Source organism: Pseudochaenichthys georgianus, chromosome 14 (genome assembly GCF_902827115.2).
Source record: "Pseudochaenichthys georgianus chromosome 14, fPseGeo1.2, whole genome shotgun sequence".
In the NCBI taxonomy this organism is placed as follows: domain Eukaryota; kingdom Metazoa; phylum Chordata; class Actinopteri; order Perciformes; family Channichthyidae; genus Pseudochaenichthys; species Pseudochaenichthys georgianus.
In genome coordinates this window covers 32,877,553-33,006,678 of record NC_047516.1, presented here as the reverse complement: position 1 = coordinate 33,006,678, position 129,126 = coordinate 32,877,553, and the positions used below count along the sequence as shown (strand labels likewise).

The 129,126-nt window shown below is 43.2% G+C and overlaps 3 protein-coding genes and 1 long non-coding RNA gene across 5 annotated transcripts; 2 read left to right on the top strand and 2 right to left on the bottom strand.

Moving 5' to 3' along the window:
• The first annotated feature begins 917 nt into the window (after positions 1–917).
• On the top strand, positions 918–3,041 carry crx (cone-rod homeobox). The gene is made up of 3 exons (XM_034099706.1): positions 918–1,014; positions 2,002–2,153; positions 2,406–3,041. The coding sequence occupies exons 1-3, from the start codon at positions 918–920 to the stop codon at positions 3,039–3,041; spliced, it is 885 nt and encodes a 294-aa protein (XP_033955597.1).
• Positions 3,042–8,946: 5,905 nt separating this feature from the next.
• On the bottom strand, positions 8,947–12,327 carry h3f3c (H3 histone, family 3C). 2 transcript variants are annotated; one of them, XM_034098737.2, is made up of 4 exons: positions 12,219–12,327; positions 11,038–11,181; positions 10,607–10,760; positions 8,947–10,218 (listed from the first exon to the last, which is right to left on the bottom strand). In XM_034098737.2, exons 2-4 carry the CDS (start codon positions 11,163–11,165, stop codon positions 10,090–10,092), a joined length of 411 nt encoding a protein of 136 aa, XP_033954628.1. In that variant the 5' UTR covers positions 11,166–11,181; positions 12,219–12,327; the 3' UTR covers positions 8,947–10,089. The 2 variants fall into 2 exon arrangements, with proteins under 2 accessions (XP_033954628.1, XP_033954629.1); XM_034098738.2 differs by lacking the exon at positions 12,219–12,327 and adding an exon at positions 11,505–11,601.
• Positions 12,328–21,589: 9,262 nt separating this feature from the next.
• arhgap32b (Rho GTPase activating protein 32b) lies at positions 21,590–104,311 on the bottom strand. Its single transcript, XM_071205454.1, has 26 exons — positions 104,292–104,311; positions 100,909–101,029; positions 87,851–87,956; positions 83,411–83,505; positions 82,646–82,730; positions 62,082–62,168; positions 58,177–58,314; positions 56,152–56,244; positions 55,227–55,349; positions 54,687–54,764; positions 52,474–52,555; positions 51,175–51,225; positions 50,288–50,362; positions 37,190–37,339; positions 32,824–32,926; positions 31,516–31,660; positions 30,270–30,352; positions 29,855–29,962; positions 29,072–29,217; positions 28,770–28,971; positions 28,274–28,419; positions 28,087–28,161; positions 27,175–27,981; positions 26,088–26,848; positions 24,490–25,455; positions 21,590–24,225 (listed from the first exon to the last, which is right to left on the bottom strand). The coding sequence occupies exons 2-26, from the start codon at positions 101,001–101,003 to the stop codon at positions 22,999–23,001; spliced, it is 6,027 nt and encodes a 2,008-aa protein (XP_071061555.1). The 5' UTR covers positions 101,004–101,029; positions 104,292–104,311; the 3' UTR covers positions 21,590–22,998.
• A 14,405-nt stretch (positions 104,312–118,716) lies between these two features.
• Positions 118,717–120,466, top strand: LOC139435151 (uncharacterized). The gene is made up of 3 exons (XR_011644413.1): positions 118,717–118,806; positions 119,845–119,993; positions 120,129–120,466. It is a non-coding gene; the product is annotated as an uncharacterized lncRNA (long non-coding RNA).
• The last annotated feature ends 8,660 nt before the right edge of the window (positions 120,467–129,126 follow it).

Sequence of the window (129,126 nt, the reverse complement as noted above, 5' to 3'; positions counted from 1 at the left end):
TGTGTGTGTGTGTGTGTGTGTGTGTGTGTGTGTGTGTGTGTGTGTGTGTGTGTGTGTGTGTGTGTGTGTGTGTGTGTGTGTGTGTGTGTGTGTGTGTGCGTGTGTGTGTGTGGAGCTGTTTTGGAGATAACTGTAATCTCCCAATGATGTGTGAATGTATGAGCAGCAGCAGCAGCAGATATGTTGCTCATCAAGAGGAAATAAACTATTTAAAGGAAGACAAATTAAGAACTCAAGGAAAAAGGCTTTTTAATAAACAAAAACATTTCTGAAAGAAAAATGATGTTTTTGTTGTCTCACATTGTGATATAATAAAAAGTATTTTTTCAAAATCATCCACAACTGATAACCTTTTGGAGTATTTTTCTAAATAATAATAATTAAAAGATTTTCTTTAAACTATTTTATTACTATTTTATAGTTTGTATGTATTCCATATGAGTGGATCGATATACGAATCAATACAAAAGGATGAAAATCCCGTTGTAAGTGGTTTGTCTTATTGTAGCCTGTTGCTTTGGACACTTGAAAGTGTCTGTGGGAGGGATGGGGGGAGGGGGGGGAGGGGTTTGCCGAAGCCACTTGCTCCCTCTAATTAGCAGCGTGTGCCGGTGAAGAACTCAGTTAGAGCGACCTCACCAAGGCGCACAAGCACGCGGGCCACTTCACCTGAGTGATGACCTAACGGAGAGCGCGCAGACCGGAGAGTCAGAGCTGCAGAGAGCCGCTGTGCTCACAACCAGGAGGGACTCAAACTACAGGTAGACAACACACGTGGAGGTTCCTCCGGTGAACTCGGCGCGGGTTGGACTAGGAGCCGCGACCTGTGGCCCCGTGGAGCTCTGAGGGGCCCTCGGTTGTTGTGTTGCGTGTCCGACATACAAGTCCCCGACAGGACTTAAACGCCTGCTGTCAGGATGATGTCCTACATAAAGCAGCCCCATTACACCATGAACGGGTTAAATTTGCCTGGCCAGGGAATGGACGTGCTACACACAACCATCGCTTATCCTTGTAAGTATAAACTTATGTTTTCTTTCATATTTGATTTTAATTGACTGTGAAGTATGTGTTTCCTGCTGTTTTAGTCATTTAAAGCATGTATTCCAGTCGCCATGGTGCGTAAAGGCGCGCGGGCTGTGCGTAACGCGGCGGCGAACACACATAAATGACACTTTGTTTCATAAGAGCCAATACTGACAAAAAGTCATGTCAGAAATAGTTATTGTACGATCAAAGTATCATTACTATATGGATTTTAACCACATAATTATGAGTGTACCCGCGGTTATGAGAGGTCGATGATTGAAATGAATTACTCATTTGTATTACGTTGTCGTGAGTAACATTGATTAACACATACATTTGTTAATTCGCAGATAAACTGAATATTGTTTAAAGCTTTGAAACTCACATAAACTGACAGTGGCTGTCGGGAACCACATAGATCTGAAAGAGATTTGTTTTACTTTATGTTTTTCACTCTTCCTTTCAAAATGTAATGACGTCGGTGACGCTGAGATAAATAGATCGATAGATGATATACAAGAGACAATGAATGTGCTAATTGCTACATTACAATGACTACATCTATTAACTCTTCAGTCATATTTGATTACAATTTAACATCTGGCATATACAGTGTGATTTTAAATATTGAAACTATAGTGAAATACATTAAATACAGCGTAATTTTGGGAAAACTGAAACTCTTGAAAGGACCAGTGTCTGTCAATCTAACACACAAAATCACTTCTGTCCTCATATTGACGACAGAACACAGTCAGGATTATAAAGAATATCATAATGTGCTGTGAAGTTCAAATTGACATGTGTTCTTGTTGTCATCCACACATAGTTGGAAAACATCAAACCACCTAAAGAATGACTTAGATGACATGTCGTGTTGCCTCTAGAATATGAGCCTGAGTGCTGCACATCATTCAGGTCAGCTCTGTGCTGCAGAATAATAATAATCCCCTCCGTCTCCTGGGTTTGCAGCCACTCCCCGGAAGCAGCGCAGAGAGCGCACCACCTTCACCCGCACACAGCTGGACATCCTGGAGGCGCTGTTCTCCAAGACCCGCTACCCCGACATCTTCATGAGGGAGGAGGTGGCCCTCAAGATCAACCTGCCGGAGTCACGTGTGCAGGTAACGGAAGAGAAGGCTACTGCCAAGATGGAGGCCATACAGTTAGGTGTCTGTGGGTTAGCTACTGGTGTACCTAAAGGACACACATGTCCTCTACAGAAGGAGAACAGCAGCACAGTGATGCGTTTACAGTATGACACTTCAGTTACAGAAGTCCTTCAGAAGTCCGTACCCCACATTTGCACCTTCAGGTATCAGCAGGTCTGACGTTCTCTGTACTTACACATGCTATCTTTTCTTCTGCTCCTCCAGGTTTGGTTTAAGAACCGCCGTGCCAAGTGCCGCCAGCAGCTGCAGCAGAGCAGTGGCCAGTCCAAGCCTCGGCCCCCCAAGAAGAAGGCCTCTCCCCTGCAGGAAGTCAACGCCCCTGATCCCGGCCCTAACCCCTCCGGCTCCTACAGCCCCTCCTCGGCCCAGACAGGGCCCAGCCTGATCCCGAGCTCCAGCCATGGAAACACGTCCGTGTCCATCTGGAGCCCGGCCATCTCCCCCCTGCCCGACCCTCTGGCCTCCTCGGCCCCCTGCATGCAGCGGCCCTCCCCCTACCCCATGAGCTACGGCCAGCCGTCGGCCTACTCCCAGGGCTACGCCAGCACCACCTCCTACTTCACCGGCCTGGACTGCAGCGCCTACCTGTCCCCCATGCACTCGCAGCTGTCCGGCACCGTGGGGGCCCTCAGCCCCATCACAGTGCCCTCCATGGGGGGCTCCCTCAGCCAGTCCCCGGCCTCGCTGTCATCACAGGGCTACAGCACGGCCTCCTCCCTGGGCTTCACCTCTGTGGACTGCCTGGACTACAAGGACCAGCAGGCCTGGAAACTGGGCTTCACCACAATGGACTGCCTGGACCACAAGGACCAGAACTCCTGGAAGTTCCAGGTCCTGTAATCTCTCAATGATGCTGCGTGATAAAGGTGGTGTTTATGTGTATCGACGCGCCGTGTGTCACCGTGAGAGATAGTGAGAAGAGCTCTGCCAGAGGACTCGTTCTCTTCGATCTTCAGTTTCCTGTTTGTAACATTCTGTTTTATTTTCTAAAGGTGTCCTCTGTAGAAATGCATTGTGTTTGAATGACTTTGGAGAAGAAGGCCCGGTGTGTGTCATCACGCTGCCTCTCTGCAGATCATGCATGTTCTCTTCTTTATGCTTTGTTAAAGAAGAGAACATGGCGCCTCCAGAGTTCCTCCCGAGACACACAGATGAAGACACATTGAGCCATGTCTTCTGTGCGGTTCATTTTGTTTTAATGTGCACTAGAGTGAAGGGGAGTCATCTCCTCCTTCAGGGTTAATCATTTTAAGATATTTATTATTATTTAATGCTACATTCCAATATGTCATTTGGTTTAGATATTGTTGAGCATGTGTGTTGCGTATTACAGTGTTAGCTTTAGTGTTATCATCCCAACATGTTTGATGGAGAAAATAGAGTTTCTGTTTATTTGTCATTTATTAAAAGGATCTACTTCACACTCTGTGCACCGGCAATCATTGAGATTCTTCCAACTGCGTTATAGTTTGTGTTTGCAGGGTTATTACTCAGTGAGTTACGAGGACCCACGGTGAGAGGTCATCATGGAGACGGGACGTGGATGTTAAGTGGCCATGTTCATGTTGTCCATGCTCCCACTGCTGCATCTTGGTTATTTTAGTTGATCTCATTCGGGGAGTGTTCCAATCCTCTTAGCCTCCCTTCAGCAATGCCCTAAGTGAATTAGTTGGGATTATTACCCTATCACCCTCTGTCTCTCTCTGTCTCACCCATCACACTCACTTGGCCTTCTCTTCCTGTCCTGACCCCTTTCTTTTTGTCCTCCATCTTTTCTTTCTGTATCTACCTTTGCTTCTTCCCTGCAGCATGACTTGACTCTGTCAGGGGGCCGGCCTTTATCAAGCTGACCCCACTCATCCTGTGCGCCACTGAAACATTGACTTTAATTCAATGTATTATGTCAACACATTTCACATAACTGTATCGGTTAGTTGAAAGCAATATTATTAAGTTGAACCTAATATTTCTTATTTAAAAGAAACCATGTTGTGTTCCAAACCAGCCACATCAATGGCAACAGTGCAGTTTATTAAAGCATGTCACTGCAGCTGTATTCATTATTGTTCCCGTTCTGATCTGTCAGTGAGTGGTGCCCCATCCTTTACCTCCTCCTGGACCCCGCCCCCACCCCCACCCAATCTCCCCAACTCCTCTGACTGCATGGTAATCCCTGCATGACCTGATTACTGCCATGTAAACTTAAATGTTTTATAATAATAATATGAATAAATATGTGAACATTTTTCCTTCTCTGTTGAGAAGGAAAAAGAGAAGATTGATTCTCGCTACAAAATGAACCTCCCTCTCATTGAGTTCCAATATGTTGTCATTTATTTATAGTTAAATTAATCACCATAAAATAACCCAAGGTATTATTATTATTATGGCATGGTTGGTTACGATAGAAGATTGTGTGCAAGTTACATGATAATTGTTTGTCAGCTGAATCAAAATAAAAGTTTGGATACATTATTACTCCTGATTTCTCTCGTGTAATTCTGATACAGGCGACAACAAAATAAAATATGTGTTGCTATGTATATCCTATTTTATATCTGCCCTCAACCATGTAAAATGTCACAAGGGTTCCATCATAAATGCAGCTGTAGTGCTCTGAGAGTTGAAAGGGGTAGCGGGACAGATTTAAAAGCATGTCTCTGCACTCCGCTCTGACCTAATCCCACTCTGTGCTGCTGTAATCCCTCTGCCCTCCCTCTCTGCCGTGCGATTGGTTAATCCCTGCGTCCGTGCACCGTGATTGGTTAACCTCTCGGAGGGTGCAGTGCTGTAATCTCCCCCCTCAGCACTGAGAGTTTCAGACAGACATTTGTGCTGTAATCCGGGGAGGAGCAGATGTGATGGGGGAGGGAAGAACCAGGCAGACCTTGAGGAAGGTTAGCTGCAGAAAACAAAAACACGGCACACCATCTGACGAGGAAACACTCGCTGTTGCTGTGTTGTCTTGAATGTATCAAGAAGCTCTCTGATCTGGAACTTCAGTAAAGGGAGAAATACCACAGTGTAGAAATGACATGGACATCTATTCGAGTTCAACAGGTTGCCATAGAAATGTACAATACAGAAGTTAAAAGACATTATGCAGAATAATATATAATATCACTGGATTGATATTAGTGATGCATTTCCGTGTCCCTGATGTTGCAGCTGGTAAAGGTGGAGATCATTAGACCACCTGTTTTCTGATGAAAAGCTTAATCCATGAAAATACATCATCATGTATTAGTTGAAGTAAAACATTGCCTTCCAAAATGTACAATTTAGTAGAAGTATAACATTGCGTAAATTAAAAATACACAAGTAAAGTACAAGAGTAATGCAAAGTGTTTACATGTACTGTTTAAAGAAATAGAAATGTGGTAAAAAGTTTGTCTTTGATCAGATTCACCATGTAAAGCAATATTGGGGAAATCAAGACACTGTTTCTGGACCACATCGTGAGCCTGTGTGATACACTCGTGTTGCCAGATCTGAGTTACTGTGTGGAGATTTGGGAAATACTTACAAAAGCAACCGACAGTACAGCTGCTATGCACATTACACACATGTGCTGCCCGGGCGCTGTGCAGTAGCTGCCCCCTGCTCCTAGGCTGGGGTAAAAGCAGAGACCAAATGGCACTGTGTGTGCTGTGTGCATGAATGTGTGACCAATAAAGAGGGTTCATCCTCTGATTCTAAAAGAAAGCAATACGAATGATCCACAATGTTGGATATCTTGAACACACCAATTCATTATTCTTAAAGTCTGATACACTGAAGGTCACTGATCTGGTTCAATGGAAATCTGCACACATCATGTACAAAGCAAGACTTAATCTACTCCCGGGGACAGAGGGGGAATCATTTGAGAGGAGAACTTCATTTTAAACAACTCATGGTCAGACCAACTCTGAGAAGTATGTGCATAACAATCTGTGGGGGGGGGGGGGGGGGTTGTGGAAGGGTTTGGAGCGGGAGTTAAAGCATGAAAATAAATCACTTTAAAAGGATGTACAAAAACACTTTCTTAGAAAGATGGGAATGACGATCTAAGGGGGGGGGGGGGGGGATCTAAGATGAACAAATAATCATAAACGTATATATACATTTAATTATGAATGTATGTATAAATTGAATATATATATATACACAGTGCATCTGGAAAGTATTCATACCCCTTAACTTTTTTCACATTTTGTTACAGCCTTATTTCAAAATGGATTAAATTATTTATTTGTCTCAACATTCCACACATAACACCCCATAATGACACAGAAAACGTTTTTAAAGAATTTTTCGCAAATGTGTTAAAAATAATCAAATGAAATATCACATGTACATAAGTATTCACACCCTTTGCTATGACACTGAAAATTGAGCTCAGGCGCGTTTCCACTGATCGTCCTTGAGATGTTTCTATACCTTGACTGGAGTCCACCTGTGGTCAATTCAATAGATTGGACATGACTTGGAAAGGAACACACCTGTCTATGTGAGGTCCCACCGCTGACAGTGCATATCAGAGCACACACCAAGTCATGAGGTCCAGGGAATTGTCTGTAGACCTCAGAGACGGGATTGTATCAAGGCACAGATCTGGGGAAGGGTACAGAGACATGTCTGCAGCATTGAAGGTCCCAACGAGCACAGTGGTCTCCATCATTTGCAAATGGAAGATGTTTGAAACCACCAGGGCTCTTCCTCGAGCGGGCCGCCCAAACCAAACTGAGCAATGGGGGAGAAGGGCCTTAGTCAGAGAGGTGACCAAGAACCCGATGGTCAGTCTGACTGAGCTCCAGTGTTCCTCTGTGGAGATGGGAGAACCTTCTAGAAGGACAACCATCTGTGCAGCACTCCACCAATCAGGCCTTATGGTAGAGTGGCCAGAAGGAAGCCACTCCTCAGCAAAAGGCACATGGAAGCCCCCATGGAGCACCGAGAGGACTCTCAGACCATGAGAAACCAAATTGTCTGGCCTGAATGCCAAGCATCATGTCTGGAGGAGCTCAGGCACCGCTCGTCACCTGGCCAACACCACCCCTACAGTGAAGCATGGTGGCTGCAGCTTCATGCTGTGGGATGTTTTTCAGCAGCAGGAACTAGGAGACTAGTCAGGATCAAGGGAAAGATGAATGCAGCAATGTACAAGGAGATCCTTGATGAAAAGCTGCTCTGGACCTCAGACTGGGGCGAAGGTTCACCTTTCAACAGGACAACGACCCTAAGCACACCGCCACGATAACAAAGGAGTGGCTTCGGGACAAGTCTGTGAATGTCCTTAGGCGCATTCACACCGCAGTACTTTTCCCACAAAGGTTCATGAGAACTTAGTTCATGAGAACTCTTTTGTCGCGTTCACACCAAAAAGAGCCGGTACTAAAATTAGTTAGGACTGAGATTTACAACACCCCACAAACACGACACATGGTTCCTATAGTCGGATTTATCCATATCAATCATCTAGGTCAGGGATGGGGAAATGGCGGCCCTCAGATTAATTTATGAACAACGTAATTAATTAAAACAAAAACAAAAACCTGTTTTACCTGTAGTACTGATACCGTCCACTAGACTCCTAGTTACGTGGCGAGCTGCGTACATGATTTCAAATACTGGCGCTGAGGAACAGCAGAGTGCGGGATGACAGGTGTCTGTGTTGACATTCCCCGTATTGTGCGTCAGCAGAGGCTACAAGTGTCTTAGGTTCAAGTTAGACAACTAATGTCTGGGTTAGTGTTCATGACTTCATGTTTATGTCATCTTAATGTTTAATCTCAATGCACACGCATTTTCCATGCTTTCCAATAGTTTAAAAATAGTTTTATTCCACTGTTAAATAACCTGTTCAATACAAATATGCCACTTGTAAAAATTAAATAACATTTCTGTGAACTGATATTTAGTGAGGATGTTCCCTGCAAGATTGTAAAATATCAATGAAGATGTCAGACTCAGGACTTAGTATATTTGTTAATAATTACATACAATACATGGAATTTGTGTGTGTGTGTTCCAAGTGAATCTGCGACCCCCTGGTGGCCAGTACATCAATTATGTGGCCCCCACCACCATCAAAGTTGCCCATCCCTGATCTAGGTACTATTTCAGACTTTACTGCCAAATAGGGAGGTGTGTGGTGCAGTGGATTGTGTGTTGGTGTTTGGATCAGGGGGTCACGGGTTCAAACCCCACTGCAGTCAGCATGTTGTTGTGTCCCTGGGCAAGCAAGACACTTCACCCCAAATTGCTCCTGCAGTGGGGATTGCCCACAGTATTGAGTATGTAAGTCGCTTTGGATAAAAGCATCTAACAAGTAACATGTAATGTAAATAATAATAATTATATCAATTATAATTGAATGGTGTTGAAAAATGTATCATATTGAAAAAAATGTATGACTCAGAAATGAACGTCAGCTTTGTAATGCTGTGGGCTGGCTGTGAACTTTAACTGTTAAATACACTATTGTGTTTTGTTTGTCATTTATATGTTTTTATTTTTTAAATCTTAATCTTCAGAGTGAAACTAACAAAATAAATACTTGCTGATGTAGAAGGACTTTTTATTGCTGACATACAATCTGGTTAAAGTGGATGAGATGCTTCCACTAGAGGGCATACATGTACCCTTCCCTACGCATTGGAGTCCCCTTCAACACATGTCAGTGTACCATCTAATGTTATTAACACAAATCAGTGCCTCAGAGAAACCATGTCGAGCAAACAATCACTCCAACCAGCATTAGTTTGTTTTAACACCTATTTATTACCACCATAATATGAGACATTTGGAAAATACAAAGATCAGCTTATTTATATTTTTGAAAATCTCCAGGAATAAGAAAAATATAAAAGAAAACAAATATGAGGTTATATTGTGTATCACAAATTTTGAGAAAGGGACAGATTATATGTTCAGATCTACAGAGAGACAAAGACCATAACCATGCAGAGTGAAATGTTCACTATAATGTCAATTCATACTGCGAGTGTGAAGCTGCGTGGAGAGAGAGATGGAGAGAATGTGAGACTGATCTACAGAGCCCCCCTGTGGCTGCCATCAGAATCGTTGCATTGGAGAACAGAGGAGCCCTTATTGATATTATTACGCAAATCAGACCAGGGTAAAAAAACAAATGAAAACCGTGTGGAATACATTTGTTTTCCCCCCCCATAATTTGATGATTTTGGAAGTGGTACAAAAAGAGATGCTTATCATGATTTAAATGCGTAAAAAAAATAGACACCATATCATAATAATCGATAATCAATATTCTTAAGCAACCAAAAATATTTTTGTTTGTTGAGCACAAGAGGTTTACAGATCAGAGCTACACATACACACAAACACATGGTGAGGGGGGGGCTAGAAAAGGTACAGCTGCAGAGCGACGGGGGGCTGGGGTGTGGAGGGACGGACTGGGCAGGGGGACAGGTGTTCTGGGGGGCAGGTGGGCCTCAGGGCTAGCTTTAATAGCACCCTGCTGTGGAAGTTGCAGCTCCCCTTAAGCAGACTAGCCCCTCGGCCCCACCCCTCTGCATCAGCTCTGTTTGCCACACTAACCACACCCCCTGGGCCCCACCCTGGAAGAATCCTGTGGACCTGAATGGTGGGCTCCCCAAAGTCAGTGTATGTGTGCACATGTGCGTCTGATCTGACAAACCTTTAACATGCACTAAAAAGGTACCCTGAAAACATTTGGTGAAGACAAAAAAAACCTATCAGAGACCAGACTTCAACACATTTCTATCTGTTCATAATCAGGATTACACCAAAGTCTACTGAGAAGAAGGGAAGGTAGGTAGGGAGGGAGGGGGGGGGGGGGGAATGGGATAAAGGAGTAAGGGTAGGAACAGGTAGAGAAAAACAGAACAGACGAGAGGGGGGTCTAGGCGCGCTCCCCACGGATGCGGCGTGCCAGCTGGATGTCTTTGGGCATGATGGTGACCCTCTTGGCGTGGATGGCGCACAGGTTGGTGTCCTCGAACAGACCCACCAGGTACGCCTCACTGGCCTCCTGCAGGGGGAGGGGTCACACATGTTAGCAAAATAAGTCTGCACTTTTAAAAATAGTATTTCATGCTTATTTTAGCTTTATCAATATATTTTCAATCAATCAATGTTTATTCATATAGCACAATATCACACATTTTACATTTGTCTGAGGGGACTTTACAGTTTGTACAGAATATGAATATGACACCCTTTGTCCAAGACCCTCACATCGGACAAGGAAAAAGTTCAAAAGAAACCTCACAGTTAATGGGAAAAAAATGAAAAAACCTCAGGGAGAGAAACAGAGGAGGGATCGCTCTTCCAGGACGGACAGACGTGCAATAGATGCCGTGTGTAAATTAAAATGAAATATATCACATTTGCAACATAGATTTTGTGCACACACACACCTGCAGGGCTCCGATGGCGGCACTCTGGAAACGCAGGTCAGTCTTGAAGTCCTGAGCGATCTCCCTCACCAGGCGCTGGAAGGGCAGCTTGCGGATCAGCAGCTCAGTGGACTTCTGGTACCTACGAATCTCTCTCAGAGCCACGGTACCGGGCCTGAAACACACAACACAGCTCAGGTTCATTCAACCTCCTACATGCTACATGGGTTCCATCTACTGAAAAAACAATGCCTCTATGTGACACTTAGTTCTGTCACTGGGATCAGTATATTTAACCTGCTGGGGAACAACATGCAACCCAAGAACAGCAGCCAAACTAAAATCTGAATTGAAGATTTTCCAGTTAAAATGTATGTTATAAATTATAATAAACAAACAACCTCAGCATCCATCTTACAAAAATGATATATATTTGGAGGGAAAGGTGTTACCTGTAACGATGGGGCTTCTTGACCCCACCGGTGGAGGGGGCGCTCTTGCGGGCAGCCTTGGTGGCCAGCTGCTTACGAGGAGCCTTTCCTCCAGTGGACTTACGAGCAGTCTGCTTGGTACGAGCCATTTCTTCTGAGTATCACCTGAGCACAATATCAAAAATATAAAGTCATGCCCTGTTACCATAGGGTCTTTATTTTTTCTTCTTCTAAACCAAAAGTCTGAATCATAAAATCTATAACTTAATAATCACAAGCAAAACATTTAGCCTAATTGTGATAGCCCTAAAACAAAAAAAGCAGTAATAGATAAGACAATTCAAAAACATAAATAAATACTGAATAATTCATAATTCTGTGTTAAAAAGTGAGACGTCAGCCACGTTTTAAATGTAGAATTTAAAAAATGGTATTCCCTGTTTATTATTGGCACCGTATTTTTACCCAATTATCTTCATATGTATCACCTTATTTCTTAAGTTTGTTTGTCGTCCAAACTCGAGCCAAACACATGTAATTAACGCCCCCCGAAGCCTGGGAAAACTTTACCCTGGTTTCGGTTTTGTGTTCAGTTTCTCTTCCCACATCCACGGTGTTCAGAGACACACCGAGCCAATCCGGGCCCTGTGGCTCCCCATCGCACCAATCACAGTCATAATTCTGAAATGCACCAACCCGTGTTTTCGGTGTCACATTTCAGCACCAATGGTGTTCCTAATGCAGAGTTTAGGGGCGGGACTTACAGGTTTAGCCCCGCCTCATTCCGCAAGATTATGGCCGCAGACCGAAATTAAACTACCAGTATTCAGGCTATGACTGAGACGTAAACTTTGATATTTTTCCTTAAATGCATACAACATGTAAACAAAAGAATACCAACAAAACGTGGAGAACAAGTGTAGCTATCAAACAAGCGCCAAGGCGTGTGAACCGGTGCTATATATAAAGCGGAACAGCGAGGTAGAAAGGGCACATAATGAAAGTGGAGCAGCTCTCTCGGCAGGGGAAGTACTGAGCCGTGTTTCTCCTGCCTGGACCTCGGGCAGCTGCCTTTTCTTTCCAAAACAGCGTCGAAATAACACGCTATTTCAGAACAAAAACAACTTTATTCTACTCATTTGCTATGTTAAACTATACATAGTATTATATGATTTTTAAAGTATGACCGAAATGTGACTTACCAAGTGTGATTTTAGCGCTTTTTCTTCGCAACGATAGAAGTGAGTTGTGACTGTCTGGCAGATATTTACTATCTCTCACACAATGGAAGCGGAGCAAAATGGCGGCCGTGTCAATCATCTGTCTCCCACAATGCAACTGGCAGCATTTGTAAACACTGGAACTTTAAAGTCCCCACTGAAACTTTAGTTTTAGGTCCGATGACCTTTGTGCTGCAATATCCTAATAATAAAAAAGTTACACATATTATTATGTAACTGACTGAATCATAATCATTTATAGTGGCATACACATCACAGAACTACACAAGAGAAACTAATGATAATGTTTAGAAATCAGGCCAAAGATAAAGATATGCTCTGAAATAATTGTAAAGGTAATAAGGTCGAAATAAGGTCCCATGGACCAGAAGTAGATGGGCGTGACTTCGCCACTCGGCGAAGTCCCTCCCTTTCCGGGGGACCTCCATGGGACCTTATTTTGGAAAAATCGTGTATTGAAGTCAATGGAGGGAGAAAAATTATCTTTTGATCCCGTTTGAATTGTGCAACAAATTACACATATGATGTTTGTCAATTTAAAAGATAATTTTGCAAGTCAAATTTTTTTAAATGTGAAGTAATATTTTTTTGTGTGAACTGCTCAATGAACTACAACTCTGGTCTTGCATATGTCACCAACACCAAGATGGCCGTCACGTTAGCACATTTCACCTCTTTCTTTCAGAATGAAGTGAAAAGTATTAAAAGAGGTGAAAATTGCTGCAAGTCTGGCCATGTTGAGAACTGTATACACAAAAGGGGAGTTAGTCGGTTCCGTAAGAGCCAGCATGCGGGACTGGCTTTACAAGGTTTCGGTGAGTAACACGAGTGTAATGTGTAACGTTAATGTACGTGACTCTGGGATTTGTAGTCTTTCTAGTTGCGTAATTTTCATAGTCTTATATTTCAACAGTTTTAAGACAAACTGGAAAAATGGAAATGATTTTTTAAGATTGACAAACATCATATGTGTAATTCATGGCACAATTCAAACAGGATCGGAAGTTAATCTTTCTCTCTCCATTGACTTCAATACATAATTTTTCAGAAATAAGGTCCCATGGGGCGGAAGTAGATGGGCGTGACTTCGCCACACTATAGAGTGGCGAAGTCCCTCCCCTGGTGGACCTCCTAGCTCCGGCGGGTCCCCTTTTGACATTTGCTCCCGTTTAGCATTATGACCGGCATAGCCATAAACTATAAAAGTCTTACCCAAAGCTGAATCATAAACTAAACTGTATATGTATGTATATATATATATATATATATATATATACACACACACATGTAGGCCTATAAAGGGTTACGTCCTTAGCTGGATAACAAGCTTAGCTAACAAGCACACAAACACCTGCTAACGGGGTTAACATGTATAATATTATCATTTTAGACTTCTTGGAAGTTCTGTTAGTACATTCAACCGCACAGCACACCATTTTAATTGTCTGGTATTTGTAACAACATTCCCTAAAAGGCACAATCACCACAAACACAGCTAAAGGGTCAAGTACAGTAACAACAACAACTAGCTAACGTTGTAGCCTAGCAGAGTGGACAAGTTGCTATTAGCTGACAGTGAGGCACATATCTGTCCATCAAAGTGACCACGCCCTAATTTATGCAAAAACTTTAAGACCTAATATAAATAAAAGGGTCACGTTATAAAACAATTCACTCAACAATTAATAATCATTATGGTGGAATCTAACTATATCCCGAATATTTTTTATTGCATCCAGGGGCAGAAACATGTTTATTTCTGCTGTAAAGTTGGGCATTTTAACACGGGGTCTATGGAAATTCATTCTTTCTGCAGTCATCGCCTATCGGCAAATAGATGAACTGCAGTTTGTGGCACTTCCTTATTGGCCTCCCGGCTCTGCCCCAGAGTTTGCCGCTTGGTCACGACCCTTTTAATCATCACTGTTGCCGGAAATGCATCTGCGGAGGACCCATCAGTGTATCCTTGATTATAGCTCCTCCAGAGAGCCTCCTCGACGCTCGGTCCTCGATGTGCATTTAGAGAAATGAGATGTCCTTCAACATGGCGTGCCGAAAACCATTTCCGGGTCACTACCGGAGGACCAAGGATTCGAGGAGGGGACATTTGTGAAATGAGAAGGCCCCATGTGTTTGCAGGACTCTACTGCACCACTCAACACGTGCATGCATGAGGCAAACTAAACAAACTTAAGACCCAGGCTGAAGTCGAATAGTCCATTTAGCTTAGGAACCTTCCTAACCGAGTGAAATGACCCAGAAGTCCCTCAGTGGCAGCCATGATAAGTGCCGTTCGAATTCTCTAGATGAAAGGAAAGGAGGTTTCAAACTTCCTTTATAACCTCCTTTAGCTTAGGAACCACTGGACCTCCCTAACCGACAGGAGAAGCGAAAATGCTGCCCCACAATGCCTTGCAGCCGCAGCATTTGCTGTCACTCAACAGTCGGCCGTTCACGGAAGCAACCGATTATGACCGAGAAATTATATCATGAAAGTTACGGTGCTTATTAAGCATTTTAAAACGTAGGTGGTAAGTTGCCAAAGTGCTTTGTTTTGAACGTTCATCAGTATTATAATCAAAAAGAGAAATATGAACGTTAGTTTTTACTGAAATGATCAAATAAAGTCAACATTTCACAGTCTTTACTGAGCTGTGTGGGGTTTGTTCAACTTTTAAAAGATGTTTGAATGGTGATGTACACAGTGATAGATGTTAATGACTAACGTTTATAATAAATACATTTGTATTGATTTTAAGATCTTTTCATAGTTCATACAATCTTTGGGATCATTGGTATTAATGTGGACCGGAGGGAGAGGGTGACGAGCATAAGTTTCACTTTCCTTTTTTATTTCAATTCCAACTTTGGTCATGAAGAATATGTTTCTCTGTTGTACACGTTCATAAAGCAAGACAGCAGCATCAGAGCACGGTGCAGAGTCTCTAGATGAGTTTACAGTAGTCCCTCGTTCTTATTGAACATCCATGTTGTAGTCCGCTGTATAGAAAACTGTAGTTTCCATAGTTTCCCCACAGCAGCAGACGCACAAAATGACGTCCGCTGGCGCATCATAAACACGTCGGATAGTGAAAGTGCATTCGGATTCTCTAAAGCACCGCAGTCTCTTCTCCTAAATCCTTTTGAATTCTCCTATCCACTATCCCTTAACCCCGTGACGTTTCACTCAGAGGTCAAGGAATAGACGATAGGGTTAGAACTTAGGAGCTGATTTTTAAACTATCCGACTGCAGCCCCACTCTAGTAGTGGCAAACAACTCTGGGGAACATGACACCTTATATTTTCTAAAAGCAGCATGGCATTACTGGGACTAGTAGGGCTGCACAATATTCTTTTTGTATATCGCCATGGCAATGTTCATCAAGTGATGAACACTTTAAAAAAAGGACTTTGATATTGCACATTGAGATAGAATTATTTGAGTTAGTTGATATGGATTATCAGTGGAAAACTGCACTTTTCTTATTCTATTTACTGTTTGTATTGAATGTTGTGTTCAATTCAACATTCAATATACAAATATTGGAGATCATTTGCTCTAATTTTCTTTTACTCAACAAGCACTTTTTTTTGTGATTTAACAGTATACTGACAGATTGGTTAGAGCTGGTGGCTCATATGCAGTCACCGCTGCCTAGTAAACTGGTTCCAATCCCGAACATTTCAGGCAATGTCCTCCCCTCTGTCTCCCCCTTTCAACTTCGATAACACCAGTAAAGGGCCTCTGGCCCAAAATGACCTACTGTTTAAAAAAACAGTATACTGAAAGCAGCAGAATACTAAAACTGAGTAAACTTTGAATTTAGCTTTTACTTTTCGCAAGTTATAGTGCATATTAGTGCTTATCAAATATTTTCCACCCAATCGTGCAGGTGTATTGATAGTCAGTAATCCTTAAAAATACACTCTAAATGTATTCGACTCAAAAAGAGAAATAAATGACATTAATGCTTTACAGTCAACTGGTCTATAAGGAAAAGAAACTATAGGTTACTTACGTAACCCCAGTTTTAAGAGTAACATGAAGTGAGATGTCTCACTATGGGATGCGCCTCAACGCGTATGCAAACAGAAGCATCAATCTCATTACGCCAATCCTGATTGGCTGGTGATCTTGACGTCTACGCGAGGGAATCCACCCACCCTTTAAGTAACTTGCGCTACGTCGCAGCGTCATTCAAAATAAGCACCTCTTCTCGCTTCGCCTTAGCAAGAAGGGCCGTCTGGTGAGACATCTCACTTCATGTTACTTTGAGTGCTGGGGTTACGTAAGTAACCTATAGTTCTCATTAATAACACTCCGTTCGATGTCTCACTATGGGATATTGAAACTCCCGTATTGCGAGACATGCTTATCTCGAAAATCACCAAAACAACCAGAACTTAACAAGTAGAACCCTCTCTCGACACAGGGCCCAGCACTGCGCGGGCCACACTTGGAGCAGAGACATCTAGCCTGTAAAAGCGGACAAAAGTGAGCGGTGAGGACCAGCTTGCTGCTGCACAAATGTCTTGCATGGAAACACCCTTGAACAAAGCCCAGGATGTAGCCAGTCCACAAGTAGAATGAGCACGCAGGCCCGTTGGTGCCTGCAAACCCTGACTCGTATAAGCCAGAGCAATCGCTTCCACAATCCAGTGGGAGAGCCGTTGCCTGGTAACGGGCTTGCCTTTATGTGGGTTAGCCCAGGATATAAAGAGTTGGTCATTGCATCGAAACTCTTTTGACCCGTCCATATAGGTGCGTAAAGCACGGACTGGCCACGGCAATTCGGCCGCTGTTCCTCAGAGGAACACAGTGGCGGAGGAAATGCCTCAATGTCAATTGGGGTACATGAGCCAACCACCTTAGGTACAAAGGTAGGGTTGGGCAAACTGAGTGCATGAAGGATGTACAGAGAGCGCATGAATGTCACTGACTCGCTTGGCAGATGCCAGAGCCAGTAACAACACTGTCTTCAGTGACAGGTGTTTCATGTCAGCTTCTTCCAGGGGTTCAAATGGAGGTTGAGTGAGTCCATCTAAAACCACTGCCAAGTCCCATAAGGGCACCAGTGACCTGGAAATAGGGAGGAGCCTGCGAGCACCTTTCATAAAACGGCAGACCAAGGGATGTTGGCTAGCCGTCTTTCCAGATCTGCCCCGAGGTTCATCACTCCTGGTACGTGCGTCGCTCTCAGAGAGAGGAGACGTCCGCAGCTCCATAAGATCAGTTTGCGTACCAGGATGTGTAACTGGAGAGAACGCAAACCCCCTTGGCGGTTTATATACGATTTTGTGGTCGTGTTGTCTGTCCTCACGAGGACATGATGTTCTCTGAGAAAAGGCAGAAAGCGTTTCAGGGTGAGGAACACCGCTAAAAGCTCCAGATAATTTATGTGTGCCCGTTGGAGGTCTCTGCTCCAGAGACCCCTCACAAGTCGACCTTCGTATATACCCCCCCAGCCCGTCAGACATGCGTCTGTGGTGACCACATTCCGCGATAGGACAGCACCCATAGGCACGCCCCGTACTAGAAAAGTCGGGTGCAGCCAGTGGCGCAGTGCCATTATGCATTTCATAGTGACCATCACTCTCCGCGCGCCATGACGCACGGGGTCCAGTCTGAGGTTAGCTACCCAGCGCTGAAACTCCCTCATGTGTAAGCGTCCCAGTCGTACCACCAGGAAGGCTGACGCCATGAGCCCCAGTAACCGCAGACATGATCTGAAGAGAACATATTTGCGTGGCTGGAAATGAGCAAGGCAAGCCCTGAAGGCTTTCACTCTCTGCTGACAGGCGGGCTGTAAAGGGCACCTCATTCAGGCGTAGGCCCAGAAAGAGTACAGTCTGGGCTGGGGACAACATGCTCTTTTCTGTGTTTATTACGAAACCCAGGTTGAGCAGGTGTTTTACGAGGACATTCGTCTGCGTAATAGCCTCTTGTTCCAACTGTGCGAGAAGGAGCCAATCGTCCAGATAAGTTGCCAGGCGAATACCCTGTCCCTGTTGTTTTAACGGGGCTATCGCGGCTTCCGTACACCGTACAAACACTCGTGGGCTGAGAGACAGACCGAAGGGAAGTACTCTGTACTCGTAACAGACACCCTGAAAGGCGAACCTCAGATATTTCCTGTGTGGATAATATACTGGGATGTGGAAATACGCGTCTTTCAGGTCGACTGATGTGAACCAATCGTTTTGGCGCACAAGACGCAACAGAGATGTGTGAGTGAGCATTCTGAATTTGTATCTTTTGAGATATTTGTTCAGAGCCCTCAAATCTAGTATAGGCCGAATCCCGTTCCCTCCCCGTTTGGGAACGAGGAAATACTTGGAATAAAAGCCGCTCTGACTCTGTTCAGAGGGTATTATAGATATAGCCTTCTTGTCTAGTAGCGAGAGGATCTCTTGCTCTAGAATATGGGCCGACTCTCCCCGGGCTTGCGAATGCAGAATGCCCGAAAAGTGAGGGGGGGTGACAGCGAATTGGAGTCTGTAACGCCGTGTTAATGTCTTGAAAACCCAAGCAGGATCTGTGAGCATCCTCCACTTTTCGCTTCTCAAAGCGAGTGGAGATGTCACATCTCTGTCGTCTGCCCTCTGTCTTTATTTGTTGCGTTATGGGGTAGGGTTGCCAGAAACTGACCATGATCAAAATCGATTATTCGGCAGCCCTGGCGAATAATAATCGATTATTCGTACAGTGTGTACAGAATATCAGTATGACAATACGACACCCTCTGTCCTTAGACCCTCACATCGTACAAGGAAAAACTTCCGAAGAAAACCCAGTTTAAAGGGAAAAATGGGAGAAACCTCAGGGAGAGCAACAGAGGAGGGATCACTCTCCCAGGACGGACAGACGTGCAATAGATGCCGTGTGTAAATTGAAAAGATAATACATTTGCAACATAGGTAGTCCAAATGTTTGGAAATGGATGTGTGTATAATAGGAAGATGAATCCACGAGGATATCCATCCAGGACCGATGATCCAGGACCACAGCCACGACTCAAGATCCAGCGCTCGCGATCCAGGACCGCAGGATTATCCATGACTCCGGATCCCGGCGTATATAGACACCAAAAAGAAAGACATTTGGGGAAGCTGGGTTAATCGGAACATGAGAGTACACAGGTATAGACAGAGAGAAGGAAGAAGTAAGATGTCCCCCGACAAACTAAGCCTATATCAGCAAAACTAGGGGCTGAATCTAATCAGCCCTTACTATAAGCTTTATCAAAAAGGAAGGTCTTAAGCGCACTCTTAAAAACGGATAGGGTGTCTGCCGCCCGAACACAAACTGGAAGCTGATTCCACAAATGTGGAGCTTGATAAGAAAAGGCTCTGGCTCCCATTGTACTTTTAGAGATTCTAGGAACAACCAACAACCCTGCATTCTTGGAACGCAATGCCCTAGTAGGACAGTAGGGTATAATGAGTTCTATTGACTGCGCTCTTGGCTTTAAGCCTGGAAACGACAGTGGAAAATGATTTATTAAAAGACAATAGTGATGACATGTGTTTGTGTGACTTAAACGAGCAGCGGAAGCTTGCTGTCGTTGATGTTAAGTCCATTTCCCTCATGGCGCGAACTTGAGGATGACGTTTTGACATCACTCGAGGCGGCGGGAAGATGGCGGCATGGTTGCACCCCGGAAACACATGAGCATCGAACACTGGAACGTGTTCTGGAGCTGGAGAACAGGGAACTTCCAGCTCCTTTATCGAGGAGAGGAGGCTGTCAGGCCGCCCTCTTCTTCTTCCTCCTCGCCTAGTGGCTGAAAGTCTGGGCCGGCTGTGCCTGAGCGGCTGCTGCCGGAGACTTTCTTGGCCAGCTCGTCCTCGCCTCGTGTCTTCTTCGAAGCTAGAGCGGAGCCAAATATGCCCTCGGGAACAATAGGCATGTCAAAGACGTCCTCTTTTTCCCGGTCTGGAAGGGTCGTCAGGGTAAGCCACCTGGCTCTCTCCTGTACCACCATAATCCCCAGTGTTTTGCCCGTGGCTTGGATTGCACAGCGCTGCACACGGAGGCAAATGTCCGTGATTGCTGCGATTTCGTCCCACACGGCAGGCTCAGGTTTGATCATCATGTCTTCGCAGAGCTCCGCCTGGTAGGCGGTCAGCAGCGAGGAGACGTTGAGCGCCCTGGCGGACAAAGCTGCGGCTTTATAGGCTCGCTCGGTCATTGCTGACTGGAAGCGGTCTGCCTTTGCCGGTAGCGTGGGGTTCCTGCTCGGTGCCGAAGCCAGCCGCGGTTGGAGGTGGGCTGCGACCAGCGGTTCCATGGGCAGCATGGTCGGCGGAGGCTCTTGATGGTGAAGCGGGCACAATGCCCGCACGAACCGGGGGTATCGATAGCTTCCAGGGCGTGTTCCAGCCCAAGGCAGGACGAGCAGACCTGGTGTGAGTCCGTGCCCGAGATCCTAAACCCGCAGCCGCAGAGCCGAGCCTCCGACTCCTCTGGTGTGAGGGAGAGAAGGGTCCATCCTCGTTTGCCGGGGTGTCGGCGCGGAGGGACAAGCTAGTAACAGGTATGTTCACGAAAAAAAATCCAACCTTATCGTTATTGCGAAAGGAAAAAACGACGGGGTAGATTTTTCTTTAAAAAATATTAACTGGTGTGTTAATATCTTTCTTATCTCCGTCTCCTCTGGTGTGAGGGAGAGAAGAGTCCGTCCCCGCTCGCCGTGGTGTTGGCACAGAGGAATAAACTAGCAACAGGTATGTTACTGTTTGAAGAAAAAAATCAAACCTTACCGTTATTTCGAAAGAAAAAACGGCGGGGCAGATTACAATATTAACTGGTGTGTTAATATTTGTTCAATTCTTCTGCAAAGCAAACAAGTAACCGGCAAGCGCCCGTCGACCGAATGTTAGCTTGGGTTCAGTCTGTGGACCGTTAAGCTAGCCCGGCTACGGATGTGCTCTGAAGCGAGAAGAGGTGTTTGAATGACGCTGCGACGTCGCGCAAGCTACTTAAAGGGTGGGTTGATTCCCTGACGTAGACGTCAAGATCACCAGCCAATCAGGAGTGGCGTAATGAGATTGATGCTTCTGTTTGCATACGCGTTGAGGGCTTGAGGCGCATCCCATAGTGAGACATCGAACGGAGTGTTATGAATGAGAACCCTCATATAAATGAGTTCACACACAGCCATTGTGTTAAATCTGGTTCAATCTATAATTAATGACTTATGTTTTATGCTCTTTTCTCCAAAACGAAATTGTCCAGTTTGTCCTTCAAGTAAATGTCAGACATAGCCAAGCAGAGGTGTATATTAATATCATGGACATATTACAATACATGGATTATAGCTATTCCTGATCAGTTTTATTTATTTCATATCTTACTGTAGATACCTCTAGTTTGAAACAAGAGTGTTTTGTTTCACATTCAAGAACACAGTGCCTTCCTTCAGTTCCCCATCTGGAAAGGGAGAGGCTTTAGATAAGGCAAGAGGAGCAAAACCTGCAAGCGATATAGAAGTCAAACAGTTACAGAGTACAACCTGGATCAGGACAACATATTGTAATCCATAAACGATGGTGCAAAAGGTCACGTAGTACCAGATTCATGTATTAAACATTGATTTCATGAAACCAGAAATAAATGGCCCCAAATATCTACGGGTGCTCCCTCCTACACAAAACAAATGAGCCCATTATGTCCCCGTTCAACCCTGACCTGTCAAAAATTATTAAAGTGATCTTTATCGAGATATCACAATGTTTGTGCATTATGACAATGGTCAAGTGAACACCAAATGGTCTTTGTCACCAAGTGTTCTTTTCCAAACAACTCTGCAGCGACATGTTCTTCACCACATTGTTTTAGAGGACATTGTTTTCAGCTTTATTCAGTTATTCCAGTTAATGAAAGTACTGTGAATGTGATAAAAAAGAAAAATAACCTCACACACATCTAAAAGGGTATAACAGGCATTCTTCCACGTCCCCTCTTTATCCTGTATGGGCAACAACTGCGCCAAGTCGTTTGTTCTTCATCGAATGTGGGACCAAACAAGTACCAAAGTCATTGAAATCTGTTTATAGCAAAGTTACATACAAAATGGCACAGTCACACAGAAAATAAGACATTGATAACCTCTGTATTAACTCAAAGTAACCCCTTGTGGCTCCTTCACATCACATTTTTTAACGTCTGATTCTCCGAGGCAAACAGGGACTCGTTCAATGACTTGTGTGCATGTCAGCAAGGGGGGGATGACCACGGTAACCTACATGCCCCCCCCTGCTGTAACACACAAGGAATGCAGGGGATAGTGAAGTACACAGAATTTAGAGAGAGATAGAGTGCATGCATTTCTGAAATGCATGCCCTTGATCCCCCACTCTGTGCTCATACCCAGCGCCACACCTAAACAAAAAAGTCTCTTTTTTCTAGTTATCCTAATATATATATATATATATTGTGTATATATTTCACATTTTTGTGTTGCTGTTCAAAGTACCTCACATCGTTCATATCATATACATTTATGACCGGCTACTGTCTCAATCAATCACAACAATAGGACCTCTTGTACATTAGCTTCCGGTACATTCCGGACTCTCTTTAAAAAGTCTTACAATTCTTTAAAAATACAGAGGAGCAAAAATATTGGTGATACGACAGGCCGCTGTCCTGCAGAGGCTGCAACCATAGCTCAATAGTCTTTCTTCTACACAGCTAAAGATATGTTTTCTTTAGCTGTGTCCCCCCCCTTAAATGCTTTATTCTGTAAATATCTCTATCTCTTGCCTCTGCAGGGCCAGCTCGGCCTGGATGAAGGCTCCCTGGCCCAGTGCTGTGGAGTATGCTGTGTTGCCGTGGCTCACTGTGAACCCTGGGGTGGGAAAGGAGCCCCCGCGGGTTTGAACCGGGGCCTGAGGCTGAGGTGCCGGGTGGTAATCGTCCAAGTTATCATAGTGGGAGTGCACCGGTTTAGTGCCGTGATTCTGATATGAGTAGTCCCTGTCCAGGTCAGGGTGGCCCTGCTCCCGGACGCTGTGTGACCGCTCCAGGTTGGAGTGGCTGAGTTGTTCCCAGGGGGCCGACGGCTGCTCCTCTGTACCGTGGTAGCTGCTGGATGTCTTCACCTTTCTCTGGTTGTGTTCAGAATCAGGACATTCGTAACGTGGTTGGATGTTCCTCTGGCTTTGATACTCCTGCTGCCGGAGTTTGGGCCTGCCGCTGTCTCCACCTAGCGGCTCGTCTCCGGCCTCGTGCCGGCCGCCTTCCTGAGGGGACAGGCTGTGGCTCAGAGTCGCCGGAAGGGAGTGAGAGGATTGGCATTTCTTGGTACCGCTTTGCTTGGGGAGTCCATCTGACTTCTCTCCCACAGCGCTGCCCTGGAAGTGTTTATCAGTCTCCATGTACATGAGGACTTCCGGGTCAGACGCCAAGTGTCTCGGGAGGTAGCGGCCATCTTTGCTCTCAGCTGCAACCAGCACAGCTTTGCCGGGGTCAGATTTACTGCGCAGGTGCAGCGTTTCATAGCCTGATATATCTGCCGGTGCAAACAAGCCAACATTGTCGTACTGAGAGAGGACGGGGCCTCTGATCTTCTGTCTGGCCCTGCTCTCCCTGCGGATTGAGTGCATGCGGAGCCTCTCTGACTCCTCCGGGTCCCAAGCCAGGTAAGTGGCACCTTCCTTGTTCCCATGACTGGGGGGCATGTCCCTGCTCACAAAGCTGTGCTCCATCCCAGGTGGGAGAACATGGCGAGCGAGGAAGTGGTACCCAGTCGCCTTTCCACCCGGTCGGCCAGCAGCGGCTCCAGGATCTCGGCCCCCATTGGAGGGCAAGTGCTGGACTCTGATGGTGCCGTAAGGATCGATGTCATAGAAAGGCGCCTCCAAAGGGCTTGAACCAGAGTACGGACTGTAGCGGTACTGAACCCGGCCATTCTCAAAGTAAGGCTGCAGCTGGGTTACGTGGTAGTCTGATTGAGAGGAGGACTGCTGGGGGGGCTGTTGCAGGGGCTGCTGATGGGGGGGCTGCTGATGGGGGGGCTGCTGATGGGGAGGCTGCTGATGGGGAGGCTGCTGATGGGGGGGCTGCTGATGGGGAGGCTGCTGATGGGGGGGCTGCTGATGCGGGGGCTGCTGATGGGGGGGCTGCTGATGCGGGGGCTGCTGATGCGGGGGCTGCTGATGGGGGGGCTGCTGATGGGGGGGCTGCTGATGGGGGGGCTGCTGATGGGGGGGCTGCTGATGGGAGGCCTGCTGCGGGGGCTGCTGGTAGGCTTTGCACGGATACATGGGTCGATGGTAGAAGAAAATATCATCATCTGGAGGAACTTCAGTCCTGTGGATAGGCACGGTGCGAATAGTGGAGGGAACGTGGAGGGAGTGCACTCTGCGGATGGTGGGATAGCCTTGGGGTCTGTCGTGGCTGTAACCCTGATGCCCCGGCCCCGGGGACATGTACACACTGCGGGGGTTTCCTCTGGACTTCATGGAGTGGTGGTAGGACCTGGGGCCTAAAGTGCTGTATCTGTTGTCTAGTCGGGCGTTGTAAGGTATCTGAGGCTCCGACTTGGACACGTAGGAGAGGTGCGGGGGGACGCTGTCTGGCCGCATGTGGCGTTGTTTGGACTGTGGGCCCCTGGGAAGAGGCCTCTGGTGGTAGTATGCAGCTGATGTGGGCTCAATTAAGACCGGTTCTCCTTTAGTGTGGTACAGATAGGTCGGCTGATGCGTGGAAGATTTCAGAGGTGAGGGAGGGTGGTGAGGCAGACCTTCTTCCAGATGCCCCGGCACAGGGCCCTCCCCCAGGCAATGGTAGGAGGCTTCACTTTGGCTAAGTGCTGCTGTGGCCAGTTTGCTCTCGATGGTGCGGACTGGAGGGGCCGGAGGTGTGGCTCCGTACACGTCGTTGTACTTGGCAGACTCTGTACGGGGCTGCACTGGCTTTATGGCTTCCCAAGGCTTCTCAAGAGGCTCCACAGAGGTGGGGGCCACTCGTGCGCTGGCCTTCGAGGGGGGGTGTGGTTGGGTTTGGACCTGTGATTGCATGTGTGGCTGTATTGGAAGATGAGGCTGTATCTGAGCTTGGCTCTGCTGCTGAGGTTGTGTTTGATGCGGGGGGATGGAGACAGCCTTCCTCTTAGGCTTTTGAGCTATCGGAGGGGGTTGCTCTGATGGTTTTGAAAGGACTGGGGGTGATGCAGTCTCCTCTGGTTGGACCTAAGACAAAGAACAGAGAAAACAACATTATTACCGATTAAGTTCACAGTTCTGCTCAGTGTCAGCGCAGTTCCAATCCCGGCAGCAGCATGGCATACATTCTAAATGTCTGTTTATTTAGGTGTGTTTCTTATGCTCTTCCTTTTCCTACTGGTGTTGGTGCCTCTCGTTGGCGTATGTTGGCTTTAAAACACACACAACCAGTGAATACCAACACATCTCTGAAGACTACACATGCAGTGTCTTCTACCACCTAGAATGGGCCTACTGTTTTGCCAACTTCACAAGTGCTCTGAAGCAGGTGCCTGACGTTTTTAGGCGACCACAACCAGCTGACTGTGTCAACGGAACTTCCAGGCATTGATTTACAGTTGGTATTAAAAGATTGTCAAATGGACAGCAGGTATTTCCCTAGAGACACATACGATCTACTCTCAACGGATGAGTGGGTGCCCGACACCGTCACTCGAAACGTGTTTCCAGAGGGTAATAATAACCGTGTGACATTTTAGCTGCGGCACAAGGAATACAGTGGATCCATTTGGAGCATGCTTACTGCAGCTCACTATTACAATGCAAGAGCCTTCATGATTTTTAAAGCCTAAGTTACATATAAAAGTGGTGAGACTTACCTTAGGAACAGGATGTGGTAAGACTCCAGTAACTTTGTAGCAGTCACTGGGGGAGGGGGCTGGAGTGGTAGTGGGTGAGTTGCTACGGACAGGGATCTGTATAGGGATCTGTACTGGGATCTGTACTGGGACCTGTACTGGGACCTGCACTGGGACCTGAGCTGTGACCTGTACTGCATTCTGTACTGGGACCTGTGCCGGGACAGGCTGCTGCCTTTCCGGACTTTTCCTGCTTGGAGAAGTGCTGCTGGATGAACTGGGGAGGGGGGCGCACTTGTCTAAAGGAGTGTCCGGCGGCGTTGAGTCTGCTCCAGGCTGTGTTGCAGGTGGAGCTGTAAGGGATTTGGTGCTGTCTGAAGGCTTGGTAGTGATGCTGTCTAACTCTGGAGGCTGCTGTGTGGTTGTAGGACTGGAGGTGGGGGCATACGATGAGGCCGTGGTGACACGGGGGGCAGTTATGTCTAGTGGCAGGGCACTTCCTCTCCCTGCTCCCTCGGAGGACGCAGTCAGGTAACGTGTGACCAGTGAATGCGGCGTGTCCTGGAGGCTAGAGGTGTCCTGTGGCTGCGGGGGGGACACCGGTGTGGAAGGCTCAGAGTGTCGGGACTGAGACTGAATGGAGACCTGCTGGGCAGACTCTGCCAAGGCCAGGGCCAACATGCGGGCAGCGTTTTTAGGAGGGGGAGGAGGGGCAGTAGAGGGAGCTGCAGAGCTGAAGGAACGAGGGGTGAGGTCCTTCGCAGAGTCCTGAGCTACGACTCCTAGCAGGGACACAGAAACAAAAGGGGTCTATAGTTGAAGAACAAACAAGTGAGAAAGCAGCAGGTGAAGGAGAGACATGACAGCAGGCAGGCTGGGTTTAAGGAGCTTCAAGAGGATGGGAAAAGTTAAGCGTGGTGCTTGGGCAACATATGGAAATATTTACTTAAGACCAAATCCATGCAAACCTGGGAGACTAAACCTAGAAGAAAGCAGTCATATCATTAATGGCATGACTTAAAACCTTATTCTTAAATAAGAATCTACATCGTTTAATGGAACAGGTAAGAAAGTACACAAATAGAAAAGGTCATCATGTGCTCTCTACCTTGGTGCTCGTGGCTGCTGGCAGCTGGCGCCCGCGGCAGGCTGTCCTCTCCCCTCAGCTCTCCATTGTCCACACTGTCAAAGGCTTCCAGCTTAGAGTGCAGCTCCTTTTGAAAAGCTTCACTGAGAGACGGCTCTGCTGCCCTCAGCAGGACACTGCCCATCAGGGGAGGAGATTCCTCCGCTGCTGAAGAAGGGGATGAAGGTTGTCCAGCCGTATTCCTGTCAGGCACCTCAGTGGAGAAAAGCTCGTAAGTGGGAAAAGGCGTTAAACTAGTGGTCTTTCCACATTTGATAGGTGACACGACCTGTGTGGGTTTGTCAGTGTAAGAATAGGAAGTGGTCAGTTTGTTGCTTTCCACCTTGTGTCCAGCGGCCAGGCTGAAGTCTGTGGACATCAGGCTGCTCAGTAGTGTGGCAGCGATGAGGTCAGAGCCATTGGTGTTTCCACAGGCGCTTCCATGGTTCCTCCTTAACGTGGAGCCCTCAGCCCCCTTGGGCGAGTCATCTAAAGGGAAGGCGTAAGAGGTGTCGGGGAGACTGCACTGGAAAGACATGGGGTCAAAGTCCAAGGAGGCCATGCCGATGTCTGGCGGGCTGAGGTCCACGTCTTCACCTGCTGAGCGGGGGGGGGAGATGAGGGCAGGCACACAGATGGGCCCGTCGTCTCCGTCGCTGTCCTCTGTGGCGTCCAGGTTGTCGTAGGAGTTGCAGAGCTGCCGGCTGTCCAGCAGCTCGCCGTTAAAGGAGGCTGACAGAGCGTCACTGCTGGAGCGCGGCCTCCGAGGGCGGTACACCTTCGACTCTCCTGAAGGAAGAAGATAATAGATTCAGAAACTATTTTTAGAACAGGCTTTATTTACTACAGTTGGCAGCAATGCGTGAGAGTAAACTGGAAGACACAAATGATTACCTTCAACATTGTGCAGGGAGCTCAGGGACTCTTCACTCTTGGCTGATCTTAACGTGTTCGAGTCTCCTCTGCCTCCTGGAACAAAGACATCTCAAGGATTAAGCATTGTTTTCATTGTTCAGTCCAATCAGCTGCTGTCTTTGTACACTTGGACTAGTGTCCTTCTAATTGAGGAGGTACGACTCACCGGCCAGGGCCATGGCCTTCAGTTCGTTGGGCTCACTGGGGTTGCGGTGCAGCTTGCGCTTGGACATGGAGGAAGACTTGCCCAGGTTGAAGAAAGAGCGCCAGCTACCTACAGGAGACTTCTTTGACTTAATAGGAGGCCTCTTCCTATGATAATGGGAAAGCAGGCAAAGAAGAATTAGCTTCACTTCCTCACATAGACGCCATAACTTAAGGACAGATTCAGACACGGGGGACACATAATCAATCCCTTCTCGATTCACGCTTTTCTTTTTACATCATCTCTACTTTAAGGATATCTCCCCACGTCTGAGACTGGAGACAGCGACCGTCCTCTGAAATACTGGCAACCTGGTGCAGGCGGGAAACCTCTTCACTATAGTCTGACGTGTGATAGATGTCTGTGGGCCTCGAGTGTGTCTTTACTACTTAGATTGTATATGAAATGATTGACACACAGTAATTACATGACAGATTAGACAGAGGAGTTAACAAACCTCTCGGTGGGGAACTCAATGACAGTGTGGAACTTCCCCTGCAGAGCAGCCGGACCCTCGCCCACCTCGATGTACTTGCTGTCCTCGGTGACCGGAGAGTTGATCTGAGCCTGGGTCCTGGCCTGGGCCTCCTCCAGGGTCAGGAGTTTGGTAGAGGGAGACGAAACCAGCAGGGACTTCGGCCGCGACAACGAGTTGTGACCTGGCGATACAGAACAGGGTTTATTGCTGGAGAAGAAGCAGCAGCGGCTGGCGGAGAGATGGAGTGAGCAGAGGAGGCGTCTGCAGGCGGCCCGACGTACCTGCTCCCTCTCGGATCAGAGAGCTGAGCTTGGAGCTGAACAGAACATCCACGTGGTTCAGGATGAACTCCACCACCACCGACTGGATCCGGACCTCCATGAAGGCTGCTGTGCCGCTGAAGCACGCAGATTCAATCTGCTTTGACCTGACAGGATATGTGGGTTAGATTTAGTCAAATGCCCGACTTTAAGCAAGTAATAGCAAATCACTTATAGGTAAACAATTCATCTTAATTAGTTAGAAATGACTTCTAGCATTTGATGTTGTGTTGATCAGCACTCCGCGCAGAAATGTGCCTAAGTCCTTCCACTAAGGCAGAGGGACTGCTTTAAAGCAGGAGACAGGAAACGTTATGCTGCTGCACAGGGCTCATTATCAGGCTTTAATTCAAAAAGGTATTTACTGTTCTCACACTGCCTGTGCTGCAGCACCTCTTTTCACCCTCTGTCTGAAACCAGAGCCCAGTCTGCTCTGATTGGTTAGCTGTTGTGATTGGTAAACCACTTTGACATGTCCCGCCCCTGAGCATATCAGGTAAATGTGTTGAAGTGTGAGTGTTTCAATAAGTGTGAGAAATCTTTAATGTGAGAAGTACACAAAACCTGCATAACCTAAACTACAGATACATCAAACTGTGAAGACCATTAGAATTAGTTTGAGATGTATTGTTTCAAACATTAAGAAAACAACCAATCAAGGTGGCTTTAATGTGATGATAGACAGTGTATTAACTCAATAAAGCATGCATTCAGAGAACATTGTGTGGTGCAGGAGGCCCTCACCTCAGAAGGTTGGGGGCCCAGACGATAGCCAGGTTCTTGCTGTGCATGTTGGTGATGTAGCTGTAGGCTGCCATGTGGGACAGGTGTCTCATCAGGAACTCCAGGGTCCTATGAATCAAACATCTATTCATTCACATCAATTGGTCCCCTTCAAGTTATACGCACACTCATGGCCATGATGGAGCTTATTCTTCAGAGCATCAATATTTCACCATGTGATCTGTCCCAAAGGAATGTCACTTAGAAATGTGCATTGGTGTGCTTTCCAAAAGCATCATGCACAGATGAGTATAAGCTGTTAAATGATTCCCCTCAATGCATTGGGGCCGTAAAAATGATTTTATCAAGACAGGATGCATTTGTATCTGGCAGTTCCTGAGTCTGCCACAGGGGGGCGGTGTGCCTCTACACTGACCTGTAATGCGGTGGAGGAAGCTGCTGTATGACATCATGGATTTTGATGAGTCGTTCCTCGTCTGTTGCTGCTGATACAGCATCCTTCAAAGTGAAAAGAAAGGGAGGGAGATAAATAGTGTGATGAATCAACACAAGGTTAATTAACTTGTTATGCCAGGTTCACGCCGCTGCATGGAGCAGGGGGGAATCCGTCAGGAGCCACAGCCCCCCACCCCTCCTCTCTCCAGCTGCAATAACAACCAGCATTTACTTGAAATCTCTGTTATGCTTGGACAACATTGTTTTTCCAAGTCACACATTCAATGCTTATACTGTATGTCAGTGGGGTCTATGACTCATCCATGCAAGATGCACTGTAGAATTCTTACAAGATGTATTTATAGGAATTTCTATACATTTCATTACTTTACGCTAGAGACTAGGGATGCATACCGCTATCCGGTATTACCGAAATACCGGTTACTGGTGGCTACGGTATACCATACCGAAATCAGATCCGGTTTCGATACTTTAAAAAAAAAAAAAAAAAAAAAAATTTATTTTAAAAGTGAGTCCGTGGCCCGTGATGGCGGGTGTTATAAATTAGATTGCATAATCGTTTTTCTTCATATTTTATGTATTGTTCATTGTTTGTTCAATACTAGAAAGGTAAAAGTCCCACAAATGAACTGTGATGGGATTTGTTTTCTCTCACCAGTGAAGGCAAATGTTGATTTTAAAGATGAGATTTGTTTGTTTGTGCAATGCCGAGATCTAATGACCTTTATTCTATTATTTATTTGTTCTCTAGTCGAATCTCAGGTTTAGCATTAATTATAACGGTGCTATAACGGTCTGTTTGCATTGACAAGATGTGCTATTCACGCGGCACACCTGATGGCGGGTGTTATAAAAGATATTCCATAATCTGTTTTCTTCATATTTTTTATGTATTTTTCATTGTTTGTTCAGTACTAAAAGGTCCAAGAAGTCCCACAATTTAATTTAATATTCATTTGACATGTTAGCTATATCGTAAAGCGCTTTCAAAGTATCACGATATGTATCGGTTGAGTATCGGTATCGTTCAGTGGTATCGGTATCGTAAAAAAGTCAACGATATGCATCCCTACGAGAGACTAATAAGCACAATCAGTATCTTTCAGTAAGTCAAGTGTTATAATAGTAAGTAGACTTGTATATCCACACATTCGTGCTAGAAATTGGTGTGTGAGACGTGCTTGAGCAACTCAGGCTTTGCTTACAGAGAATTTCTCGTAGAGCTGGTAGGTGAGCAGGGGGTTGGGCAGCTCTCTGAAGTAGAGCTTACACAGCGAGCCCACACAGTGGATGTCCTGGATGTACACATCTTTGGTCAGGTCGGGGATCTGCTCAGAGTCAAACTCATGCCTGGTGAAAGATAGGGGGCAAAGCAAGGTCAACTACTTAATTTCTCCTGAGGAAAAATGCATGGATAAGAGACTGCTGTAGTTTGATGGACGAATATGACATTAGAATGCATATTAGAAGAGAACATTGTTGATATGAGCCTTCCCAACGTCATGTGGTCTATGGTGTGCAGGCACAGTTAACAATACCAACAATACTAATATGAGAATGCAATGTTTTTGCATGAACAAATATAAAACTAGAAAATATTGCTCAATAATAAAACAGGTCTACATTGCTGCCATGAGTCTAACAGAATCATTATAAATATAGCCTACATTTCTATATGTTCAAACGCTGAAATTAAATGCAGGGCATTTTTAGATGTTCTTTTTTAAATTGTTAGCATTCTGAAAACTTCCCCCCTGAATATTATAGTAGAATAGCCCTAGTCTCTGTGAAATCCAAGAAGATGTTGCACCAGTTATCCTGAACGGGAACTGCACTACAGTAGTTTACATGTAAACACAGGATTATACTGACACTGACAATAACTACTTAAATATCCACAACATATCAATTGCTTTTTAACAGTTACAACTGCTGTCAGAGCTCAGATGACTTAAGTTCTGATCCAGTGTAACTGTTGATGGGTAACACCTATTAAACTGCACGTCATCATGATTTTCTTTTACAGATGCAATAACCCTAGATGGAATTCATATGTTGTCAGCTTATAGAGGGCTATGGTAGGATACGGTTTGTAAGCTCCTCCTATGACATTTAAGGACATGTCGGTACAAACTACCGTACTTTTCGGACTATAAGCCGCAACTTTTCCCCCAGCTAACGGCCACTAGGGAACCTCCTAAATCCATGGATTTTACAGGCAAAATTAACCACCTTTAACTCTATGGGCTCTAGGACCGGTCCGCGCCCGCCACCTTTAAGCGGCGGCTCCAGCAGGAAAAGCTGGAGGCCGGAAAAGAGTGAGACAGGTCGCGCGCCAAAGTAAAAGTGGAACCGAGAGGCAGAACGAGAGCAAGACAGACGGACAATTTAGCTGCTGCGGCGGCTTATATGCAGGTGCGCTTTATAGTCCGAAAAGTACGGTAGTTGTTTTATTAGGGGAGATTCTGATTTGACCTTTGAATCACAGAACAAACAGGCAGCGTGTCTCCTACCGTAATTTCTGGATATTTGAGGCAATTCCAGAAAGGCGGTAGATGCCATCCACCACACCGTGCTTCTCGAGGAACTCGGTGCAGCTCTTGAGGACCTGGGGCACTGTGAAGAGAAAAAGAGCCGTTCAACACTTCACACACAAGTCAATATTTGTCCAGCCTTCACGGAGACAGTCACGGTCAAGAATGTGATGACTCTTCTTTTGAAGAGCGAGTACAAGCGAGGTCAAGCTGGAGCTCACAGGCTTTCTGGACAAGAGGCTGCAGGCGCTGAAAGACTTCGGAGTGTGATTAACTACATTTCTAGTGCGATCTGAGGGAGCTTTAAAAAGATTTGCTTTCTTTATTTGATGTTTTTGGAATAAATAGTTAGAAAAACATGTCAGTGAATGAGGCAGCAAATCACGTTCTTTAAAGCACAATGCCAGTGAGTGTGTGTTGAGACAATGAAGAGAAACCACAGAGCTTTTAATTCTCCTTCAGCCACCATGAATCATACACACATGCTATTTCCCTTTGTGAGTGTGTGTGTGTATGGTAGAAAAGGATGGTGTTTATGTGTGTAAGGAAGGGTGGGACATGCACTGAAGCAGCTGTCCAGACAAATTCCACACATAGCGAAGGAGAAAACAAGGCGGCCAGATTTGAAGGAAATGTCATTCTGCAACAGAGAAGGACAGCGAGGGAGGATAAGTCCTCTCCAAGCTCTTTACTAGGAAGATCTTTTTTATGAGGCTCTCTTATCGCAAAGATACACAACATGAATGTGGAGTCAGATTTGGATACGACAGTAGTGAACCCTCTTACATTTCAAACAACAGCATCCAATGTATTTAAGTGAAGAGTTTGTTACCTTACATTTGAGTTTCAAAGCTCAAGTGCAGTGGCAGAGTCACATTTACACTGACAGTGGAAGCGGAGATGTTTGGGTACATTGTTTGACAGATGAAGGTAGCCTGTGAAAAGGTTGTCACATATAATGTGTTGGGGCCATAGCCAGAAAAGCGCAAGTGGACTTTTGTAGAAGCAAGATAGCAAGAGAAATGGTAGCTTGGAAGATCCCTTTGTCTTTAGCCCGGACTCTCCTTTGTCAGCATACGCCTCTGAACATTGGATTGAAAAAAGCTACTTTTATTTCATGGAGCATAGGATTATGGCTTCAACTCTCCGCTTCATGTTCTTTGTTGACACTAGAACCGCCAACGGGTCAATTTGACCCGCAGCTGTTTTTGGATTGTATGTCACTTGTTTTCAATAAAATATTCAAGTCTCCCAGTCTGTGACTTTTCCTGAAAGTGTCTTATGTCGCACCCTCTGTTGTTAAAAATGGTCAATATGAAGTCAGATTGAAAAAAAAATCGCCATTAATACCTATATCCGCAAGCAGGTAATATTTACCTCATAGAAAATGCAGCGTAAACATGATGTGTTGCTATAGTAACGCCTTTTGTCTACTGCGGTTCCTTATAGATAGAGAGAGAGATAAATAAATAGATGGATCGATAGATAGATAGATAGAGAGAGAGAGAGAGAGAGAGGGAGAGAGAGAGAGATTTGTACCTGAACAAAACACAAGTCTAACACCAAGCGTTTAAATCAGCACTGATAGCGATATTTTATACTTCATGCTATCTGCACAAACTATATCATATGAAAAGCTGGGAGTCCACAGAATCTATTGGTATACATTTCATCCCTGTGCGATTCAAAACTCACTGTTCTGTATGATAAATAAAAGAACATTGCACCTTGAAAATCAACAGCGGGTAAATTTGACCCGTTGGCGGTTTTAGGTATACAGCGACCTCTGGCGGTTCTAGTGTTAATTAATGAAGCTTATAAGAGTACGTACAGCAAAACGCCTGGCTGTCTGTTGACTGGACAACATTTATTTGGAACATTAACATTCTATGGATTATCATTTTAGTTTGAAAAGCTTTGTTTATGACTATATTTATTTATTCAACATCTAACCAACCGGTTATACAACTTTTTTGTCTAGGAAATATTGCTTAGTCAGTGCATGACTAAGTACGCCATCTGTGGGCCATCTAAGCTAATTTACAGATGGCCCGGAGCCCAATAGAGATTGCCCTGAAAAGTGCGGGCGGACGAAATGGCGCACAAAGGGTTTGGGGGGCCTCCCCCTAGAACATTTAGATTTTTGCAGGTCTTACGCTGTCTGGTGCATTCTCTAGACTGAATTATAAGATGAACCACCACAATATTTTAATGTACAATTTCAATTTTATTCTTCATTTCACTTGTTTGTGTTTGCTCGCTTGCATGCCCTGCATAGCTTTAAGAAATACTTAAGTTGTTGGTCAAGACACTTTCCATCTGGGAAGGCAAATGCCTTCCCAGATGGAAAAAAGTAGAAAACATTACATTCAGTTATAACTGCCAAAACAAACGTTATTTACACTATTATGGCCCCTGTTAAAAATGTTTGTAATGTTATCTACTGTAAGTTGGTCGAACGAATGCCTCCTCATCCGGAAGCTGACCGAGCAGACCCGAGCAGCAGTCGAGAGGAGCCGAGCGCATCCGCGAAGCACACAAAATGACGAGTTCCCGTTCTAAAATCTAAATCTCTTCGGTCAAAATAATTTCCCTTTAGAGCAATACCGCTTCAGTTGCGCCACTTATGTGACAGACAAGAAGAGTATGTGACAGACAAGAATAGTCAACTCTAATGTCTAACACTTAATGTGGAGAAAGAGATGTGCTGTATGGGTTGATTGTGTGTTGATCTGTTGGTAATGCCTCGGGGTTCCGGTGGGCATGTAAACAAATGCATAATGCTGCGCTATACTTTGTGGCCTCATCCAGTTGCATAGCGACGCTTATTGTTTAGGTATCTTTTAATAAGCAGGTAGTCATATCATTAGCTAGAACTAGCTGGATCTGATCGATATGGACATAAACGTGAGTGAAGTCTAATCTGACGGGAGAGAGAGATCAGCTGCTGCTGACGAGTCGAGACTCGACACGCAGCTCTGCATAAGCACATGCAGCGGTGAGCGGAACAAAACACACTTCAGGTTAGAATATCATACGTAGCTATTTTAATTACCTCTCAAACTACCTAAACTAGTTATAGATATGTTTAGTTTTACTGTCGGGTCACTCATTACTGGATCCGCGAGCTGCATGATACTGGCATAATAGATTGCCCGATCGGGCAACCAGCAGGTGAGGCTTCATTGCCCGAGCTAAATACTAGATGGCCCCGGGCCATCAGGCAGTCGTTAATGTCGAGCCCTGTTAGTAAGTGAAAGCAAAGTAGTACTTGTCTTCACCTACCACCGGTCTTTATAGGAGCAGACTCAGCACTCTACTTGTCTATGACTGCAAATGGTATTTCTATTGTTCCATAAGATCAAAGTCCTCTTTCATTTCTTAAAGTCACTGAAGCAATCGTAACACGTCAAACATGTAACCCAGCAAAGTGTGACAGAGTGGCCTATCTCTCCATGTCAAGGTAAGGCAGGATGTACAGAGAGCCAGGGAGTGAATGCTTCACCCGTCTGTGATCACTGTGCTGCTACGACAAGAACAATTCATGTCCAGACACAGAATTGATCCATTAACATGAATGAATGGCCTTTTAAGCTGGTCTCAAGCAGAAGTGAAATGAAGTCATTGGTTGCGCTTCAGCAGCAGGGAAGCATCATTACAGTTGGAGCTGATGTCACAGGGTAATCAGGAAACCATTCTCATCCATCTCTGTCATTGACACCATCCCATCAGCTCACCCCACAGACAGCGTGCTGCTGAGGGATCAGAACCTCAATGTAGCTGCAGCAGGTACATGCAGCTATGTACTTAAGCCCAGCTATGATCTAACTTACAGGCAGAGAGGGCTGGCCGAACTGCTTTAACTCAACGTGTGGTGTGAATCTGAGGAGGCTCACAATGGCTCTTATCTAAAAACCATTAGCTCATTATTTGAAATGGAGGATGCAGCAGGTGTTCGGGATTATATCGCTTTTTACAACAGAATATGAGATTATCCTGCTGACCAAAATATGTAAGAATCATAATCGTGTGTTTGACAGAGATATTTTTTCTGCAATATTCTGAATTCCAATGGAAAAATCCCATTGCTTTTTTTTTTAAGGAAGCCCATGCGATGCTAACTAAAATGTAATCTCTACCACTCCATTAACCAGGGAACAGAAATCAAAGCCTGTCTCCAATGGAAGCTTGTTGCAAATAATGGCCTGCACTTTCTGCCGTAAATCAGGCTCCAGGTCATTTAAGACCCTCGCCAGTCAGAATACACTAAGAGTCTGTTAAGAATAAAAGCCTGGAAGGACCCAGGAAGCTCTGGTGCTCTCAGGTGTGTGTTCGTGTGTCTCACCATCATGTCCTGAGTTGAGGAGGTGTTCGCCCAGGTCGCAGCCGAACACCCTCTCCCGGAGGATGCCTCTCTGCTTCAGCTTCTGCTTGGTGGGCCTGGACTTCATGAATGTGCGTAAGAAGGTGATCAGCTTCCCGTGCTTCTTAGACACTGAGGAGCGAGGGAAGGAAGGACACATGTTAGAGCTCTTACAACGGTTTACTACTCACCAGTGCCTGTAGGTTTCCCACAGGCTCAGCTTTCACACGTATGGAGTAGAATGAAAGCCCATACAGGCTGCTCAGGCTTGTCCCATCCCATTGTGCATTTCACCTCCATTCTAATGCAAACCCTTCCTTTATGCATGTGTAGTTTCCATGAAGCGAAGGTTTCGTTCTTAAATACCACCTCCCAGGCAACTACAAAGGAATCCTTCACATCCAACACCAGTACCCTCTGCTCCCCTTCAAAACAAGACAAGAAAGGAGCAGACCTTCTGAAATACCCAGACCGCATGTATCCGATACTACGTCTGGGAAAGGGGATGTAAGCTTCTTAAAGTACACCAGTTGTTTGATCTGCTGTAGGGAGATGTGGAAAGGCTTTCTTGAATTGAACAAACCATGTTTTTTTGGGTGGAGGGGGAACAATAAAGCAAGTTGGTTCAACAAATCTGACCTTAAAAAGTGTCATTTACTGTTGAGATGAAAGTTGAAGAGTGTTTTTCAACTTAGGAGAACTTCACATACATTTTCTTTCAACGGAGAATTTGGTTCAGTTTGACCGACTATTGGTTGATTGTTATACTGTGTATTTGAATTATCCTGAGTATTCTTCCCAGGTCAATTCTTTAAAATGCATGAATCACTTGTACTCTTTATTTCTTACCTTCCATTTTTAAGTATTGACTGACACTGAACACATTTCAAATAATGAAACATATCTCCAAATCCACTCTGATCTCTTGGCCCTCCCTGTCACTTCTGTGTCTTTGATTCTCTGTGAAAACGTACATTGTGCTACACACCTTTCCCAAAAAATCAAATTGCTCCACGCTCTAAACCATTGAACCTCACACATGGCATCAGGAAATGAAACAACAACCGGGAACACTAGGTGAGAGTTTATAACTGAAAGGGAAAATATTAAGACCCTCCATACCTATCCCATCTATGATCATTGTGTTCTTTCCACTGCAACATCTGGAACTTTGCTACATCTTTCAAAAAGATCTCCTGGTGCTCTGGGCTGAAATGGAAAATGTGCTGTTGCATCACTTATCTATGGATATTCCAGGTTACATTCCTTTAACGGATAGCATTACAATAGAAAGAAGGCCAGTGTTTATCAAATTCCATCTCCAGAAGCAAATCAAGCATAGTTAAAGAATGCTAAGTCTGACTTGCGTGTTTGGAACATAACAACAACACAATAACAGAGTCAAAGCAGTATCTTTGCTCACAGCATGATGACAAGATTCCTTTATAGACTCACACAGCATCATGATGCAGCTGTTATGAATATTATTATTTTGAAACAGCCGTTGAGTTAGACTGGGTTCTCATGCCCAGAGACCATTAGATAAAAGTGGATGAGGCTGCCTGTTTTGCATGCTAAACGTACGCTGCGGAGTTAACTGCGTGCAGCACACTTCATTAACAGTCAATCAAGTGCATTTAGAGTGAAACACATTAAGACCAAACTAACATTAAAGAGCTGTTGGAAATAGAAAGTTACTTTGGAGCTGAAATAATGTAAAAGTCTGTCATTGCAGAATAGTAGCAAGAATATATTAAAAAGAGAAATTCTGTTGGCAGCAGGCAACTATTTCTGTGATTACTTTCGCATTGTTGGTAATGTTTGTGGAACCTGGATTTGGAAGGAGACAATGTGTGGATTGATTTTGATAGTTAAAAATTCCATTGCGAGTGGAATATACTTAAAGAATTGAAATGCTTGTGCAATTGTGTTTTAAGGAGGCCCTATTTGCTCATGTGCCTCTACTGTGACATGTCTCCATGATTTAATGTTCAAAAAGCTCTTTATTTTCCTCATACTTCCTGTGCTGCAGCACCTTTTTTCACCCTCTGTCTGAAACCAGAGCCCAGGGAGAGAAACTCCCTCTGGAGGGAACTTTGGGATTTTAGCACAAAAACCAATAGAACTAGGGATGCTCCGATCGCCAATTTTGGGGCCGATCGCCGGAATCAGTATCGGCCGATACCGATCGAGTGCGCGGGGCCTAAATGGAAGATTTAAACATCACTTTAAATCTTCCATTTAAAGTGATGTTTAAAACTCAGTTAATGGGGCTCATTCACTGGAGCTTCCACAAACAACAATCAACTTAATTATTACATTATAAATAGTTGTTTCGATGTGTTCCAGTCAGGCTTTCGTCCAAACCACAGCACTGAGACTGCTCTTGTAAAGGTCTTCAATGACATCCACTTAAACACAGACAGTGGCAGAACTTCAGTGTTAGTATTATTAGATCTCAGTGCTGCGTTTGACACTGTTGACCACAACATATTACTAGACCGACTAGAAAACTGGGTGGGACTTTCGAAAACAGTTCTAAATTGGTTTGAATCCTACTTAAAGGACAGAAACAACTTTGTTTCTATAGTTAAATACACATCTGAGTTGACAAATATGACATGTGGGGTACCTCAAGGCTCCATCTTGGGGCCTCTTCTCTTTAACGTCTACATCCTACCACTGGCTCAGATAATGAAAAACAACAAAATAAGTTACCATAGCTATGCGGATGACACACACATGTACGTAACAATTTCACCAGGAGACTATGCTCCAATTCAAACACTGAGTAAGTGCATTGAACAAATCAATGACTGGATGTGTCAGAACTTTCTCCAATTAAACAAAGATAAAACTGAGGTAATGGTTTTTGGAGCCAAGGCAGAACGTATAAAAGTTAGCGCTGAGCTTCAGTCTGCAATGTTCAAAACAACAGATAAAGCCAGAAATCTAGGTGTAGTCATGGACTCTGACCTGAGTTTCAACAGTCACATTAAAACAGTTACTAAATCAGCCTACTATCACCTAAAGAACATATCTAGGATTAAAAAACTAATGTCACAGAAGGATTTGGAAAAACTTGTCCATGCTTTTATCTTCAGTAGACTGGACTACTGCAATGGTGTCTTCACAGGTCTCACTAAAAAATCTATTAGAAAGCTGCAGCTGATTCAGAACGCCGCTGCTCGAGTCCTCACTAACACTAAGAAAGTGGATCACATCACTCCTGTTCTGAAGTCTTTACACTGGCTTCCTGTGTGTCAAAGAATAGATTTCAAAATACTGCTGCTGGCTTATAAAGCACTGAATGGTTTAGACCCAAAATACATTTCTGACCTCCTGCTAAATTATGAACCATCCAGATCTCTCAGGTCTTCAGGGACTGGTCAGCTTTCTGTTCCCAGAGTCAGAACTAAACATGGTAAAGCAGCGTTCAGTTATTATGCTCCAAATATCTGGAACAAACTCCCTGAAAACTGCAGGTCTGCTGAAACTCTGATTACTTTTAAATCCAGACTAAAGACTTTTCTTTTTGCCGCTGCTTTTAATTGAACTATTCACATCTTAAACTGCACTGTAACTTTATGTATTTTTTCTTTTAATGTTTATTTTATTATCTTTTCTTTTTAATGACTGATTTTAAAGGCCATTTTCTTAATGTCTTTCGTTTTTTGTAAAGCACTTTGAATTGCCTTGTGTTGAAAGGTGCTATATAAATAAACTTGCCTTGCCTTGCCTACATTAAAATGAAGTACATTATTCAAGTTTACATTCACTTTGGATAATAACACGGGAGAAATTAGCGGAAGCGCTCTCTCTCCCTCCCTCTCTCTCTCCCTCCCTCTCTCTCTCCCTCTCTCTCTCTCTCCCTCTCCTGACAGCCTGTCAGTATCTCATGCAGCTCACTGATGTAAAGAGTGACCCGACAGTGAAGAATAAATATATGTATAACTAGTTTAGCTTGTTTCAGAGGTAGATCAAACAGCTTAGTGTGTTAGGTCTAACTCTGAGTGTGTGTTGCTCCGCTCACCGGTCCGTCACAGCGGGCGGAGCTGCAGGATTTCTGCTTCACACACGTTGCACACCGCTATTTTACTGTCTTTTTCGGACACCTTGAAATACTGCCAGACCGGTGAAGCCATTTTGTCGAGCTTGTTTTGCCGCGCACAGAGAGAAGTGTCATGTATTTTACGTCATGCGATCAGCATTTATAGAGAGCACTGATCGATCGGCAGAGAGTGAGTATCGGCCGATCTCGATCGGTGACCGATTGATCGGAGCATCCCTAAATAGAACACACTACAGGAAACAAAGGACCCCAAAAAGTACAATAGGGGCCCCTTTAAATATTAAGGAATGAGTGACTGGGTAGAAGAATAGGACACTGTGTGTAGACTAACACCAAGTCACTGACAACACATGGTTGTTGAAACTAACTGAAGTGTGGACGGCAGGCATGTTTCCTGTAATGAGGTTCAGCAAAGCAAAGAAAGCAGCATTCTGAATCAACAGCTGGCCTCTGCACTTGCATCCACAGACATCTTCCATTTCAGGAAGAAGTGGAGCTACAATTCACCCCTCAGGAAGAAATTCCTTCTGCACTCCTATACCGCAGAAAAAGAATGCTGAGGCAGCTTTGCTTACTCATTGTTGAGGCATCAGAAATGGCCTTCAGTATAATGTGGAGGGGGAAGGGTCTGACTGTGCAACTGTGTTGGCTAACGACACTGACACGTCACTTTTCATAAGGAGAGCAGATTGACTGTAGGATGTGGGGAAGAGGAGTGCAGTGACAGTATGACTCTCCAGAGAGGGACAGAGACTCCCATCTGCTGACTGTCACTCACAGTGTGAGGGCAGCATGCTCAGCACTGAAGCTGACACACTCACTGCTCACATCCAGCTGGGGGAAAGGCATTCAAGGTAAGGTTTGTGGGACTTATAAACCTTAACATTTCTGTCGCATTCATTTCAAGATTTATAGCTTGGAGCCGCTTGAAGGGGTTTTCCACTGATTTAGTAGTACATTTTAGAGACACTCGGACTTCAGAGTCCCTAGCAAAGGTCCAAATCCAAAAAGAAAGGGAAAAAAAGGATCATTAATGTCCCATGATGCAACTGGGTAGTGTAATTCAATACACACTTTCTGCCTTGATAACATCTACGTCTTTCAAACTCCACACGTCCAGCTCTGAAAGCAGGATTTCAATTTTGAATTGATCATGCCTAAATGATGTAATAACTAAATCACTATCTGATGACTTCTTCAGGGTTCTTTTTCATCAGACTTGACGAAGTTCCTCCAGAGACAAAAAGACATTCTCTAACTGTTTTCCCAGTAATATTTACAAAGGAGGGTGGGTCGGTGTCAACATATTTAGATTAATTTCATATTCATTTTACAACATGTCACCTTCTGCCACTAAGGAGGCTCTCATTTCAATTCTAATCCACAAACAAGACTCGAAACAACAAAAGGCAGCGTAGCGCCCAATGGGAGTTTGTCATTGCATTCAGCTTCTACTGATTAGGATTACAAATGATCCTCAGAGGTTTCCTCCTCTCCAGAACTAGATGTCCCAGAGAGTAAAGCTAGAAAAAACACAGCAGAGTTACAAATACTCTGCTTGTCTTTTTTGGTAGCTTAAGACCCGGCATGTAGGAAGTTTTTACTGGGAGTCGCATTATCTGTAGAAGTGTCCTCCTCACTGAAACATTCTGTCCCTGTTTTTATTAAAACGGATACAAGGAACTCAATGCAGCAGCTTCAAATAAAAAAATCTGTGTTTTAATTTGACCAGAGGGGCTGCGAGCCGGGTTTGCTCAGCTTGATTCTCTGAAAACTTTAGATGCAGACATTTGATGACAAATACGTTTTTCCTGTTAAAACATAGTTAGATGGGAAAAAGGAGAGCCAGTAGCTTCTGCCTTGCATTTGCACAGATACGATCCTGCTAAAGGAAATGCTAAACACACTGGAGGATGGTCATAATGCGTGTGGAACACTGACAGTCTTCAGCCCTGAGCTGACAGGGGGACTCGGATGAGTCGTTCCCCAGGAGAGCTCAGTGAGAGGCTGGATGTGACGAGTCGGGGCTGAGTGGAGGCCAAGCATTACAGCATCAATAATAACTGCACTATGGTTAACATCATCCTCTGTCTTCTCTCTCCAGCTCTAAAACCCACTGCCTCATTCCAAAAAGTTAGCAATGAGCTTTCCAGAGGAGGCTGGAGGAAAATCCCAACTTCATAGCACTGCTTCTTAAAGTAGAGCAGTGACATTATAGAGCCGATCATTGGACTCTAGCCTGAGATATTTGATACAACTACTGTGTGTGTCAGTGTTCCCTGAATACACAAGCAGCAGCAGGTGTAACCACAGCTCCTTGGGGCTTCACAAAGCTCTCATCACAGCTCAGCCTTTTCACTTCACCCAGCACGCCCCTCCCCATGGGACTCAACAGCCACCCATGCCCATGGAGGCAGCAGGAATTCAAACTGCCCTCCTCGTCGATTTGTAAAACCGGTACGTGAATGGGTTGGATATAATTACATCATCCTTCTCAGAAATCTACTTGCTGTGGGAATTAGGGTTTTGGCTAGAAAGTGATATGTTTGTGTGCCAAATGCTTTTCTAAATGGATAATAAAGAAAGGTCTCTCTGGAAAGCAGCAATGCTGAAAAATAGAGGAATTTGAAAATCATGTAAGTAAATATTGTGATTTCAAATGCCAGAGTATATTATCTTGTATCTGCCAATTTAAGAAACTCAACTAGCCACCTCAATGGCTATTTGATTGTTCATGCGTAGTGAACACAGCCATAGGAAAAAGGACATTTGTCCATTGAGCGTGGCTACTATAGAGATACTGTTGGCATTACTTATCAAACTGAGAAACAGCACATCACACTGATAGACACTGTGATAGCACCCAGTAACACCCAGGCCAGTTGTTGTTTCTGGATGGTTGGGTGAGTAAACAGCAGAGCAGTGTGTGCCTGTCAAAGGGAAGCCATGAGTGACAGCAGCCTCTGTTTGACATGAGAGCTGCAGTGTGTGGTGATCTGGAGCCAAATCTCTTATTGTTGGATCTGAAATGCATCACTGAACACCAATTCAACAGGGCAGGACAGAGGGGTGATGTCACTGGGCCCTTTGAGGAACTCACCCAATAATCCTAATCAATTCCAAACGGTATACCAGAGGAGAGAAACTCTACGAACGTGTCAGGAAAGATCAACACATATCACTATACCCATTTTTCAGTGGTGGAGTGTCAAGTAGTATACTTAAGTTCAAAATCATCCATTGCTTTAGTCATACATTTACTCCACTACAATTTGAAGGGAAATATTGTATTATGTTTTACTTTACTTTATTTAAAACGTTATTTACTAGTTAATATTGTTGCATTTAAGAAAACAAGAGGTTTCATTAATAAATAAATAAATAAATAGACAACAGTTTATATACAAGAACAGCAAACTGTGAATTGACCAAGAAAATTGAGAGCTAATTGTCATCTATAAACTTTTAGGTATTTGTTTCACTTACTTTGAGTACACTTGTCTTATTATAGTAACTTACTCTAATGTAACCTTTGCAGTTTAGCACGTTTACATGTATCAGAGTATGTTTACAGTTTGACTTGAGTAAACGATCTGAATACTTGTTTTTCCACTGCCAATTTCCAGCAACTTCGACTTCCGGAAAAGGCACTTAAGTCTTTTAAAATATACAATTATTAATACAACGTTTTAATTACCTTTGTTTGATTTTCTAGAAGCAATGACTGCCATTCACCTTAGAACAGGTTTGACTTTAAACCCCCTTAACAGCCTACAATCTTGTGGTAAATAGTTAATAATTGAGGAAAGAGGCAAATATTAACACCTAAGTTATTTTCCCATTAGTTACATTTTCCTCTAAAGAAAAAGGGTGGAGTCATATGAGGAAGGAGGACATATATTTTTCACACTTATTTATTTTGTTCTATGAGGTTCCTTTCATCATACTGCAGTCTGTCACATACTGGTAGAAAAAGGCTGTATGTAATAATGTAAAATTATATAAATTCACTCCAGTACATATAGTTATAACAGACTTTTAAAATGTCTTACCTTGGTTCCATAACGCTAGACTCGCTTTGAGGCTTTATGACAAGGTTTCAAAATAAGTCCAAAGTACAAATAGGTAGTTATTTTCTGACCGTACAGCTAAGCTAAAGCGAGCTGAATGCTAACCGGCTGTCCGAGAGACGGAGAGGTGCTTCGGGCAGAGAGAGAAAGAGAATAGCGCTGAAGTTTGGACAGAGAGGAGAGGCGTAGACTGTTCCGTCGCTCCGTCATCTCATCCACACAGCCCGCTGCGATCAACCACATCAGCATGATGCATTCAGGGCCCCCTGGGAAAAATATACTCCGGTAATCGCAGTATACCAAAATCTGCATATTGATGAAAACATTTGTAAATAAATGTAGTATTACTTGATATATTAATCCAAAATTACTTTAATTGTTCTGAAAAGATCTCCACTTCCATAAAAATAATCATAGAGTTCCTATGTTTGTTTTTGCTAAGCATTGCCGCCACGTTGGACGAAACAGTTTGAAACCACTTGGTGTTTAAATTAACAGTACACAGTGGTGAAAGTACTAACATATTTTAATTAAGTAAAAGTAGTTATATCACAGTGTAGAAATACTCTTTTTCAACTTAAAGTCCTGCATCAAAAATGTTACTCTAAAGAACCAAAGTATTAGCATGAAATTATGCCTAAAGTACCAGCACTACCGGGTTATTGTTAGTGATGCATTAATGTATACATCATTTTAATTAGGGAGCTAGCTTTAATGACTTCTTGTACTTCCAGATATTCTAATCCATAATGGTACATCATATTTCATGAGTTGATTAATTGATTTTGAATTAACAATATGAACTTACAAAGTCATTCATAATGTTATATAAATGTAGAGGAGTAAAAAGAACAAATATGACTCCAACTTTTAGTAGAAGTGAAAAGTAGCAGAACCAAATTATTCAAGTAAAGGGCGCCAACCTCAAAATTGTACATAAGTACAGTAGTTGAGTACATGTCCTTAATTACTTTCCATAGTACACAATGTACTGTGGTGGTAAACGTACTGACGTGTTCCCTGTTGGTAATCAGTTGCTTACATAGTTTAAATGTTTTCTTCCGTTAAGCCAACTAGTCACATTTACATGACAGACTTGTGTATGTGCTTGATTCTTAGATTCCCGACAGCATTTGAAGGCAGCACTGGAGGCAGCCAAGAGGCAAGCCTGTGTTTACACCTACACACAGTGGGAAATATCCCTTTACACTGAACACACACACATGATACAAACACACTGAATTCTCTTCTTCTCTGCCATAACAACATACAGGACGGCCTTCACTTGACTCTAAATAAGCGTTCCCTCTGAGGGGCCCCTTCCCCCTGAAAGCATTATCTTGTTAATTCCTTAACTAGAGTCTCTACGCACACAAGTCTAAATAACAAACTAATTTGTTGTTGGTCCAGAATCACAAGACTGGAGTCAGACTTTTCCACTGCATGTGATCACCTAAAAATGTCACACAAAGACAGACATTTCTTATTAATGATCCTCAAATGTCTCGTAGGTTCTGATAGTTAACTTTTTCACAAAAAGCAAAGTATCAGACCAACATTTAAAATCATAAACACAAAGTTGTGTATCCTTAATTCCTTACTCTCTTCCTCCTACCACATGAATCATCTGGAGATCATCCAGACTTCTCTCTACCCCTTAGGATGGGTAACCAGGACAATACTCACGTTATACACACATGCAAAACACTTTATGCATTAGTATTTGCAATCTAATAATGTCATAACCCTTTGTTTGCTGAAATATTACTTTTATTTTACCAAACAAATGGATTTCTGCACTTACTTAATGGAGTATTTTCATTTTACTTAGTTGTATTGTTTAAAAAAAAAAAAAAACTTGAGTAAAGAAACTGAACACTTATTCACTGTGCATGTCTCGTGTGTATGTAATGTTGTACTCTATGAAACAGTTTTCCACCCTAAAATCATCCAGCAATCACACACTGGGGAAATTTCTGTATGTGTCCTCCACTATCACTTACAGAGCAGAAACAAGGCGGAGAGGTCACTTCTGAACTACTAATGATACGGAGCTGTAATAGATAGCATACGGTTCAATGAGCAAGTTCTCCCCTCTAATTCATCCGTCCACTTTGTATACAGTGAAGTTTGGTGTCAGAGACAGTGAAGCAGTGTATGCCTTTAGTACAGAGGACCAATAGGGGTGAGCTATGAGACACCAGTCAACCATACAGGAAGTAGCTACTAGCTACTACCCTGACGTCATAAACCGTAAAACAGCATGCGAGCCTTCTGTTAGATTAAGGATCATTAAGCTGCTATTTTGCATGGATGTGAATATAATCTGTTTTTCACTGGGATGTGGAAAGAAGGAGGAAGTGGTTTGAGTAGCTGCGAGCCAAGTCCAATTCACAGGGGCGGGGCGCCATGCTGTCTGAAACTCCAAATTCCTACCTATTGTAAAAATGCCTGTAAGCTTTGTAGCTTTGCAACAGGACAATACTTAATCTTTTGTTTAAGTAATCAGTAATGACTTATGCGACAGCTTTTTATAATGATGCAATACAGTAGTAAAGCAAATATGGACATTATGTAGAAAACATTTCGCAAGAAGGAAGTAAAGGTGTTAAATGATATGTACACAGAGTTCTTGAGAGCTGTTCACTTCCCCACACAAAGGTGCGGCCTACAACAACAGTGTCTTATTGCATCCACAGAGCAACAGGTTACAGGAGGCCTTGGCTGGTTTCGTGGCCCGGAGCTTAAGCACCAGGAAATGATCGGAGATCCTCGGGAACAGGAGGACAAATATGACTCTGTCTCGCACATTCTCTCTCCATTTCCCCTCCTCTCTCCTTCACACCGCCAGCTGTCTTGGCTCATGTATGCTCACAGCTGCACAAATCACAGGTCCCCAGGCATGACGAAGGCCTGCAGTGAGGGGGGGGGGGGGGGCAGAGCTACATCTGCCTCAGTGACTGTTGTGCTGTCTGGAGAGGAAAGAAGGCTGACTGTCCATTTCATCAAAAGCTCACAACTCTTTATTTTCATATTGATGTCAACAGAAGAGTCTGAAGAGAGTTCCACTGCAACCAGAGAGGGAGAAGTACTCAGAGTGTAGCAATACTATGGTTACAAGTAAAAGTCCTGCATTCAAAATGTGACTCACGTAAAAGTACTCAAGTATTGTCATCAAAATATAGTTAAAGTACCAAAAGTAAAAGTAGTCGTTGTGCAGATTGGTCCAGTTCAGAATAATATATATGATATGTTTTATAATGATCGATCATGAAAGTGTTCTCAAAGCTGGTGAAGGTGCAGCTAGTCTGAATGACTTTGTAGACTGCAGGGTAGCTGGTGGAGGTGCAGCTAGTCTGAATGACTTTGTAGACTGCAGGGTAGCTGGTGAAGGTGCAGCTAGTCTGAAGGACTTTGTAGACTGCAGGGTAGCTGGTGGATTTACTCCAGGTGGAACTAAAGTCTGATTCAACACTTGATTAGATTTCACATCATTCATCCACATCTGTGAAGTAACTAAAGGTATTAAATACATGTAGTGGAGTAGAAGTACACCATGTACCTCTGAACTGTAGAGGAGTAGAAGTACAAAGTAGCATAACATGGAAACACTATAATTTGCAGATACTTGTACTTTACTTGAGTAAATGTACTTAGTTACTTCCCACCTCAGACTGCAACACAACACACACATGGACCGAATGACTGCTGCTTCTATTCCACCGTCTCCGTTTTAATCGGAGCAGTGCAGCATGTTAACAATTTCCATAGTTTCGCCTAAAAACAGCAAAGGTTAGTGGTGAGCGGAGTGGATCGAGGGCAGAGCGAACAGATTTCCCAAAGCCGCGCGGCTCCCTGCAGGAATGTGCTCTTTCCGTCGCCATGGAGAGGGAGACAGAGATTCTTACTGTTGCAGGACAAAGCTTAACGCTCAATGGATGGATTTACAGGCCCCCTCATTGTAAAAGGATTAAATAAATCAAGGCCGGTCGAGACCTAGCACCACGGCGGGGGAGCCGCGCGCCCTTTCAGTCGCCACCGAACAGACACACAGACAAACCCAGCAGGCCCCCGTCCACACACACACCCAGCGGCTTTGAGAAACGCTGCAGTAACCTGGCTCACCCCTGAACTCATTTGCATACACCTTTTGGGGTGAGACAGAAGGAACTAAACTGCGGGCTGGAGGGATACAATTGTTCTCTTTGTGGAGCAACATTTGAAAAGTGGGGTTTAATTTTTACACCACCGCATCTAATCTTGAAACCTTTATATATCGGTTCTTTTAGTCGTGGAGAAGCAGCGTTCAGTTATTATGCTCCATATGTCTGGAACACACTCCCAAAGACCCCCGCTGTAACTCACCTCTTTTAAAACAAGACCCACGACTTTTCATTTTGTAAAGCCTGGTGTTGAAAAGCGCTTATATAAATAAACTTGCCTTGCCTTCTACAAACAGATGCCATCAAATCCTGAAACAAATAACGCGTTATATGAAAAAAATAAAATATATATATAATATATAAGAAAAATACCACTTGTTTCATTACACACACCTTTTCTTAGATAGATGTTTTGTAATTTAATTAAGGAAAGTTCACACCAACACACATACTAGAAAAAAAAACGGCTATTTTCACAGCACAGTCACAGGCATGCATGCGCAGACGTGGCTGTTGTCTTATTGGTCCACCGACAGAGTGTGGAGATAATGTTAAAGGTCACGGACGGGGCAAAGTGTGAGTGGTCCCTCTGATGCAGAGTAACACCAAAAAGTGTACAAAGTTCTCCTGAGTGAAAAGTGAAGCCTTTTCCCAATCTTCACACATACATACTATGTTAGGGTGGGAACAGTGCAAACACATCCCTCAGGTTGCGGAGTTAGTTTTCGGTTGGGGGGGGGGGGCAATGCAGCACACCAAAGGATTTGTTGTCTACCTGAACTTAGGCTGTAGTGGTTTAGCGGGTCGGCCACCCATGCATTGTCCTGAATTACACTCTCCATCTCCAAGTCTGCATGCAGCCCGATGGACAGATGGCCCCACAGACAGATGGATGGATGGATGGTGGAGACATGAGAGTCGGCAGGGGAGAGAAGCACTTCAAGTTAGAGAACAGAGCAAATGTGTACTGTGATGATGCTAGAGCAATACACATTGCAGAATAACATGTTTAGCACTGCAGTATTCTTGGCATTCATCAATAAAGAGGAATTTAAAGTTATAATTCTGAAGACATTCGTGAGATCAAACCGTTTTTAGTACTTTTAATGGTATGCATTTGTTCAGCATTATCAAAGCAGTACATTCTGTGTAATGCAGGATTATTGCTTATAATTTGATCGGATTGATATCAGTGTCATTGTTTACTGTTGACACGGCGTCAGAGCTAATGCTAAGTAACATTTCACAGACGGCACACCTTCAGACGGTGAATGTGGAACATGAAATCAGCTGCAGCAGGTTGACAATAGCTGGAATTAAAAGGGTAATTACTGTCCAACTTCTATATCAGCATAATGCAAATGTGTAGGCGCTACTGTAAAGAAATGTAACAGTTTCTCTTATGTCGGATATATGACAAATAAGCTGTTCATTTATTGTCTTCTGACCCCAGAATTCTGAAATCTTAGCCTGCAATCGCTGTTACTACTGGTAACCATACATCAACCGGGCCTCCATCTTAAGGATTATAACTTCAATTGCATCCAAACTCAGATAAACAATATGTCGTACACGTCTAAATGTGGAAAATGCATTTGTGTGTGTGAGTGAAGGTTGAGTGAGTGGACAGGTGGTGGATGGAGTGTGTATACCAACACGCACAGGGAGGGAAGAGACTCCAAGAAGCAGGCTGCAGGCCAGAGCAGGGGGAGGCTGAGGCAGAGGAGTCACAGTCAAATGCAACCAATCAAGACACATGCTAATGCTACGGTACACCCAACAGCAGGATTAATGAAGCGTCGCAGTGGAGAACACACAGGCAGCTCAAACCACACTACAGTCAGCTATGTGTTCTGCTGCTGAGGCAGGACGTGCTCACTTAGAGCCATGTTGGTATAACTGATAACAGGTTATAGAAGATTACATATTACACTGGTTATGGCTAACAACATGTTTCTCATTGAACATAGTTAAAAGGACATGACTACTTAATAATACATGTATACAATAACGAGCTATACTACAGAAACACATTTATGTTGACTTATAACTATAATAATATTCTTGACCTGCGGATACTCAGTAAATAAAGAATGCATGATTAACAAATTAAGAACACATGCAAAGATATGCACAGAAAAAGCAGAAGCATTGGGTCATGGCTCAGCAGGGGGAGTGGGGGGGAGGTTGAGTGGGGGCCTGTCTGCGGGTTGTGCTGTGCGTGCACCGTAACGGTAAACACAGCGTTCCAACCTGCGCCTGAAACTGGATTGGCCCGTCCAACCGGACCCAAACCCTGCTACTGATATTCTGTCCCTCACAAAAGCGGATTCTTGCCGGGGGGGGGGGGTTTGCGTTCGCCGTGTCATCACTTAATGTGGACCAGGAGTCTCGGAGGCGTTTTGATGGGGAGGAACCCTGGCTCCACGCGCTCACCCCAAAGCCAGCGGGGTCTTGTGATAGTGAGTCGTATCGGAGGATCAGTCTTTGGATGAGAAGACGCGGGACTGGTGCAACACACCGGGGTCGCTCTGACTCACTCACGGTAAACATGACGGACATGCCAAGCGTTGTTCCAAGAGGGTTTATGTTAAACATACGTCTTAGATTATTATTGATAATCTTGATACAGATGATGTGTTGTGATTCAGTTTGAAGAAAAACAGTGAAAACCTTGAGCATGGATCTGTGAATAAGTTAAAATTCGCCCGCTCAAAACGATGATATGTTGAGTAAAGACGATAAACTTAATCAAAGAAAAAAGAGCTCTTTTGAAATACAAACTGAATTCCATGACACAAATCATTTCGACCAGTGAAATATCTGTTGGCAAGGTGTATCTCTCAAAGTATCACACCAAGCCGTATCGCATTACCAGCCCTCAGTGATAATGTATTTCCAAAACATTTCCTTACAATGGATAAAGAGGAGGAAGAGGAGGAAGAGGAGGAGGGGGAATACCTGGTTTTGGCACAGTGTTGGTCATGGACTGCGGCACTTTATCATTTATGAGCTCCACACACTCGCTGGGAAAGAAGCCAACCTGGAAGAGGAGTGAAAGAGAAGTGAGCTGGGGGGAAATACAATCTCATTTATAAATCATACTAAAGATAGAGAGGACAAGAATCCTATGCTCAGTGGTGGTCGTCATATACATCACACGGTTGTGTTATTAAACGGTGACGGAGACAACACATAGGGCTTGGTATGGACATTTACTTTTCATGTGGTGTGAAAATGACCGCATCACACAAACTACCGCTCAGTGTATCCGTGTACCTGCTGCTCTAGAAAGTAGCAGTTGGGTGATTTCTTAAAAACCCTATATCAAAGAAGACGGCCGAATCAGAGTTTTCTGGACTTTGACCGGGGAAAAAAATCTGTTAGAAACATTTTACGATGGAAATTCTGAGCCGATGAAGCACAGTGTCAAAGCAGAAACCCGCGACCCTCGTTGACCCCCCCTAACGGATACAGGTGGTACAGCAGGTGTTTGTGTCCCCTCACTTTGGGCATTTCAGTTAGTTCCCCAACTCACAAGGGCATCGGTTTAGCTTCCACCCAGGTCCGAGGCTTTTATTGGTCATACGGGATTAGCTACAATGTAGTTATGACGATGACAATCTTAGGTCACAGGCTCACTCCAACAGTGCAACACAATAAAACAGAAAAAGAATTGTGCAAGTAAATAGTAATACAAAAGAAAAAAGAGTAAAAAAGTGAAATATTGAAATAGTGCAATAAGACTAGTCTATATTAATATACAAGTGATTGGAATATGATATATTAGACACAGGGGACACACACTGGGTTTAAAGTGTGTCTCCCCGGAAAAAAAAGTCCTGTACTGTGGCCAACTTTTACGAGTCAATGTATGGTGGAAATGTCGCAGGGTTCTCGAATGCATGTGCATTATTAAGGGGGTTGGGTCCTCTGTAACCGCCCCCCCCCCAAAAAAAAAGGTAAGGCTCCACAAGGGTGCTTTCTCCATGTCTCTGTATATTTAGAGGCAGAAGCTGTGTGATCCTAAAGAGGGCAGTGGTCTCCAGCCACTGCCCACTCATCTGAAAAACAAGTGGAGTATCAGTAAAGTGCCTGCCAGTGAGCCGGACTGGCAGGCACTACTTCTTGAAGGAAGTGAGCCAAAGCACAAGAGGAGCTGGGGCAGGATGGAGAGGGGGCAGCGGGTCCACGGAGGTTCAGCCTGACCTGAGCATCGAACCAGGTCACTGCCGTAAAAAGATTCAGTTTGGAAAACATATCACCTGGACACTAAGGTCTTCAAAGACTCAACCAGTTCAAGCCCCTGACCTTGAGGGACAGGGCCTCTATTGTTGACCCTCCCTCTGAAACTCTCCCCCCTCAGACCCTCAGACTATACACAGCTTTTCATCTGTGATTGCTGCTCCTGTTAGCAAGGAAGCAGATCAGAGTGGAGTCGGCTTCTCTGACTCACCTGTTGGTCATTTTGGAGATGATCAAGCTCAGAAAATAAATGACAAGGAATCTTCAAAAAGTCTCATCTTCACGTCTTAGCATCAAGGCAGTAGGATTCACAGAACGCAAAGAGGGCAGGTGTCTGATTGAATCAAAGCGGGTATCATCCAAAGCCAGTCTTTTCCCCTGGACTCGGCTTAGTGGGGATGGACTTGTGTTCTTACAAGACTGACACTTTGGATGACACTCACTTCCTTAGTCTTACTAAATAGTGGTGAAGTCTCGTGTTATTCTCAAATACAATTCTGTGTCAGAATAAATCAAATCTGTGACAGAAAAATACACCCATAAGCTTCAAAATGAATCAATGTGTCTGTCTTCCTAAAAAACTAAAGAATGTCTTGCAGTACCACGAATGCTGCTCCCTGTATGTGCTTTAAATCTCTGGAGGCCCACTTAGTAAGTCTGGCTGACTGTTAGCGGTTTGTTTTTATATAACTCAACCTGAAGTGCTATACAGCCCTAGTTCCACTGTGTTACAGGATGGGACTGAAGCCCGTGAACATGAATCAGTCCAACCTGTTTTACAAAGCATATTCTCTTCTCGTCCTTGACATGCCTCAAGTGCAAAGCTCATCAGAAGTTGACAGCGAGAAAAAAGCCAGAGAAAGATGAAGCGTGTGTGTGTGTGTGTGTTTTTGCTCACAGTCTGCATAGTGTTCTGTGAAGCTGCATACCTGAAAGCCATGCTTGCCCCTCCACCAGGTGGTGTCTTCTTTAGGGGGCATGTCAATCACTGACACAATGTCCCCAACCTGCACAGAGGGGACGTATTAGAAAGTGCTGATTGTCCTTTTACCTTGTGTTGGAAGAAGACATCAGTGATGACTCCAATCACATTTCAACTGAAAGAGTATCTCTTAGTGAAGGATTGGTCTGAGCTAAATGATTTGTGTAGTGTTACGTGTATAACAATAAAACATGTACTACAAATAAAACATTAGAGGAAAAAGCATAAATCATAAATGATAAAAGAGAGTATTATAAAATATACGGTTTAATACAATATACTCCGGTTTAATAAATGAAGAGCTAAAACAGTTTGGACCGTTTTAACATAAGTGTTTGAATGACAACTTTATGATATCGGCAGTTATTTCTTTTTTAAATATCCGCAAGGTTTTTTAATAGAATCTCTATATATCTGTAGACAGAGACACAGAGAGAGCATGTGTGTGTGTGTGTGTGTGTGTGTGTGTGTGTGTGTGTGTAGTCACCTCGAAGGACAGCTCGTCTGAGGCCTGGGCGATGTAGCGCTTGATGACGTGCGCAGCAGCAATAGCCGGCACGTTGATGGACGACTCTTCATGAACCAGCAGATGATTTCCCTTATTGTCAACCTGAACACACACACACACACACACACACACACACACACACACACACACACACACACACACACACACACACACACACACACACACACACACCACACACACACACACACACACACACACACACACACACACACACACACACACACACACACACACACACACACACACACACACACACACACACACACACACACACACACACACACACACACACACACACACACACACACACACACACACACACACACACACACACACACACACACACACACACACACACACACACACACACACACACACTAATGGATGGTGGCTTAGAAAAGATCATGACCAAGTACGTCATGCCTGTCTGGAATTGAAATGTAATGTTTACAAGAAATATAAATGTACAAGTAACTATGAATATGAATATCTATATAATACTATAATATAAATTTAAATAAAAAATCTATAATACTATGAATATCACATTTACTCTGGGTACACAAAATGTGCAGTAAATCAGAATTTAAAGAACAATGGGCAATGCACACAGAAAGTATGGAATATAAGGAATGGCTCGTATGATGTGCTGTTATGTCTGTTTGGTGTGTCTGTGTCAACTGGCGCATTGACCTACAGTAAGCGCATTTACATTTTGCCACATGAATAATTGTAATCAGACGCAAACAAAGGGCAAACCTTTTGGCCGTGTTTGCACTTTATGTTAGAATATGTTTTGTGCATTGGACCTTACGCCAGGGAGATGGCGGTTACAACTGGATTCTCAATGCATTGAGATATGCTGTGCGCAGGGCAGGCTCACCTCCATCCACGTGAGGGCGGGCCCACAGTTGATCTTGTTGTCAGCAATTGCCGAGAGCCGGGAGAGGTAAGCCAACAACATCTGGGAAACTGACTAACAGGGCAGACAATACACAAACAGGTTAGAGTCACTACATTGATTTCAGATGGCAAAAAGGTCCAAATCCCTATGTTTCCCTCCCACAAACTCCCCCCCCCCTGCTGAAACATGGACTCTTTTGTTTACTTATGTAACATAGTGACATTAGCTATTCTATTGGCTAGCGATCAAACACATTGTATGCAATAAGCTGAGGGGGGGGGGGGATTTTTGACCCATCTCTAAGCGGTTGACCAATCACAGCAGAGCCAACCAGCTAACCAATCAGAGCACTGAGGGTGAAAAGAGGTGCAGCAGCACGGGTAGTAAGAGAAAAACCTCTTTCCACATTTAAGCAGATATGAACCTGAAAATGAGCATCATGTGTCCTCTTTAAACTACCATAAAGTCTCATTTCTGAATGACGTGGCAGCAGCTGATTACACAGCTCAACACTTAAACAGACATTGGCAGCTATGACTTTATATTACAAGGCCACTTTAGTTTTATACTTTCTTTGCCCAACACCTGCTTAGTTCATAATTGTATTGAGAAGAATGTAGAGACTTTAAGGCTGTAGTACACTTCTTGTTTTAACCTGACCCTCGTGCTGTACATCAAAACGGTGTATCAATGTATTCTTTACCCTCCTATCGTCTTCCCCCCCCCCTTACTTTGGTGTTTGCGGTCAAGTTTGACCGGTCCTGTTTTAACTGCTATTACATTAACACAAAAACCATTCATCATCACCTAATGTAATTTAACACCCTTTCAAACTGTCCATATTGTATCAGACTGCTGGTACACATGAACAACTGCAGTACATATACAAAGAACAGATACTGAACATGTATTGTGTGTGCCAGGTGTGATCCATGTGGGGGGAGGGGCGCATACAAGCGGGAAATGTGTCAAATTGTTCTGTGTGTGTTTGTGTGTGTGTGTGTGCCAGGTGTGATTCACATGGGGGGATGGGCACATAGGGGACACACACACACATCTAGAGTATGTGTGTGTGTGTGTTTTATCTGATCCGGATGGTTACTAATAACTTTTCTTTATGACCGGGAACACCACGGGTGTTACAAAGTTGACTAAATCATCCAAAAGTCAATGAAAGTGGTGATCAGCCATGTTATATGTTCACATGTCTCCTGTGAAGGATATCATGACGCCTTGATGCAATCGAATGTAAAACTAAACAGTTATGATTGATGAAAGTAGTAAAAGGGTCAGATTTGACCCGAAGACAACAGGAGGGTACAGCGTCAAAGTGTGCACTGTGAAAGTGGAATACCGCAGGCAGGTTTGAGTGCCCACCAAATGCACAATAGCCCTCTGTGATGAACACGTTTTACCAGTTCTCTTGATACCTAACCTCTGCATTCTTCTTAGAGCCTCAGAAAGGTCGCCTGGCTCACAATACCTTTCACATGCACACAGTAGTCGGCAAAATATCGACCTGTAGATTCCAAGAGCAATGAAATGTAGATCATATAGGATATCAAAGCATGGTAACACCTTTCATATATAAACTGCTACCCTGTTTAGTCTAGTTACATTACATTACTGTTTATCCAAAGCGACTCACATACTCAATACTGTGGGCATCCCCACAGGAGCACTTTGGGGTGAAGTGTCTCAGGGACACAACGACATGCTGACTGCAGTGGGGTTTGAACCTGTGCTCCCCTGGTCCCCTGATCCGAACACCAGCGCACTATCCCACTGTGCCACACGCCTCCCTAAAAGTGTATGGCCAGCTACCTCTTAGCATCCACTCAATGTTGGTGGTGACTAAGTCCTGGATAGTTTAGTGAGGGCATTCAAAAGATATGTAAGATTAAGTACTGCTTACTATATGCAGGAAAGAAACATCTTTACTAAGCCTTTACTGAAGCTCCATATCAGCGTATTACTACATTAGTATTTTCTTACAGCTCTTACCTCTGACTGGTCAGTCAGACTCTCCAGTCGGGGCAGCTCAGGCAGCTGTGAGAAGCGTCGGTCGTAGATGCAGAGGTGCAGGTGCTTATCCAGGACACGGAAGTCTTCATAGCTGCGCTTCACAATCCAACTTCGACCCTTCAAAAGGACAACACAAAAGGGTAAACAGTTAGAATAAAAGAACAGACAGAATACAATCAGCTTAAAGAGCTACAAGTGAGACATGTTTCTATTCAACTGCAGCTAGGTCAAGTGAAAGGTGGGGTATGTCATGTTGGAGAAACCAGCTGGAGTGGCTAGAATTTGAAAGTACAACCGGAAAAAATCTGCCCCTTCCTTCAGAGTTCCTCACAGAGCCCCTCCTCCAACACACACGAACGCGCACATGACCAATGAGGGCACGAGATAAGTTTGTGCCCCGATGGAAGGCTGACAGGCAGGTAGGCCATCCAGTTACTTTAGCCGGGCCGGCTCAGATGATTGGTCGTGCTTTTTACAGCATCACGGCTTCCACAGATGACATTTTTTTATGGATTTATTGTCAAAGCATTTAAGATATTCATTGCCATCGGGATGTTAAGAGCAAAAAGTGTATCTGAAATAAATGACATACCCCACCTGAAAGTAATTTTGTATGGAAAGATTTCACCAAACCTAAAAGATATAACAGGAAAACTAAACAAATTGTATTGTGAAATCCATCGAAACATAACGAAAGAAAACCTTAAATAGTATTAGAAGTAATACACAATCACTGTATAACAACAAACTTAACAATGGCTGACAGCACACACAACATTATGTAACACAGGTCCCACCCATGTTGTTGTGACAAACCGCACCCTACTCTAAGGCTGCGGCCACACGAGGACGAAAACGGTCGTTTGCGTTACTGTTTAGTGTCATATAGACCGTTCGGCCACACGAGGACGACCGAATACGGCACTAAACGACTGAGGAAACGACAACGGGTCCCAAGGTGGATAGAAAGGCATACGCAACGCTCTGGGGGGTCCAACGGCTCCGTGTGTGCGCCCTATATGATCATTTTCTGATAATGATGAGGCAATAGCCCCGCCCCTCCCCACCTCTGCTGCTCACCCCCGCCTCAAAGTAAACTGCACACTGAATTCAGATTATTTATCTTTCTCTCGATATGGACCTAAACGCGAGTGAAGTCTAATCTGACAGGACGGAGACACGCAGCTCTGCTCACCTGCAGCTCCTCCCGCTGCAGCAAAACACACACTTCAAGTCAGATCATCACCCTTAGCTATTTTAATTACCTCTCAAACTCCCTAAACTAGTTATAAATATGTTTATTTTTACAGTCGGCCGGGTCACTGATTACTGGATGAGCTGCTGCATGAGACAGACACTGACGCTGTCCGAAGAGAGGGAGGAAAAAGAGAGGCTCCGTGTATTTTATCATTATATTATATAGAGTCGTTATTCATTTGTTTTAAAGCTCAATAAATAACAAAGAAGACCTTTGACCGGCACTTTATCATTTTGTTCGGAAGATTTAAACTTTAATACACGCTGACTGATGAAAAACTCTGCCCGGTTCCCTCGGCCCCCACCGCGGAGAATAAACAGAAGGGCAACCATGACAACCATGCTTCTTCGCTGCTTTTGTGGAGGAAGTTACAGCGCCACGTAGAGGCTCCTGCATATGTACTGTAGCTTCTCCAGCGGTTGGAGCTAAACGGAGCGGTCTCGTGTGGACAGACACTATCCGGATAACTATTGCGTGTGGATGGAAGCTTGTTTGCGATTGCGTTTGCGTTAATCCTATGCGTTTAGCCGTTTTCGTCCTCGTGTGGCCGCAGCCTAAAGCTCCACTCAGGGCATTGAACGTCTTTCAACTCATTGTTTGGGTGTTAAGGCCGACAGTTCTCACTCACTTCCTCTGCTCTCAGACACATTGGAGTTAGGTCAATAAATGATGATGTAATCGTCCATCACTCACGGCAGACGCTCATCGACCACAGAGACTTTGTAAACCCACTGCTCAGTCAGTGTTAGCAGCTTGTTTCTGTTCCATGGCCAAACACACGTTTACGCACGTTTATGACATGAATGCAGACGCATTTAGCTTCTGATCTAGATGTTAGGGACCACGTTAGGAATCCATAGTGCAGGTCCCTTCATACAAATCAATCAAATCGGTCAAATGATGTAATTGCTATCTCTTCATTTCTCTTTTCTCGGAAATAACGTAATAACTCAATACTATGTAGGTACCAAACAAATACAGAAATATGATCATCTTTATTAAAGACTCTTGTAACGTGCTACCTGCTGATATATATCATTATCTGGTTTAGACCCTTAAACTAAAGGAGGCTTCTCCAGGTGTCCGGTGTGGTCCAATACTCCAGGTCAACACCGACACAACACACCTGTTGCTAGTAGCTGTACTTTGTGGATAGCATTACAGAAATAGCCACCAGCCTCATTAGCATATGGAGCCTTCAGCAGCCGAAACTAGTGAGACTGTTTCTCTTGGATTCTGTTTTTGTCAGACAGACGCTCTTCTCGCGCCTCTAACCCAATGGCACCGTCTCAAAATCGACAACCAAGTCACGCATGGACTTTAATATTTCAAATGTCTTTCCAAACAAAACTATTAAATGAGACCAGTGTAAATGCAATCCTACAAAATGCTGCCCTGAATATGTCACATTAAATGTAACTTTTCTTTTAAAAAAAAACGATTTTTGCAATAAATATGTTGTTTCTTTTTCATCCAGTAAGGCCGGGCTCCAAACCTTCAATCCCACTGAAGGGGACTGGTGGTGGAAAAAGTATGTCGCTTTGATTTGCCCCAGAAAGATCCGTCTGAACCGAGACCAAGGCTCGACAACTGGGACTGCAGAGCACGGCTGATTCTAGTTCTGTCTTTAAAGATGCATTGGAAGGAACTCTTGATGGTGTCCTGCCCCACTTCCAGATGCTGCTTCTAGTTACCCCCATTTCTGGGTATGTGGAACTGAACCAATCTCACTGGGTTAGTTCTCTGTTTCAGGAGGCACATTCGCAACCTGCTCAAAGAGAACTAGTGTAGATTTAAAAGTGGTATGACGGCTGAAAGAAGTTGCCAAAGTTCAAAAGCACATACTGTGTTGCATTGCCAAGATTATGAGCAGAAGGGAAATACAGGAAACCAGCATCAAAAATGTCTTTGGAGGCAGCTGGGGCAACGCTTCAGAGCAGCTGTGCCTGTTTGCTCTAATGTAAGGCAATACCCAATTCTGGGTTAATCACATTTTTGGAAAAACTATATTATGTAATCATAAAGTATTTACTTTACTCCCACATCCCTCCTAAACAACGAATTCAAAGTCAACCCTTTTTTCTATTTGAAAAAACTTCAACAGCCAACACAACGACAATTGGTTATAATAACTTATCACCATGGATACAACAGTGCCAAATGAACGGTACACTTCATAAGAACTTGCACAATATCTGTTTCACATTAATAATTGAGTTTCCAACGACATAGAAACACATTCACAGAAAACAAAGCATAAACATGTCATTCAAATAACCCTGCTGAGGTAGTATGCTCAAATATGAAGATGCATGCGTGCAGCGCTTTGTAAAGTTCACGGTTTGAAGCTCTCATCATCAGACATTCTTCAGAATAATTCAGCCATCCTGGCATTCCCCCGCAACGCTTTCAATTCAGTTCCAAATTCCCACATAACTGGGATGTTTGACACTTGGGTGTTTCAGACATGTCTCAAAGTATGCCAGCGGCCTCCTCGAGGGAGAGACTGCTCTGGGATCTGAACAAGTCGATTGAAGCATCATTTGTGGGTTGGAATTCCGTTCCCACAAGTTTGAAAAGAAAAGTTGAAAGAACAACCGCAGTATCGAACCCAGTGGACTCTTACCTGGCAGAAGATATGGACCAGGTACACCAGCTCCTTCGACTCATAGCCGTTCCGCGTCACTTCACACTGCTCATCCCCGAGGGACAGCTGGAGGACACAGAGAAGAGAGCATTTGTCATTTCAAAGCAAGAGGTAGAATCAGACGGTCATGAACAAAAACACTTTCTATTAGTTTCCGTTCTATTCATGTTTGTAGACAATTTTTGATGTCTTTCATTCTTTCATAATGATCCGTTCCACCATTCTTTTCACGGCTATTTTTGAATAAAGCATCTGAAATGGCATTAACTTGATGTTAACAAGAGGTGCAGCAAGAGGGGATAGCATTATTCCGCTCAGGAAAAGTGATTTGAGTCAATCTATATTTCTGTTAGCTGCTCAAAAACGGCATGAAGCCTCTTCTTTTCAGTAACTCTTTATCATAAGGGCTTTTTCAACAACACAAACTTAATGATCCATAACTTCATGTGCATCCATTGTCAGAAGTAAGTATTTTGTCTAGCCTCTTTGGGGGCCGGTTCAAAAACCTCCTTCTGAACCATGTTTCAATATACAGGAGATCTGAGTTTCCACTGTCAGCTTCACTCACACACTATGTCTCCCTGATGTGTGAAGTGAGTATACCGATGAGGCAACACAACATATTCTGGTGTGAAAAACACAAGGCAGATCCTAGAAGTATCCCCTACAGCAGGGGTGTCAAACTCAAGGCCCGGGGGCCAAATCCGGCCCGCGACTTCATTTTCTGTGGCCCCATAACAGCTTGCAAAAAATATAATATGTTTATTATACGGTTACATTCTACTTTCTCAGAATTTGTCTTTTTTTTCAAAATATGCCTTTTTTCTTAGAATTTGACTTTTTCTCAGATTTAGATTTCTTTTCCAAAAATTTTACTTTTTTTTCTTTCAGAATTTGGCTTTTCTTTTTAAATCATTTTGTGACATTCTCACTGAAGAGACTTGCAATTATTTGCCCCAGACTTCTACTTTCAGACGTAGTTAATTATGAAGTTATTATTACCCTATCCGATAATAATCCAATGCAGAGGCAATAATGTAATAATACATCATTTTATATATATTAAATATTTGTATATGTATTTTGATATAGTCTTTAAAGTTACAACCGGCCCTTTGAGTGCAACCATAATGTGAATGTGGCCCGTGATGAAATTGAGTTTGACACCCCTGCCCTACAGGTTCTGTTTAGTTCAGGTTCTAGAAATCTCCAGGTGGTCGATCAGTATATGAAACGCATTTCTTGTGTCCATACGTATAACAATATGCATGCATCAGCCTTGGCTAAGGAGGTAGAGTGATCGTCCACCAATCAGACGCTCCATGGAAGGCTCCTTAGCCCTTGAGTCAACATGTCAACGCTTCTTTGTGCAAAAGAAGATTTAAGCTTCATATCATGTGGTGCTCTTTTTCTCCCCAGAGCCCCCCCTCGGTTTAATGAGTAGAACTTCTCAGGCAGAGTTGTATCTACTTAGCTTACAACACCAGATGAAGACATAATGAAGATGCAGTCTGATGTAGCATAGCACCTACCAGGCATGCTGCAAACACAGAACACATACAGGTTGTGGGGTTTGTATAAAAAAAGTTCTATTTTCAAAACAACTGAAACTCTGAACGCGTCACTTTGTTTCAGTGCTCCTTAAGTTTGTGTATGTTTCGTACATCTTAGTGACTTGTTTGTTGCACTTTCCCAACTGCTCACAACGGCTTGTTCAATTGTGTTCTAAAGAAAAGTGTCAGAAAAGCATAAAGGTATTCGTGTGCTCCGAGAGTCCACTAAACAGATATTGTCTGAGCAATTTCATGGTTCCAGAGTGAGGAGGGACGTCCATGGAAGTCCTTTTGTTCCCATAAAAGATGACTTGATTGAAAGACTGCCTTCCCTGAACACCACTGCCCTTTACCGTGTGGCTGCGTTTCTTTTCAGAGACATGTGCATATAGAAGAACGCGCTGTTCAGTGGGACCGATGGGCCAGAACACTAGGGTGCAAAATGTAGATAAGTATATTTATTCAGTGCCTCTTTATTGGGCATCAACCGTGCATTTACACAACTTCAATCGTAAATACAGATGCTTCAGGTTGTCCTCCTCCTCGTGAGGCTTCAGCCGACCTGCAGGAAGCCGCCGCAGACAGCTGCATGGATCCAAATGAGAGATTATGTGTCGCGCGAGAGGAGCGTCGGAAAAATACATCCGATACAGTCGCAGTCTAGACAGGGGGTGGGTTATTGCAGACACATCTGGCCGCCATGGGAACTTTTCTCATTTGAAAATGTTATGACGCCAACACCCGATATAACATCTGGCCGTTAGAATTATCTTTGTTAACATGAGGTCATGCTGACATCATCATTCTGCTCCAAGCCCTACTGTGCATCTAGTCATCAGTCTCACGTCCTTAACTTGGTCAGTCCAGGCATAACTATGCACACCCTAAAACTTAATTGAGAATAGGTCGTCTATCACAACGTATAATACCTAATAGGTAATAAAAAATTGGGTGTACTTGGTTCAATTTAAAGCTCTACATTTTAGTAACAAAGAAAAAGGCGATACAACTACGCCAAGGAGGATGACAACTAGACAAGTCGCTAGCATTTGAAATGATAACTTTTTTCCTGGCCTCAAGTTGTTTATGGTCATATTAGAGAAGAATACACATCCATGGGTGGCCTGTCCTTCCTGTGTACAGCAGAGGAGCAGGCGCATGACATTCCATAAAGCAACTCCAAGATGGTCATTTTTAAAGAGAGCCAGAGGAGTTGCAATGTACCGCTGGAAAAAAGCTTTCTGCAGAGGAAAATCCAACATCCATCTTTTGCACACAAGCAATGTTGACGAGTCCTGCAGGCACACAAGGACAGGGGGGAAGCATTGCTCCGATAAGTGCAGCAGCAGCAGCAGAACCAGGCGGCAGCCAAAGACACAGAAAGACACGTCATACTCACAGCACTTTAAGTCTGGGTTTCACTCCTTGTTTTAGTTCCTACACTTTCCTTCTTTAGAGCCGTGCGCCTCTCTTTGACACTCCAGCACCTGACCCCAGTCTCCATTTGTACAAGTGTGCATAAGAATGTACATCCCTTCTTGCATAGTCCTGTTTCACCAGCCTGGGACAAGGTTCCCCTCAGCAGGACACAAATGCCCCCTCGGCACTTTCTTTCACATGCAGAGTAAGCTCTCTCCGTGTGGGCCGCGGAGACAGAGGGTGGGAGGTAACACTGTGAGTAGCAGCATGGTGTTGGATGAGGAGGCGGTTATTAGGAATCCTCAACGGGACCACTTTCATCTCCTCCATTTTGCCCCATCCCACTATTGTGATTCTCCATCCTGAGTTCCTCACCTTCTTTCTCGTGTTGCCTTTCTTTCTTTGATGGCCAGCAGAACTGTAACACCCAATGACAGAAGCAGCAGCAGGCTACAACGGAAGAAACGGCAACATCCAGAAAAATAAATACAAAATCAGTCGTGTCCTTCTGCGATCTCACGGTTCTTCTGTGACCCTCCGCCGCATGCTATTCTCTCCTCTCCTCTGCCTGACATGCTGCTCACCCCTCCCCCCTTTTCTCCTCCTCTCCCCCCTCTCTGGTTGGTACGTTCCCAGGACAAAGAGCAGGGATGGAGGGAGCAAAGAAAAGCAGAGGAGAGGGCAGGAGGTAACAGAAAAAAGGGGAGGCGGTAGCCCTTGGGGGAGAGCGGTTTTCTCTTCTTGCACATGTGAAGTGCTGCTTTACTTTTGCATAGTGGCAATTTACAGAGTGCTCAAGTGAGGACGTCTGCAGTCGCTGCAAGTGAAAGTGAGAGTCAGGCATTACAGCTTGAAGCACATTCAGTTAAATACATTAATAACTGATGCTTTGCTATTCGATCAGGCGACTAAACGAAAACTTCACAACACAAATGACCAGGGAGTGTGCTAGCTCGCAGTCTACCACAATTGCAAAGCAGAAATAAAGTCACCAAAAATATAACTGAAGCCTACCCTATGCTTAATCAGGGTATATGCAGGAATCCTGAAGTCAAATTTAATACCTTTTAAGACCTTTTTTAAGACCCTTTCCATACATTTTAAGACCTCATCGCAACTTGGAGTTCTAACCGGTTACATTGGCGACACACTTTACCTCACACTTACTATATTGATTGTAAGATAGCACAACTAAACAGAGTGCAGACAGACTCCTGAAGCCTCCTCTCCACATGACCTTCAACCTCTCTGTGGGTTAGGGTTAATGCAGTGTGCTGCTTTGTTGCTTCTGTACTCTGTGCTCTTTCATTCCAGTAGAACCATCAGAAACCAGTAGAAACCAGTATTTGACCAATAAACAAAACAATTGACAACACTTTGAACTATGAAATATATGAAACTTTGGTGAGCTTCAGCGGGGTAACGCCGTATAGGAGCTCCCTCACAAATACCCAGGGGTTAAATTGGGCTGGGGCTGTCCGGGGCTAAGCCCGGCACAGAGGACGATGCTCTAACGTCATCACCCTCACACATTTGTCATATGTTTACAAAAAACGATATATATGTTAAGACTTTTCTCGTTCTTAATATAGTCTATATTTAGGGTCGATATGTGTTGACCTTACTTTAAAATAGCAGATCTCTGTGAACGGATATAGTTTGGCTTAGACCCCGGCCCCACGAGGACGCATACAGTAAAACACATACGCAAACGCAAAAAAGTCTTCCGTTCAAGCGCATTCGATTCATTAACGTGTCCGTTCACACTAGACCGCTGGAAATGCTGGACACGCTGTAGTACATATGCCAGGCCTGTAAGTGGCGCTGCTGCCGCCACAAAATACACCAACAGCAGCGAAGAAAACCCCGGAGCATGGTTGCCCTTCTGTTTATTCTCCGCGGTGGACGGCGTGTTCTCCTGCTGTATATCTCTCAGGTAGTCCACCAGCAGATAAACCCCCCCCCCCCCCCACAGAGCGGAGCAAGGCAACGAAACTTAAAATAAGAAGCAGCATTTTATGGCACGCTCTGCATGGGGCCAACTTGAGGGGGTTTCCCGACATGTTGTTTCAGTAAATTATGCGGCTTTCACACCAGCGCTTTTCAGTTTCTAGCTCCAAGCGGGAGCTTTTCTGGTTCAGCTCCGGTTTCCCTTTTCAGCTCCCGCTCTGTGCACACCGCCCACTGGCGCCCCAGAGCTGCCCCTGCTGCATCATGACGTCACTGTTTACATCGCTGATTTGCCCCCCAACGGCAGCTCACAACAACAACAACAACTGCGTCGGGTCGATGATCGTGTTGCTTTTAATCACACGAAGCCAGAATAAATTGAATAACGACTTCTCCAACCTTATACTTTTCTCCAGAGTGCCGTGGTTCATTGTTTATTAATGTGTTTCTGCAGCATTTACCGACCGCTGCAGTGCTGCTCTTCCACGGGAGTTTATTCTCCCGTTAGCTCCCGGTTAGCTCACACTGCAGCGGCCGCTCTAAAGTATTCACTGTCCGACTCACACAAGCAGCTGATGCATATCCCCAGTTCCCTTAGCCTAAGTGAATGTGTGTCAGTCTGAATTGACGCTGTTTGGTATCACAACGCTGTTATGAAAGTTTCTCTGGTATAAAACGGGTGATGTTGGCATAGCAACCGAAGCTAAACTGACTACTTGCATCCGATAGCTCCAATAATACAAAACAACACGTCTGCCTCTCTCCACAATGATCGATAACAGTGAACGGATGGTCAAAGTAAGGCACAAATAAACAGAATCACACGAAGCCTGGTTAGTGTTGCCTGACTTTATAAAGTGTGTGTATAGGCACTACTGCTTGTAGGCAGGCATAACAGTCGACCCATGGGAGGTGGGTTTAGTTTCCTGCACGCCTCGACGTAAGAGAGACGTAAGCGACGTCACCTCTTAGCTCCAAAGCTCTTGCCTCTGGACCGACAATTTTTTGGAGCTGGAAATGAAGCGGATTCCGGAGCTAAGAGCCGGCGCAGCTCCGGTGTGAACTGGAAAACCCGGCGCTTTTCAGGCTCTAGCTCCGAGCCGGAGCTGAAAAGGCGCTGGTGTGAAAGGGGCATTAAAGGGTGTTTCATGTTGTCGTTGCTGTGGACCTTCTTAATACCTTGGAAAATGCCGTTTAATACTTTTTAATACTTTTTAATAGCCTTAATTTTCGCTAAATTGATTTATCAACTTTTAATACTTTTTAAGACCCCGCGGACACCCTGTTAATGACCAGCTCTTGGGTTGCAAGTTGTGCAACCAAATAGCTCCAACTTAAAGAGGGAAGGAAAGTTTAGGTTGTATCAGCCAAGAATACTTATTTATGACATTCACACAAGATGAGAGAGAACAGAAACCCAAGCAGATGAGCCTACCCCACTGAGGAGGACATGTTGGAGCCAAGAGACAAACATGCACGCGGTACAAAGCGGCAGCCCTCCCTGTGCTGCTGGGGAAAGAAAAAGACCTTGGGAGTAAACTGATGTACTTACTTTAATCGCTGCAACCTTCATTCCTGAACAGACTAGAATAATCAAAGTTGAATGATGTGTCTGAGTCCACACCTGCTACCCAACATTTACATCAGTCGACTGCCAATTGATAAAAGTCCCGACTGAGATAAAATAGTACCAGTGTTCCTGAAAGAAAAGAAAATCAGCGAGCCGTAAATCTGCGGGAGCGGAGCATCAAATCACTCTCGACTACGAGTCTGCTCGATGCATTTCAAACCATAATCCAGTGATGACCCAGTTCATTCAGTGCACTGATTTATCACGGATCACACGAGGGGAGGACCAGCACTTTCCAGGAAAAGTCAAAAAAGCCTAAGTCTAAGTCTAAGCCTTGAACGCAAGATGCAATACTCCTAATCAAATAATAGAATTGTTTTGTACTTAAATACAAAAATGCACCAGGAAAGATAATTAGCTGTTGTTTTTTTAACAGCACTGAGGAGTCGATGGTAACCCTGGAATTGATTGCATTACAAATGGCAGCTATTAGAAGCCAAAGATAAGTCGTTTGATGAGCAGTCAAAAGAAACCTTTTACATTAGACACACTGCTAACATGTTGATGAGAGCATGTACTGTACACTATTATGTATTCTCATTTATCATGTTCACTGTCATGGTCAGTTTGGTGTATTTTGTGTTCATTTAGCAAAGTGGCATCTCCTTAAGCAGCACACAAAGTACACTTGGTGCTGAATGTCATTACTTTGCAGGTATTTGGGCACAAGCCAAAGTGTTGGACAAATTCAAGCTTTGATCTGATGATGAAAAGTCTGGGGATCACCAAAGGGATTATACATTATTTTGAAGGGAACATGAGCTTCTGAGCCAAATATGATGGCAATCTGTCCAATGGCTGTTGAAACACATCATCTCACAACGGATAATAGATCAGTGGTATTTCTGTAGGACTGTAGAATAGGAGTTATGAGTGCAGGGCTGCCTGTGTGCAGTACTTTCAATCTAAAAAGGAGGACATGTAAAGCTACATCCAAGTCTAAAATCTTATAATGTAATATTCTTATAAAAGCTATACAAATACATCTAGGGACTGAATAACGGCCCGTCCACACGGCGGCGTGCGTTGAAGCTTCAACGCTTCTGCCCATTCACTTTGAATGGGGGTTAGGGCTGCACGATTTTGGGAAAAAATCTAATTGCGATTTTTCTGACAAATATTGCGATTGCGATTTGCGATATTTGTTTTTAAGCGACCCAACGGAAGTTTATTGTAAAATGCGGCCATATCTCCGGCTAGGAAGGTCGTATGAACGTACTCCCGTATCTAGCACCCCCGCAGCCCGAGCTACGAGTGAAAGAACTAAACTTACATGAAACTTCCGTTGGGTTGCTTTAAAGTCAAGCTTCAGTTTCAGATTCTCCCTATAATAGAAACACGTGATGGAGCATTACTGACCTGACCCAGACGGTTTGTTTCACCAAACCATCTAAAGCTCCATTGGAAGCCATTTGGAAAGGGCAGGCACTTTCAAAAATACTTGGCAGGTGATTGGATCAATCTGTCTATCACCTTCTATCATGGGCCACTTCTGATTGATTAACAATGGCTGGTACATGTGGAGCACAGCACTTCTGATTGGTGTGGATGACTGACAGGGGCGGCGCTAGGGAGTGGCTACTTGGGCTCAAGCCCCGGATGTTTTCTGAAAAGCCCCGGATGTTTCACTTAAATAAAAAAAAAAATTATTATTATTTTTTTTTTTTTTTGAAAATTTTCTCGGGAGTAATGTGCAGTACCGGAGTCCACCAGAGAGGCAGCCGCTGCGGGACATTAGCCTGCCTACTGCGTAGCCTTCCCTGCCCTGAAGAAGAAGTGATCCTTCCTAGTGCCTGACGAGTTTTAAGCTAATAGCCTATAAAGTTATGGATATTAGAAAGTTATTTTCATCGAAGCAGGCTCCAGCAGCAGCAGCAGCAGCAGCAGCAGCAGCAGCAGCAGTATCAGCAGCTGACAACAATGTCATCACCAGCAGTGAAGAAATGGATGATGTTTCAGGTTTGTGAATCTAATGGTGATCTGCACTCTGGCTGACTGAGTGAGAAGTGAAAAAGAGTGATGTACTGTAACGTTAATCTTATAGCTAGTAAACATGGAGTAACCAAGGCAAGGCAAGTTTATTTATATAGCACCTTTCAAGGCAATTCAAGGTGCTTTACAAAAATGAAAGACATTAAGACAAAGGCATTTAAAAACAGTAAAAGATAATAAAAGAAACATTAAAAGAAAAAGTACATTAATAAAGAGTTACAGTGCAGTTTAAGATATGAATAGTTCACACAGAAGTTCCACTTTACTGATGAACACAACAGCTCAGTTTAAATTAAAAGCAGCGACAAAAAGAGAAACCACACTAAGTCAATACCCTTATATGTTAGTATGTATACAGAACATGACTACAAATTATTCTAAGATGTAACGTTAACCCTTCATACCTCAGTCTACTTTTAAGACACTAAAATAACGTATTCCAACACTCTAAATCCGATTGGCTGTGACTGCATCCACTATTGCCCTATTCAGAAACGTGACTCTTACACTCTTTACGTCACAAACAAAGATGGTGGATGAGAATAGATCTATAAAACGATAAGCAATGTGCAGTAGATCGGAAGAGGACGGTGTGTCGGCGTTGTTCGATAGCGGTGCGGTATGCTAATGGAAACACACGCCAAACATGCTACATCACATCAGAAGGCATCACCCAGATTTGCCAATCACCGGAGCCCGGCAAAAGACAACAGCAGTTCAACAGCTGATCCCCGCTGTTTTTAAGAAGCCAAGAGACATGAGAGCCGAGAGACCAAGATAAATAACGGAAGCTTTTGGCATATCTTTTCAACGACTTTGCGCTCTTGAAACACTTTCTTATTATTTATGATGTCATATTTTCAAGACATTCTTTTTAGTTTTACAGCTTGATGAAACCTTTTTGCTTGACATCAGCCATTATAGATAATATGGCCATCTGAGTGTGTGTGGTACTGTTTGTGGTTTGTTTTTAACTGTTTAATACAGTTAATTATTTAAAATGTCAGAGTTCCTTATTTTTAAACTGACACTTGCACTACTGTTCAAAAATAAATAACAGAAAACCTGGAATTATGCATTTGGGACTTTTTTTTGCTTTTTCTTGTTGTACCGAACCGTACCGAACCGTGACCCCCAAACCGAGGTACGAACCGAACCGTGACTTCTGTGAACCGTTACACCCCTAGTCCCCGGTGTTCCAGGGAACTCACCAAGTGTCAGAAAACACAACCCTCTCTCTTTTCCTCCATACCCAAATCTCTAAAAACGGGGCTGCAACGGATCTGATACAGACTGATCTTGAATTATTTTCTACTTCACAGAAGTGGTGCTCCGCTTATTGGTCAATTCTCCACCTATCAGGGGAATTTGGGGTTGGGCCACGGCCGGCCATTGCGCTGGAGACGCTGTAGTACATATGCCAGGCCTGTAAGTGGCGCTGTAGTCTGCCACAAAAGTAGCGAAGAAGACTTCCCGCGCATGGTTGCCCTTTATACTCTGCTCTGGCTCTTTTTCTCCCTCCCCGAGGGAAGCGTTTGCTCCCTCGCTGTAATTCTCTCCGGTAGTCCACCAGTAGATGACAAACACCCTCCTCTCCGGCTCTTCCAAGGAACGAGGGGACCGTGCGGCAGAGTTTCAGTTAGATTTTTATTTCGCCGGTCAACATGTCCGTTAAAGTTTAAATCTTCCGGACAAAATTAGAAAAGTGCCGGTCAAAGGTCTTCTTTGTTATTTATTGAGCTTTAAAACAAATGAATAACGACTCTATATAATAATAATATAAGAATAAAACACGGAGGACGGAGATCTCTTTTTCTCCCCCTCTTCTCCCCACTGCAGCCCAGCAGCTGATCTCAGAGCACGCTCCCCTCTCCTGCAGGGGGGCGTGGTCAGGTGCAGCTCACAGAATCAGCCCCCTGCAAAAACAGCGCTGGAAAGAGCAAATAGAGCGAAATGAGGCGTGGCTAAAATCCAGCATCTGTTTGGTATTTTGAAAGAAAAACTTTATATACTTTATATAGGTATGGCCCTACAATATATTGTTCAAATATAGCATGATATGTCCCCTTTAAGGTATTATTAAGGTAGGGTTAATGTTGCTCTCAAAGTGCACCAGATTGATACTTTTAACTTCAATATTTAAAAAAATAAATAAATAAATCGTCCCGGGGGAGCATGCCCTCGGACCCCCCTAGAGGAGGTGATGACCCCCCTAAAGGATGTTTGGTCCACCCCCCACTTGTAAAAAAAATAGCACTTTACCCCTGCACCCCCCCCCCCCCCCCCCAACAACTCCTGGGCTAAGCCCCGGATCTCCTACAATCCTAAATCCGCCTCTGATGACTGACACACAAGAAAAAGAAAAAAAATTGTAAAAAAAAAAAAAATTGTAGATTTTTATTTTATTTTTTATTTAAATCGCAGGCTTTGCGATTTCATAATCGCATCATTTCAAATTTCGATTGAAAATCGATTAATCGTTCAGCCCTAGGTGACGTCACGCTTTGCCGAACTGCATTGTGGGAGCGTTGCTTCGCTTTGCTCGCTTCAAAAGTTGAGCAATGTTCAACTTTTGAAGCTTCGGTGGAAGCATCAGCCAATCAAATCATATGCCAGTACAAGCTCTAGCGGCTAGCCAATCAAACCGCGTGCTTGTGTGTATGGGGCGGGAGATTCATGTGATTGGTTGTTGGTCGAGTTTCGGACAAGCTCACCGGCAAGCTTCAACGCACGCTGCCGTGTGGCCGCTGCGTAATGCAATAGATTTACTCACAGAGAGAGGTTGCATTATGGAGATGACATCATGTGGTAGGTTACAAAGAAATGTCATTATGACAAATGTAATCTACTGTAGAGTGCATAGGCGTATGGACTTCATGGAAATGGAATTCAAGGTACCTCAACATTCCAGCTTTACAGAACGAGCGGAATGCAGAAAACGCCCAAAACATCTCAATGACAAGAACATATTGCAATTTTGTCTCTTCTACCCCAACCCCATTTATAGGAGGCCAGAAAAGGGTAAGACGTTCCGTACATGCTTTCAGTCTCCTTGAGTGAAGAAGTTGCACCAGAAACTAGCTCAGCAGATAAAATGCTTCCATTTCCCAGGCATTCCCCCGGTGGAGGCCCTGGGTCAGGTACGAGAGGAGAGGACGAGTTGTGGAGTGTGAAGGGAGAAGAGGAAATAAATCAGTCCATTGGAGCTTCAAATGCCTTCACAAGAGAAAGTATATATGTTGGTAATGCTGTGAATGCTTGTTCTTTAGGAGATCTACAATATATACATCTGTGTTCACTACAGTTTTGATGCATTTGATAAACAGTTTTCAAATGTATATAAAAGTGGTGCTAGCTCGGGCTTTCCCTGTAAAAATCCTCTTTTGCACATGAAGCGATGTCTTAAAAAGGAGAGGTGGGCAGAAATGAATGATGACTTTTGTGTTTGATCTACTTAAACACTATTTTCTGCCACAAGTTTGAAGTTTAATTTAAGTTGTGTTTTCGTCCTCACTTTTGTCGATTGTTTGAATTGGGCGGGTCTAGCTAGAGATATCTGATCAAGGTTTTTTCCATCTATGAACATTCACTTTGATTGAATTGTTTTTTTTATCTTTTTATTCTGTAGATGTTTTACTTCGATCGGCCTCTAAAAACTATTCCAATCAATCAATGCACCTGCCTTTTTGTTCAAAACTAATATGCGACCTCGGTTACCTCACAATACAAACCATTAGAGAAATAGAGAAACAGAGAAAGAGAAAGTGTGTGTGTGTGTGTGTGTGTGTGTGTGTGTGTGTGTGTGTGTGTGTGTGTGTGTGTGTGTGTGTGTGTGTGTTCGTGCGTGTGCTGGCTGGTCTTTTGTTTCCACTAACAAGGGCAGAATGAGTCCAAGCGTTACATCATCCTCTGCTCACAGCGAGTGGAAAGCGGTCTGCTTAATGAACATGTGACAGAGGGCAATGGCTCGGAGTGTGTTGGGTCCACACCAACATATGTGAATCATTTCACTGCTAAAACTATTCTGGCGTTGAAAACGGTCAGGAATACAGTCTAAATCCTGCTCGTCGTGAACCCCGTGCCTCTAAAGAGCCGCCTGCCTGGTGTGTGCTGCCCAGTGGTGTCTCAGTGTAGTGCTGCAGCTGATGGATAGGGTCCCACTGGGGGAGGGCATTCAGCTCTATGCACCGCTCCTGCTCCTTTGTGAGTGAAGGGGGTGAGTGGGCAGTGGGGACATATTGTGTCACAGCGAGCTGGATGCAGACAGGGAAGTGACTGAGGGACGGGTGGATGGAAGAGTAGAAGGGTAACGGCACGGACACGACGTGGAGCAGCGTCCCCCCCCCCAGACGGTGTGTGTCCCGTCTGAAGGTGACACAGCTGAAACACAGATCAGCAGCATAGCAGCACAGGGGGCTGGCCAGAAGAAGGCTGAGCGAGACGTCAATCTGTATCACATGCATGAGCGTCCTCAAACATACCGCTCTCATTCTCCCGCACACTAACACCACAGCCTTTGTGAACTCATGCCCTGTTGTCCAGGTGACAGCTGTTCGGAACAGATTGATTCTTGCTGGATTCCCCACTCTTCTCTGGCGTGGTGTTTCTCATACACACGTCCAAAATGTCTCAGGTTACTCCATTTAATCATTCATCTGTGAAATGTGTGTATTACAGTGTGTATGGTTGTGACATGTGTATTGATTTATTTGGTGCATTGTATTTCCTCCACACAGCCATAGTGGTTAGTGTCAAAGGGCAGGCTGTGACCTTAGTACAACAGAAACCCTGAATATGTAGGCAGGGTGATGAAAGACGGTGGCACCCAGCTTTATGCTCTGCCGGTTGAGTCAGTAGCTTATCTATGGAAAGTAGGGCCGCAACTAACACATGTAAATGGACTTCATTTCGATATAGCGCTTTGTCCAGTCTTTACGACTCCTCAAAGCACTTTACATATACAAATCCTGCATTCACACACACAATCATACAGAGGCAGAGACTGCCATACAAGGGGCCAACTGCTCCAGCTGACATTCACACAGTTGCTCATGACATCGGGAGCAGTTTAGGCTGCGGCCACACGAGGACGAAAACGGCTAAACGCATAGGATTAACGCAAACGCAAACAAGCTTCCGTCCACACGCAATAGTTATCCGGATAGTGTCTGTCCACACGAGACCGCTCCGTTTAGCTCCAACCGCAGGAGAAGCTGCAGTACATATGCCGAGCCTGTACGTGGCGCTGTAACTTCCTCCACAAAAGCAGCGAAGAAGCATGGTTGTCATGGTTGCCCTTCTGTTTATTCTCCGCGGTGGGGGCCGAGGGAACCGGGCAGAGTTTTTCGCCAGTCAACGAGTATTAAAGTTTAAATCTTCCGGACAAAATGATAAAAGTGCCGGTCAAAGGTCTTCTTTGTTATTTATTGAGCTTTAAAACAAATGAATAACGACTCTATATAATATAATGATAAAATACACGGAGCCTCTCTTTTTCCTCCCTCTCTTCAGACAGCGTCAGTGTCTGTCTCATGCAGCAGCTGATCCAGTAATGAGTGACCCGGCCGACAGTAAAAATAAACATATTTATAACTAGTTTAGGGAGTTTGAGAGGTAATTAAAATAGCTAAGGGTGATGATCTGACTTGAAGTGTGTGTTTTGCTGCAGCGGGAGGAGCTGCAGGTGAGCAGAGCTGCGTGTCTCCGTCCTGTCAGATTAGACTTCACTCGCGTTTAGGTCCATATCGAGAGAAAGATAAATAATCTGAATTCAGGGTGCAGTTTACTTTGACGCGGGGGTGAGCAGCAGAGGTGGGGAGAGGCGGGGCTATTGCCTCATCATTATTGCTGTAGATGTTGCACAAACAACTGTAGCATGGTCAATAGCGTCCGGAGCACGATAGCAACTCTGCGATCCGCCATTGTTGTTGTTGTTGGTGGCGAAACACTTCAGCAATGGCGCGGGGTAAGCGGAGGTGAGCAGAAGGTGGGGAGAGGCGGGGCTATTGCGCAATCACTATCAGTGATCTGAAAATGTCCGTATAGGGCGCACACACGGAGCCGTTTGACCCCCCCAGAGAGTGGCGTATGCATTTCTATCCACCTTGGGACCCGTTGTCGTTTCCTCAGTCGTTTAGTGCCGTATTCGGTCGTCCTCGTGTGGCCGAACGGTCTATATGACACCAAACAGTAACGCAAACGACCGTTTTTGTCCTCGTGTGGCAGCAGCCTTAGTCAAGTTGGTCAAGATCAAGGAAAAATAATGATACATTGTTTGCATTTTAGTTCTGGTCCAATATTTGTTTGCATAGATCTTTTACAAACTAACAAGCAGCGACATAACGGACATTAGCGTTCGTGGTAATAATAGACTGCATGTTATAAAAAATTTCATTTATAGATCAGTATAAGATCCCTTCATGATCACTTTAAGAACAGCAGATGGATTTATTACAGTATGGTTGTTTGGTCCTGAACATAGTGGAAGCAAAACTCAAGTCTAAATATATTCATGATACATTGTTTAATGTACAAAAAGGTAAAAGTATAAGAAAACAATTTATTCTGGTCGAAGTGAAAGTCTTTAGGTTTCTTATGTTGTCTGACAAACAGTGCATAGTCCAAAGACTCTCAATTGAATGGTTTGATACTTTATTTGTCAAGTAGCAGGACTTACAGGATGCATCTCTAAAGATATGTATTCATAAGAATGACTTTATGGTTATTTAAAAGTTGTTAATGTGGCTGATATATCTTGTTTAAAAAAAAAAATATCCTCGCAAATGTTTACATATAAATACTGTTTGGTGATCATTTCTGTCTCACAGTTCAGGCGTTAAACTGACTTTGAAGGTAAGGACAGACACACTTTCCACATCCTGCAGACCAACACACAGTGAAACACCACAGTAAAGAAACTATAAGGAAAGCACGTCTTTCAGTGAGGTTCCCCGTTTACCATGTCTGACATCACTGTACACTAAAAAGCAGTTGAAAACGGAGCCATAGTATTTACAGCATCAACTTGTGTGGTTTTAAACTCTCCATTAATAGTACATGTGTAAGAGCTGGAGCCTCCGTGTGGTGTATGTGCGACAAGATCAGACAACATGCTAGGAAGTAGATAAACCATATGGAAGAGCAGGAGCGAGGGACACAGGGGGAGAGGTTGTTTTCCTGGTGTCTGGCTGCACACTGTAGCATGCAGGGCTCACACAGTGGAAGAGATTCAGTTGTCTTAATACTAAATAATCTATGACAAGGAAAAGTAGGCAACATTTCAAGAGTGTCTTCTTTATCAGAAACATATGGTTGTTAATGGAGACCAATGTCTGTTTGAGAACAAACAGTGTGTCTGCAACTCAATGTAAACAGCATGTGGACGGGGTCAACAAGTTCACTAAGGACTATTATAGTACTATATTCAAAATGACATCATTGTATTTTCTACAGTCTACTAAACAGTGATCGTGTTTTGCACAGCTGTTCCATCCATGATCTAGTTATTGAAGAAACAATAATAACACATGTAGTCCACAGAGGCTTGACAAGCCAAGAGAAACAACACAACAGCTTATTGCAACAGCACTGTGCAGAGAGGTGCTTGTTAGGAGTACTTAGGTGACCTTGACCTGCAGCTTGTGTACTAACCAGAGTTAGGAAAATGGACCACATTACTCCTGTTCTGGCTGCCTTACACTGGCTCCCTATAGAACACAGGATATAATTTAAAATTCTTCTTCTCGCCTACAAAGCCCTTAATGGGCAGGCGCCATCTTACCTTAAAGAACTCATTATACCCTACTGTCCTACTAGGGCATTGCGTTCCAAGAATGCAGGGTTGTTGGTTGCTCCTAGAGTCTCTAAAAGTACAATGGGAACCAGAGCCTTTTCTTATCAAGGCTTATCAAGGCAAGGCAAGGCAAGTTTATTCAGAAAATTTAGAAAATGGCAGTCATTAAAAATAAAAGCTAATAAAATAACCATAAAAAAAAAAATACATGGATAAAAGTTACAGTGCAGTCTAAGATATGAATAGTTCAATTAAAAGCAGCGACAAAAAGAAAAGTTCTTCAGCCTGGATGTAAAAGTAGTAAGAGTTGCAGCGGACCTGCAGGTTTCTGGGAGTTTGTTCCAGATATTTGGAGCATAATAACTGAACGCTGCTTCTCCATGTTTAGTTCTGACTCTGAGGACAGAAAGCTGACCAGTCCCTGAAGACCTGAGAGATCTGGATGGTTCATCATTTAGCAGGAGGTCAGAAATGTAATTTGGGCCTAAACCATTCAGTGCTTTATAAACCAGCAGCAGTATTTTGAAATCTATTCTTTGACACACAGGAAGCCAGTGTAAAGACTTCAGAACAGGAGTGATGTGATCCACTTTCTTAGTGTTAGTGAGGACTCGAGCAGCGGCGTTCTGAATCAGCTGCAGCTTTATAATAGATTTTTTAGTGAGACCTGTGAAGACACCATTGCAGTAGTCCAGTCTACTGAAGATAAAAGCATGGACAAGTTTTTCCAAATCCTGCAGTGACATTAGTCTTTTAATCCTAGATATGTTCTTTAGGTGATAGTAGGCTGATTTAGTAACTGTTTTAATGTGACTGTTGAAACTCAGGTCAGAGTCCATGACTACACCTAGATTTCTGGCTTTATCTGTTGTTTTGAACATTGCAGACTGAAACTCAGCGCTAACTTTTATACGTTCTGCCTTGGCTCCAAAAACCATTACCTCAGTTTTATCTTTGTTTAATTGGAGAAAGTTCTGACACATCCAGTCATTGATTTGTTCAATGCACTTACTCAGTGTTTGAATTGGAGCATAGTCTCCTGGTGAAATTGTTACGTAAATTTGTGTGTCATCCGCATAGCTATGGTAACTTATTTTGTTGTTTTTCATTATCTGAGCATGTAGACGTTAAAGAGAAGAGGCCCCAAGATGGAGCCTTGAGGTACCCCACATGTCATATTTGTCAAGCTCCACATTTGTGGAATCAGCTTCCAGTTTGTGTTCGGGCGGCAGACACCGTATACGTTTTTAAGAGTGCGCTTAAGACCTTCCTTTTTGATAAAGCTTATAGTTAGGGCTGATTAGATTCAGCCCCTAGTTTTGCTGATATAGGCTTAGTTTGTCGGGGGACATCTTACTTCTTCCTTCTCTCTGTCTATACCTGTGTACTCTCATGTTCCGAATAACCCAGCTTCCCCAAATTTCTGTCTTTTTGGTGTCTATATACGCCGGGATCCGGAGTCATGGATGATCCTGCGGTCCTGTGTCCTGGATCGCGAGCCCTGGATCTTGAGTCGTGGCTGTGCCTATTGTTGTGGTCCTGGATCATAGGTCCTGGATGGATATCCTCGTGGATTCATCTTCTTACAGACACATGCATTTCCAAACATTTGGACTACCTATGTTGCAAATGTATTATATTTTCAATTTACACACGGCATCTATTGCACGTCTGTCCGTCCTGGGAGAGGGATCCCTCCTCTGTTGCTCTCCCTGAGGTTTCTCCCATGTTCCCCTTTAAACTGTGGGTTTTCTCTGGAAGTTTTTCCTTGTACGATGTGAGGGTCTAAGGACAGAGGGTGTCGTATTGTCATACTGATATTCTGTACAAACTGTGAAGTCCACTGAGACAAATGTAACATTTGTGATATTGGGCTATATAAATAAACATTGATTAATTGATTGATTGATTGATTGATTGATTGATTGATTGATTGATTGATTGATTGATTGACCTTGAAACCAGCCAACTGACCTACCGCCACACTTTCTAGAGTTCTGAATCTGAACTTACAGAGGCATACAGCCCAATAACATGTAGTACTGCCTTACTCTGTTTCCTTTAAGGGACCCTGCATTATACTGTGTAGTACTCACACCCCCGGACACATATGATACACTGTTTGTGTGATGCAAGTTGTTCTAACTAATTCATAGTGAGTTCCCATAGTAGATCAGAGCTAAGGAAACGCAAAACAATGTTAGAATCCGACACATTAACCTCTTTCTTACCAGAAATTCAGAAAATGTGCAACACTTGCGAATAATACGGAAAGAACTGAATCAGAAGAAAATACTGCCACAGCTCTGAATGCAGGCTCCCCCCCTTTGGCCTTCTGCGACTGTGAGATCCTAATGTTTCCACAACAAAACTTTGCCTGACTCAAATTCTCCTGTGGAAAGTTTTTTTTATTATGGAAACAAAAAAATATGTCTTCCAGCAGAAGGACTAACCCTGCCTCAGTTCAGTACCCTGCACTCAGTCTGTAAGGCTCCATGTAGAATGCAGAACTACTGGTGGACATTTAACACAAACAACATCCTAAGCTTTACCAGGTGAACCTACAGTTGGCAGTACGACATATCCCATTTCAACTAAGCATCAATGTCATCATTTATAGTATTTATTTATAGCATGTCAGAATGACTTGGCCTAATACATTTGAGACCACTTCATTAAACAGACAAACATGCTGCGCTGAGACAAGATGCACGGATTGACAGCAGGAACAAACACAGAATAATGAATCGCTCGGCAACAACAACTAAGATGTTAATTTTCACTCGGGGCTCCGTCGCCTCGAGAGAAGAGGCAGGAGTCGTGCTGAATAGTAAAACAAAAGAGCAGCAACACAAAAAGACGGGGCTACTTGAAAGCAACAAGACGAGCACAAAGGGTAATACAGTCTGCTCCGTGGCAGTTTGAGCACAGCTGGCACTACTCAAGGAGAATCTACTGACTGCAGACACTCAACTGTTTCCTTAATGCATGCAGGGAAAGGATAGATGGTTTCTGTGGTGCAACCTTTGCTGTTCTCTAGATAAACAAGCTGCAGGGGAAGCTCATACGGTAGTGGTCAGGGTTTCATGAAATGCTCTGCCCTTCCAACAGCTATGTGGAACACATTAAGCTGACTGCTGACCCCTACTGGTTTCTTAATACAATGGCAGCATTGTCTATGTGAGAAAGGTGCAATCTTCATGAGGAAATGCTATATTTCTGCTACAACAAAAGTTCATTTAAAACCAGTTAGCCATCGCCACATCCTTTACAGTATAATCAACAGAACCAATCTATCTAAAAATCTCCAAGTACTCCAACATCCGTTATTTCCCATAATACAATTCACCCACTTCCTTTATATCACATAGCTTCAGGTTGTGATTCAGACTCTGTTCGGTTTCCAGAGCTCCTCCCAGAGCCACAGAAGACAAAATAAAAAGATGCCCACACCCCTTTTGATGAGTAAACTCAACTTAACATGTACAAATGGTAGTGTCCATTTCATTGAATCTACAATATAACATTTTATCAACTTAAAAGAGGTTCAAATAGCTTTTTTCCAAGTTCAGCTGATAACGGTAGTTCAATGCTTGGGAACACATATTTGGAGATACCAAACATAGTTAAGGGAATGGAAATGAAAAGCTCTATAATGGCAAAAGGATGCGAGAGAAAGTTGCACCAAAGTGCCGCTGCCAGGATGAATTGTGTGAAAGTTCACAGTGCTATACTTGTGAGCCCACAGCAGCTACTTGTTTGATTTGCAGGCAAGTAGCTGTCACACCTACAAGTTACAGTCAGCCACAGCCTCAGTCAGCTGAGGCGTGTGAAGCAGGAAGGAATGAGGTCGTGCTGTGGAGGACGATATCAAACGAATGCAGAATCATCAACCATCTCCGTGACAGCAACAGCTAAAAAGGAGGAATTTCCTGACGTCAATTAGACGAGACGAGTCATACTTCTTTCTTTGTGAAAAGGATCTTTCCAACACTGCAGGAGAATAATAATAGTCTTTGGAAAAAAGCACTGTTCAAAGCTTTGTCTCCACGCTTCATACAGCCATTGGAATCTTAAAAGCAATCAGCCGAGACCTTGCTTCCATTCTTCAGCATTCTGGATGTATGCGAGTACACTTTAAATAATGTGGTGACCTAATTTAGGAAATACGTCCCCACAAAGAAATGAAGTGAGAAAAGTTATTTACCTGAATTGTGCCGAAGTCTACATTTTCATAGTGGAAGTGAGCGCACTCTGCCAGTTTGGGGAAGTGGCCCTTGGTGAAACAAAGTCTGAAAGCACAACAGGACACAGGTTATTGGAAGTTCATCCCCTGCTCAAGAGAACACGTCAGAGTGCGTATGACTACAACACGGAACAGAGTGGAGGAGGAAGACACAGAAATAGACTCAGGGAATGGAGAGCAGGAAGAAGGCGATACAAAGAGAGGAGGAGAGAGGCAGGTGTGCGAGTGTGTTTTATCGCCTTCCTTTTGTAATACATTAAATGTATTAAAATGATTAGTAGGGCTGCACAATTCATTCACATTTTATCTAAATGGCAATATTGACTAGTGCAATATTCAAATAGCAAGAAGCACAATTTTTGTGAATGTGTTAAAAACACAATTTTTATTGAGACTCAACAAAACATATTTATTTGGTTAAAATCCTCTTAAAGAAAAACACACCATAATTATTTGAAATCATTTCTCAGATAATGTCATGATGAGAATTAAGCTTAAAAAAAATGTAATCGCCAAAATGTGAATAATTTCACAAATAGTTGCAATTGGATATTTATTTCAAACTGTTCAGCCCTATTCATTATAAACACATGGAATACACAGCGCAAGTACGCCAGAGCTTATGGTCAAAAATAGTATATATTAGAAATAGAGTAACTGTTTTTCAAACTTTATTGATCTGACCATCCCATGGCGTTTACGGTTTCCATAAAGTACTTCACTTACTTCTTGACATTCTTGACCTTCATGCTGGCCGTGCTGCTGCTGCAGGAGCGCATGAGGGGATCCGTCCTCAGCTCAGGGATCTCCGCGCTCCTCGCCTAAAAAAAAACAACCACACAAACGTCAGCGATCCGGCTGCTGCATACAAATACATCTGTGTCTGTTGGAACAGCAGAGGCAGTCAAATAGCAGTCGATCCTGTTCTGTTGGTTGTACACAGCTCGGATTGCTCACTGTAAGATGAGATGTCTTCAACTGTTTGATGACCTAAACATATGAGACAGTGGAGTGGTAAAGTTTAATCAGAGGAGCCAAGTTGTATGATATTGAATTGATGACAAAGCAGTGCATGTGTGTTGACACAGCACCAGGCTGCTTACTGTAGGCCAGGGGTTACATTGTTAAAGCTATTTAAGTATTCATTTATGATGACAGGGTTCTGCAGCCAAAGCTATCCCAATGTTATTTTACAGCATATTAAAAGCTCTTTTAAATAAACAGTTTGTCTTGCTTCATTCGGTTAAATGCAGCTGTCAACAAAACATTAACAATGAGCTTGCTCCGATTACAATTTTCCTTTCATGTCATTCTGCAACACAGGGTTGTACATTTCAGTCCATTTACAATATTACATGGGTGCGTTCTTGTGGTGCATCTTGTGTGTGTGTCAAGAGCAATGTAAACAGCTGTGACAAAAACAATTGTTAATCTGCTCGGAGACTGTCATCTTTAAACATCAGCCTCAACATTAAAGGTCTCCTATCATGCCATTTGTAAGCATATATTATGGGTCTCAGATATATACAAATATATAAAAAACATGTCTATGATGTGGTTTGCTCAAAATACCAAACAGATTGTGCATTTTAAACATCCCTCATATGCCTCTGTTTCAGCCCTGTTAGAGATGTGCTGATTCTGGGTCTGTAGCTGATGGCCCCTCCCCCTTTTGAGCACGACAAGGCAAGCAGTGAGGTCTCCTCTCTGCCTGCAGATACTCAGCTAAATGCTGCCGTGATTAAACGCCATATCATGTTCCAAACCACTTTAAGTTTACCACAAGGTGAGTTCCTTTTTTTATTTCCTGCTTTTTTACACATACTCTCTGCAGTACAGGTTAGCTCTGAGTGTTAGCGATGCTTGGCAATGTAAGCAAAGACCATATTACGGCCAAAACAGGGCCGTTTCTGATTGGGCCGTGGGCAACTCTGGATCAGCTCCGTTGTACCCCCGTTTTTAGAGATTTGGGAAGGGAGGAAAAGAGAGAGGGTTTTATTTTCTGACCCCTTGTGAGTTCCCCGACACACCGGGGACACATATTTATGCATGAAAGACATCAAAAAAGTGCATTTTGCATGACAGGACACCTGTAGAGCAACAAGCATCATTGATGTCAACACAGAGTCCTGTGCTCAAGGAGCTGGACTCAAGATGCAAACTCAAAATTCTTAGACGCTGCTTTGCTAATCTGGTTGTTACTTCCAGATTTTATTTCTAACAATTTAATAGAAAAAGTAATGAAGAAAGAAATGTAATTTAGCCACAGATCTCCACAAGTTGTGTCACTCTCAGAGCAAATGAAAGAGCGGGGGGGAAATCAGGCTGGGGATTATAGAAAATGTTTTCATTCAAGAATTGAAGCGTAATCTAATTTGCGCTTCTGATCAGCCTTTTCTACGAACCACTTATGAAAGTATTTAGGGAGGAATCAGCGAAACTGATCAGCAGTCGATGGATCAGAGCACCCTTCATTTACAGAGCCTGGGGACTGAACTGTGGTTCAAACTGATCTTATTCAGTTGATATTTTCAGTTTGCAATATTTCAGTTCTCTGACAGCAGACGTTGAACAATATTAATATGAATTAAATTAAAATGAACGTATGGAATTGGGAAATACAAGAGATACATATTTGGACAAGCAAGTCTACGCCACTTCTATCCAAGATGTCACATTAACTTCTCAAATACTGCATAGCATCACTGTAACATTTAGTCCATTCATCGATCGACAGAAGAACAAAACCCAGGAAGCTCTGGTTCCAGATGATCAATAAAGTTCATCTATTCCTGATCTATTAGGTTTGATGTTCTAATAAAGTGAATATCTCAGCCACAGATAACAAGATATTTTATGACAACTAGAAATTGTTTTCTCTAATTTCAGAAATGTTGGAGAAGGAAGCAATTCATCAATCAATTTAAAATAAATGATTGGCAATATAATCAATCGGCCATGGCCCGAATATGTGAGAGGGGTCTGCCTGCAGACCTCTTCTCTCAGGACAGTTCCGGTGCAGACCTCCACTCTCAGGACACCTCCACTGTCAGTACAGGAAGTGCACGCTAAGAATTCCAAAATAAAATCACCACTATCAGCACAGTGCCACTTTCCAAATAGGAAATGCACGCAAATACAAAATAAAATCGGATCGTGACGGATCGTGACACTTAATATAATACATATGTATATATGTATATATATATATATATATATATATAGATATATACGGACATCTTGTATTGTAGTTACCATCAGTACAGCCGCAGCGCCACTTTCCGAACAGGAAATGCACGCTAATACAACATGAAATAGCACTGACACTTATTATCTATTTATATATCTATATAGATATATATATATGTATTTATATATATAAATACGACATCTTGTATTTTAGTTACACCCGCTAGACAACAGTGGAAGGTTCGAGAAACAACCGTGTTTGCCGGGTGCACCGCGGCGGAGGTGGAGAGGTTCCAGCTGGGAACCTCCACCCCGCTGCGGGACCCGTGGGACCCCTGGACGGTGCGTCTTGGTCACGCCTCATATCGGCTGGCGCGGAGGCCCTCCGACAGTGGGTCGCGTTTGCCATTCGATCAGTGAGAGGAGAGGAGAAAAATGCAACAACAATTGTCAACATCCGTTAATATATGGATGAGTGTGGGGGGGGGGGGGGGGGTGGACACAGGCCGTGGGGCGACACCCGAGACCGGGCAATTTCCCCGGGTGAAATAACCTAAAAAATAATAAAACCGGGGGAAAGTGGAAAAAAGTGTCCGAAAATAGGCACTCGTGAGGAGGGCAGAGTCCCCTGTCAACTCCCGTTACATATCTCCATGGTGTCATTTGAGCGAAAAACTTTTACGATAACCAGGCTGGGGGGGTCAAAAGGGCTTGACCAAGGCCGACCTAAAGTGCACGGTGGTCGGACTCATCACCTCCGTGATTTCCATCAAACGAGTCCTTCGGTGGGCGGGGAAAAAACGCGTCAGAATCGTCACTTCCTGTACTGACAGTGGAGGTGTCCTGAGAGTGGAGGTCTGCACCGGAACTGTCCTGAGAGTGGAGGTCTGCAGGCAGGCTCCCATGGAATATGTAGGCTTTACAACTAAATGGAAACTATTTGTTCGACAGCTTGCACTAAGTTTCTTCGCTCTTGTCATGTCTCCCTGAAACACCGGAGACATTCATAATGGATGATCCTCCGGTACCGAGTCCCTCTCATATCAAATATTGAACAAAGAATAGCAGACATGCAGTATTAAAGCTCTGTGATCAATATTCATCAGGCTGGTGAGAATGTGGTGTCTCTTTCTCTCTGTTGCCCGATCGAAGTGAACACTTGCGATAGGGCCAACCATGCCGACCGCGGGTGGCTCGGCATGTTACCATGGAGACGGCCTCATTTTCACCGTGCTGTTGATGCAAGAAGCGAAACCCATACCAAAGATGGGAGGGAAGGAAATAATGAATGATTCCGTCTGCTGAATGAAATCCAGTGTGGAGGGACTGAAATAAATAGATGACACAAGAGTACTCAGACAGGAAGATGACTATCTATGCAAAGGGTTTGGAAGGGGGGGGGCTTTGGAACGGCAACTGTTCTCTGCATTACTAACGAATGTGTGGTCGTGTTTCAGGAACAGAGGAGATTCAGTTTCAGTAGGAGAGAGACAAATCAATCCACTGGGTTGGAAACAGACTGATAATATGGTGACGGGTAGCAAATAAGCAGATTATGGCATCTGGTGTTATCACTGCATCCACCGGCGCCGTAATGTGAAAAGTTAGGACGATTCTAAGGGCCCGTGACTGACAGGGACCCAAACCATTTTAGAACATTAAGAAGAAAAAAATGTAAGTAACCAATGCGATATCTTTTCATGGGGCCCAAAATCCCTGGTGGCGCCCCCGACTGCATCTGACATATCACAATGACACTCAGGGCTTCAGGTTACCAGCAGCGATGAAAGCAGGACATTGATGGTTACACTGTATTTATTCAAAACACGGGCCATCTCCATCTCACAAAAAAGAAACGAGAACATCACAATGACCGTGTTTGAGGAGTGTGTGTGTGTGTGTGTGTGTGTGTGTGTGTGTGTGTGTGTGTGTGTGTGTGTGTGCGTGTGTGTGTGTGTGTGTGTGTGTGTGTCTCACCATGGCACTGATTGTCTCCTCCCAGTCAGGTCTCTCTCTGGGATGGATGTTAGCCAGTTCAGGCACAATATCGTCGTCCTGCAGGTGACGTCCAGGTCTCAGGCCCCTACAGCAAACACACACATTGATATGGTCATTAATTTGTTGGTGAATCAAGTGGGAAACGAGACCATCAACATTTCTCAGAACCCATTGTTAAATTGCTTGTTTGTCTAACAGTCCAGAACTCTGGAGATTTCACTTAAAGAAGTTCATATAATCATGCAAGCGATTATTATCAAATAGCTGCAGATGTTCTTTCATTCTATGGACCAATCAACTCATCTTCCAGCTCTGGCTTGACATCAAAGCGAGCTGGATATGCTTTTAGTTTTTTCCCGTAAATGTGAGCTTCTATACAGCCAATTGACAGAAAATCTGCTTTTTTCAAGAAAACATTCCTTACTTACTTAGAGCTTCTCACATTTCAAGGTGTTTCCTTTTGCTGGTTTATCATGGAAATGGAATCGTGTAATGTTAAAAAAAAGACACCTGAAGAGCTTTTTTGAACATCTTTAAGCTTTATGATGAATCAATTTCTAATGAAAATTATCATCATTTGCAACCCAACTGTGACAGAAGATATTAAGTGAGCCTGCCATTCTGCCTGATGAGAAGATATTTCTGTACCTTCTTGGAGTTTACCACAAGAGTTTTAGTGTGGGCAAATCAATGAGCAAGATAATGTGAGGGAACATTGTAGTGTGTCTAGAGCAGGGGTGGGGAACTTTTTCCTCTCAAGGGCCATTTCAATTTTTTCAACATCCTCCGAGGGCCGTACAAATTATTGACCTCTGCTTAAAAATGCTAAAATTCATTCATTTGGCCTTTCTTTCATGCTGTGCAAAGAAAAAGCAACCTCTTAATCCAGATATCTTACCATAACTCGCACATAGACACACAAGATGTGTGCAAATGTATTTAGTTTCCTATCCATGTGAACATGATTTCAGTTTGGGGGGACCTAACCTCCTCTAGGGGGGTCCGGGGGCATGCTCCCCAGGGAAGATTTTTTTTTTTTTAAATGTTGAAGTTAAAAGCATCAATCTGGTGCACTTTGAGAGCAACATTAGGAGATCTAAGGATACATCTCTCAACACCCATATGAAACAGGACTGTAAACAGATTTATTTTTCTTTATGGATATTTTACAAATCACTCCCCTTTCAAACTGTATTCTTGTTTATTAATAACAACTTTTTGTTACTGTCATATTGTATTGTATACCTGTTGTACAGATGCTAATAACAACAAAGTTATTGACTGTATGATCAGTATGACAGATGAACAGATCTCCACTGGGCTTACAACTAAAGACGCAGCCACGCATAAACTGCGGCATGTGTACGGCTCCTTATGGGTACTGCAATTTGTGAAGTCCCGGCCCGGAGGCGTTCTGGTGCTCTCCGTCAGATTTGCACCATGATTTGCACCCCTGTCAGACGAGACATATACCACGTGATGACACGTTAGGCTCGTGTTGTGTTCAAGGGCCCTGACCTTGGCCAGGAAAAACAGGCACTCGCTTGTTTAATTTTTTTGCGGTCTAGATTTCTTACAATTTTTTCTTTTTTGCGTGTGTTTATAAATTACCTCGAGGGCCGTACCAAATGGTCTCGCGGAGGTTCCCCACCCCTGGTCTAGAGGCTGCAGGGCCAGGTGCAGGGCTTTTTGAATGTGATGTGTCTGGTCAAAGCAGGGGTAGAGCTAATGATGAAGTGCCTTAAACTGCAGTTCATCAACTGGCCACTTGAGGCTGCCACCAAAAGGGAGCAATCCCCAAAAACCTCCATGTCCGAAATCCGAAATAATAATAATAATAATGCATTTTATTTATATAGCGCTTTTCATAACTCAAAGACGCTTTACAGTATGAGGGAGGGTAGACAAACAAGGACAGGCAAACAAGTAAGTATAGTAAAATAAAAAAATAAAAAGGCAGTCAAGAGGAAGTTGATTGAGAGGGGGGGGGGCTTATGGGTAGACACTAGACAGAGTTGAATAGATGTGTTTTGAGGCGGGACTGAAAGACTGTGAGCGACTCAGAGTCACTGAGATGGTGGAGTGCTTTGTAGGTGAGGACCAGAATTTTGTAGTTGATGCGATGGGAGACAGGAAGCCAGTGGAGGTCTTTGAGGACTGGGGTGATGTGATGCCATGATTTTTTAAAAATAGAATATAGTTTAGAAATAAACACGTGTACAGCATGTTCTCTTAAGCCCTTTTCCCTGTCACAATAACTGTAGGTAGGTGGTGGTGGGGGTTATAAAACTAACCCATTTGAATTATATCCAGGCATAGAGTGAGTTATGCGTTATCAGGGGCGTGGCCTCTTTGAGTGACAGGTGGGGGCCTTCTCAGGTCGTTAACCAGTCTGCTCTGCTGTGACACCCGCCCTCGCCTCAATTTCACCAACAACGCCTATTTTTAGTTAGATGGTGGCGTCACTGCTAAGATGGGGACAGCTGGAGGCCCCCACTTCAGAGACCAACAAAGGAAATTAATCCAGACAGAACATGAATGTATATTTAAATTGAAGTTGATGAGACATCTCTCTACAAAGATATTTCTCATCAACTTCAAAGACTGCCACTGTATCCAGAGAGCAGCAACAACAGGGATAGAAAAACAGATTTGCATTGCAGCTTTCACCGCGCGAGCACACACACACACACACACACACACACACACACACACACACACACACACTTTCTCAATGTCGAAGACGCTTGCTTGGTAGCACATGCAGCTCCATGTCAACATCAACAGACAAATATCCAGACACAATTACATGAAACACAAACAACAAACATTTAACATAACAGCACAATCAGTGAGAGAAAAGCTGCTCAAAGAGCCTTCAGCGTAAATTGGATCTGGGATTAACTCTGTGTTTACTGTGAGGATTGACTGATGCACAAAGGAGTGCTTCAGTCTGACTTTATTGAATGGTGGGACCCTGTATCTCCCATTAGATGGTAGCAGTTCATATTCACTGTTCAGAACATGGTGTGGGTCGGAGATGATGTTGTTGGACAGCCTCACTAGGTTGTTATGATAGGCTGAGTCATAGAGTCTCTGACCGGGTTGACCAACAATCTTTGAGCAGATGTTTTAACAGGTGGAGCAGTTTTGATTTTAAAGCTGCTGAAAAACATGTGTACCAGGAAGTATTGCAGTACTGTAAAATTTGGTGTGTTGGTACGACAATCATCAGTGTAGAGAGTAAAGAGCACAGCTGAACTCACGCAGCCCTGGAGGGGGGGCACCTCCATTGGTTGTGATGGCAGATGACAGGGTTTTGTTAACCTTCACAAGTTGCTCTCTACTAGTGAGGAAAGCAGCATACCAGTAAATCAGGTATGAATTTACTTTCATTTTGGCCATTTCCGCCAAACATTTGGAAATTGGTCCGTGCGCAAAGCATTGTGGGGATTTTAAGACCGTGGAGTCTACACATGTGCAGCCTCGAATTTCACGCGACGAAGTACGCCGGCCTCGGTAGAATTCCAAGTATGCTGGATATTGTAACAGTCCTTCGGCGGGACTCGATGACTTAGTATGCTTGAAATAGTGGCTCTGGAGCAGCCTTCCTCGACATTGAGAAACACCCACACACACACTCTGGGTGTTTCTCAATGTCGAGTACGCTTGCTTGGTAGCACATGTCTTCCGAGTCACTTGCTTCAGAAGCGAGGCAAGAATACTTCCTGGCATTCGGAAAATGAAGAGTGGAACAGGCGAGCATGTGTGCATCATATGAGAGGCCCGGCCTTACATTTTCCGCCACAGATTTGGGGAAATTGGTCCGTGCGCAAAGCATTGTGGGGATTAGAAGACCGCGGAGTCTACACATGTGCAGCCTCGAAATGTCTCGCTACGAAGTACGCAGGGCTCGGTAGAATTCCAAGTATGCTGGACATTGCAACAATCCTTCGGCGGCACCCGATGACGTAATATGCTTGAAATAGTGGCTCTGGAGCAGCTTTACTCGACATTGAGAAACACACACTCTCTCAAGATTTATTTTTAACTGTCATCCTGAATGACGCTTGATGTGTGTAATAAAGTTGAAAAGACTACAGAGGGAATCGAGAGAGCAACAGATCTCCGTTTGGGGAGGATGTAGCGCGGATGTAGCGCGGTGCCGCTGCAGACGACAGTGCTACAGAAAATGCTAAAAACAAATATCTGCATTGATATAATTGGAGTTAAGGGCCAGAACATCCGAGCCAAGATGCAGGAAAGAAAAGTTCAGTAAACAGCCATTCTCTTTACTTCGCCTAAGTTTCTGCTCACTGATCTTATTTCATCATTCAGTCACATTATGCCAATCATCTACGCTCACAATTTTGTGAAAGACTTTTAACAGATACAAAAAGCATTATCCAACTTTATCTGTTCAAATAGGTGAAAAGGAGTGCCAGTGGACCCTCGTGTCACTTTAAGTTTAACTTGGTTATCTAAGAAAATGAAATGCATTCTTTCAAATCCAAAAGGTCCTTTACATGAGATTAGAAATGACCAGGTCAGGATGAAGATACATGAGGGCAAATAAAGTGCTACAACAGATAAACTATAAACAAATGTTTTTTACTCTTTACGTGACACACAAATCAAAATGTTGTGAGAATCCCACACCTACCCCCTGTGAGCTATAATTAGGGCTTCATCATTTACCATCAAACTATCATTCAAGATTGATATCAACATCCATGCATCAGTGTTTGGAAGGTCAACAAAGGCTGTCACTCCAGGCTTAAATAATATGCTTGCAAGCCAATAATGCACTAAATATTTACAAGGGGGTGGAGAACAACATTTATCACTTGGACTCAACATGCGGGTGATTTATAATAACTCCATGAAGGGGATATTTGGCATGGAATGAATTGTGGGACATCTTTTGTTTGTTTACGCAAACAAGATGGTCTGTGTTATTGTTTTGAAGTGATGGGTGTTTCCTTTGTAGATGATGTTAATGTGACCTGACCATCTCTCAGAGTGGTTGAAAATGACTGCTTGAAATGTCCCATTTTACATGCAACAGAATTGAGACACAAATGTATACTATAAGAAAGCTGTCTGGTGTTAAGTGATAGGAAATGCCTCCCTGGGCCACTGACTGACATCCCACAGCCACAATGACACGCTGTACGCACCGCTCACCCACGGAGACTGGAGAGCTACTGAGCCACTTCCAGAGATAAAGGCCAACACAGTGCTTTCTCCTCTCTAGTATCACCTTCTGTTTCGAAGTGTGGTGCATTCCCAGCATTCCTTGGTTTGGAGGCATGTAAGGAGAAAGGAACTACTTCTTTCAGCACCTGCTCCAAACACAGCTGCCAGAAAACCTTTCTTTAATCTTTGTTAAGATGCACTTTCGCCTGCTTTCCAGCTAACCCACATAAGCACACACAAATAACTTTCCCATTTAGTTTGGAACATTTGCCCTTTTCAAATGTTTCTAAGCTGTATGCAGTGCACACGCTTGGACATTGCTCAGTGTCTTGCTTTAGCTGTGTTACAATCGACAGGTTTCCATTCAAATCAAAGACATTATCAAGTGATAATAGGACTCATTTGTCATATTAAAATGTAGTTTCTATTGATATACTGGCTTTTCAGGCTTAGTGACATCCTTTTAGAAATGGTATGTACTTTCAAGAGGCAAATTCCATTCTTTTTATTGCATATTAGGTGGCTGGAACAAACATGGAAACTGTTGCTCATAGATAAGAGGACAAACAGAGAGGTGGAAGAACATCCCTTAGACTTCGATAGTTCCTATCATGCTGAGTAAAATGCTTCTCTTTCCATCTCGGTAAGAAGCAAGACAGAGAAGCTTCCATTTCAAATAACATGATTTTAAATCAGCCAACACTTTCTTTCGTCTCTGCTATTAGTCTTCCTTGCCACTGAATGCCAACATATGCTCAACCCCAAACAGAAATCTTTACTTTCTACTCACATCAGGATTGATGGTAGATAAGGTACACTCCAGAAAGCTGCAAACCAATGTCACAGTTCCTCTATGGCAAGATCCACTGAGGCAGAGTCACCAGGAGCAACTTGATCCCTCTCAAAGGAAAATGCTACAGCACTGCATTTTTTACTTTGGACAGAACTAGACTAGCCATTTCTCCTCGTTTAAAGTACATTCCCTCTGCTTATCTGCTGATCGTTGTAGCTATGTAGGTCACTTACAAAAGAGCACATTTCCAAAAATATAAAATAATATTCCTACATTTTCCTTAGGTGTGTTACAAGAAGGTATTGAAATGAACCGCCTTTAAACTGTTTCTCCTCCTTCCCCCTCCACATCTACTTACATGCTATGTTCTAGGGATGCTAAATTAGAAAAACTAAATTTCTGACAAAAAGCCAACCCTCTTAAACCTACACTTAGCGGTTAACCAACAAGACAATATGCAGCCAATGATTTCAAAATGGCAGCGGAAAGCCAACATGATTATAGACAGTCGCATAAGAAGCTTTTATTTGTAACAAACAGTTGACAGCTGAAACCTAATAACGGCACAAATCTATTTCTGAGGCAAGAAATGAATAAACTAGCCAAAGCCAGGCAACGAGTGCTTCCAGTTTGGATGGCAGTGAGTATTGTTTATGAGAGAAACTCTCAAAAACATACCATGTTTCTGTGCTGGACTGAACACACATGGATATTTGCCACTTCTAGAACCACCAATAGTATCCTCCAGATAATATCATGGCACTGGTGTGATGAAAGAGATACCGAATGAGGGAACTGAAAGACTGAAATCTAACTGTCGCTGTCTGAACTGTGATTCTGCTGTGAGAAAGCCCTCGACTTTGTGTAATAACTTTGCCCTTTTATTGCATTAGCAGTTTTGGTTGCTTCATTCTAATAGTACTTTACTTTACCTTGTCTTAAGGCCCGGAAACAGGCCCGGACTGGCCATCGGGAGGACCGGGAGGTTTCCCGATGGCCTGGCCTGTTAAGTGGCCTGCTGGCCTGAGGATTTTTTTGTGTGTGTGTGTGTGTGTGTGTGTGTGTGTGTGTGTGTGTGTGTGTGTGTGTGTGTGTGTGTGTGTGTGTGTGTGTGTGTGTGTGTGTGTGTGTGTGTGTGTGTGTGTGTGTGTGTGTGTGTGTGTGTGTGTGTGTGTGTGTGTGGCTCCGGAATCCGGTTCATTTCGAGCACCAAAAAATTGTCTGGCCAGAGCAAAAGCACCACATACGTCACGCTTACGTCGAGGCGGGGGCAGGGGCAGGGGCGGGATCAACTCCTGAACAACAACAAAAAGCCGGCGTTTTATCCAGTTTGTACACAACGATGGAGTGCAGTTTGGCTTTATGAAGCAGGCACGCAAACGGTTACGTCATGACGCAAACGATGACGCAATGACGCAGCACCAGTCGGACTCTGGGCAGTGTGAAAAGAGCCGGAGCTAAACCGAAGAACCGGTTCTGAACCTGAAAAGCTCTAGCACGGAGCTTGAACCGGAGTTGCGTTGGTGTGAATGAGGTAACAGAGCTTGAGGACTATCACGGGGTTTGTCAAGCGAAGCGGAGAGAATACTTACTTCCGGGTGTAATATTCTGTAAAGCAAATGAGCTGCTCCGGCCCTCGGTCCTGACGGACTCCAACAAATGTGAAGATCGCGTGACATAGACGCCAGCCATTGGAATGAATGGTGAAAAAAAATATAGGGATCTTACAATTTCAGAGGCGTTTTTGTAGAAATACTACGTCCTACGTTGTGGACCAACGTTGTATTAACCCAGTAGTCGCCAACCAGTCGATTTCAGCCCCGGAACAGGGTCCGTAGGGCTTAAGAGGTATCTTACCCAAGAGAACAGGTTTAGAAAGTCTGAGTAAATCAGTTTAACTAATCTCAGTATAGTGTTTTCCATCCTAAGTAAATCATTGCAACGAATGTATTGTGAACCCTCCACACGCTGCATCAGCATTGCAAAGGAAAGGCCTCTGAAAGCAACAAGGAGAAAGCAACAAATACATAGATAAGCTATTAGTAGGCAGTGCACTGGATCTCCCTGCATGCATGTTCAGGATCTGATCCACTGGAAAAGTCTCTGCCGTCAGCCAACAGTTTAGCTCCCATCACACTGAGGCAGTTAGTCTTCCCTGCATATGGCGTAGCAGACAAGACAGGAGTAAATTGACTATCTATTTTTGTTTTCAATAAGGTTTTCCATCCAGATATATACACCATTAGCTTAATAGACTGGTATAATCTTGCAATTGGAAACTTTTTCCAAGCAATCTGATCTGGCATACTGCGTGCGGTACATCAGTTGCTTAAACCAGCTCTACAGCTCAGCCAGCCATCCATGCCAGACTAAAGGATGGCTTCATAAATATTCCTCTGAGCCTGATACAAATGTACAGAAATACATATAGTAGTAGAGCATTGTCTATTAAATTGGCATTCGACAACATAGCAAAGAATAGTATTCCTATACGACTGCTTTAGGCTAAAGGGGCTGACATTTTAACTGATCAAACTGTGACGATGTTCCTATATATATATATATATATATATATAATTGAATAATTAATACTCCTGCTAAGTAAGCTCCACGTCTGTCTCTCCGCTCTAACCGAGTGCTGAGCACCGAGCCTGAAAACTGGACCTGTCATTCTGTCATCTTATCAATCTTGACGCTCTTTCTCCAGAATTGAGTGTTTCCCATTCACGTTTATAATTGCGTTTAAAATGATAGCACAGTGCTTTCTTTCTCACGCACGCTAGTGTGGATGCGGACGTGGCCAGGGTACTCACTGGACAGTGACAGTCAGCCATCAGCAGTGAAGGATGGCATTGTGTACATCTCCATGCTCTATGGCTCTACACAAAAAAAACTGCTCTCCGTTATACACATGCAGTATATGAAGTAGCTGGCTCAAACAAAAAAACAGAATGATTACCAATATTTACCTTTAGTTCTTGCTTTATAATAACTTGTTTTTACACTTTTGTTATGCAAATGGTGAACTTATGATACAAGGTTGAAATAACAAGTTTACTATTTCTGTTCCTTGATTCTAAGATGTTAACATCAGTGTTTCCCCTACCATTGTCTTGGAGGGGCGCTGCGCCCCGCCAACGGAGCCCCGCCAACGGAGCCCCGCCAACGGAGCCCCGCCAACGGAGCCCCACGCCCCCCCTGAAATTCAAGGTGTTTAAAAAATTAAATAAAAAATTCTTTTTTTTTAAAATGATATATTATTTATATATATATATATATAGGACTAAATTGCAACTAATCTATATCTACTGTCACTTTTCACATTGAACATGTGCTCTTTTATTAAATAAACTGAACGCTTTCATTTTAAATTGTGAGTTTAGTGTTTTTTAGACCCTAAGAAACACTGATGCATTAATCAATAACAATAATCCACAGCTCCTCTCTGCTCCAGAGGATTTACAAAATATATATCCCCATGCCACCACCCCCCCCGTGTTATTGTCTTAGATTCAGCTTTTAGTCTTAAGAAACTAACCTAGTTAAATAAAGAGCACAACTTTCCTTGCATACTTCAACATTTTTTACTCAAAACTCCACTTAAAATTGTTAAATTGTACTGTACAAGACCATGGAACGCCCCCCTGTGCGTACCTCAACCCAGTGGCTTTGTGATGTATTTTGTTACAGATTTATGAGAGCTTGGCTGCAGACATGGGCCTCCTCCTGCTGAGTACTGCTCTGCTGTCCACTCATCTGTCTGACTAAATCACAACCAGTATAGGATTTAACAGCATTTATATTCTCTTTCGCTGGTTCACCTCCTGAGTAAAGTCCTGTCCTCCTGGCTGCTGATCCTCTGATCCAACAGGACTCGCCGGGCAACTTTTATAATGCACTAGCCCTGGCCAAACATTACATATCTCTTTCTCTATTCACTTTCCCCTCACTGTAGTATGTTGGACTGCTGTCTAATGTATGCTAAGCTGCTGCTGCCATGGTAACCCGGTTTCAGGATTCAGAGACAGTTCAGGACTGGGGGGGGGAGATACACAGGGCAGGTGGAAGGCTCCCCTATAGAACACAGGATCGCCAACAAAGCCCTTAATGGGCAGTCGCCATCTTACCTTAAAGAACTCATTATACCCTACTGTCCTTGGGCATTGCATTCCAAGAATGCAGGGTTGTTGGTTGTTCCTAGAGTCTCTAAAAGTACAATGGGAGCCAGAGCCTTTCTTATCAAGCTCCACATTGGTGGAATCAGCTTCCAGTTTGTGTTCGGGCGGCAGACACCCTATCCGAGTGCGCTTAAGACCTTCCTTTTTGATAAAGCTTATAGTTAGCTATATAGCTATATATATATATATATATATATATATATATATATAGCAGCTAGTCTTGCTGCTATATGCTTAGACTGTTGGGGGGGACCTTACTTCTTCCTTCTCTCTGTGTAGAACTACATGAGTACTCTCTCATGTTCCAAATAACCCAGCTTCCCCCAATTTTGTTTTTGGTGTCTATCTACGCCGGGATCCTGAGTCGTGGCTGATCCTGATGCTGTGTTCCTGAGTCCTGCATCCTGAGTCCTGGATTTCGAGTCGTGGCTGAACCCATCACTGTGCTCCTGCCTGACTCATCATACTACTTCCCTGATGGCCCCCACAGGATGGCTGACATCCTCGTGGATTCATCTTCCTATTATACACACATGTATTTCCAAACATTTGGTCTACCTATGTTGCAAATGTATTATCTTTTCAATTTACACACGGCATCTATTGCACGTCTGTCCGTCCTGGGAGAGGGATCCCTCCTCTGTTGCTCTCCCTGAGGTTTCTCCCATGTTCCCTTTAAACTGGGTTTTCTCTGGAAGTGTTTCCTTGTACGATGTGAGGGTCTAGGACAGAGGGTCTAAGGACAGAGGGTCTAAGGACAGAGGGTGTCGTATTGTCATACTGATATTCTGTACAAACTGTGAAGACCACTGAGACAAATGTAACATTTGTGATATTGGGCTATATAAATACACATTGATTGATTGATTGATTGATTGATTGATTGATTGATTGATTGATTGATTGATTGATTGAAGGGCTGAGCAGCCTTAACTGTAATCCCCCCTTCCCATCTCCACATAAGATAACGGAGTACACCCAAAGACACACACTCAGATTAATCCAGCACTATATGCAGGATGTTTGGTATATTTCAGTGTTTCAGGGAAGGCTGGGGGAGTCAGGATTTGAGTGGTGACTAACAGAAACAGTAATGAGGTGACCAAATGAGTAGGGTTGCAAAGGGGCGGAAAGTTTCTGGTACATTTCCGGAAAGTTTACATGGGAAGTTAACCTGGGGAATTTTGGAAATATTCGATGCAAAATTAAACAAAAAAACATGACATTTCAACAGATTTAAAAAAGTTTTTTTTTTTTAGTAGAACAAGTTTTAATTATTTTATTGAACAATTATTTGTTTCATTGAAGAACGAAAACAGGAATGTTGAGTTAAACGTTACTCATCCCCCCCAACCCCACTCATTAAAAAATGAACAAAAATGAACCCCCCATCCAAAAATACCCACAAAGTCCCATTCTGAATGTGAAATGCAAAGAGCCCTTCTCCCTCCACAAAGTCCCATTACACATGCACATCTTCCTTCAAGCGATCCTCTGCATTTTGGCTAAACCCTTTCAGTCAACGGGCTCTTCCTGGGCCTCATCAACATCACACTCTGAGTCTTCCTCTTCTGTGTCACTGTCCAGCCTGTTGAGGATGCTCTGTGTCCGGCTCAGAGACCCTAAGGTCTGCCCGAATGCCAACCAGTTTTTCCACTCTCACATGTGTGAGCCTGTTGCGAACCTTTGTGTGGTCTCAATAGCCATGCAGTAAGCAGTGTGCTATGGCATGGATATTCAAGTGTACTTGAATGGCATCTGTTTGTTTTGGTCAAGATTATGCTAAAATATACTTTCCCCAACTATATTTAAGTTCCCTATGAAGAGCCAACCTTCAATTTAGCAAATTCCCAGTTTATTCCCATACATTCCCGTGGAAAGTTTCCATCTTTGAAAATTCCCGGAATGTTGCAACCCTACAAATGAGTCACAGCCTTAGTTTCCAAGTCTGATTCTAAACTGTGTCAAAAGGAGAAGAGTTGGAGAGGAGTTATTGACATAGTGTTCCAGCTGTAGTTATATGATATTTAAGATGAAGGGCTGTTTGTTGTGCGTGCGATCATTGCCTGCATATGTGACAGCAATATTTGTCCTAAAACATCTTGTGAAGCGTGTGTCTGTATTGGATACAAGTCCATCTGTGTTTTTGTGAATGTGCATGCTTGAGGGTGTGTGTGAGGAATGAGTGCATGGGCATGTGGGCTGTAGCGCTGACGTAACTCTCTGAAAGCTGATACAGCCTCGGTGCAGGCAGGGGTTCATAACCGGCTCCGTCACTAAAGGAAGTCTGAATGAGGGGTTTTCAGCAGTGACGCTTAGCGATGGCTTTCTCCCAGTTGCTATGGTCTGATAGGGTGGGTGGGGGTTAAATAGGGGGTGGGATGGTGACTGTGCAAACTCACCCTATCGGCTCAACTATAGGGCTCAGGCACATCTACCGATGCCTCCTCTCCTGCATGCGCATTCCCTGGTGTCATTTCTCCTTGAGGCATAGAGGAAGCCAAGTAACCCCCCCCCCCCCATCATCATAACACACTACGCACATACCAGATTCCCCAACTGTCAAAACCAGTTCATTGTGATCATTTACCTCACATACAGTGAGAGTTATTATACAGAGGAAGACACACACTCAGAGAGCATAACACGATGTACACAGGCAGGCACACACACACACACTATCATTTGCTCCATGCCCCCTACTCTGACTATAAACAAACTAGCATGCTCACCAAACTACGACCTGAGGTGTGGTCCCTCTCTCCACAAACACATACTCTTCCTCCTCTCTTCTCCACTGTGATGGTGAACGGGGAGGGGGCGGTCTGTTCCTGAAGGTGTGTGGCAGCCTCGTCCTGTGCTCTTACCTGTCCAAGATGTCATGGCTGGACGTGGTCGTGGCTCCCAGCAGTCCTAGTGCTGCACTCCCCACCGCTGCGGCAGCCCCGCCGCCTGCCTCCATGATACTGACTCACTGCAATGAGCTGCCTGCCAGAGGAGCAGAGAGGGAGGGGAGGAGGAGGAGGAGGAGGATGTGGAGAGTTAGAGCGGGAGGGAGAAATACAAATGAGATTCAAGAAATTACATGTAGAGGATATAGGGAGGATGACGAGGGAAAACAGTGGGGAATATTAAGAGAGGAGACAGGAATGAGGTGGAAAATGAACGGGAATATTGGCATGTGAGCAGGATGAGAGAACAGGGAGAGAAAGAAAATCATTAGTTGTTTGTAGATCAAAAAAGTCATGCTGATGGAGCTTTGCAAAGCAGGATTTCACTTGGTGTTAACACATGGAGATTCTGGCTCACACGTTCCAGTGTGAATGCAGTGCGACAGCAACATTGGCTGCACTGGTGTCCTCTGATGACTGTGCTCTAGGAGCTCTCTATTTCAAAACAGAATATCAACCGAATAATATTTAAGCCAGTCCATGTTTTATTTGAAATATCATATTTCATTATTCTCTACAGCAGCACTGTGTCCACACATTCACCGACTTAGTGACAGCTTTCATACGAACAAGAGAAGCTCAATGCAGTTTTCAAGTATGTTCGATTTCAATAAACATTTATAGCAAATTCCCCAACGAAGTATAACGGGCGGCTGATGCTCAGGAGGAAGATGGTCGTCCTCCAATCAGAGAATCGTAGGTTTGATCCTCACCTAAAACATGCTAAGGGAGCGGCCAACAGTCTGTGAATGTGAGTCTCCCTGATCAGGTATGGCAGCCATTGCGTCCGTATGAATGCGTATGAATGGGTGAATACTACAAAAGTAATGTATTTTTATGGTTGTAAAGAACTATATAAAAGGCAGCCCATTGACCATTTACTATAAATGCAACACAATGACACACATCCGAAACACACTGTTAAATGACTAGTATTTTAATGTATATAGTTTATATTTACATAATAGAAGTTGCAGTAAGGGGTGCCAAACGAATGTAATTATATCGTACCATATCTTAAAGTAAAAGTCAGACATACAGTTGGTGAGTCCAAGACCTCAGTCCCCCACTGTCCAGACTGCTTACAGAGCAAGGGTCTGCTAAACAGTCTTCCAGTCAACCAGCATGTCGTGGGGGGGGGGTGGACGACTTTGCTTAGAATGCTTACCAACTTTTTCTTTAGGAAAAGAAATAGCAAAGTTGCTTTAGGTTTTTTTTTCTGTCCATAATCTATACAATTAATAATGTAATCATTTCAGCTCTTAAAGTGCCTGTTTACCATTTCAAAAGGACAGTACCCCAGCAAATTACAACCATTTGCTTTTCTCACCGGCAAACAGTGAAAACAAAATAAGGTTTCTTAAAAACAACGAGAGGACCGTAGCATTCCCTTCTCGTGATGTCATCTACCGTTATTCCAATGTAATTATTTTCACAGAGAACATGCATTCTTGAAACTGATTAAGATGAATTTGGGACTATCGCCAGTGTATTCAGTGTACCCATAATCACAGCAGATAACTACCACTCTGGTGCTATTGCAATAATATGACCAATCAGATGACAACCTCCCAATTACATTTAAATGTAATGTTTTCAGCAGACAGGAACACAGCAGGAATGACCCAATAAAAGTCTGGAGGAGAGGAAGTCCGTACAGCCTGTTTTTCTGTTGCAGTCACTGGCTATGCACCGTAATCCCAGGAGGATGATGCCAAGACGAGAGAGATGGAGGGACGATGGGAGGGGGTGAGGGAGGAAGGATCCTTATAGGCCACACAGAAGCAGCTGCTTGTACATCTGACAAAGACTTGCTGGGCATATGTTTTCCCCAGGGCTCTCTATGGTGCGCAAATTAACACCATATTCATACTATCTATAATAGTAGTCAATAAGAATTACACATTTTCTTAATTACTCTTAGTTTTTACTTTTCTGTAACAAGAATTTCTTTAAGTTGCTGAAGTTAGTTCACATGTTCGAGAAAGTTTTTTGTACTTAAAAGGCTTCAGGGATCAAGGGCAGTATGAAGCTTTCCTCGCATATAATCAGGGATGCAAACTTGTCACCTTTAGGCGAAATTCGCCGTTTTGAATCCAAAATAGGTCGTTTGTGTGATTCATGTAGATCTGCAATAAAAATATGTTTGGGGTATGGGGGGGTCTGGGACCCGGAGTAATCTGTGGCCGCGAACTGTTATGTGCCATCATGACACGCATGGTGTTCTTTTTTTATATATTATAATGAAGCGCGAGCTGTGTGCTCGAGTCTTCCTGCCTGTCGGCTCTGCTCATGGATGTAAGGCTCTGCTGCTCGGCGATGAGGGTCTAGCTTCAGCAGCTACATTACCTACGGGTGCGTTCGTTAATATTAACTGTGTGGTCCGGAGTCACTGTGGCACAGACTGGACCGCTGGTGAACAGCTGTTAGAACGGCCGCTCAGGTGTTCAGAGCAGAGCTCCCTGTCGGAGCGGCAGAGCGTGATGTGCACTGAAAAGCTTTTCTGTCGCAATATTATTTAAGGAATCGTTGAGCTAACTAGCTAACTAGCATACATTGTCACTATCTGCTAACGTTAGCTTTAGCCTTTGTTTTCTAATAGTTTTTTTCATAGGCTATAAACAGAGGTGGTAAGTATAGATATTGAGTAATAGAAGCACTCAGATCTTGTACTAGAGTAAAAGTAGAAGTACTCAGATCTTGTACTTGAGTAAAAGTAGAAGTACTCAGGTCTGGTACTTGAGTAAAAGTAGAAGCACACAGATCTTGTACTAGAGTAAAAGTAGAAGTACTAAGATCTTGTACTTGAATAAAAGTAGAAGTACTCAGGTCTTGTAGGCTACTTGAGTAAAAGTAGAAGTACTCAGATCTTGTACTTGAGTAAAAGTAGAAGTACTCAGATCTTGTACTTGAGTAAAAGGAGAAGTACCAGAGTGTAGAAATACTCTATACAGTAAAAGTCCTGCATTCAAAATGATCCTCAATTAAAAGTAGAAAATTATTATCATCAAAATATAGTGAAAGTAGCGACAGTAAAAGTAGTCACTGTGCAGATTGATCGATCTCAGAATAATATATATGATATGTTTTATAATGATTGATCATGAAAGTGTTCTCAAAGCTGGTGAAGGTGCAGCTAGTCTGAATGACTTTGTAGACTGCAGGGTAGCTGGTGGATTTACTCCAGGTGGAACTAAAGTCTGATTTAACACTTGATTAGATTTCACATCATCCATCCACATCTGTAGAGTAACTAAAGGTATTAAATACATGTAGTGGAGTAAAAGTACACCATGTACCTCTGAACTGTAGTGGAGGAAACGTACACCATGTACCTCTGAACTGTAGAGGAGAAGAATAACAAAGTAGCAAAACATTGAAGTATCTCAAAAGTGTACCCAAGTATAGTAGCTACTTGTTGAGTTGATGAACTTAGTTACTTTACACCACTGGCTATACAGATAGAAAGACTAAGCCTTGCACAGAGGCATGGAAATACATTTTCAAAATGCTCAACAGTGCTGCCAAAATAATAAACTGACTGCTACACAATTAAAATAAATGCTTTTATATATTTCTATTAGATGTGACTCTTTAATGTTTGTTATTATTAACTGCTGCTTTAGTTGTTCTGACGGCTAACATCCTGTTATTCCTCATATTCTGTGGGGTCGGGGGATCGGATCCTTGTCACCTTTTGCATCCCTGATAATACTGGCCTTGACCGCTGAAAAAGCCTCCCTCAGAAACAAATAGGTCACCCTGTTTTGAGCGTTAACTAACTAAGAACATCCAGACAACCTGGCTGCAAGTGAATCGAGGTGGAAAGATGATCATCTAATGAGGCTGTATACACTCATAGATTACTTTATTTTAACCAACATCATATTGACCGACAACAACATTGCATGGCATTTCGACCGCTACAAACACGTGAGGGTTGTGATGCGAGCGTGTGCTGTGGACACAGAGTACATGTTGAGATTCATCTCATGTCCTGGGCTACTGTAAACTCCTGGCCCTAAATCACACACTAACAGGAAGGCCACCAGCTAAACCAATGTGACAGAGTGAGTGTGTGTGTGTGCTAGTACCTGAAAGCATATGCTATCTGTGTGGAAATCCCCTTCCAATTTGTTTGTTTTTTTAAGCGTGTGCAGAATAAGAGGAAGTGAGTTTGAATATGCCAGGCATGCAGGGTAAGGCAGGCTGATGCAGCAGAAAAGCCATAAAATGGCCGACCTTGAGAGGACAGAGACTGAGCTCTGAAGAGATTAAAAATACAGTCTGAATAGTCTCACAGTAAACATCCCTTATTCTCACCAGGATGGCAGAGTTACTGTTGTTCATATTAGAATCCAAGATTGTGTTTTTGCTGCATGTCGTTTCCTCCCTCTCCTGTCTTTTTAATAAAAGTAAAAAGGCCACTAAGAAATCTTTATTTGTAAGTGTCAAAGACGACATAAGAAATATTTGGTGACAACCTTTTTCTTATAGTTTAAAACTAATAATCATAGGCTTTTTTTTTTCATCCAAAACAGTATCAATGCTAAGTTGTATTCAATGACAAGCAGTCATCCAGGGCACCACACATCGTATCATCCTCTAAAGGCCCGGACACACCAAGCTGACACCAGAGAACTGACACAGACGGACCCGACTGTCCATGAATGAGTCCTTAAACCTTGAAATAAGATTTACCACGTCAGGTTCCTCAAAGTCCGAGGTTTTTAAATGTTTTTTTTTATAGAAGCTTGAAGTAAGGTCTGCGGGTAACACAAGCTGAAGAGGTTCTTATGTTTGACATAAAATCCGTCATAACACCCCTCTGGGGAATGTTTGAGGCTTCTACGTGTCGTAAAATGAGCTGTTTCTAACAAGCGGCTAAATGAGACTTAATCATCACACTGAACATTAGACACCTTTAGCTTAGCCATGTGATGATGTAGTTTGTTTATAGCCTAACGTTAGCCTTTTAGGATTTTGAATTGGAACTAAAAATAAACTAAAGAGAGCAACTTCATACAATGCCACACAAATAAGACAAGAAAAAAACCGCTGGGACAAACTATGAATACATACAGGCAGCACATCAACATTCATATAAGCTAAAATAATGATGACGTCCCTTTTTCAAACGCCATAGGATGTGGGTGTAACTTTACCGTTGCTCTCATGTCAGATGAGGAACAATGGCTCTCCTCATACAGTGGTCATTATGAACTCTGTTTGAACAGGACAGTCAGTCTGCTGTAGTACTGCAGAACAGAGACACATTACAGCGTGGTTTTACCAAGTCAACAGATCCTTTTCCACTAACCACTAGATGAGAACAATACCTGTAACCACGGTTACTGGACACAAAACAGATGGTGTCAGCTTTAGCCTAGTAAAGATCAGCAGACAAAAATAATACACAATTAAATCAAGACTTAAATATCATTGTTGACAAAAGTTTAATCTAATCTAATATTTGACAATTACATTTGAAAAATAAATCCTGTTTTTATTCAGACTCAAAATCAGCTGCCACACATAAAAGTCCTTTTAGGTTCCTGTATAACATTTTGCAGTTATTGCTATTATTTCTCTTTGAGCAACAGATTTCATCTCATTCTGCTAATGAAACACAATGCACTAAAATGCACTCAACGTGAAATCACTTGCATGACCTTTTACTCTACGGATACCATTTAGAGCAAAATACAGATATTGAGACAGAGCCAAACAGGCTATGTGTCACGATCTGTCTGTGTTGTGTTTTGTCTCGTCTTGTCTTTGGTTTCCCGTTTTATTTTTGAAAAGTGTTCACCTCCTGTTGTGCCTGTTGGTTTCTGTCTGTTTTCCCTCCCTGATTACCCGATGTGTTCGCCTGGTGCCCCTGTGTTTTCTCCTCCCTCCTCACCTGTCTCTTGTTTGTTTGATTAGTCATGTGTGCATTTAGGTTCTGTGTTTTCGGTTAGTCTTTGTTAGTTCCTTGTTGTAGTTGGACCTTGTTCACGGGGTGAGAGTTCTGTTTTGTCCAAGTTTGTTTAATTTAAGCCTTGAAATAAAGGTGTTTTTTCTGAGAAATCTGCGTTTGGGTCCTGCCTGCTTCGCTCATCCTTGGCAGATGGAACTAACCTAAAGTCCCCTCTCGAGTTACGTCTCAAGTCCCTACTAGGGTTGCCAGAAACTGACCATGATCAAAATCAATTATTCGGCAGCCCTGTATTGTTGCTACAAAAACATTATATCGCAGTCTTAGTGTCGCCAACTCGTTTCTAATATGCAAAAAGACAAACGAATGCGTCTATGATGTATTTTCGATCAGACGAGATCTCTCTCCCCCGTCTGTGTGCGAGGGGGCGGGACAGTTTACACACACGCGGCTGCTACATGCAGCAACACACTGCGGAGATGGCGGAGAGAACGCGCTCCGAGGTGGTTCAACTTTACCCGTCTCGATGTGGACAATGCTCGTTACCAAAAGTGGAATAAGAGTTTAGCATGTAAGGGCGGTAACACGAGCAATGTGTCTAAACATTTACCAAAAGTGGAATAAGAGTTTAGCATGTAAGGGCGGTAACACGAGCAATGTGTCTAAACATTTAGCAAAAGTGCTCCACGTTCAGACGGAGGAATGCACCGGGTTCAACTGTCTTTCTAGCAGCTCTGTAGCCCCCCCCATCCACGAGTAACTTTTCCACGTCAGGTGTTATGTATGCTAGCAGCAACACACCGAGTTAACTACATTATACCAACATGGGTTATGATTAGAGGTAGCAGAGTTATTTAGTTTGTTGAAGTTTCAGCTATTCTGTTTACAGTTCTGTCATCACATTATTTAATACGATTTGTTAAAACACTGTTGTTTCTTTTGATGTGAAATATTATTAATTTAATTTAAATAAAAAGCATTGTTAATTTTGTTCAAAATGTGTTTAGTTAATTTAATAATATATGTATTTTTGAATCAAGTATTCATCTTTATTGTCTTCATTGCTAGTTTCCACATGCCTAAAACAACCTCAAGCTGAATCTAAAAGTTGATGGCTAAATAAGAGCGTTTGAGAAATTGTGCAAGGCATACAGTAATAGTCCGAATAGTCGATTAATCGATGGATTAATCGATTATCAAATTAGTCGTTTGTTGCAGCCCTAGTCATGTGTGCATTTAGGTTCTGTGTTTTCTGTTAGTCTTTGTTAGTTCCTTGTTGTAGTTGGACGTTGTTCACGGGGAAGAGTTCTGTTTTGTCCAAGTTTGTTTCATTTAAGCCTTGAAATAAAAGGTGTTTTTTCTGAGAAATCTGCGTTTGGGTCCTGCCTGCTTCGCTCATCCTTGACACTGTGTGTAACAAGGCTTATTTCTTGATTCATGCTATCATTACCAACCAGTCTAAATGAAGACGTAATATTGGAGTTGGACCCACTATTGCTAGTGGACAAATTATCCTCAGAGATCAGACATTAGCATGAAAATGATCGAAGTAGTGATTTACTTTTCATCATGTATGCATACTCTATTAACTCAAAAAGTCAGTAGGCATCCTCTGGGGACCATGAATATCTGTTCAATGTCATGGCAAAGTAAAAAGAGAACTGGATAGTGTTGGGAGTGGGGCCCGGTTCATTCCTATGAAGTTGTGCATGAAGCCAAATGGACTCAAGTACAAAAATACCAAGGGTGCATTTCACTTTGGTTAAATGGATTCCTTGCATCCCTCACTTGCGTCGTTTCCGAAAAAATAAGAGAACTGAAACGCACCCCAAGACCATGGATCTCAGTCCAATGGAAGGATGCACAATTGCATTTACTTAAGCTCCGCCTCCAATCCGCCTTGTCACTGCCTGTCTCGGCTCAGTCAAATGAATGGAGAAGGATAATTACTCAGGATCTTTTAGCCCATTACACAACTTTGATAACATAATCATTTAATTGAGGGCTTTTCAAGTGTTCAAACTGTGAAGATGATATACGTTATATATAAAGTACAGAATTGTAGCATCACCATATTGCCACTGCAAAAATAAGCTTCAACAATCCGCTCACTTCCTGAGGGCTAGGTTGAAATGTGCGTGATAGCTCCAAACACTAGGCAGGAGCTCTGGAGTACACATTTTCCCACCTAACCCTCCGATGACCACAGCTCTTCCAGTGTAGTGCCTCTCCTTAAACAATTAATTGAGATGCAAATTAGGGCAAGGACATTTACTGGGGACTTTAGGGTCCATTTGTGCAGCGCCCAGCAACACCATTCAACGTGCCATGGCAGCATTCTTCAGCAGTGTTTCTTACTGCCTAGCTAAATGTCGGCAGTATGTGGCCATCCCCTGGTTTATGATATGAACAGCCATTTTTTAAGCCATTTCTGCCTCAAATACCAAGAGGGCATTACATCCCCACAGAGCTTCTCCACTACAACATTAATTTACCACCTGAAAGTCTTTGTCTCATTTAGTCTCTGACTATGCTTGAGGCTTCTTTCTCATTGGTTTAATTATCTCCTTAATTTGCATTGCCTAGAGTGATTAGTTCTTATCCTTTTAATTACACAATGAAATAGCACACAATTTATATTTCCTGTTAGAAAGATGGATTGTTAAGCAATACCATGAAATGTTATGTTGGTTCCGGGAGTTAAAATCCTATCTCCCATTGGCAATTCACAGATGGAGCACCATGAAACTCTCCTGAACCATCAGCACATATAATGAACATATTCAGTTCTTTGATTAAAGGTCACGTTCTTGAGGTGGCATAGAGTGGTGCAGAAACGAGTCCTACATCCTCAAAATAACTAAAGTGGGGGTCCAGAGGCGTACTCCAGAATGTACATTTAAAGTTAATACATCAATCTGGTAAACGTTACGAGGTCAGGTTTATGGAGTGCTCTTGTACACAATTTCCGGTTAATAATGTTGTGCTCTAACAATTTAATTAAAAAGACATTGGCTTTATAGAAAACACACACGCGAAACACTTTTTTGGATTGTAGTGTAGATAAAATCCATCCTCCACATTTTGTTTGATACATCATTTTTTAACCATATTTTGGATTTAATTTGACATCTTAGCAGAAAAGCATTACGCAAAACACCCTTGTAACATTTTCATGATCCAAGCCTCTTCAACATTTGTAACAACCTTCACCCTGCCTGCAACAATGTAAAAGCTACAGTTGAGTGTGTGAACAAATATGGGTTTGCTACAGTTATTAGGGTCGTCATTAGGGGTGTAACGGTTCACAAACATTTCGGCTCGGTAAGTACCTCGGTTTTTAGGTCACGGTTCGGTACGTTTTTGGTACAGCAGAAAAAGATGATCACAAAACATAAAATATTTGTTTAATTATTATTAAACTGTGAATAATGTATTCACTCAAATAAATACAAAATATAATAAAATAAACATTAAGGTGCAGCATTTCGATGAACTAAAATAATCTGTACTGTACTAGTACTCACCTAAGCAGCCAGTTTGACATTATGACTTGCTTGTCATTGTATGTTCATGTTTTTTTTAAGAAGAATGAACTTGTCCACATTGCTTGCCGAAAGGGCAGATCTGCTGGCACTAACAATGTCTCCTGCTGTGGAGAACACCCTCTCGCTAGGGACAGAGGTAGCAAATACAGCCAGGTAGCGCTTTGCTAACATGGCAACATGAGGATATTTGACGTTTGTAATAGCTTTGGCTCGGTCTGAACTTGTTGCGAGTGGTGGAGGCTTAAATGCTAGCGGGAGTTGGGTTTGCACTTCAGTCTTTTTTCTTTTGGTACCGGTGATATTCACGTTCGGGTGATGCCTTTTCAAGAGTGTGCAAGTTTGATGTATTGCCAGCCGCGTAACCAATTTTAGTTGAACAATGCCGACCAACAGCTTTGGTTCGGTCCACCTGTCTTTGTCTTTGTCGTCATCCTTGTACGTAACTGCAAAACCAAAATGTTCCCAAACCGGAGACTTCAATGATGCTGGAGGATTTTCGAGCTCAACTTTATCTGCGTTCGCCATTTCAACAGGTCTTCAAATTACTGACTAAATTTGAACGCATCCCTGTGACCAGCTCTCATAGTATGCCTCTCGTCCAATGAAATTACTTGGTCGCTCTATGACGCGTTGAACCCAATGTGAGCAAATTACTCTGAATGCTGCGACGCAGCACCTGAGATTACTTCCAAAAAGTTGTTCACGTTCTCAATTTTTTACGTTTAACGTTATATTCGTTCGGTACACACGTGTACCGAACCGAAGGGCACATACCGAATATTTTCAGTATGAATACGTATACCGTTACACCCCTAGTCGTCATATAAACTCTCCTCTTCTCCCTGTACACAAACTCGCTCGGATCTGTCATTAGCCCGCATGGTTTTTCATACCACTGCTACGCTGACGAGTGACGACACCCAATTAATTCTGTCCTTTCCCCGCTCAGAGACCCAGGTCGTCGCACGCATCTCTGCTTGTCTAGCTGACATCTCTCAGTGGATGTTTGCTCACCACCTCAACCTCAACCTTGACAAGACTGAAGTGCTTTTCCTTTCGGGAAAAGATTGTCCCACTCTTGCCCTAACAATCAACATTGGCACCTCTGTTGTTTCTCCGACTCAGACTGCAAGGAATCTGGGTGTGATCCTAGATAACAACCTGTCCTTCACTGCAAACATCGCTGCTACAACCCGCTGCTGCAGATACATGCTTTATAACATCAGGAGGATACGTCCCCAGCTGACCCAGAAAGCGATGCAGCTTCTGGTCCAGGCTCTCGTCATCTCACGCCTAGACTACTGCAACTCCCTCCTGGCTGGTCTACCTGCATGTGCCATCCGACCTGCAGCTCATCCAGAATGCAGCGGCTCGTCTGGTCTTCAACCTTCCTACATGTTCCCACACCACGCCGCTCCTCCGTTCCCTTCACTGGCTTCCGGTAACTGCTAGAATCCACTTCAAGACACTGGTACTTGCGTACCATGCTGCGAATGGATCTGGCCCTTCCTACATCCAGGACATGGTTAAACTGTACACCCCAGCACGTGCACTTCGCTCTGCATCAGCCAAACAGCTCGCTGCACTCTCGCTGCGAGGGGGACCCAAGTTCCCATCAGCAAAAACACGTGGGTTTGCTATCCTGGCTCCAAAATGGTGGAATGAGCTCCCCATTGAAATCAGGACAGCAGAAAGCTTACACACCTTCCGGCGCAGACTGAAAACTCATCTCTTTCGACTCCACTTAGAGCGATAGAATTACTAACAAAGCACTTATATACTAACAAAGGACTGGCTTATCTAAAGCCAGTTGAGTAGCACTTGAAATGTTTTTACTCTATGAAACCTGATGTACTTATATGATTCTGTTTACTTCAAGTTTGTATCTTGTTGGTCGAACGCACTTATTGTAAGTCGCTTTGGATAAAAGCGTCAGCTAAATGCAATGTAATGTAATAAACATTTCAAATGCAAGAATGATATCAGTGGTGTAGTAGATAATCAAATTAATAAATGATTGTGTCTTATCCATGCTGCATAGTCTTTATTTTCTATAAGCATTACAGCAAGGTTGTCTGCTGATAAGAGAGACACAGCTCTAAAAGGTCACTTTTCACACCTTAAAACGGTTACAGGTTTGGTCCTTGAGAAAGCCACCTGTTCTGTCAAAGTGTCACAGTAAGTTAACCAGGAACAGTTACAGGACACCAAAACAGGTTCACATGTACAACATTTAATATTGTCAATTAAAAAACACTACTAAACGGCGGATAACAATAATTGCGCCGCATAAGCGCATAATAGTGCGCTGCATTTGCGCTTCAGATGAGGAGGTGAGGCCCCCTCATATCTGCATGAACCCGTATGGCACAATACAACTCAGACTGGCTTACCTGTACGTCAATCAAGTGGAAAATGCCATAGTATGGTAAGGATAGATGATAGGCTAACTTTATAAAAAATATTAAAAAAATGTCAATGCCATGCGATCTACCTACACTACCTTTGCGATCGACCGGTCATGTCATGTTAAATTACATCATGAGTTTTACCCCCAATGAAGCTGATCTCATAGTGACAGTTAGATAACATTGAGACACACACGTACACTTATGTGTGAATCACAGCCGGGGATGAGTTCATTAAAATATCATTTGTGCGCAGTAAACAGAATTTGTCCCTCAACAAACCCACAAGGTTAGCAGTGGGAGCCTGAAAAAAAGACCATATTAAGTTTTAATTAAAATATGAGTCACCTGGCCTTCTACAAAGTGCTTCTCTGAAGAAGAAAAAACGAATGACCATATTCATGAAGCTGATTTGTAATCTCTGGTTAGTCAATCTTGTCCTGATCATTTGCAGGATACAATCTGATCAGGTAACAACTCACAGCGGCTCATTATGGGGTGACCACACTTTGTGAATTGACAGAAAAGATAATGCAATAGCTGTCAAGATGGATATCTTAATTGCTAAATGCAGCGATAAGCAAACTGGAGAAGCAGAAACCTCAGCAACTCTATTTATATGTCATCTAATGAGGCAAATATAATATAAATATATATTGATGCGTTTTTGGGGGTAATTTGCCGAATAAGTACAGGTATAAGCAGAAAGGAAAAGGAGAAGAGAGATGGGATGACATGCAGCAAAGGGCCACGGGTCGAAATCCAGTTATACCAGAGGCCAAAACTACGAAGCAGGATTTTCGCTTAGCGAGCTAACTTCCTGGATGTCCGGTCCTACGACGCTAGTTCACTTCTTAGCGGGCTAGATAACTTGCGGAACGGCTAGCCTGCTCCGGAGCAGGATATGTTCCAGGATAAGAGATCAACTGTGCGGAGTTCTTCTTCTTCGCTTTAATGGCGAATCGCTTCCACTTGGAGCATATATCGCCACCTACTGTTGATTTATTTAATGTATAAACTCCCCATATTGTTCATGTAGAACAGTGTTCACGTAAGCCTGCACATTGATTTTATTTTGCATTGAATGTAACAGTTTCAATAAGGATACATCTATTACAGGTTGAGGTAGAAACCATGGTGGAACAGCTGATAACAACAGTGTTTAAAGCGATCAAGTCATATAGAGAGGCGAAGTCCCTCCCTTTCCGGGGGAGCTCCATGGGACCTTATTTCGGAAAAAGTATGTATTGAAGTCAATGGAGAGAGAAAGATTATCTTTCGATCCCGTTTGAATTCTGCCACGAATTCCATATATGATGTTTGTCAATTTAAAAGATAATTTTGCAAGTCAAAAAAATAAAAATGTGTCGTAAAACTGTGAAGTAACACTTTTTTGTGTGAAACCGCTCAATGAACTACATCTCCCGTCTCGCACCACACACCAAGACGGCCGTCACGTTGGCACATTTCACTTCTTTCTTTCAGAATGAGGCGAAAAGTATTAAAAGAGATGAAAATCACTACAAGTCTGGGCATGTTGAGAGCTGTACATACACACAAGGGGAGTTAGTCAGTTCCGTAAGAGCCAGCATGGGGGACTGGGATTCTGGGATTTGTAGTCTTTCTAGTTGCGTATTTTTCATAGTCTTATATTTCAACAGTTTTACAACAAACTCTGTCAATCTTAAAAAATGATTTCCACGTCAAAAGAGTCAAACATCATATGTGTAATTCGTGGCACAATTCAAACGGGATCGAAAGATAATCTTTCTCTCTCCATTGACTTCAATACATCATTGTATAAAAACTACGATGCTCAACAGCTCGCTTAACGGAACTTTGACGCTGGTATCAGTTTGGTTTCCCACCAATCACGGGAGTATTGTGTATAGAAAGTATTGAGTTATATTTCTCGCGCTACCTAACATCCATGAAGGCAACATGACAGAGGGAGGCCTGCCACTCAGGATGCCAAACTACTCTTTGCTAAGCCCCGCCCCCCCAAGCAACATCAGGGCCAAAAGTTTGAAAGCGAGAAAAAAAGGTCTGAAAGTGAAAAACGATCTGAAGGTGAAAAGCAATGTGAAACCTGAAAAAACAAGATTTGAAACTGAAAAAATAATTGTTTTTGAAAAATCTGCAACTGAAAAAAATAAGGATTCAAATATCAAAATATGTATAAAAGTGAAATCTGAAAATAAATATTTTATTAAAAAAAATTGCTGGACTGAATCAAAAATAATATTCAACTAAAAAATGATTTCAAATACTTATTTTTATTTTGAATACATCCTTGTATTTTTCAAAGTTCAGGATAAAAACTTGAACTTTCAAATAAATTGTATTTTTTTGAATGATCAAAACGTATGACCCTGAAATAGCTCCATAAGAATCAACATCATGACGCTGAACATTAGCAGCCTTTAACTTAGCAGTTGAGACGTGAAGTGCAAGTTGTGATGTAGTTCATTTATAGCATAATGTAAGCTTTTACTCTCCGCAATTGCATTAAGGCTTTCAAATCATAAATTGGTTTTGATAAGTGGAGATTATTCTGCTACACAAAATGTGTAAGTATCATAAGAAAGATCATATATATTCCGCTATATTAGGAACAATCCCATTGCTTTTAGTAGACAGAGCCTTTGAGCGTCTTACTTTTGGGTTGGCCTACACAATATGTAGTCACTGCACCACTCTATAATAAAACTGTGTAAAAACAGTAAGAAACACGTTTAATAAAAAGCTGCTCTATGAATTGTACATATAGCCTACCATTCCATCGAATAAATGAACGAAATCTACAGCAGCAAAGCAAAGTCAACAAACAACTTGAAATATTCAGACAGACAGACTGATCCTCTCTCATCCACTTGAGAGCTTTGCTTATTTTAATTGCAATGTTGACTTGGCAGCAGCTGTATATACCAATCACTTGGCACTCCAGAAACAAGGCCGATAAGACAGTGAGAGAGGAGTGCTAACTTAATTGAGGTTCGGCTTCATATTTGCTCTCATTATACATGGTCTCTGCAGTAGATCTGTGCAAGGCACTATCATGCAATAATTCTGCCTGAGTGGATGTGTTGTTGTTTAGAGAGAGGAGGGACATAAATGCCCCCCCGACATGTTGACTCACTGTGACAAAAACTAATATGGTGAAGGGTAAATGGACTGCATTAATATGATACTTTAATAGTCTCCGGACCACTCGAAGCGCTTTTACACACAAGTCAGGAATGCACACCTACATTCACATGCTGATGGCAGAGGCTACCATACAAGGTGCCACCTTATAGGAGCGATACATTTTCACACTCACTCAACAAAATCAACAGATTTAACAGAATCGTTCAACCTTAATCTCCTGAAAAAAACCGGTGCTGGTAGATTCAGAGGAAGCAAATCCTCTTTCCAGATGTGGTATCCCTCCTGTCAATTATCTCTGACAGCGTTTGGAACAACAGAAAGACAAATCCATGGCTCACTGATCCGATGCTTCCCTGCATGCCTCGTCTTCATTACCTCACCCCGGCTCTGATTAATGAGGCAAGGATGTCAGTGCATTCTGACTACACCTTGCTTTCACACCACAAAATAAAATGTAGTTTGTGCCAGGTGCTCGTCCATTATCATTAGTTCATTTGTACTACTTACTATGACCTGAACAACAAGTATCTCGGTTTCAAGTAGGAACCTAATCCAATGTGTCTGGTAGCGTTAGGTTGCTCGTGTAGCAAGGTTTGAACTGGCTTATTGTAATTGTGAGTATGAAAATGTATTTGGGTTAAGTCTTTTATAAATAGTTCTTATTTTGTGAATTGTTTGAATCTTGATAAAACCATACACGTGTTTTATTGTACAGTTTTGGTTTTCTGTAGTTTTGTGCAGTGAAATTTGTGCCAGAAAGCCAAGAGTCAATACATCGAATTTTGATATATATTCTGTATATTTGAAAAGGGTTTCAATATTCATTTTCACAATTAGAAAAACTCCAATGAGTTGATTCTCTCTTGACTCTAATGTCTGTATATTAAATCTGTGATTTATGGTTGGAAGCCGACCATCTTGAAGTGATGCTGGAGTGTGAGTGGGATTTTCTGCCAATAAAATAAATTGTATACTGGAGAACATAATGGTTCAGAAGAGCACAAAGTCATTCATAGATGTAGCATTTTAAATTGCTCTCAGAGTGTACCAGGTTGTTGCATTACACTATGAAATGTACACAATGTACTTCTGGTTGACTATGGCCCTTGACCCCTGCATGGTGAAACCCCTTGCATATTTCTTCAGAATTCAGAATAAGGCTTTTACTTTTTTTCTAGACCCTAAAACTTGATGGGAGCTTTTCCACTCATGATGTGCCGACGGTAGCCTTAGGCGCGTTCACACCGCAGAACTTTTCCCACTTTAGTTCCGATATAGTTCCGAAATGTTGCGTTCACACCAAAAAGAGCCGGAACTAAAATGAGTTCATGAGAACCTTTTCACCCCCTTTTCCGTCCCTGCTAGAGAGCAGAGACTTTCGTGGGAGAAAAAGGTTCCCATGTCTGATTGGCTGGGCGGATTGCAAACCACGCCCCGTAAAACTCCCAAAAAGTTTTGTGAAGCCGCCATTTTATTATCCTCGCATTAGCATTATTAGCATTAGCATTAGCCCAGCGCAGAAATGCAGAGAGACTAACTTATGGCAACACAAAATAAAACATGGGAGCGGTGGAGATGAGGAGGTGTCGGCGTTCTGGCGATTTACTCGGAAGGCTTCAGTAGAAGCTGCTGGGACTTCTACTGAAGCCAGTCCCCAACTCCGGGGACTTCCGGCCGGGGACTTTGGGCGGCAGTATACGCCGTGAAGTGGTTTGCGGCCTGCCAGTAAACCCAAAGCAGAAGAAGAAGAAGTGACGTCAGTGGCTTCATTTGCCTAATCCTCCCCCAGGGACTTTTTCCGGTGTGAACGCGATCTGTACTTAGTTCATGAGAACTCTTTGGTTCTCATGAACTAAGTTCTCATGAACCTTTGTGGGAAAAGTACTGCGGTGTGAATGCGCCTCTTGCTGCATGGACTCACTTCCCAACCCAAGAAGCAGGGGGCAGCGGTTCATCTGGACCGGGCACTGTACTCACTTTAGTATGTGGACATGTTTGGACACAGTTGCTGAGTGCTCCATATGTTCACCAGCTGGTCTCTGACTGTGTCTGCAGTGTGATGCTAAGCAGGGAGAGAGAAGCATGTGTTCAGAGCGTTTCACTCCCAGCAGCTGCCTCCTGCGACTGGAGATGACTGCAGGAGGGAAGTGAGAGTGAACCAGAGAGTAAAGCTATAGGGCAGACAGCTAAACAATATGCCGAGAAACACAAACCACAGAACATGTGACCTATTGCTAACTCACAATAGGACAGATTTAGTTTTTTCTTAAAAGGTTAAATCCGAAGTGACAGAGTGATATTGTTACTTAAAGGGGACCTATCATGCAAAATGCACCTTTGTACGTCTTTTATACATGAATATGTGTCCCCGGTGTTCCAGGGAACTCACCAAGTGTCAGAAAACACAACCCTCTCTATTTTCCTCCTTCGCCAAATCTCTAAAAAAGGGGCTGCAACGGATCTGAAAAAAACGGATCCAGATCTCAACACTTTTCTACGTCACAGAGAAGTCCTCGGCTTATTGGTCAACTCTCCACCTATCAGGGGAATGAGCCACGGCCACGTGCATTGCCAAACCTCTCATTCGCATATAGGCTATCGGCAGGCTAAATCAACCCACATCTGTGTTTTTGCCTGCTCTTGCCAGGATGTCTAAGCCAGTTAAACGTTGTGCTGTTGTTGGCTGCAAGGCTCGGGACAGGGATATGCCTCCAAAGTAATGCTAAACCCGGGATCAATACCAACCATCCGGGACCAGGCCAGTGAGGACACATCCAATTTTGAAGCTGTAAGTTTTTATTTAGCGGTGTTTTTCCTGATAAAGCTATCTCTAGCTTGTAGCATGTAGCTTCGCCGTATCAATGTCGCCTCAAACCCAAATAGTAATCGGTTAGGTGTTTATATATTTTTGTAGCATTTTATTTTGTACGCTCTCCGCAGTCTTTGCTTTGTCTTTTATTTGAATTATCAGGCATTTGCTAACATATTCAGACATACTGCCATAATGGCGATCTGTGTGAAGGCTGTAAAGCCACGCCCTAGGCGATAACACAAGTATTGATTCTCCTATTTATTAGTATTTTGTATCCTCTAAAATCATATTGAGTAAGTTATAATAACAAACGTAATCTTCTGTAGGCAAGTGCCGTTTTATCCAGCGTTATATGTAAAAGCTTTTGTGATTGTAGTCTGTAAGAACGATCAGATAGCATCGATCTGTAAGCTAAGCTACGCTACGCTAATGAGACATGCCGTTTTTTCCAGCGTTATATGTAAAAGCTTTTGTGTGTTTACTTGTTTGCGCACATGAATATAAATGGGGGTGTGTTAGGATACAACACTGTATGTATGCGAGGGGGGACACACACCACGAGTAAAACTGAGCTAAAGCCCCGTTGGTCTGTTGTTGTTGACAAAGCCTTACCTCTAGCAACAGGCTAATTAGTGGCTAGCACTCATTACAGTCAGTCTACTGAGCTCAGCCCCTCTCCAACACATCACCTGCATTGAGTCAGAAACACAGCATGCACGTTACGGTTAAAAACTAACTCAGATTGGAAAAGGCTAAGCAAAGAGCTTTGCTAAATAGAGAGCTTTGCTAAATAGAGAGTTTTGCTAAATAGAGAGTCTTAGCCCCATCTTTTGGGATTTCAGGCTATATTTATCCAAATAGTATTTTCTCATCCTGAATACTAAGTTGAGATGATTTTGTTCTAACTATGTGTTCTTCTTTACAGGCCAGCACCTCACATACTTACTAATTAGTGACAATTTGTACATCCTTTGCTATTATTTACATTTGTTTGTATTATGGCGGAAATGAAAGACTGTACCTGGCAGCCCTGCACTACAATGAAAACCCTGAGCGTGCACAAGCCACTACATCCACTGGAAACCCTCTGTATAAACTGCAGTTCCCAAAGGCCAGGAAGGGAGAATGCAGAGCAAAACCAGTAAAGACTGACCCCACATTCCGTAAGTGTTTAAAATATTTATTATACAACTATTTACAAATATAAAATAAAAAAATTAGAAAGAAGTTTCAGTTTTTTATATGCATATACTAATCTAAACCACATTTTTTGTTGTGCTTTTTTTACCATTGCACAGCCCTACGTGGCCAACTTGATGGACCTCATCTTCGACCAAGTCTTTGTGGACCCTGCACCATTATGAGCGACCTGACAGGGAGGAGGTCATCGCCGGGTATGCTACACGGTTCAATTTGGCTGCTGTCTGAACCCAACATCGACATTTCACGGATCAGGAAACTCCCTGAGGACAACGCAGGCCGGAATCACCACTCTGATCCTGCGTCCAAGGAAGCCCCAGCACCAGCTCACAAAGCTTCTGTAAAAATATTTAGTGTCATTTATACAAAATACAAGTAGGCTACATTTAGTTTTTTTTTTATGGGTTTTTTTAACCGTTGATTTTGACAATAAAGTTCCGAGGTGATATCAAAATGTGTCGTGATTATTCATGTTTGGATGGGTAAAGAATATTCTGATTTCAAAAGCATACGGTTGTGTGTGTGGACCTTTTTGTCGTACACATGGGTGTGTTATGCCATTGCTGTGTAGTATATAATAGTACAATGACAGAATGAAAGATTGCATAAAGCCATATACACCAGTATTTATTTCCATGAACAATATTAGCATTCGTTTTACAATTTCAGTCAAAACAAACAAACCACTCACTGCTCTATTTGCCTCAACTGTCATCCACCATGTTCAGCTCTGTAAATATGCAACGCATTCTGCAGGGAGAACACATTTAGGCCCACAGGCTCCAATCCAGGATGGTCCACCATACAGGTTACAGAGTCCTCAAGTTACTGCATCCGTCTTGACACATTGTGATAAACATATATTGAATGACATGTGAAAAATGTATTTAAACTTAGTAAAGCTGTCAAAAATGTTACCTGTGGTATCTCCATGCAGCACACATTCTCCGTTCAGAAGGCATCGTGGCGCAATTTGCACAAAGAAGTCAATAACTGAGCTTTTAAAAACACATGAAACTACACACATTGCTGACAACTGAGGTGTTGTTGGAGTTATACTTTTTATCATCCTAAGTTATTCAACTTTCCAACGGTGGTTGCACGATGTTGGAAGAAAAGGACTGTAAACTATTAATAAACGCAATGAGGCCATTGTATATATGCTGAAAATATGAATGTCTCCCTTTATAAATATATATATATATATATATCGCTGTTTTTGCGTTACAAACTGTACACATTGCATTCTTGCTAATTAGCCAAAATATGAACGGAATAAGGAGCAAGCATCGTAACAGAGTAAAATAAATAGGGACAAGAGCTTGTCAGCTAACCATTCAGAAACGTCCTGCTGCAACCGAGATTTTTGCACCTCCACCAAAACCTCCGCTGCTTCAGGGTCAGTCTCTGGATCAAATTGATAGTATGCTTGAACACATGCATTGCTCTGAGATGACATGTTTATTCGACACTCGTAATCACAGCAAGCATGGTAACGTGACTCTCGCCGGCTCATGTCTGCTCTTCTGCAGGGGGGCGTGGTCAGCTGCTGCTCAGAATTTTCAAAGACAGGTTTGGAATAGAGCGAAAATGAGCGAAACGAGGCATGTCTAAAAAATGATCTGTTTGGTATTTTGAAAAATAAAATGTATAAATATACCTTATATAGGTATGGTCATACACTATATTATTTAAATATAGCATGATAGGTCTCCTTTAAGGGTCAAACTCTTTAAAGGCTGGATCCTACATCTCTACATTGCTCAAATATAAAACAGAGCAGAGTGCTGGGAGCCGACCAACACGTCCCGCATCAAGGTTGTTCTTTTGCCAAATGCAAACGAAACGTAACTGTAAAAATACAACGCCTGGATTGAGGGATTTGTTCACGGTCAAATCAAAGCTTTTATTTTATTTGAAAAGTGAATCAAAACATTGTAAAAAAACTAAAAACCTCTCCAGATCTGGTAATTAGCCCCCGGCCTCATCGATTGTCCACCTTAACGCCCCACACTGGAGTCAGCGAGTCGGCTGCTAGCTTTCCCAGGACAAACTCGAGACACAAATCAATGTATGACACATTCTTCCTTTTAAACACTTTGTTTTTCCCTGCCTTCTACTTGTCATGTGATGCCTTTTCTGAAGTCTACTGTCTTCAACCTCGGGATTGACCTTGTTAATTAAATTCACCTTTGTACGATGAATACAAGGTCTGTCTCCCAGGGGACAGTGTTGGGTATCAGAGTCAGTCATTACTAATTAAATACAAGTTAGATTAAGCAGCGTGATGTTCTCGGCACAGTGACAAACGTCGGCTCAGCATGTTTGGATAAAATTAAAGCGGTTTAAGCTTCAGGCAAAACCGAGAATCGAGCCTCTATTGGGAAGTTTAGCCGAACACACGGAGAATCGACACCTCAGTCTGCAGCTCTGTGCAGCAAGGTAACAACAGGTTGTTGTTTTTGTATCCGTCACCCGGATACAAAAATTCGGTCGTTTGCGTTACTGTTTAGTGTCATATAGACCGTTCGGCCACACGAGGACGACCGAATACGGCACTAAACGACTGAGGAAACGATAACGGGTCCCAAGGTGGATAGAAAGGCATACGCAACTCTCTGGGGGGTCCAACGGCTCCGTGTGTGCGCCCTATCCGAACATTTTCAGATCACTGATAGTGATTGCGCAATAGCCCCGCCTCTCCCCACCTCTTCTGCTCACCTCCGCTTACCCCGCGCCATTGCTGAAGTGTTTCGCCACCAACAACAACAACAATGGCGGATCGCAGAGTTGCTATCGTGCTCCGGACGCTATTGACCATGCTACAGTTGTTTGTGCAACATCTACAGCAATAATGATGAGGCAATAGCCCCGCCTCTCCCCACCTCTGCTGCTCACCCCCGCGTCAAAGAAAACTGCACCCTGAATTCAGATTATTTATCTTTCTCTCGATATGGACCTAAACGCGAGTGAAGTCTAATCTGACAGGACGGAGACACGCAGCTCTGCTCCCCTGCAGCTCCTCCCGCTGCAGCAAAACACACACTTCAAGTCAGATCATCACCCTTAGCTATTTTAATTACCTCTCAAACTCCCTAAACTAGTTATACATACAGTATGTTTATTTTTTACTGTCGGCCGGGTCACTGATTACTGGATGAGCTGCTGCATGAGACAGACGCTGACGCTGTCAGAAGAGAGGGAGGAAAAAGAGAGGCTCCGTGTATTTTATTATTATATTATATAGAGTCGTTATTCATTTGTTTTAAAGCTCAATAAATAACAAAGAAGACCTTTGACCGGCACTTTTATAATTTTGACCGGAAGATTTAAACTTTAATACACGTTGACTGGCGAAAAACTCTGCCCGGTTCCCTCGGCCCCCACCGCGGAGAATAAACAGAAGGGCAACCATGACAACCATGCTTCTTCGCTGCTTTTGTGGAGGAAGTTACAGCGCCACGTACAGGCTCGGCATATGTACTGCAGCTTCTCCAGCGGTTGGAGCTAAACGGAGCGGTCTCGTGTGGACAGACACTATCCGGATAACTATTGCGTGTGGACGGAAGCTTGTTTGCGATTGCGTTAATCCTATGCGTTTAGCCGTTTTCGTCCTCGTGTGGCCGCAGCCTTAGGTCACTAGCTCACATTGTGTTATAATCCAGTAAAAATGACAATCCTGCGAAAGTAAATGATCACTTTATCATCATGTCTTTAAATGTTTTTTTTGTGATGTTAATTTTCAGCAAAGACATGATTATAGTTTCTATATGTTTAAAGGAGATGTTTTCACAGCAAAATAAAATAGATATTAGAGAGGGAGTGTATGTTGAGGTGGAATCAAACATTTTGGAATTTCACTAGCAGTGGGATCGACTACTTAATCTCTGGCATCATGACACCCCTAGCTTGTTGTAAAATAAAGATTGACTCAAAAAGAATGGGGGAGAGATAAAGTGTGCTTTACTGACCAGACACTTTAATGCTGTCTGCCACATAATCAGCAAGTGTATAGCTCTGTCTGCTGCCAAGTGCAACACTGACTAGTTAAGAGGAATCATTTTTGAAGTGATGTGCTATAAGAAAAATTAACTCATCAAAGTATTATAGACTTTTCAGATATACGTACAAAAGGAGGTGGCTGAGAAACCCTGTACTAATTCATTTCAACTGCTGACCGTCCCCACCCCACGCCTCGTCACCATGGGTGCTCGGGCTTTTAGCTGCACTGCTCCCAGACTCTGGAACTCCCTCCCCCCGCACATCCGACAGTCAGACACAATCACTTTATTCAAATCCCAATTAAAAACCCACCTGTTCAAATCTGCTTACTCACTGTAGTGCTCCCCATTATATGTTTCATTTCTGTCCACTTGACTGTCTCCTCCATGATTTCCTGTTTGTGTTTTTATCTTGTTCTGTTGCCTATTAGCTTTTATTTTATTTATTTTTTATTTAGTTATTTTAAATGTACGGTGTCCTTGGGTGTCATGAAAGGCGCCTAAAAATAAAATGTATTATTATTATTATTAACTATTCAGACAAAAGCCTTTTTACTTTTCTTACCAACAATAAAGTCATTGACGGGCTTCCTGTTGTGGAACAAGAGGTGATTTTGACCTTAATGCACCCAGACAACATGACACCCATCAACCTAATTAGTGAAGTGGGGACGGGTGTTGGAAAATGGATTGGCCAATGAGCTGTCTCAGTGAGCGCACACTCTGACCCACAACACAGTTCTGCTTTAGGGGAGCTTTTGCATCGCTGGCTCTTCGGTGTCTGGAGCACCCTGGAGCACCGTGGAGCACCCTGGAGCACAGGAGCTGGGGAAATCAGGCTGTAGCATGAACACTCAAAACAACCACTGTGCAGAATGGCTGTGCAGATGAACGTCAACTCTCCTGGTTTTCTAGTCGCTTGGCAGAGATTTGTAGATTAGACTGCTGGTGATTTATGATTTAAAACTTGGCATGAGTTTGAAATAAATCTTTATAATGATTTAGTCATTCGGCAGACGTTTAAAAGCTCATATACACCAAGCCGATTTTTGGCGTCGATGAGCGTCGTGTCGCCCTACTCAGATTGGTGTGTACTGCACCGTTGTGTCTTTTCGGCCGTGCCGCATGTCGACATGTCGAATCGGGAGAAATTCGGAAAGAAATCACTCTGATTGGCTGTTCAGCTAGCGAATCAGTGCATGAGAAGCGAAACGGAAGTGAGGGCTGTCGGAAATCTGAGATTTCATTTAACTCCAGCTCTCGACACAGGTTCGGGAAAGCCCCATGAGCTTCTCGCTGTAGAGTGAAAATGGAACGCACACGCTATTTGTTGTTTGTTTATATCACGCAGTCTGTTCTTCTTCTCTCGGTTATCACGCAGTCTGTCTTCCGGTTGCCTCTTTTGAATGACGAATACACACTACCGCCGCCTGCTGGTAAGGAGAGTTATTGCCACTCACGCATGCGCAGTTCGTACGTGCAACGAATTCTTTGCGGTGTGTTCCAGTGCGAAACATGGCCAAGACGCAGGAGACGTGAGGCGACGTTCTGTCGGGACGTGTTCTTTGGTGTCAGTTTGGTGTGTAAGAGACTTAATGGCTCTTTGTAGAAAGAATGAAAAGAGACTAGTAGAGAGAAAGGAGGCGTGGCTCTACCTGACACCAGCGCACATACTCCCATTCTCATTTAAGTGTGGGAACAATTCCCAGGAGTGATGTCATCACCACATGAAATTTGAAGCTGAAACTCTGAAAGATGTTGAAGGGATGTAAACACTCAAGACAATAACAGAGGAAGATGTACCGTCAATTCAAGAAGTAGACATTCAAGGAGCTTTCTATTAGCTATACCAAGCTAGCCAGCTAACAATCTTTAACTCAGTTGGTTAAACATTTTCAATAGATTATTTTAACTGGTAACGACTGGCTTGTTTTAAAACAATAACCATGTATGAGGTCTAACAATCCACATTATTGGTTTATATGCTGACAGACTGATGCTAAAGCTCGCTCCTCAGCAGCTGACAGAGGAAATGTAGAGCAGCACTGGTCAATGGTTTTAGTAAACTAGTTATTGTATTTAGGTACAGTATGAAATAACATGTTACTTGCAATAACATGAAACATTTCACTTGTTCAATCAGTTAGACATTATAACTTTTTGTCAGACAGTAAGCTAAACGTTCAGCTTTGTGGCTTCTGGAAATGCTTCCTCCTTTCACACAACTTTGTGGCCAACAACATCCTGAATGAGAACTCCATTTTGTCGAACGGATGTCATTATTCTCCGCTGAGCCATTGTAGTAAAAACCCTGGCAACTGACTAATCAGTGCCTGTGTGAATGCCAGGATTGTTTACGGGCAATGGAGTCTCCTTTGGGAGTGTCGCAGCATCCTCTGAGGCCTGTGGCTGCGCACAGACTTTGGAGCGAGATGCTTTTTCACACTAGGAATGCTGGAGTCGGAGGCTCTGTGTATGTGTGGGACTTGAGGAAAGCAGTGTATGCATTATGCATCATTAATGAACATACAGAAAGCAGTCACAATGGATGCATGCACAATGCATCAGTATCTAATGCCAGGGTCAGAGGTCATGTCTGGCTTTGTGCATGCCTCCCAAAGATAAAGACCAACAAGGAGACCTTTGAGAGCCCAGAAGGTTCATGGTCATATCAAGATTACAAAAGAAAGCAGTTGGTTGCGTAACTGGAGAAAGAGGACAGTCAGTCTGCACACAGTTTTACATTTAAATACATAGTGCAGAATTAATGATTGTGTGTTTATTTTTGATAAATAATCTTGACCCTCTTTTATAATTGCCTGCATCTCATACAATGTCCCACAGGACCCGACAACATTACAACCTAAGATTCATTTATTTTTTAAAGGTTTGCGACTTTGCGCTGAGGCCATTCCAAAGTTTCAAAACATGATGTTATGTCATTGCAAGTGTATAGAAAAGGTTTGTGCTATTCTCAAGGATAATAAGGTATTCAACTACCTGGATGGAATTGCTACATTTTAATCAATGACGCACAGCAGCATCCAGGTTTCAAAGGAAAGAGAAAAAACGATTATTGATTGAAACTCATGGACACATGAAAAATAGCATGGATAACTGGCATCTATGTTCAGTTTTTCATATCAATGTTGCAGCCTTGCAGGTATAAGGTTTTGGGATTTTATAATTCATACTATGGGGAGAATGAGTGCATTGAATTTCATGGCAACCCATCCAATAGTGGTGGTGATCTGAGAGCAAGTTCAGAGCACTTAAGGCAGTGACGTTAGCACAAGTCTACTCCTCTTGGCATGGTCTTTCTTCATCATGTTTAACGTGTCCATTGTAGAACACCTCAGCCCGAATGCAACAGCTGAACTCACGATACAGATGTGCTGCAGTCTCTTAGATTAGCATCAGCCGTAAGCAGCCACAACTGCTCATCCCATCTGTCTGTTAAGAGATGGCTAATCCCCCCTTCCATCTTTTCCTTACATTAGTCATGTAAACTATAGGGATCGATGCTTGTCTGTGAGAACAGAACAATTTGGGTGTAAATAATATGTCATCTGCACATTAAAAACACCTTCCACAAACACAACAAATATTTGTAAACGAAATGTTCTTCTCTCCAATAATTCAACCAACCATTTGCCATCAAGTGCCATCCATAAATGGCCAATTGTAGAATTGAGATCCACCAATGCATATTTTATTCATCAATAAAAACTGTATTCAATGATGAAAAGTTGTAAATGTTAGAAAGATATTCACAAATGCTTTTCTTTTACTAGTAATGTATTGACCGATTTTCTTTGTGGGATTTGTTTGTATATTTGCAGATCGGTTTTAGATATTGCATTTTTTTTTTTAATCGTTTATACTTTGTTACTGCTTGAAAGGGGAGTACATATGTACAAATACATATAAGATGTTAGTTTAGTTTTCACAAATACACACACAGCCCACTGGCACAGGTATATTTCCGCACGCTGCACTGACAACATGCACTGAACCGTGACCCTCGACAGCAAAACACGTAACGAACCATGACCTGTAAACTGTTCCACCCCAATCATGGTGGAGGCACACATTCAATAGGCTTCAGAGGCGCGTGATGCTAGAACAAATGAGTCTGCTGAGCGAGAAATGCTGCCTAACATAGATGATTGGAACGTATCCTGAAAAAAACCTTGAGCAAGGCATTTATTATGTCAAAGTTCCACAGGAGCTGCTGCTCAATAGTATGGAAGGGCTGTGGCTGTACGGAGTGAGCAGTGTATATTTGCATGATCTGTAGGTGCATAACTCTCCCTGTTTTGTGTCAATTAGTATAGTTAAATACGGATGAAAGGCCTCCGTGCAGATCTGATTAAAGAGTCATCTAATACAGGGAGTGAAGTATCACATGACAATTGTAACAGTGAATCAAATAACATGAGAGGGAGAGGGTAGCTTTGGAGAGAAACCTTACCCCTAATTTAGGATTAAACATTTTCTAATGAAATCATGCAAAAAGAGAATGCTGAATAGAAGAACTATAGTCTTTACTAGAGACAGTGGAGCCCTTGGTGCTGATGTAAGGGTATATTTAAAAAGGTAATACAACAAATGAATAGTTTCATCATACACGACCGTGAACTGTCCTTGTGTGGAGAACGCCATTAAACCAGACTCGGTTTCATTCAATCCATTTGCAGTGGTATTTGCTTGATGGTCAGCGTGGATAGGTCATACATGAATATTATCCTTCCATGACTGGAGACTGTCTCCTGGTGAATGTCACATCCTCTGATACACCAAGTGGAATGTGGACAGTGGTGTAAAGTAACTAAGTACATTTACTCAAGTACTGTACTTAAGTAATTTACTCAAGTACTGTACTTAAGTAAATTTTGAGAGACTTGTACTTTAACTTGAGTATTTCAAATGTATGCTACTTTGTACTTCTACCCCACAACAATTCAAAGATAAATTGTGTACTTTTACACCAGTACATTTATTAAATACCCTAATAGTTACTTTACAGATTTGGATGATGTGAAATATAATCAAGTGTTAAATCAGACTTTAGTTCCACCTGGAGTAAATCCAC

Excerpts from the sequence above, each read along its gene's own strand:
- h3f3c (XM_034098737.2), bottom strand. The coding sequence starts at position 11,165 with ATGGCTCGTACCAAGCAGACTGCTCGTAAGTCCACTGGAGGAAAGGCT. Across the intron at positions 10,761-11,037 it reads AAGAAGCCCCATCGTTACAG|GCCCGGTACCGTGGCTCTGA; the intron begins GTAACACCTTTC and ends TGTGTGTTTCAG. Across the intron at positions 10,219-10,606 it reads CCGCCATCGGAGCCCTGCAG|GAGGCCAGTGAGGCGTACCT; the intron begins GTGTGTGTGTGC and ends CTCCCCCTGCAG.
- arhgap32b (XM_071205454.1), bottom strand. The coding sequence starts at position 101,003 with ATGGAGGCAGGCGGCGGGGCTGCCGCAGCGGTGGGGAGTGCAGCACTA. Across the intron at positions 37,340-50,287 it reads CCACTACAGCCTAAGTTCAG|TGTCTAAGAAGCACGGGAAG; the intron begins GTAGACAACAAA and ends CTCGCTCCTCAG. Across the intron at positions 29,218-29,854 it reads TGGGCCCCCAACCTTCTGAG|GTCAAAGCAGATTGAATCTG; the intron begins GTGAGGGCCTCC and ends ATATCCTGTCAG.
- crx (XM_034099706.1), top strand. The coding sequence starts at position 918 with ATGATGTCCTACATAAAGCAGCCCCATTACACCATGAACGGGTTAAAT. Across the intron at positions 1,015-2,001 it reads CACAACCATCGCTTATCCTT|CCACTCCCCGGAAGCAGCGC; the intron begins GTAAGTATAAAC and ends CTGGGTTTGCAG. Across the intron at positions 2,154-2,405 it reads TGCCGGAGTCACGTGTGCAG|GTTTGGTTTAAGAACCGCCG; the intron begins GTAACGGAAGAG and ends CTGCTCCTCCAG.